This window comes from Crassostrea angulata, chromosome 4 (genome assembly GCF_025612915.1).
Source record: "Crassostrea angulata isolate pt1a10 chromosome 4, ASM2561291v2, whole genome shotgun sequence".
In the NCBI taxonomy this organism is placed as follows: Eukaryota; Metazoa; Mollusca; class Bivalvia; order Ostreida; family Ostreidae; genus Magallana; species Magallana angulata.
Window position 1 is genome coordinate 8,125,314 of NC_069114.1, and position 144,179 is coordinate 8,269,492.

Genomic DNA, 144,179 nt, shown 5'->3' on the forward strand with positions numbered 1-144,179 from the left:
GATATTCTTCGAATAAATTAAATTATGTTAGGGCATGGTTATCAAATAGAAATAACAAAAACGTAAAATTAAGAAAATGCTAAAACAATCTTGTATTATTTGCCCCTAATAAGAACAACGAAGCATAAATTTTGATTCATGCATTCCATTTGCTGTTAATACTTTGTTTTTATGAAAAAAATAAAATACAGAGAAAGGGACTTTACTTGATACGGACCAAATATTGATCCAAAAATGAACGTCATATTCTATTGTACGCATAGTTTTCTATGTACTTTCGACGTTTTTTTTCCATAATTTTATCTTGATCATAAGGCGTTCTAATTAGAAATATATATATGACATCATGAAGTTTTTTTTCTGCTATTTTTGCAATTTATTTTTCAGAAAAATGCCTCTTTTAGGGCATCAGGTTTTCTTTCAGGGAACATAATGCGAAGGCTTGAACAAACAAAAAAACATATCAATGATTTAACTACCCATGCCTATTAACTGAGAAAAAAGATTTTGCTTGTTTAGAGTTCCGCATATATATACACATATTTGACTCATTTTAAAGGGTCATGGTGACGCACAAACCCATGATTCAGCAAATATTGCATTTTATACGATTTCCACATATTTTATATATTGTATGAAAAGATGAACTTGTGAAAAAATTACGTTGTTCAAAAGTAAATAAATCAAATTAAGAAGAGAAAAATAGAATTACGCATTGGGCCAACACAAAAATATTGAGTTTTTCCGCGATCGCAGAGGAATTTAAATACTACAGCGCATACATCATGATCCAGAAATCTCCCATTGAAACATGGTGTCTTCAAGAACTATATATTTTTTTTAGAATAATGCATTTTCTATTAAATATTTCTTAAAACATTTTTTAAAGTATTTCTTTCTAATGTCCAGAACAACTCGGTTAATTTGTTAACATGTGCAATTTCCAATTTGCAATGAGTTTTAATGACCTGTATATTAAATTTCTACTATCATTACTGAACATATTGAGAGAGAAAGTACAGAGTTATCTTTTCTTGGGCGGAGAGATTGAATGTCTGCAGCAGACAGCGGTTTTAATGGGATAAAAACGCTTTTTACCGAGTTTATTAGGAATATTAATGTGAACGTGTTTTTTGACAAGATTTGCAACATTGTGCAGGAGGATTTGTGTAACTTTTGTCAAGTAGTCAAGTAAGTTGTTTTTTGACATTGTTTACAAATCGTGTCCTACTTTCGAGTCATCCCTTGTGTATTATTTATATGCACTGAGTGGCCAAAAGTATTGCAACAAACATGACTGACGTCATCACAAAGTAACATCAACAGCACACAGAAAAACGAACTTTCAATGTGATAAAATGTGTCTACTCACATTTTTCTTTCAGTATTTTGTTGCATAGCCTTTCTGAATTGTAACCTGTCGTAGTCTGCGGGGAATCGAGGCATACAAACTTACTTCTGATGTAGGTCTGTGAAAGTCCATTCCAAATTCTCGTAACTGCAGCTACTAAGTCATCACGGTTTTCAATGTTATCAATCTCACGGGACAGTTTAATTTTGATACAACACCAGACATTTTCTATGATATTAAGGTCTGGGGATTGTGCAGGCCAGTTAAATTTTTGAATTCTGTTTTCCTGTTTCCATGTATTTGTTTGTCTAGAACAGTGAGGGGTGGCACTGTCATCTTGTAAAATAAATGGACGATTTCCGAAAACTTTTGCAATAACAGGACATAAATGAAAATCTAGTAGTTCAATATACTTCGTGGAGTTTAAATTTCCATCAACTGGCACAAAAACACCATTGCCATCTTAGGTAATACACCCCCAAAACATACAACTCACTTTGACTGGCGTTTTGCGTTGGTTAAGACAGTAGGGCTTCCACTTCTCGGACGTTTTTATCGACAAACTGACAGAGTTATTTTGCCCAATCACCACCTGTGTTTCTTCTGAAAATATCACTTTCTGCCACTGTTCAGAATGCCAATGTCTCTTCCCTTGGCACCATAGAATTCGGCGTTGTCGGTTGACGTTGCTTAATGTCAGAGTTTTCTGAATTTTCCTCCGCCTGTATCCTTCTTGATGTAACCTTCGCCTCACAGTTCTCTTGGACAAACGCGTTCCTTCATTTCTATTGAATGTTGATGTTACATCTTGTAAAGATTGACATATATTTGTTTACATTGTTTCAATAATTGGTTTATTTTTTAAAGCTTTTTTTGTCTTTCAGCTAATTAGTTTCAATTACAAATAAACAGTTCATAGCGTCTGTCAAAATTATATGAGGCTTAAACCCGTTTCTTTTCTTTTCACCATTCAAAACGTAAATAAACAATGATCTGATCTTTGTTTACATAACAAAGACTTGGTGTCTCAGTATTTTAAATATAACTTGACGACTGACACCAAATTTTGGTTGACCATTAGAATACCTTACTCAAGCTAACCAACATTAAAAATACAACAACAAAAAATTGTGACCAAAATCAAGAGCTTTCATTTTTTAAGAATCGCTTAAATTCATCAAATCTTTTACATACATTTAACGTTTGAAAATTCAGTGATAAAAATGACAACATATTTAAACAAACGGTTTTGTATGAGGTTAAAATTGATTATAACCAATTGTTCTGAAAATAAGTTCAAAGCAGGCATATCATTTAATTTTAAATGATAGGTAAAATATTGATTAAATTAAGCAATTTTTTTCACACCCTTTAAACTGGTTCGCTTGAAGGCTGCATAAGCTTTTAAAATCAATAAAAGGAATGAATCACTGAGATATGTACATTCTACATCTTTTATAAAAGTATAAAGAGTGGAGTTCATAACTGTTCTAATAATATTAGGTATCGATATGTGCTGCCAGGAATCAGTATAATACAATTGTGCCAAATGACACAATCTGTGTAAACATGTTGTAGGGATCACTGAAAAAACTCGACAGAATGAACTAGTTTTGTACAAATGCATGTTGACGAGCACTATTTATCTAGTGTTTGGTTGAACAGGATGCAATTCAAATCAAGTTTGTTTTAAAATGTATGTTAGGCAACCACAGACAAAATTTCACACGAAAAACTATTGTCCTGCGTATTTGCAAACAGTTTAACTACACTTTTTATGTTATAAATAAATTATTTTAGTGTTTGTCACATTTATCTGAGCTCTTAACCTTGGATTTCCTTTTTCAACAATCAAAATGTAAATGAAACATGACCTGATCTTGTATTACATAACAAAAAAATGGTAGCTCTGTACCTTGCTTGCAATTCGACGACTGAGACTCATATTTGGTTAAGTATTAGAAAAGCTTTTAAATTATCAAAAAAAACAAAACAAAACCAAAACTGAACACATTTAAATCCAAAAAATTACATTTTGGCAGATTTCGTGACCATGCCCCTTTTAGATTTGCTTAACCTAATGGATTCTTATTCATTAACGTTTACTAACTCAATGAAAACGTCTTTAATTTTAAAATTCAATATATTGAACATGTATTTACTTCGGGTAATTGCTGTTTGTTATGCACAACAATTTTATTACCATTTTATATACAACATTATAAATTGTCACTTGGAAATAATGAATTAAATATGAGTTAAATATTTAGGAAATCTACTTTGATATCATGGGCTGCGTTTTACAAAAGAACTTACGACAAAGTCGAAATTTATAAAAACGCTATATGAATTTTGTATCCATTAATCAAAGTACTGATAGTACTGTTAGACGGTGGCGCCGTTTGAAAGTGGCATATTACATGTATGATAATTATTGTTGTCGAAAATCCAAAGCCAGTGTCCCATACATGTACTAATACTTAACGCTTACTCGCACAACTGGTCGTGAGTTTCCTACATGGACAATTCTGTGGAAATTGTAGTTGTGATCACAATCCACACTTTACAAATGTTGTCTCTCTTTATCGTCATCTTTTGGGGAAAACCCAAGATTTATCGCAGTAGCCTTTGTAGTATATAAGTTTGTATCTATATGTTTGTATCTATATCAGTTGACATTAAAACTCATTAATACATGTACTACATGTTTGTATTTTGATTGCCCCAGAATGACTCATTAAATATGTGGGTTGCCACCACATATTGAATGAATAAATCAAATCCAAAGCGATTTCATCACAGTACGCCCAAATATTTGATTGTATAAAGAAGGGGATTTCGGGTTTTCTCCCCTTTTGACCTTTGGGTTGACCCTGTTAAGGGGAGCAACTTTTGAAAAGTGTGGATTGGATATGATAAATGAATAAAATACTTATCAGGTTTTTACTAATCATTTGGTAGACATGTAGTATGTTTATTGTCCCTCTCGACAGCATTTTCCGTCAATTTCTTCACGGGGAAAAAGTTGCAGTCTTGTGGACCATCAACTTGCTTTATGTCTTCATAGTCAGTTGATACATTTAGGTGTAAAGAAAACAGAATGGTTTACAAGAACCTGTTTGCTAAAACTGGTATTATTTTTAGAATGCACGTCATCATGAAACAGAAGAGTCAATCAATATTTTATCTTCGACTTTAGTGGATCCATTTGCTCACAGCGAAAGTGAATAAAAGATTGAAAAAAAATATCATACAATATTCAGTCGCGGCAGTTTCATTAATCATTAATTGTATTTAGCTATAGATTCATTCAAATCATTTGAATGGATTGGGAAAGTCACATGTATATTTTATCGCTTCTCATTTGCTCACAGCGAAAGTGAATAATTTGAAAAAAAAATATCATACAATATTCAGTCGCGGCAGTTTCATTAATCATTAATTGTATTTAGCTATAGATTCATTCAAATCATTTGAATGGATTTGGGAAAGTCACATGTATATTTTATCGCTTCTCAGTACACTTTAACACGCATAATTCACTTGCTACATTAAACTCTTCTAGTAAACTTAAAACAAATATTGATTAATTATTCAAAATTAGTTTTCAAAAAAACTAAACAAACAAAATACAAGTTGAACGCATGTTTTTCTGACCGTACAGCTGTGTATATAAATTTCATTTTATTCTTTGCATGTACCATATACACTATATCTAGGGTTCGCAAATCCCAGCAATATTTCCGGAAAGCTATAGTTCTGTAGCTCAGCAGAAAACTACAGTCATCTATGAAGAACATTTTTTGCCTACATGTTTCATTTTTTATCGCAAATATAGCATGGATGTATACGCTATGGCTGATGTAGCATTTCGTTGAGTGATGACACTTTCTAACCGTCGTGTATTTCGATTACGAGTCGCAACAAACTGGCGCATTTATATATTAGGCCTGCCTATTATGGAAACAAATGTCGAAGAAAGCTCATAATAGAGTTGAACTCGCGAGAGAAAAATTATTTGAGAACAAAAGGGGCGATATTTACGTAAATGTGTAATAATGTTATCTGTTAGTGAAAAAATCCCCCCAAATTTAAAGAAAAGGTTCTATAATAGCAGAGACGTCGACGGGCGCATATGGATTAAAGTCACAGAATGAGATTGTACTTCGCTCTTCAAATTGCGTTATTCAGTTTATTGTGAAAAAATTCGTCAGAAACTGTTTAGTGATCTTACATTACCGTTCACAATGCACAATAAATGTATATGGAATATTGCATGAGTTGAACCGATAGTTTTTTCTCACAAAAAAAGGTAGCGTTTGCTGCAAATTATTTAGAGATACACGAGCTGACACGCCGTGAAATCCATAAGATGTTTTACAGCATATGTCTTCAATCCCTTATTTGCTTACAAAAAATCTGAACTGAAAATCTTAGAAACATCGTAAAATGTGGTTTGTTTATATATGTAAAATTGTAAAATGGCGACTCGATTTGCAATCCGCAGTCGATCGATTAGCGTGTTTGAGAGAAAGTCAGCAGCAAGTAAAGCGTCAAATTCAGTAGTAAATATTGTCTGATGAATATTGAGGTACCTGTAATAAAATTAATGTTCCTACAGACTGAGGGGGTTACAAAAAAAGGTTCATGTAAATCACAGGTCAGTCCAAAACACATTTTGAATCGTAAATTTCAAGTGTTTTTGTATGTTTGAAAACACATGCACACTTGTAGAAGAAAGTGTGCCATTGATCGGTTGAAGTTAAATAAAATGTTATTTATGTAATATTCATTGTCAGTATCTGTTGTGAATTCTTTGGAATAAGCTACAACAAAATAAATATTCTGCCTCAACTAAAATTAATGCGTTGAAAAATTGCTGAAATATGAAATGGCAAACCTGTTTAAATAGTGTGTTTCTGACAATTGTTTACATCATAAAAAACAAGAAGCGGTTATTGTGAGATCTCTTAGCAAATTATCGCAGTGATATAGTTTATGCAGCCCTGATAGAGAGTTTAACTTCACAACTGGCAGTTGGTGCATAAATTATCGATACCGCGTAAGCAGACAGGGTAACGGCCAATTTAAAATAAAACACAATTTCATAAATTATTTAAACACATGTACAAAATAATTAGCAGCTATAATGCTTAAAATATCTGATAAGATTAAAATTAGTTCTCATACTGAAATCGACACATAGAAAACACGTTGTCTGTAACATTGCATTAACACTGCATACCTAACAGAGTTATCGTTCCTTATCCGCTAGGGTCCCTGTGAGAAATACTCTTCCGGTCAGGACGATAGCAATAGACCGTGGCTATTTATAGCCACCGTCTAAAAATGAAACTGTGAATATTATTAAAGATTGACAATGAAATGGCTGGGGTATCTTTATACCGAAAATTTACCATAAACTTATTGTTTTCTCTTGTAGCTAAGGTCTTAGATATTTTCGACTTTTTGTAACCACTCCGCACACACACACATTTTTGAAAGATTGTTTTTCAAACATCAAATAATAAAAGTGAGGCAAAAGAGGAATCTTAGATTCTAGGTAAGACTTTAAAATGAAGTTTTAAATGCAAACATGAGACTTTGACATGTCAATCTGAGGGCTATGGTACTTAGGTGGCCTTAAATGCATTGTGGGTCATTTTTTATACATCCCACCATATTTTTGCTATCTTAAGCAGAAGACCTGCTTTTTATTTGAAAAGCTAAATTACTTGTATTAAAATTTTCATGGATTTGCATGAAGTGAAAGTAAATGTTAGTTGTCCTTTCGGGGGGGGGGGGGGGGGGTATTATGAATTTCAAATTCAACTAGACACTTTAACAGCTCAAAGTGTTGCTCAGAGAAAGCGTAATGCTGAAAGAGAAATCGTAAAATTAGTGTTTCAAGATAAAAAGATTAAAGATAAAATGTATATTATTTTAGCATTTCAACTATTTTAAAAAACAAAGAGTACCTCGTGTATCTTTTTATGTTGTAATAACATTGTCATAATTTTTAACTTTAACTGTTATCATATGATTGCGTATTTAGTAACAGGTAATAAACAGTCTTCTTTAATGAGGTCTTACCACCTTTCATGTGAACGACCTCTTGTTTTCTTTATGTTTTTTATTCTTCTTCTTTTTTCTATTCGTCTCGGAGTCACTTTTTGTTACTAGGGTTATCCAAACAATTTAAACTTTCGTAATTGTTTATTAAAAGTTATGGTGCTAATTGTCCCTGTGTCAAAAAAACTCCCAGAACATACATAACTTACATACCTTATCACAGAAACTTCGGACCATTTGGGATGGACGCGTCTACCTTGGCCAAACAAAATGACATAAAGGTCAAAGGTCAAGGTCATTTGAAAATCTGTTAATTAATGAGTTTTTAGATGTCTTTTGTCTAGGGTGCTAGAGAGAATAGTAGGACACATTAAGACAATAAGAAATATAGCTCCTTAGCTCACACTCTTGAATAATTACAGAGTTATTGCCCCTATTATATAAAATACTTGTTATCGCTACTCCTTAAAAAGATTAGAGATAAAGACTTGGACATTTTTCCAATTTATTTAGTATACTTAGAGGGCTCTTCAATCTATTTATACCGAAAGGATCTGAGGCCTCCTTCTAGCAGTTCTTACCCCTGAAAGTATTAAAACTTCGATAAAACCACTTAACACTTTTTTGCTATCTATAATAGAGACTTTGGACTACTTAGAAAAAAGAAGCGTCTACCTTGGCCAAACCAAATGACAAAAAGGTCAAAGGTCAATGACATTTGGAAAGCTATTAATTAATGAATTTTTATATCTTTTTAAATACAGAATTAAGTAAGGGTTATAATAGTTTGCTGGATTGCGCAGTAAGGTATTCAACTGGGTCAGTCAGGTATTACATCAAGTCCTGCGGTTACTCAAGTGGAACTTGTTCTCACAGTCAACCCATTTAATTGTCTTTACAACGACAGCTAGCCACTAGAACATTTTATCCTATTGTTAAGTTTACTGCTTATATAATTGAGTAAAGAATATTCACTTGGCTTAGTTTTGTTCTGAGTAAGTGAACAAAATTTAGAAAAGTAATTTACTAAATGTTTACGATATATACAACATAGAATTCTTATAGAAATAGCTTGAAATATAATATAAAAATCTTTTTAAAATCATTTATCATTTTATGGCTTTGTGGTTTTCCTATTTTATAGTACAACATATATCATAGGTATAATAATTTTTTGTATACCTTATTGATCAATCTAGCAATTCATTAAAAAAAATAATGTGGTAAGACCTCTAATTGTTCGAGAATAATTAGCCTACTAGTTCCTTATAGATCTACCGGTATAAAAAGTACACATCGTCAATTTTGTTTGTGCTAAACAAGTTTATTTTAAAGTTCTTTTTAGTGGGCTGATCATCTACTCAGTTGATTTGTATTATGTAAAACCTTGATTTTTTTTATAGGTTTCCTGTCGTTTTCGTTTGGTTTCATTTTAAATTGATTTCGTTCGTTAGGTTTCGTTTCCTTTCCATTTCGTTTCGCACGTTACAGGAGCGCATACAATTTTGAAGAAACTAATATTGAGTTAGTTAACTGTGTTATAAAAACAGTCAAAATTTGATTTGTAAGGGTGGTTTTATAAATCTTTTTGCAAAATTTTGATATTGCTATGTATGGGGTTTTAAAAAATTTTCTGCTTTAAAGTCATTGAAATAAAATTTTTAATCAATCTTATCAATTTCTTTTTATAATTTATTTCTTTTTCAAGGAACAGACATGCAGAACAGACATTCAGTCACACACACACACACACACACACACACACACACACACACACACACACACACACACACACACACACACACACACACACACACACACACACACACACACACACACACTTATGAAAAAACACCGAAATGTATTATTTAGTGGTTACTTGCCTACATGAAAAGAAAAAAAAGAAAGTTTAAGTGACAAAAGAGAAATAGAAAAAATAGTCATAATGAAATAAATTAGATGTCAGCATCAAAAATACCTTTCCAACTGTCCCATAATTTTTCAAAACATTGTAATTTACAAGTTTGTATCCCAGCATATCTTTCAATATTGTATTCTATTTGACAGAAGACAACAAAATATATATTGTTTCATATAAAGATTTATAAAATTAATGACTTTGTAATGAAAGGACAATGGAAGTTGGCCAAGTATAAAATTAGACATAATTAAATATGTATAATAGTTTCAACATTACTTTTACAGAACCCACATCTGTCAGTAGTTTTGTATCATCACACAAACCTTGGATGAATTTTTTATTTACCATTTATGGAAATGATATTTTACGAAATTGTTTGATTTTGGTGATAGTTTTGTAATTGAATGTTTACACACGGTAAACAATGATTTTTGGATAGATGTGTTAAATTCATGGTTATGTTTTATTACTACCTATAATGATCACCCAAAGGTAAAAGATAATTTATTAAATACTCCAGTGTGGTTTAACTCAAACATACACATAGCAAATAAATGTTTTCATTAAAACCTGGTACATAACCCGTGTGAAGGTTATACAAGATTTTTATGATGAAAATTCTAAATGTTTAGATATTGAGAAATTTATATGTAAATGCAATCTCAAGGTTATCTGTACAGTGCAATACAATAGTGTAAAAACAGCAATTTTTAAGTTTTTTAAAATGTCTAATATAGACAGGACTTCTGTTAAAAGAAATCCTAATCCATGTATAAAAATTATTTATAATGTTTTGAATGAAAATGAAAATGTAGTTGTTCCAATTGCTGTAACCAAATGAAAAACAGATCTAACGGATTGTAATGTTAAAGATCTTACTGTGTATGTGGCATTTTTAAGATTTGTTTTAAAACTACCAAAGATTCTTCTGTACAATGGCTTCAATTTAGAATTTTACACAAAATTCTTCCAGTTGGCTTCTACCTTAAAAAAAATTAATATCAATCTAACCAAATTAGTTCAAAGTGGCACGGTGACTCAAAATAGATGTTCACTTTTTTATTATGACAACGGAAATAAAAAGAGCTACTCGAAATTTCATCATACAGGAGGTTTCACGCAACATAGGTCACTACCTATCAATTTACAGGTCATTAAAACTCATCCAGAAACTGTACATGTAAACAAACCGAGTTGTTTTGGACATTGGTTTAGCGTGACGTGATTATGATTTCTATTTAAATAAAGTTACAATGGGATTGACACACCGATAAAAGAATTTGAATTGAAAGCTATTTGCTGTCTGTGGTAAGAAACATGCATTCATAGAGAATGCATCTTGATACATATATACGAGGGTTGTCCCAAAATAGCGTAGACAGAACACATAACTTAAAATCTGTTCATTGCAATTTCATTAGATTTCTATGTTTTCTTCAACGGCCCTTTGGCAAGCAATACTGAACAATCTGTACTTTATTGATTTCTTGAGAACATGATTAAATTAGTAACAACAAGTGTAGCAACCTCTAATGTTACACCGTCCACTAATGATATAATGTTGCATTAGTGGTCAGGATGTTGACCACTAATGATATAATTTTATCATTAACGAATAACCTAACCGTCCGCTAATGATATAATTTCAGATGTATATTATTAGCGGTCAAAAATCGTAAACCTCTAATGATATGGAAAAAATGTGAAATAAGTACTACCTTGACCACTAATGATATACAGTTGAACACATTTTCAATTGCATTAGTGTATGGATTTGCCACCTTTAATGATATAATATAATTAAATAATATATAATCGAATTTTAAAATCGTACTTGAGTATACCTGCGCTCTATACTTACAAAGGCAAAATATCGACGTCATAGATGGACAGGTCAAGGACAATGGTGACTAATGTTGAGTCTATTATGTAAGGCAACCTCTGCATAATGTTGGATACAAATTTGATTTTGATACGATACTTCATAAGAATTGGTTATAATGGGGGGGGGGTATTTGATCACATATATAGTCCTTTATTGTAATACATGTATACACCATCTGACATTGCCCCTGACATTTTGCCGTTTAACTTGAAAGAAAATAGTCACATACAGACATAATACATACAATTTTTGACTTCGTCTGTAAACTTCAAAATCCAAATGATTATCATTAAACAAAAGGAGTTGTGCTAGATATTTTAGTTGAAGAAAATTTGAAGAAAAGTAATTTTTTTATATTAAAAAAAACATTGTTAAACTTTTAGCGGGATTTCATTAACATAAAAAGGTCCAATTGATAAGACTTTTTGCTATTGTGGTCTGTAGTAAAATTGAATCGCAAATCTGTTGTAATGTTGAATATGTGGGTTTGCTAATTATACATTAGAACAACAAAGAATATCATTTAATGTGGGTTGAATTAAAACTACTTAAAAAATAGTGATCATGTCGATGTAACAAAAAAAAAATATTGACCCGGGTTGAAAATTGACCCGGGTTTGATAAAACTATATTATTAGTGGTCATCCTGACCACTAATGCAACATTATATTATTAGTGGACGGTGTATCATTAGAGGTTGCTACATACCACGTTTTCAGTCTAATGAAAAATTAAATGATTGAAGTCGGAAAAATCAACCTTTGAAATGTCAAATCACCCAAGTTGGCAAATATAGCGGACAATATGAAAGAGTTAAAGTTTTGAAACTGAAACTTAAGTATATACATGTACAGTTAAACCGTGAAGAGCAAGTGTGTAACTTGCTCTGTTCAAAGACAATTCAAAACCCTTAAGTCGGAGTCAATTTTCAACTGGGTCAATTTTTAATGTGTCGGTGTGACAAGAGGTTTAAAAAATATTTTTCAAGCTGTTAAAAATGACCCCGGGTATATATTTCACGACTTTTGGTCTCAAATTTCAACGTTGAAAAATCCCCCCTCCCTAGTCAAATTTCAATCCGGGTCAATCTTCTTCGTTACCCCGGCGAATGCGTCATTAATGTCCAATACTCACCAAACACACCTACGAAAACGTGCCTGTTTAGTATTTGTGTTTGTATTGAACACATTATTTTTTTTCTGTCAAGTCACCAGTAGCAGAGATCAGTAGCTAATTATTCATCATTTTATATAGGTAATCTGGCAAGTTTAAGAAAAGTTATTGTTAAGTTGAATTAATCAAATACTTACTGATCGCAACCTGCCTAATAAAAATACCGGTACGATAACTGTTCATTATTGTGCTGTCAGTTTATTATAATGACTTCTCAAAATAAATTAAAGTGGAAGTGATTTGCCGAAAATATTACATAAACGGCCGGATTTGGCTTGCCAATCTTCGCAAACCAAGTCCAACATGAACATGAACGATCATGTTGGAGAGAGTTATATATACGGACTCCGGACCGTGGCTTGAGACGATGCTGTTTGACATATATTCTTTTTAGCTGTATCTACACAGTTGAATAACAGGATACAGAGTTCTTAGTCTAAATAACAAACTGTAAGTTGTTATCGGAAAAATATAGTAAAACAACATCCATATCGGCATGAATATCGGACAGTATTAGGAATTAAAATCTGGAGCTGAAAATTTTTATCAGATACATGTTAATTGCCTAGAGCAAGTTCCGTTTCAAAGACAGATCAAAAACCTGTAGTTGGTCAATTTTCAACGTGTGAGGTCATCAGGGATAAAAAAAAACATACTTTTTAAAGCTGTTGAAAAATAACCAAGGGTGTTAATTTCACGACTTTTGGTCTCCGTTTTCAACGTTGGAAAAGCCCCCCCCCCCCCCCCATCAATAATCAACGTTGAAATATGAAACCCAGGTTTCGTTTCGTTCAAGTACGATTTTAAAATTCGATTATATATTATTTAATTATATTATATCATATCATTAAAGGTTGCAAATCCATACACTAATGCAATTGAAAATGTGTGCAAATGTATATCATTAGTGGTCAAGGTAGTACTTATTTCACATTGTTTTTCCATATCATAAGAGGTTACGATGTTTGACCGCTAATGATATAAATCTGAGATTATATCATTAGCGGACGGTTAGGTTGTTCGTTAATGATAAAATTATATCATTAGTGGTCAACATCCTGACTACTGATGTAACATTATATCATTAGTGGACGGTGTATCATAAGAGGTTGCTACAAACGAGTTTTGTGTGGTGGCGCAATGTGCGACGTCAAAAATTTTCAGTCCTAACATTGTTGCTCCAGTGGCCTCCACATAATTTCTGATAACATATAGATTTCATTTTCAAAATATTTTCTTTGATTATGTACCCTGAGTGCTCATCCAACATACATTTCTAGTTTTGTTTGTTAAAAATATTTACTAATTACAACCGATATACCGACTTCAAACGTGCCCTGTATGACTTGTTGTCTAACGTTTGTCCTACCGAAATGTGTTGTTCAGCATTTTCACGTCCATTTCTATCGGTCTGGGTTTTTTTCTCTAGCTGTCTTCATATTCATCCAAATATGTTCAATGTTATTGGACTTCTAATTCACAAAATGCATTTCTAAGCGCTTTTGTTAATTTCAATTACTTCAAAAGCCGCTTTGAATTTGTTTCATTGTCTTTACATTTTTTCCCCTTACCGCTGCGCCGCCTTACACACTGACGTCGTCATTTTATTACGAGTCAACAAATCAATTTGTCACAAAATGCGTTATAAAATGTTTAAAAGCTTTGTTAAAGCCAAAAAATATTCTGGGTATATAATTGAATTATTAACAAATATAAATGACATTTTTATTTGAAGTTTTTCATTCGAAAAGTACTTTTCCTCGTAATTTTCATTTCATCATGTTGATTTTAACTTTTCGTTTTTGACATTGCGCCACATATTGAATTTATGATTAAACATTCTTTTATAATTTCACTTATTTAATCTCCAACAATATTTAATTTCAAAACATAATTAAAATGCAAATTACTTAAACCCTTTGTGTTTGAGATTTAGTTTGTTTTAGTTTTAGTTAGTCTAGTTCTTGAAGACATCATATTTCAATGAGAGTTTTCTGGCTCATGATTTATGTCACGCTGCCGTTTTTACATTCTCCCTGTGTTTGCGTGGCTATAAAGCGGGATGAAACCTCAATATTTCTTTGTTGGCCCAGCGCGTTATTCTAGTTTTATCATTTTAATTGAATTGGTGTACTTTGGAACAACGTAATTTTTCAAAAGTTCATCTTTTCATATGATATATAAAATATGTGGAAATCGTATACAATTCGAAATCTGCTGAATCATGGCTTTGTGACATAATGCCAGAAAAGGGGAGGGGGCAGATAATTCATATCAATATAATTCTTTTCAACGGCAAGAAATGGCTGCAAAAACATAAAATATCAATATGTTGTAGATGACACTTTAATGTTGATTACTATTAAACCAAAAAAAAAGTTGAGAAATAATTCTACAATTCATCGTCCTGCCCCCCCCCCCCCCCCTTGATTTATGACGTGGTTATATTAGTTTTGCATTATATTTTGAATATCAGAATGACGAAATTTAACTAAATTTTTAACTCCATTTGCACTTGGAAGTATTTGTGTAAGTCTTGAGCAAGCATTTCAATTTTAAGTTAAGAAGAATTTATTTAATATTTAGAGATGCAACGAGTGCCACTCAAATGTTATGCTTTTTACTTTTTAGGGTAAAATATTTAAATATGCAGTGTAGAGATGTTTCATGTGAAATTTTGGAGAATGCTTTGTAATTCTGTGAGTAATCTTAATCATGAAACTATGCATGCCTTATAGAATTTTGCATCATGATTGAACTTAAGTTGTTTTATCCAATAAAAAAACTGTTTTGATGTAAATCATAATTTTGAGGTCGTGTTGATTATTTAATTGCGACAGCACTGTACGGAAAGTGCATATCAAAAATGTTGTTGATTTGGATCGCTAGCTACATGTATATTAATTTGGGTATTCGTGCGTATGTTTGAAAATGCAGAACTTCAAAAGGGATATAGAATGCTAAATATTTGATAACAGTAAGTTTTGAAAAAATTGTGGAAAAACTTGTTACTCGATTTTCCGCAAAATCTTAAATTAAAAACGAAAACATCATACTATCAAAATTATTTTAATTAAGGGCAAGTTTCGTTTTGATAAAACAATAAAAGAAAGCATTTCATTGTTTATATTTACACATTATTTCTTGATGTAAAAATTTAAATAATATAACTAAATTATTGCTAAAGTAAATTAGTATGCTAGATAAAAGATCCTGCCAAATCGTCTTCCATGGGAACTTCAGTCTGACATTATCATTAATATTTCGTGCAATCCGTGTTTTTCTTAAGTTGTTGAAGGTTTCAACCAATCGACAAACGGGGCGTGTAGATTCAAGTCGATGTCAGTTTCTACAGAGCTATGAATATACAACCAATTTTTGTAACCTAGATATGTAGATATTCTTAGCCTTAATTTTTTAAGCTAAGCATCAATATCAAGATGGCAAACTTAGTTCCCACTTTTTAACAACATAAACTCTATTTAGTTTGTGAAAAATTTGATCACATCATTTGTAATAAATTTTACCTGTATATTTTCGCTTGAAATTATCAAATCATGTCAATGTAATTAGATTTTAGATGAATATTTTCAACTTCAAATCAGGGACTAAGCGGCTAATCTAGCGGTCAGTTCAACAGACCTAGATATCTAAGGCCTAACACAGCTTTCGATATACCAAATAATTTCACAAAGAGCCTTATTTTGTCAATCTTATTGGTTTCTTTTTGTGTCGAATAAAGAACAAGTGCACTTAAGCTATAGAGAATGGGTCCTTTTTCAGTGCCGTTTTTATATAGAAAATATCAACAAATTGTTTTTTTTTTTCGTAAGAAAAAAGCCCTGATGGATATTTCTGATTTATATGCACGCTAAATTTACCAAAAATAACACAGAGTTAAAAAAAAATTCAAGATTTTTAAATGCCTATAAATAATCTAAATTTAATAAAAAATCGAACCGAACCTACATAAATTGTGTCTACTGTGGAATCATTTAATTTCGTGGGGGCCAGTTTTCGTGGATTGTGGATTTTTTGCTTATTCGTAGGGATGAAATTTCGTGGATGAGTCAGATTTCAGTTTCAGTATGTAAACTAAACTTATCATAATTAGTTTTCGTTTAGGAAGTAAATTCGTGGGCGAGGGTTACCCACGAATGCCACGAAAATTGAGCCACCACGAATTTTAATGATTCCACAGTATTTAAATCAGAAGGAGGGGACATTTAAATCAGCATTATTCTCTTTGTGGATCGATTGGTGCGTTTGTTGAATGATACTTTTTGCATTATTTTACGTCTGAAAAGAAAAAAACTCAAATAAAGCTTTGGAGTTGCATATTACCATACTGACCAAAGAAACATTCCTTACCATACAAAGTTGATTTAAAAAGTGTCAATGTTTCACTGACATTTGACAAACGTCTACCTGGATACAATCCACGTGATTGTTATAATATTTCATTCCATGCGTGAGTTCAAACTTGGGTCACGCAGGTAATAGCTTTCGCTTGCTATTGGAAAAACCTTGAAATTTTCAGACGTTTTCCATTTTTTAGGTACCAGCCTAATGTAGTATAAACTTCGTATTTTCACAGGAGTTTTCGAAATGCATAATGCATATATATATATATATATATATATATATATATATATATATATATATATATATATATATATATATATATATATATATATATATAGTCTTTTCCACAAGTTTGTACTCGGTTAGGCTGAGTCCTCGAACAAAGGCTTTGAAAAGAATGCCCGACCTCGATTTCTTTTTTTTTTTACCGGGGCCTATTAATGCACTTGTCCATTAGCGGGATGTGTAGTTTTTTTCTGTTTTATTATTATGTCTCCCCTTTCAAAGGGGAGACATATTGTTTTTGTCGACTTTCTTTTTCTTCTTCTTCTTCATCCAAATTTGTCCAAGCCGTAACTTAAATACCTTTGACATTAAGACTTCAAACTTGGAACATAGGTAGATGGTACTGAGAAGGAGTGCACGCCACCAAAATGTTTGACCTTGACCTATTTTCTTTTTCAAGGTCAAGCGTTTTATAAAAAATAGAGTTTGGACTATAACACAAGATTCCTTAAGCATACAAACTTTTAACTTGTATCATAGATAGATGGTATATAGTCCAGTTCAACCTTACCAAAATTTTTGACCTTGACCTTAAAATTTTATTTTAAGATCAAATCAGAAAAAACTTCATTGTTCACCTTCTAAATATTCTTTGACAGAAGGACTTCAAACTTTACACAAAGAACAATTATATGACACTGAGGTGTACTATTGATAAATATTTGACCTTGACCTTGTTTTACTCAAGGTCAACTTGAGAAAAAATAATTAAATTTTGTCTGGGTGGTAACTTCGATACCTTTTGACATTAAGACTTCAAACCTAAAACGTAGGTAAATGGTATTGAAAAGAAGTGCACGTCATCAAAATTTTTGACCTTGACCTATTATCTTCTTCAAGGTCAAGCATTTTATAAAAAATATAGTCCGGACCATAACACAAGACTCCTTAATCATACAATCTTTTAACTTGTATCATACATAGATGGTATATAGTCCAGTTCAACCTTACCAAAATTTTTGACCTTGACCTAAAAATTTTATTTCAAGGTCAAATTAGAAAAAACATCATTGTTCACCTCCTAAATATTCTCTGACAGAAGGACTTCAAACTTTACACAAAGAACAATTATAATACACTGAGGTGTACTGTTGATAAATATTTGACCTTGACCTTGTTTTACTCATGGTCAAATTAAGAAAAAAACAAGATATCTGTGAGCCAATGCTCACTAGTGATACCCCCGCTCTGATGTGAATATGCAAAATAAGCAAAGTCAACATTAAACAGAAAGCTGGCATCTGATTGATACAAAAATATATCCCATAATATGGCATGCCTAAACAAATAGTGTGTTAAAATTTCAAGCATCTGCGATAAATCTTTGAGGAAATTTTGTTTGAAAATTTTGGCTAAAATAAACAAAGTACTCATTTAACAAGAAGTTGACATCTGATTGATACAAAAATATATCCCACGATATGGCATGCCTTAACAAACACTGTGTAAAAATTTCAAGCATCTGCGATAAATAGTTGCAGAGAATTCTTTGACGGAAATTTGTTTGAAAATTTTGGCTAAAAATAAACAAAGTCGTCATTTAACAGGAAGTTGACACCCGATTGGTACAAAAATATATCCCACGATATGGCATGCCTTAACAAGCACTATGTAAAAATTTCAAGCATCTGCGATAAATAGTTGCTCAGATAAATGCGACAGAAATTTTTGTTACGGACGGACAGACAGACAGACAGACGGACGGACAGACAGACGGACGGACAGACAGACACACAAGGGTAAAACAGTATACCCCCTCTCCTTCGGAGCGGGGGTATAATAATTAAATTTTGTCTTGGTGGTAACTTGGATACCTTTTGACATTAAGGCTTCAAACCTGGAACATAGGTAGATGGCATTGAGAAGGAGTGCACGCCTCCATAATTTTTGACTTTGACCAATCTTGTGTCTCATGTTAATTCATTTTCTAAACTGTATCATATATGGATGATATCTAACATATAGCTGACTTCATTCTTTTTCACTTATTAAATTTGCCCCATATTACAATCCTTGGGGAGAAGGGGAGACATGTGGTTTTTGTGTATAAAAAAAAACAATACCCACTAGTTAAAGCTGACATTATTTCATAAAAGCCTTTTGTCACCATATCTGTTTCAATCACTTCTCAACTGCCAATGGTGGGTAAATACCGTTCGAGACGGTCGGTTGCTTTCCGATCGAGGCAATTAGGACGCTTGAACTTCTTAATTCATGAAGTACACGTGCACATTATAGTAAAATGTTTGTATAAAAGGAATTAAGGAAACTATAATCAATAAAATATAAGATATGATTTATTCTTTGAGAGGATTTCAAAGCTATCCGTATTATTTTGCACAGATAGTGCTGCCTAACTTTGCCTGCGCATCAAACACGTGTTTCGTTCATCTTTCAAACAGAGTGCATATCGTCTGCATCTTTATGAAGAACCCGGCGGCCCTACAGGTACATCCAACACAGTAGACAAATCAAATAGTCGACTTTCAATACTTTTGTACTTTAATTTGGTTAGCCCCCCCCCCCCTAGAAATAACCTTAACAAAGCAAACATGCTATACAATCACTATATTCCTGAACCTGACATTTGTGTGGTAACGTCTTCATATGTATACTTTTTTGAAACCAACATTTGCATTATTTGAATAAAGTAATGTCGCGTTAAGAATGTATAATGTTTAATAGTTTTTATTAAATTGAAGAGCTGAGTATCAAATTCTCAATATGCAATACATGAGATCAACCCAAAAAAGTATAGCCGACGTGACAACAAAGAGAAGCATTAAAAGATAACTACGCTAAAAAAATAACTTTCAAAAACGGGTATGTTTATATTTGGTGTAATTTGCGAGGCAATGAGAAGATTCAGTGATTAAATATAATTGTAAATGCCTGGTACATGTATATATTCGTGGAATATATAGCAAAACATCTTTCCGTGGCAACTTCCAACGTTCACTTAAATAGATAAAAAGCCAAACATTAAGCAACAGACTGATGATAAACGCCTGTCATAAAAGAATAAATATGAAACAAAAGAAACAAGAGGTGTTTGTAACACACTTACGCCCCTTCTACCTTAGAAATATTTGCAAAGAAAAAGAATGTGAACTGCAAATTATTGAAACATCTGAGAACAGAAACTGCAAATGATTGGAATTTTTATAAGTCTAAGGCACATAACTCTGTCAAAAATTAGATGATCGTACCCAAAATAAAACTTGACCAAGATGCTAATTATCAGAAGGGCACCGCTCAACGGAGCATTCCCTCGTGATATGAACTATTGTGTGGGGGTGCATTTTTTACGAATATGCAGTTATGTAAATGTAATTGAGGAGACCAAATTGAAATAACTCTCCATTACTTCAATTTCTCTTTGTAATTGAGGAGACCCAAGTTTTCTCTAAATCTTGCTTCTACGGAAGAAGACACACATACATACACACACATGCACGGCAGCGATGCTATATCCGCATTGCAACAAGTTGCGCGAGAATAATAAATCTGTTTACCAAATTTCATTAAGTAAGTACAATCCCTTTAAAGAAAATAAACGGAAATACTAATAATTCATTCTAAACTTTAAAACATTCATCAACTTAAAAATTGTATATATATAACATTGCATTACATATCGAGGACACCAACAAAGCCAGAGATAGGTGCATCTAAAAAACTGCTCAAAATATGATTAATATAAAAAGGAGAAAAGCAGAAAATCGTTCTGCTATAAAATGTACCATGAATAGTCCATTGATTACATCCCTTGCTGTCATTTCAGTAAAGTTAAAATCGTATAAGTTCACTTAAAAAAAGGAGAAAACTTGTGTATACTGAGATAATGCTGGTATGTGGTTCATTGCAGAAAACACATATATTTGGTTGGAATTTTTCAAAATTGAACTTCATCTAGATATTATAATGATAACCTGTATACCAAATTTCATTCAAATTAAGCATCCCCTGCGATAAAAATGAACGGAGATTGTTGGTTGATCGACCAACCAATCTCACCCCTGCGAATGTTATTGTCATTTAAATTTTAGACCACATGGTTTTATTTGACCCTTTCAGTTTCGCAGTAAAAATCGTGCCTCGTGTTTATAGTCTATTTTATAGAATCTAGGTACTTGTTGTCAAATATGAATTCTAGACGTTTATTGATTTTAAACTTTATCTTCATTAATTGGTGGATAAAATGTATTCTAGAAATAAATGTGACAATACAAAAATAGTTTTTTTTCTGCTGTTGCAGACAATTAACATGCATAGTAGAGTTCCCCCTAGGAATTAATTTTCGATCCGCGCCTAACCTAGTAATATTATTAATAGTGAAAGAGACTATACTATTTTATGCAGAATGTTCCTTGAAAATGGCTCGATATACAAAGTTTTTTATGCAAAACATTCACCCATTATTTTTTAAAAGACATAGTTTTGCACACCACAAGCATCAAACATGGCTATGGTTTTATTCAGCAACACAGTGTTTATATTTTCAACGACTCTACGCGTGGTTGAACACGATCGATAACTCTGTTCTGAATATCATCGTTTAATTTAAATAACTGCTAGATGGTGAAATAAGACATATATCTTAATAGATTTTTATGTTTTAAAATAAATCAAAGTAGGATATGATATGAAAATTGACCAGTACTTACGTATTTTGAGAATATTATCCGAACACTTATACTTCCGCTCGAAATTTCACAGGAATTTAACAAATCTCGGTGAAGTCTCGTGAACTTCATTCGAGCACTTCTGGATTTATCACATACTCAGCAACGATAAAGAAAACATTCCGAACACATTCGCAAGGGTGAATATGCCCTCCCTTTTTCGAAGGTGAGCATAAAAAACTTTAAAAAAAAAACAATAGTACTGACCGAATAGTTTGATAAAAAGTGTTAATTTGTTTCTAAATGTGCATACAATAAATGCAAGATGTCCGACAAAATTGTAGCTAGTGATCCAAATGAACCGTATTTTCTATCAATAAGCACTTTTTATACAGTGGTGATCATGTTAAGTTTGATTTGAATATCTTTAAAAAGCAAAATTTAAAGGTATAATTAAAATGCAATCATGATTTTTGAAAGACGTTAGCTGCAGTAATGTGTGGGTTCGTCGTACTTGTTCCGCTCTAATAATCTCATAAAAGCTAAGGATTTCCTGTTTTCAAGTTATCATTTTCTGCCAAGGCAAATAACATGAGTAACATGTATTTTTTTTAAGTTTGAGGAGGTCATTAAAGTACATTAAACAGTAAAATATTGATTTTTCTTTACTATTAAATGATAACCAGGGATGAAGTAATTAAAGTAAATAATTGTAATCGATACTAATCAATTACATGTTTGAAGTAATTGGAAGTACAGTATAAAATTGAGTCTAAAAATATAAGTTTAGACAACTTATAGAAGAATTTTTCAACATAATGCTTAGGGTAAACTGATCGTGAGTCGGACACATAATTTTATAACATGAACTGTATTTAATCCTGTGAATGTACAGTAATTATCCTTGTTTCGATTTGTTCAACCGGTGCCCCTCTGGCATTTTTATATCTGACTGTGTATTATCAGACTCAGAATTCATCAAATTGTTATAAATATGAAAATGATATTTAGGATCATAAGTCGGACGACAAATGACCGAGAGTCGGACATGGTTTTACAGCGTGATAATGAGTCGGACAAGAGGCACAATTAATAGTTGCAGTTACTTTTTAAATCAATAAATTTATTAATTTTTTTAAAGCGAATTAATTTCTGACCCCAGAAAGAGGATATATAGTTTTTTGATGAGACAAGATTATTCTGTAAATAATGAAACCTCGATCAGTATGATAAAACAAAACAGGTGCTTGAAGTTTTCACGGCATTTGCCAAGTCAATTTCCAATATGCGAAGCTTGGTTTCGCTGAATGAAAAAAATTAAATGACCCTTGTCCAATCAGCTTGGAGTAGGCGGAGTTAAGATATTCATACGAGAGAGAGAGAGAGAGAGAGAGAGAGAGAGAGAGAGAGAGAGGGAGAGAGAGAGAATAATTGTCAGTAAACATATGATATAAAATGCATGCATGCATGTTCATATACTTGTATGAGTAAATACTTAGCAGTCCTCTATTTAAAATTATCTAGAATATCTGTAAGGATATCGGAGCGACCCGATGAGCTCAAATGATGTCGTACTGGGTGAATGTTTCAGCGACATGTCTTTGATGCCGGCGAACTGACCGGCCTACTGGGTTCAACACGGACTCTATATGCATACAAAGCCATGCAATACAAGGCTGTTTCAATTGAAAGTTATTGCGTTCAAAGAAGACCAAGCTTTCGTTAATTCTGTCGCCTTTGATTGAATCGTAAAGACTTGACTAAAGTACAAATAACCTGACCCATGTTAACGAAGTAAATTCCCATGCAGTGTTCAACATTGGCTGTTTTTAATGCAAGAATATAAAACTAACAGGTAAGTGTTTCATTGAATATATTATACAATCAATTAGATATAAATATTTGTTAACAAAACAAAATTCCCATCTTTAATTATCAAGTAATTCTCGCAGTGGCATCATGCCAGCTGTCTCGCCGATTTTCCCCTTTTTTCCCTTTCCTTTGATTTCACTGGCAGTTTGGCGCTGGACTCTCTTTAGCGCCTTCTTTTGTTCTTTTTCTTTTTTGCTGTCATGCGCTTGTTTTTTGTGACTGTAAGCATCATCTGCAGTAATAACAAAATACTGTGTTTCAGGCTTGTTCCGCTTGCTAGCGGCTTTTGATGCTCTCGGAATGGGATTAGGTAAGGACAGAATATTGCTTCCTGAATTTTCATTTTGAATAATTGAGGACAAAGGGTCAGATATGATTGTTTTTGTAGCAGTATTTTCTTTATACATTTTCCACGTTTGAAAAAGGGGGTCCTTAATTTCTTTATTGCCTAATAAAGCCGCTGTGAATTTGAGTAGATTCGCTGAATCCATTGTAGATTCAAGAACTTCTAGAGCTTTTTCATTTGTTACAGGTGCAAGATCCGCGCCATCAGCTGTACTAGTCGCCAAAGACTCAAAACTCATCAACCCATCAGTATCCATAGTTATTGGGAGATCAATTAAGGTTGCTGATGTCAATTCAGTTGGAGGAAAAAGAGGCAAATCTAAAGAAATAGAATTTACATTTGGCTGATCTACTTTCTCTGGCTGTGCGGATGAAGAACTCTCGAAGGAAATGTCAGACGTCTCAAGCTAAGCGGAGGCAGAACTCTCTAAGAAATTGTCAGAACACGAGTACAATGTCGCTGGTTTGTACGCATCGTTTGGGATGGCCTCTGGGTCGAACGGGGATATACATGTCGCCTTGAACCCATTTTTTACCACTGATGGTTCCGTAGCAGATACCCACGCTTTGTGAAACGTTCTAAAAAACTGCCCATGGCCTACAGGAACCCCCGTTACTTGAGTGAAGTTACTGACTTCGGAATTCCAAGTGTTTTTCAAAGATTTAAAAAAGCTTCTATCTAAAGGTTGTGTCCAGTGACTTGTATGGCTGGGCAGTTCTACGATTATAATATTTTCTCTACGTGCCAATTCAATGAACTCCACGTTGTTATGCGAGCTATGCCCATCGCACACGAGGAGTTGAGGACGATGTTGCCCAATGAAGGGAAGAAATGTGGACTCAAACCACAACCTCCCTATTCCATCTTTAGTCCACCCAGACTCTGAGAGGGAAATGTTTGCGTTTTTTATTTCAGTTTTCTGCAAGTATTCAGAATCGTAACTAAGAAGACTACGTTTAGTTTTTCCAGGGATTATGAAGTGGGGCGGGACTGTATTGCCCTTTGCATTTGCGCAGACGATTACAGTGACAAGTTGTCGCTGAGTGGAACATTTGGCATGAACTGTTTTTGCCCCCTTCTCTGCAACAACTTTTCCTGGCTTATGGGCCAATGTGAGTCCTGTCTCGTCCATGTTCCAAATGTGCTCTGGCTGTAAATTGTTTTCGTTCAACACTTTTCCAAGTGCAAGAAAAAAATTTACCGACCCTCTCATTTGTCATAGAAGCATGCCTATTTGAAGCAGTTGCTTCTGGGGACCTCAAAGAAAAGCTAGTGTGTCTTTTTTTCAGACGTCTCCACCACATTTCAGATGGATTTTGTTTTTGAACGGCACATGTTTAGCTTTCGCCATAGCACTTGCGGCACGCATAAACTTGTATTTACTGTAACCTATACCTAGAGCCGCCCTCTCTTTCGCCGTTTCTATCAACTCTTGTTCATCTTTAGTAGATAATTTGGGTTTTGAGCCCCATACCCCATCCTCTTTGACTTTTCCACTAACTCTGTCACTCAATGTAGAGGAGGGAACAGAGTATTTTCCGCAGCTTTGCGGAGAGAGGAATAACCAGACTTGACTTCAGTTATCGCCTTGCGCATATTTTCAGGGTCCCAAGCTCCATATACTCTCTTTTTTTTTCGTCTGACATCTAAGCATCTGTAAAGTTTCAAAATTTTCAATTTTTGTTATTTTTTTTGGTAGCGTATTTTGTATATTTATTATATTTGAAACTACCAGGGCAATAATTCTGTATTTATTGTTTTAATTGTGTTTTCTCGTATCAGCATTTGTAACGCGATTTTTTTAAAAGTTAAAAAGGGTTTTATTTAATGTACAAGTAATTTTATATCATTTTGTTATTTATTATTTTTTTTTGTGACTTGAAGCTCGTTTATGAATCGTTATTTTATATAAAACAACGCATTCATATTCAACGTTTATTAATTTATTTGCATTTTGTTTCATTTATGTATCAATTGCACACAAGCATTAATGATGTAGAAATTAAAATCACCATATTTTTAATTCATATTTGTCTAAAACTTGTCTGATTTGAACTATATTTTCATCTGCACTGAAAAACCCGATGTTGTATTTCTGGAGAGGACCACATTTTTGACTTAATTTTTCAGCAGCTCCCTTTGGTTTTATGTAACATTTATCATGAATAAGATTTTCTTCAAATAGCCTAGAAACATGAAGCGCATCTTTTCGGCTCGGGTAGGCTCGTTTATGAGAGCAATCCATATCGGCAAAAACAGCTACGGCATGTTTGTCTTTTGGGTTTAAAGGCTCGTTTCTGGCATAGTTCACTTCACCAACCCTAAGTTCTATACCTCCCAAGTGGTGCATGCCCACTGCATAGACACCAAAAACAGCAACTTTGTTCATATCTGACTTTTGACTGAAATGACAATAGTTTGCGATAGGTGAGCGCGTTTAATTAATTGTCAGTATTAGTTGTTTTGATTTTAAAACGAAATACTGAATTCAAATATGTTTTGGAATTATGTTCAGAGGGTATATTTTCAAAACTATAATAGGCACTTTCAGCATATTGGAACATGTACATATCTCTCTCTTCCTCTCTCTCTCTCTCTAAAATATTTTTTTTTATTATTAATTATTATTTATACATTTTTAATAGTGAGTCTATAAATTTTTTCAAAAAATTGCCCAAGTAGTTTCAAATTTTTAACAACTTTTGCATATTTTAGTTTGTGTTCTTGAGTCGGACAGACCGTCCGACTATCAATTAGAATAAATAACTGTCCGACTCAATATCAAATTAGCCATTTTGATTTTTTCTTGTCGCACTAAATTATCTTATAACAAAAATATAAGAATTGTCTATATTTATGAAATAAATATTTGTTACAAATGTGATATATAGAAGCTTTAAGAAAAAATAATCCGAAGCCACAAAAAGGTATTATGAAAACATATCAAAACAGCTTAAATTTCCCATAACTAGTGTTCATTTTTACCGTGTTTGGATTTCCCACTTCGTGACGCTATAGCAGAAAGACCCGGACGATGACGTGTGCCAAGCGCGATAACTCTAATAACTAAATGACAACTGAAGCAGTATCTGTTGAAAGTTTATTTATACGATAAATAATGCTAGCGTAGATGTTGAACAAAGTTGGCGTCCGACTCACGATCGCGTCCGACTCACGATCAGTTTACCCTAATACTAAGGTGGCAGGGGACAGTTTTTTTTATCCAATTCATTGTAGCCAAGGGATGCATGTCTTCGGAACTCTGTAACTAGAATTTCCTCAGTTCCCATTCAGCACAAATACCTTTAATTCACTCTTTATAAGGGCAATCACCAATTTCTGAAGAAAATTGCTAATCAAAACCTGTAAAATTCTCTACATACTGGTTTTTATGAGATTTTGACCCTTTCATATTTTGCTAATTTTCCATGATTTTTCAGCTTTTTAGACCTCCCCCAGCTAATTCTCTGCAGAGGGTTGACCTTCCCTACCGCGTGCATGCTGCACTATCACATGTCAGAAACTTACCGGTGTATAGTTTACAATGTCCCATCCACCTATTTTTCGTGTTATTTTACCTCCCGTCTGTAACTTGCAATTTCACTGTGTAAAGTCAGCACAACAGTCAAAGCCGCAGGTTTCGCATTTTACTTCTGATTCTCATGTACCTAACATATGGGGCCTACATATTGCATATCAATTTCAACAAGAGACACCCCTCTAACTAATGATAATCATTAAAAATCATTTCATGAATTTTAGCAACACTCATAAGCCTTCAAGTACAGCAACTCTCAATTTTACAAAAATATTGACGGGTACTTTATTCGAAACTGTCCCTTGCTACCTAAGTAATAATTATTACATTTTTATAAGTCAAGGTAATTGTAATTGCAATTAATAGACCAAAGTATCAATGAATTTGAAAAAAAAATGCCTACTAACAAAATAGCCATCCTACTTTTGACTTGCACATTATTTTTTTAGGGTTTGTTACTGACTGACTAGTAATCTATGAAATTGATCAACCCAATACATTTTTGTAATGAGTTAGTAATCTACCTTATAAGTGTTTTCCCCCGAAGACGATTAAAAGAGACATTTTTTTCAAGAAGCGTTGGCCTTAAAAATCCATGTAAAAATTGGCTGTACATTTTGTCAAATTTAACTCAGTCGAACTCTTAAAATTCTCATTTTCACCTTTCAAAGAGTTTTTTTTTAATCTTCACTGCACTCTTCTTTACTTAAAAAGGGTTGTTGCTATTTCATATTAAACTTTTTCTCCCTTTTTCTCGGGAAAATTTTAAGCAAATCACGACGCAGCAATTTTCTTCTGCTTCAGGCAAAACAATGTGACGTAAGCATTAAGGGTCAACTACTCTAATTTAAAAGTAAATCCAAAGGGCAAATATTATCAATATTTTAAGAACGTATGGATCGCGGGTTCTGTATTTAATACTATGAAATGTAGAGATGAGAAGGCAAATCGTTGTCTATAATGTCTAATATTTATTCTAACAAGACGTACAGAGAGCTACATGTATATCCGACAGGCATGTGTCATGTGTCATCCGAGGGAAAACAAAAATCACTTCACTTTTATGTAATTACAGTCAAATAAAAAGCATTTTAAGAAGCAAAAACAATGTAAGGTTTTATTGTAATATTTTGGATTAAAGTATTATACTGTTTTCTATAGCGTTTAAAAACCTATTAAAAATATTCATTATTATGCAGTGTTTTTAAAATAATTTTCTTAAAGTAATATGAAAATGATTATCATAATATTTTTGTCTTTATTTGTCGTAAATTATTACCCTAAGGCTTCTACATTGCAGAAGGTACTCTCAATCTTCAACTTGACAGCGTTTCTTATGATGAAATGATATCGAACTTTTCATGGCTAATTAATGGAGGTCATTATATGCCTACCGAGTGCAAACCAAGAGAAAGTGTAGCTATTATAATACCATTCCGGGGTAGAGAAGAACATTTACGGATCTTGTTGAACAACTTACACCCAGTATTGTATCGCCAACAGCTAGAATATACTGTTTACATTGTGGAGCAGGTATTAAGTGATAAATATGTACCCTTAATTTTTTAGGCATAATTATTGCATAAGAATTCTACATATCATCAATAAGAAAGAACATAAAAACATTATATTGTTGAGTTTAAACAGCTTACAAATCAAGGCATCTTCAAACATACTGGGTCTAGATACAACAGCAGCGTCAAAATGATGTTTTAAGTAGACCATGGTTTGCATATACCAAACTAAACTTGCTTGCATGTTGGATGTACTTAAACTTTATGGAAACTTTGGCTAGATCTGAAACTAGAATGATACTTTATCTGATTAATAAAATGATGTTCACTTTTGAGAGAAAAATCTTAATGTTAATTCATTTACAGTGCAATTAAAATATCACTTCTCCACACCTCTCAGTCTTATTTGCATTTGTTTAGGTGGACACGAAACCTTTCAATAAAGGATATCTTTATAATGTCGGATACATGAAAGCAAAAGAAAATCAACACACGTGCTTTGTATTCCATGATGTTGACCTAATCCCCGAGAATGACCACATTCTTTACGGATGCATGAAGAGTCCAATGCATTTATCTAGAGCGATAGATAAATTCCATTATATGTAATTACGCCCAAAAGCTAAATATATGATTTAACATTTGAACATTAAAGTAGTGTTGAAATGTAACGTTAATTTGTCAAAAGATTGCTTTTTTACAACTTGTCATGAAATTGAAAAACATTCTTATATCGTTTTAAAACATGTTAATATTTATATTTATTGATGTTGAAATAATAGTTTGTTAAAATGATTTTACCTAAGAACAACTCCATATTCATTTACGATTTTTTTAGAAGTTCATCAGAGGTAATCTGTGTAAGTTAGGTATAGAGCAAAACTTAAAACCAGGTGTCAAGAACATTCAGATAAACTTTTTTTTATTCTTCCTAGCGATTCAAAAGGTTCTATGATAAACAAATAAGAATCCATTATGAAAGCAAATACGTAATACAAAATAGTTTCATAGGTGGCAAAATATTACAAATCATGCAGCGCATAAAATTTATGAAATCTAAAGAGAGTTGAAAGAAGTTTTAAGAGATACTTTTAGTAAGAAATGCAGATATATAAATTTATGTAATAAATACAATTTTAAAAAATATGATATACAAATTGTAAACAAAAATTGAAAAAAATATAGCAAAACCATGCCAATTTGTATGACTGATTGAAAAAGTAAACCATCTCCCTCGCAGTACAGGTAAGCCTACACATTGCGTTGAAATGCTAATGAAGGGATAATGAGATATGACGTTAGAATATATGCCCCGCCTCTGTATATCCATATATGAAAAACATACCAAAACGACAGCTTTACAATGTAGCTAACAAATACTGTTGAATAATATTTCATGATGAAATATATAACCACAAATCACTCATATGTGTATCTATAAATTCACAATAACAAGAATATATGAAGAATTTTCATAACGCTTCCGTCGAACAACACGTATGGATGTGAATCTGCGTCCTAAAAGCGCTTGTCAGACACTGTATTTGATGTCAGCATACGTAGATGGTGTTCCTGACGATCGCAATCTTTAGATGATTTATCAGGTATGTATAATAGATAAACACTGTATTTGTAATGGAAACGATACAATTGTAACTAAGTTACCATTTAATGGTAGTTCCATATAGTGGATGGATTTCAGTTCTCAACTTACTGTGTTGGTACGTTTAAAGCATGAGAAGAAACTGCATTGATTACAGTTATACAATGATATTCATGGCTGTATAGGTTTATTGTCATTGCGCTGAATTGTTGATCATTTCATTAGAAACTAATCGACACGATCGAATCATTCCATAGCATTTGTATTGCCAATACTAAGCTTAACTACACTATACTTACTACAGTTGTTGTTGTTCTGTTGTTGTTTTTTTTCATTAAAGTAAACAAAGTAAGATACATGTCATATTGAAAACAACTGATTTGATTAGCTGAAAATTATTACAATACATGCTAAAAGGATTAAATACAGCTGATTTGATTTCCTGAAAATTAGTTGACCCGTGAATGGACAGCTGATCAATAACATCTATCTGCTGTGTTGAAATTTCTTTACTGACAGTTTATTTTTTCAATAATATTTTTTACACATAATATTCATTAAATTGATGTATGATGCTTTTGTATATTAATTCTTATAACTACATATGTAGCTTTTGATATCACTCAGAACATTACTATCATAGTTATCTTATGCATATATTTTACAATTTTATGCTAATCTATGGTATGCGATTTTAATGATATGCTATGAGATTTGTATGCAGTGCTATGAGCTTTATGATATGGTATACTGTTTTGTTATACTATGTTATGCAATGAAATTTGTACAAAAACGCCTTCGTATATAGATGAGTTCCAAACGTTTCGAAGAAAATGATAAGAAGCCAAAGTTTAGCACTTACCTGCAATGTGAACATTCATTTTTAAATTTCAAAGCATTTAATACCGAGTTAATATCATGAGATTCAAATGCTATGGTATGAGTCCAACGCAATTCTCTGCTATGGTGTATGTTGTATGCTTGAACTGACTGTAATACAGTCTGAAATCTTGTTTAGTTAAAAAAAAATTAACAGATAAATTAATTGCATGCCACTTGATTTTCTCTATATGAGGAATATATACGGACATGGTATGATTTTGAAGAATGTGCAAGTGTAACTTTCAAATAATAGTTAAAGTGTTAATCATTTTACCAATCCATGCAAAGTAGACCTTTAATAGAATGTTCAAATTGCTGTTTACATGTAGATCTATGCATGTGCATTTAAATTTATACAACTTCTGTTTTTGTTATTTACAGAGATATTTTAGAAGTGTCAGATTGATTTGAAAAGAAGAGGCTTGAAGAAAGTGTAAGTACTTTTAAAAACATAATGCGTGCATTAGTACAGTAATTCGTCATTAGAACAGTGATAAATTTGATAACACTTATGGTTATTTAATGTTAAATTGTAGAAAATAATTTTTCCAATTCAACCTCTCAATCATTTTGTTTACATGTTGAAAATCACTGAAAAATCATTTTCATTTCAGCTGGTAACTCCTATGTTTTGAGATTTACATGGATGATGTTCTTACTTGTGTCAATTTACCAACACACTTACCAGTATATTGGGGGGAAAAGAGATAAAAATGATGAAATTAAAACCCTGGACTAAAAGAACAGGAAGACTGTGCTTTTATGGTATCAGAGAGAAGAGGAGTTGGACTGAGAAGTTTTACAATAAACACATTGACATGATATTATACATTAAAGACATTGAAATTGTTGAGTGTGCATCTATATATGTCTAGTTTAAATCATCACAGAAAATTTTAACATTATTAATCTTTCAAAAATTCCTTTACATTAAATTAAAAAAAACAATCGTTAAATGAAGTATTAAATTGCTATATGCTGTTTACGTGCATTAAGGTGGTATAGGGGTAGAGGAGAGAATCTTCATCTCCTAACATAGAGTAAATTTCACACTTCAATTTTTATATTCTCGGTAATCATCATAATAATCAAATTAAAATTGAATTTTTTTGGGAATGGAAATATATGCTACCCCCCCCCCCAAAAAAAAATAAGAAGAGTAACCCATTTATCATTCTTCATTTCAGAATTTCCTTTTTTTTATTTCAGTAATGAAATATATGCATATGCAATATTGATTTTTTTTTTGTGAATGAAAATATATACATCATTATACCCCGTCCTAAAACGGCACTGCATGTGCAGATATATCATAATTTATTGTAGCTCCCTGGGAATTTCAAATTTAAGACATGACACAGACAGGAATAAATCATTTTTTTAAACAATAAGCAAAACATTGACTAGACATAAATTTTACTCTCGTTCTGCCAGTGACACAGAACTAGCTTAAATGACCTTGGGTTAAGGTCATGCTACATCCACATGGCTTAAGCAATCTTTGTGTGAAGTAAAGTCATTCAATGTTTCTCTAAGAAGAAACTTTTACACTTTCATTTTAAGTGACCTTGACCTTGATCGAATGACCTTGGGTCAAGATCATGATACAACTTCAGATCAATTGCAATCTTTGTGTGAAAGTAGAACTTTTAATATTTCTATATACATGTAAAACGATATAAACCAGAAAAATTCCTGCCAGTGACCTTTACCTTGCATAAATGTCCTTGGTTCTAGGTCATGTTTTTATCTGCTGCGATAAAAAGAGTTAAGGTCACATACATGTGTATATAATCCATTTATGTTTAGATTTTTCATCCCTGCCTTCTTATCTTAATACTCAGCCATGGAGTTGGGTTTTTTTTAATTCAGTTCTAAAGAATGGGTTAAATGACATATCACATGTTTTTCCATTATCAGTATTTTTATACCCCCCGCAAACGAAGTTTGGGGGGGTATATAGGAATCACCTTGTCCGTCTGTCCGTCCGTCCGTCCGTCCGTCTGTCCGTCTGTCTGTTCGATTCGTGTCCGGTCCATATCTTTCTTATGGAGAAACATTAGAAGTTCTTACTTCACACAAAGATTGCTTATGACCTAAGGGTGTGTCATGACCTTGAACCAAGGTCATTCGGGCAAGGTCAAGGTCACTGGCAGAAAAAGTGCAAAATTCGTGTCCGGTCCATATCTTTCTTATGGAGAAACATTAGAACTTCTTACTTCACACAAAGATTGCTTATGACCTAAGGGTGTGTCATGACCTTGAACCAAGGTCATTCGGGCAAGGTCAAGGTCACCAACAGAAAAAGTGCAAAATTCGTGTCCGGTCCATATCTTTCTTATGGAGAAACATTGGAAGTTTTAACTTCAAACAAAGATTGCTAATGACCTAAGGGTGTGTCATGACCTTAACCCAAGGTCATTCGGGCAAGGTCAAGGTCACTGACAGAAAAAATTGCAAAATTCGTGTCCGGTCCATATCTTTTTAATGGAGAAACATTGGAAGTTCTTACTTCACACAAAGATTGCTTATGACCTAAGGGTGTGTGGCAGAAAAAAGTGCAAAATTCTTGTCCGGTCCATATCTTTCTTATGGAGAAACATTGGAAGTTCTCAGTTCACACAAAGATTGCTTATAAGATAAGGGTTTGTCATGACCTTGACCCAAGGTCATTTGGGCAAGGCCAAGGTCACTTGCAGAAAAGTATAAAACTCGTGTCCAGTCCATATCTTTCTAATGGACAAATATTGGAAGTTCTTAATTCACATCTAGAATGCTTATAACCTGAGAGTATGTCATGACCTTGACCAAAGGTCAATTGAGGAAGTTCAAGGTCATTGTTAAAAAAAAAACAAAAAAAAATCGGGCTAAGTATACCAATAATTCAAAATTGGAATTTCGTTTGATTCGAGTCATGTTTGTTAACATAAGGATGCAAATGTCCTCATGCATTAACAGTTAACTTGAACTAAAATGGAATTTAAAGAATAGAAATTGGTTTGTGTACTCATATAAGCATTAACAGTTTTAAAAAATAGAGCAGTTGTTATTTATAGAAAATGGACGATGAAATAGATTCATTCAATATTTTCTATAATAGAAAAAATACGTGAGTTATGATTTTTCTTAGCGGGGGGTATCAATTGTGAGCTTGCTCACAGTACCTCTAGTTTTAAAAATCAGTCTATACTCATTAAAAATGAAGTTTATGGTCGCTTATCTAAAACAATCTGGCCAATTCTTTAGTTTGAAAGCGATGAAATTCAAATGTCGCGATATGCATCTTTTCTCTCTCGATCTACCCGCTATTATATGTGACGTCCTATGCGACCTCGAGCGAGAAGGTGCTGTTAGCCATCTTTGTAATTGGATTAGATTTAAACGACGATTAAACTAATTTTCACCATCAAATTGCCGATAACGGGACATGATGGTGTTTTGTGTTTCGTATGGGTGTTCTAACCGTCAAAAATGGGGATTTTGTCTGATGTTTTTTTTTAAGGTTTTCCATAGCTGTCGACGAGAGGATTAATTCATAAACTACCAACAAATACATTATAAATTATATGGTGTATTTTTGTAATGTACGTTTCATAAAAAAAATCATATTTATTTTGTAAAGGGGCATAGTCACAATTTTGGTCAAATTCTATTTTTCTGTTTTTATTATTTATAATGCTTTAGGAATGCATTTCTAGTGATCAAGTGAAATTTGAGAGCCAGTTGTTGTAGAGTTATGGGCATGATACAGGGCTCACAACTTCTTGTCATGTAAACAAGGCTCATGCCCTGTTTTTGTTTACATAGGTTCAATATACAAGACAAAAATCGCTTTCAAGTTGGTTTGTCTGTCTGTTTAATCATTTTAAGCTTGTATTTACAGTTCCTTACGTTTAACATATTCATTTTAGGTCTAAAACTGGAATTTTTACTTCAACATTCAAAACGTAAACAAAAGCTTTGTTTACATGGCAAAGAACTGTAAGCTCAGTAACTCGCTAAAAACTCAACGAATGGCACTCAAATTTGAAATGACTATTAAAAATGCCTTAGTGAAGCAATGTAAACATTAAGAATGGGGAAGTAATTTTTTACCAAAATCGTGACCATGCCCCTTTAAAGAGAAAAATAGAAGTTAATGCACAGGGCCTGTGTTCAAAAATCAAGTTCATCGGAGGAAAATAACGAGAGGACGCGATTTTGGATACCGCCTCGGTTCATTAGCTGTTTTCTTATTGATTTTGTGAAATTAAACATACATGAATGCGTCGATTTTGAGTAAATGATTTCTTCATTCATAGCCCACCTCTGTAGAAAAAATATTTACGAAATTTGAGATTTCTGTAAGTTTTATTGTTGAAAGTTAAGGAGTTGTCGATATTAAATGTTTACCATGTTTACATGAGAAATAGCTTAAGTTTGTGAATATGTATGTGTAAATAGATAAAAACGGATATATGATCTTACAGAAGAAACAACAATTCAGAAAAAAAAATTATTTGTATATATCTATACAGTATAATATGAAGTAATTAAAGAACCTTCGAAAGTTGTGACCACTCTTGACTGAAGAAACAAACTTCTTGTACACCACAGTTTTACAACAATGCTTATTATGAATCATATAAAGAACACCAAAAGAACAAAATTATTGTACATTTTGATAAAAAAAAAATTTCTTACCGATTTTTATTGAGCTAATATCAATACTTATTAAGTTGTTTTTACCATGTTTACACGTCGATCAGTCTGTTTATTATTGCCGACTTCATCGTCACTTCTTCGGCTATAACATCGTTTTGTATCCGTCCTTGCTTTTGACCTAAAGATTTGTCATGGTATTGACCCAATGTCATTCGGGAAGGTCAAGGGCAGAAACAGTGCACAAATTCGTGTCTGATCCATATTTTTTTCATTGAAAAAAAAATAAAAGTTCTAACTTCATACAGAATGCTTATCACCTGAAGGTGTGTCATTATCTTGGACCAAGGTAATTTGGGCGAGGTCACTGCCAGGAAAACTTGATTTTTTCCGGTTTATCAATTTTTATCGAGAAATATTAGAAGTTCACCTCACACAGAGATTATGACCTGAAGGTTTTTCATGATCTTGGCCCAAGGTCATGTAGGCAAGTTAAATATCAATGTTTAAAAAATGCTAAATTCCTGTCTGCATCATGTGTTGTATTAATGGTAATGATTAGAAGCTAAAATATGATATAAAGTTTGCTTATGTCAGGCCACATAAAATTATTTTTTTTAGTTTTAGTTTTTCCTCCCCGCCCGCCTGTCTGAAAATGGCCTGCCCCGATGTATTTTACTTTTATAAATGTGAAAACGAAATTATTGCTTGACATGGGGATTATCGCTTGATTCCAGTCATGTCTGTTATTGTAAGGATGCAAATGTCTTCATTGAAAGAATTGAAATTAGTTTGTGTACTCAAATTAGCAATAACAGTTTAAAAAAATAGAGAAATTGTTATTTATACTATATAGACAGTAGAAAAGATAGCAATTACTATTAAAAGATAGCGGAGGCGGGGTTCACTGCACACAGTACCTCTAGTTTATTTGTTTTTGTTTAAATGTAGCGGTAGATTTCACGTGATATACTAAAGGAGGCGTTACCTTCAATGGATGAAAATTTAAAAAAAGTTTTAGTTCATTTGAGTCACTCAGGTGACGTATTGCAATTGGTCTTCCTCCGTCTTCCTGACTTTAAGGCAGGACCAAAATGTAGATATAGTAATAAAAGTATTTTTATTTGAAAATCATTTTCTCGACCTACACATATCCGTAGGAAAACCGGAATACACAAAATAAGTATGTACGGTACAAAATGGCCGCCGTTTTTTTCATTTTTACAAATGTCTGAGATGGGTTTTTTAAAGTTTTGGTCTTTATAATGTAGGCAGAGAAAAAAATTGAATCATAGCCTTTTAATAGAGGTTAATCTATATTTTTACATGACGTCAAATGTCCCTGAACTTTCTATACTTTAAACATCGTCTGCTAAAACATGGCCGAAAAACGAAAGGAAATGTCAACACCACAGAAACGGTTGGTTTTATCTTTAATTACGTCAAGATGGATTCAGTCAATATAAAATTGCTGACATTATTGGAGTAAGTCAATCGTACATAAATAAGATTCTTTGTAAATTAAATCGAGGTGGAAGCATAGAAAATTTACCTTGAAGCGGACGGCCCCGAAAAACGGATGAAGGGGGGGGGGGGGGGTAGGAAAAATTTTACGTTGTGTTAAAACGGAGAGACGACAAACATTAGCTGAAATAACGAATGAAGCAAACAATGTATTACCCTCTTCTGTTTCTAGCCGAACTGTTAAATGAAGATTACGTGTTTCTGGCTATACAAGGAGGAAAATTCGTAAAACATTAACAACTCGGAAAAAGAATAGAAGTCGTCGGATAAATTGGTGTAGATCAAAACTTGGATGGTCTTTGGATAGACACTAGAAATAAGTAATTTTTGGTGACGAAACACAAGTTGTGGTTGACCAAAGTAAATGAGTTAATGTTTTGGATTTTTCTGCACCTTACAACCGGTGTACACTTTCTCCAATCAAGTGCAAAAGTGTACACTTTAGGTGTACACCGTCTACACTTTGCGCAGAGATATTCTCTTTTGAGAAGTGGACAGGCATAGCCTACATCCACTTCTCTTCGCAAGCCCTTATATTTTGATTCTGGAAAACGTGTAAATGTCGGAACCAAAGACGGTTTACACTTCGAGCCATGTTTCGACTCCAGTTTCACTGAATTTTCGTAATAGACCTATTATTTCTAATTTTAAACATAAATGCATCCATATATCACAAACAAATCACCACTAACCCGCTTTCAAATCATTTTCTCAACCTCTACATTCCAGGTTTAAATTATGAGATCACTCGCTATAGGTGGTTTAAAAAGTAGAAATTTAAGAGTCGGAAAAAACGGAAAATAGTGTTCCGATTGTAGACTTTAGATTAAAGGTATTTTTCTTAAAATTCACAGAGCTATATAGAACGGTTTTACAATTTAAGACAAGTTAACAAAATGCATACGATAAAATAAGTAACTTTGTCACATAAAACAATTAAACTCTTTATTTTAATCTTTCTTGTATGCTATATTAATCAATGTTCGTTTAATTGTTGAAAATAGATGTCGAACAAAATTTGTCACCATAAAAGATGGCTTAAAAGGGAAGAAATACCACTTTGTAATTATTTGACTCAGTATTTGTTTGTATGTTGTAAGATTAAGTTGATTCAGTTACGTTTTCGACATTATCGTCTTAAATAGGTTTCCAATTTTATCCGAATCATAAAACATTTAATATGCGCCGACCTAGATAAACAGTGTGATACACAAAATTTAAACCCGGGATGTAGAAGTTGCGAAAATGATTTGACAGCGGGTTAGTGTTGATTTTTTTGTGATATATGGATGCATTTATGTTTAAAATGTAGAAATAATAGGGCTGTTGCGAAAATTCAGTGAAACTGGAGTCGAAACATGGCTCGAAGTTTAAACCGTCTTTGGTTCCGACATTTACACGTTTTCCAGAATCAAAACATGAGGGCTTGCGAAGAGAAGTGGATGTAGGTTATGCCTGTCCACTTCTCAAAAGAGAATATGTGCAGAGCATGTGTTGGAAATTACACTCTTAATTCCAATATGGCCTCAAAACAGAAAGCTGAGAAATCTGCAGAACTTATTTTGTCAGCACATGAAATATGACAGGGTTGACAGCGTAATGTAGCACATATAACGTGTGTAAATATGAAAAGCTTTGTATTTTTTAATATATATCAAGAAATTATGTTTTGTCAGCAAAAGTTAAAAGATACAATTATAGTGTGTTAAGAAGTGCAAAAAGCATTTATTTTTCAATGCATATGAATGCTCTAGTGCTCTAGTAATTTTACCAGATTATACTTTTCAGTTGTAAAGAAAGTAAATTCACTGTATTTAGTTAATCATAGATATGTTAAATAAAGATAAATGTTATACATAACATGCGCAATGAAAATTAAAGTCGGCTCCTTAAATAAAACATGTATACTTGTCTAGTAATCTCGTTTTAGTTCATCTACAAAGTTAACACATTGTTAAAATTTAACATTGCTCCTTTTCAGTATCAGGCCAAGCACTCTATTATGATCTTTTTCATTTAATCTTTTCATGGTTAAAAGCAGGGGGATGCGTCAATACAACATTTATATCTTTTTACTCCAAAATGAAAATGAAATGCACGCAGGTATTAGCTTTTGCTAGCTATAAGAAAAACCTGAAACTTTTTATACTTTTTTTGTTTTTTAAGTATCAGCTTAATGTCGTTTTCTCAAGTTTGTACACCGTTCGGCTGACAGTAAACAAAGGCTTTGAAATGAATGCCCGTCCTTAATACACTATATAAACCACGAATGTCGGCTGACCCCTTTTAGCTTCGTGCTGTTATATACACTCAATAGAGCGCTAAACTTGCTTATTCGTATGGTTTAAATATCAACAAACGATGTGAGATAAAAAAAAATCATGCCCTATTTTAATCTTCATTATTTTCCTTTTTATTTTTACCTGGGCCCGTAAGTGCACTCGTCCTTTTATACGATTAAACCATCGTATAATTTTATTATTATAAACAACCTGTAGAGACTATGCTGTGTAAAACATAAAATGGCTTGTGCACAATTTTTAGCAGAGATATTTAGAACTACACAAATCATATACCAGTATTACAGACACTGTTAAAGCAGTTCATTAATTGCTGCACTATTTCTGTCATGATGCACATTTTTATGTTCATTGTATGCTGCTGAAAAAACATGTTGCAGTTTTCTTATCAGTTTCTTTCTCTTATAGTCTGTCTGATCTGAAGCTAATTGGAGGTGTATCCGCTTGGAAAGCAAAAGAGTTTGAAAAAGTAAATGGTTGGTCTAATATGTTTAAAAATTGGGGCGGCGAGGATGACGACATGAGCTACAGGTCAGTACAGAATTGACAATTGTCCCGATCTGAATCTCGTTTTTACAAAAGGAACCTATAGTAGAAAAGTGAGACTTAGATCAAAAGTGAGCTCGTCTAAGTTTTATGGCCCGGGGGCCAGGATATTTTGCAATGACCAACATGGACTACATTTCCTAAACCATTAAGTTTACATCATGATATGTAGGTAGAAAACCCATTTTCTTTTTCAGAATAGCCGCCAATGGTTTATCAATCTTTCGCTACCCCAATTATATAGCTAAATACAAAATGCTTAAACACAAGCGGACACCTGTTAACACAGCAAGGTATGTATGAATTATAATATTTTTGAAAATCCACCATGTCATCAATAGAAAAGTCATACTACATAGAGATGTTTCGTTCGTTTAATTTTTTCATGAAAGTTAATTACATAGCTAATAGTTTTATAAGGCTGTGTTATCGACTTTTGTTGCTTTTTTGTAGACACAGAATGTTGGAAGACAGTGCAACGCGATTTAAACATGACGGATTATCGACCCTTATTTTTAATCCTCCTAGAATTGAAAAACACCATCTTTTCACTAAAATATTAGTTCCTACTTGAATAATAAAATTAAAGGCAACTTAAGATCACAGAGTCACTCAGGTGACCTATTGCAATTCGTCTTCGTTCGTCGTCGTGCGAAAACAATTTTACATTTTCAACTCTTTCTTAAAAACGACAAGGCTTATTGTTACCAATTTAAGTGTGAATAAACTCTACGATGAGAGGAATTTGAATCATGAATGTAAGGGCTCTACTACCCATAAGCGACGCCAAATACGCAAAAAAGCCGATTTTTCAAAAATCTTTTTCTCTACTTCCAAACAAAACGTTTTAATGTAAGGTTATGATACCCATGAAGCCTTCTACCAAAATTGTGAAATTCAAGGCCCCTTGGCCTTGTTCATGCATGGCCTTGTTCATGCTCTAGGGTTGGGGCAATTTCACCACATAGTAAAAATGTATTAAAGCTTAGAAAATATGTTACATTAAAAGTTAAAAATTTATCAATTTAAACTTAACTATAACAGTTTTAAACTGTAATAGTTAAGTTTAAATGGATTAATTTTAAACTTTTAATTAAATGTAACAGTTATGATTAACATGAATTTATAATTCATGATATTTTTGATTTTATATGTTGGATTAATTCTAATATTCAATTAGGATTTCCCTCACGTATGAGTAAATTTTATTTTATTTTAGTTTAATAATATCTACTATTTTGCACAATTTCCCGTAAGTGTTTTTCGGAAAAACTATTTTTTTCTTCTCTTTGTTACTTTGTTAGATACCAAGAAAAACATTCTTATTTCGGTTTTTTTGGAGATAAATTCCTTTGCGCATTAGGCTTGACACTTCGAAATTCCACGTAGATAAACTTATTTATTTTGTTTAGGCTTCAAGTTAAACCTGTCTTTGTTATAGGTCTTCTTTGCGGAAATGCGAGTAATTGTTGTAACAGTGTCAAGCATCAAAGAAATTTTGCCGAAATTAGGCGTTAACCTTTTTAAAATGAGTTACCTGATTGGTCAATTTCAAGTCCGTAGAGTGACCGCGTTGGTAAGTGATTTTTACGAAATCACTTTCCAACTTGCGGCTCATCGAAATAAATATCTTTTAATTAATTTCTACGGATTTTAATTTTGATTCCGCAGGTAAGCTCAAAATTATTTCTTAGTACTTTTTAATAATATTTATTATTGAGAAAATCTTATTTTACGAATATTTTGAAAAGTTTTTTATTATTATTATTTCAACTTTAAATTTTACCGCGCTAAATTAAAAGAACTCTTCTGTGCTAAGAGATAAACAAGTTAACGTATACAAAACGAAAATAAAATTTTCCGTTAAATTTACAAAACAAGTGTAAGTCATTATTTTATCATATTTTTCGATATTTTATTATTAATCAACTATGTTCACACTTTGGAATCATGTTTTAGGTAAGCGCTATGCTTGATGTTGTTTTGATTTCTTTTTATGTCTATATATAATTGTTTATCTGTTTATTGTGTTTCGGAACTTTTGTTATCTCTTTGATTTTATAACATGCTTTTATTATTTGTGAATTTCATTCATTTTGTTTAAAACATTTTCCAACTTGCGGCTCGTCGAAATAAACATCTTTTAATTAATTAGGTAAGCGCAATGCTTGATGTTGTTTTGATTTCTTTTTATGTCTATATATAATTGTTTATCTGTTTATTGTGTTTCGGAACTTTTATTATCTCTTTGATTTTATAACATGCTTTTATTATTTGTGAATTTCATTAGTTTTGTTTATAACATTTTCCAACTTGCGCACCCCTGCGAATGTGTTCGGAATGTTTCCTTTATCGTTGCTAAGTAAGTAATAAATCCAGAGTTGTTCGAATGAAAATTCACGAGACTTCACCGATATTTGTTCAGTTCCTGTGAAATTTTGAGCGGAAGTATAAGTGTTCGGATAATATTCTCAAAATACGTAAGTACTGGTCGTTTTTCATATCATATCCTACTCTGATTTATGTTAAAACGGGAAAAGCTTTCAAGATGTATGTCTTATTTAACCACCTAGCAGTTATTTATATTAAACGATAATATTCAGAACAGAGTTATCGTTCGTGTTCAAACACGTGTAGAGTGGTTGAAAATATTAACATTGGGTTGCTTAATAAAATCATAGCCATGTTTGATGCTTGTGGTGTGCAATACCATGTTTTAAAAAAAATAATGGGTGTCTGTTTTGCATTAAAACTTGGCATATCGAGCCATTTTCAAGGAACATTCTGCATAAAATGGTATAGTCTGTTTCACTATTGATGTTATTACTAGGTCAGGCGCGGATCGAAAATTAATCCTCAGGAGGGATCTCTTTTAAGCATGTTAGTTGTTGCAACAGCAGACAAAAACTAATTTTTGTATAGTCACATTTATTTCTAGAACACATTTTATTCACCAATTAATGAAAATAAAGTTTAAAATCAATAAACCTCTAGATTTTATATTTGACTGTAAGAACCTAGATACTGTGAAATAGACTTTATACACGAGGTACGATTTTTACTGCGAAACTGAACGGGTCAAATAAAACCACGTGGTCTAAAATTTGAATGACAATAACATTCGCAGGGGTGTTGCGGCTCGTCGAAATAAACATCTTTTGATTAATTTCTACGGATTTAGATTTTGATTCTTCAGGTATTGTGAACGTGAGTACATCCCATAGCTACAAATCTTCAGAGCTATCCCCTAAGCATCACGACGGTGAAAACCAAAGTGTGATAAAAATATTCTTCTCTACTCCCTTATATATCTGTTTAGATATAAATGCATAGATATAATGTCCATGAAGTCGTCCTAAAAAATGAAATTTATGACCCCTAGGACAGAGTTTTAGGCCCTAGGGTGGAGCCAATATCCATGTAGCCATATCGTAAAAATGTATTTAACCCTAAAAAGTATTCCCTTCTCTCCTCCCATACATATATATTAAAAACGTAATGCATGTTATGATGCCAATGAAGTCTTCTACATAAATTGTGAAATGTATGACCACTGGAACAGGGGTTTAGGCACAAGCGTGGAGCCAATATAACCAAATAGCCAGATGTATTAAACCTTAAAAATCTTTACTTACACACAGAAGGGTTAAAAATAAATATATGGTTATGATGTCCACGTACTCTTCTACCTAAATTGTTAAATTTATGACCTCTGGCCCAGGAGCTAAGGCCGAAGGGGGGGGGGGGGTCAATATGGCCATAAAGTGTTAATGCATCTAATGTTTATAAATCTTCTTTCCTCTCACACATCTGTAAGAAAAACCTGACCTGATAATTACATGTATGTTAACCAGAAAGTCTCCTACAAAAGTTGTGAATTTCATGTCCCATGGAATATTGTTATGGACTCTAGAACGGGGTCAAAATGAATTTATATTGTTAATGCGTATAATGTTTAAAATTATTTTCTCTACTCGATCCCACACACCTATAGGGAAAACTGAATCCATAATTTTGTAGACCAGGAAACCCTTTTCCAAAATTTAAACATCATGTCCCTCGAGGTAGGGGTTCCGAGTCTAGGGCGGGCCCTAGTCATATATTAATGCATTAAAAATTTAAAAAGATCGTCTGCTGATATACTGAATAAACACTGACAAAGCTTGAAACTAAAGCATTCTATTAAAATTTTTAATTTCATGTCTCCCAATGCAGAGATTTGAATTTAGGGCGAGGACAAAACACCCATACATTGTATAGGGAAGGAATTCTTAATGCAAAACGTGGTCATTTCATTTTAATTTATATAAATTGTAAAAAAAAAAAAAAAACCCGTCTACTGACATAGAACAAAAACTGACTGCATATTAAGAAAAAGACATTAAAGCTGTCATATTTTATGTCTTCAACATGTAAGCAAAAGCATATGAACTGTCAAAATAATATATTTGAAAAGCATGTTGTAAGGGTGGTCAGAGCAAGCCTTTGACATAATATGTGGATTTAAGCGGTTTGTTTTTTAATTCCTAAATACTTTATTCACACTGAATTGTATTTTATTTCCTTGAATAAATCATTATTTTTTTCGTGCATAATAGAATGATCTATTGGATTGCTTTTATTTCGCTATGCGCTAAAGAAAAAAAGTCAAAAGTGTAAACTACAACAGTGGAGATTACAAAAGATGTTGACTGAAACTGTCATTCTTGTCAGTCTATTTATAATAAGCCAGGCGTATGCCTTAACAAAACACTGAGCATTGCAAATGTTTATTTATGGTTTTCTATAGTAAACGCACTTGAGAAGCGAGATGCTGCGAACAATGAGAAAACGCAAAAATGAAAAAAATAAACTTTCCGGGGACTATGCGACTGAAGTAACAGCAAGAGGCCCAGAAGCAACATCGGTCAACTGAAAAATAGCCAAAGCATTTAATCCTCTCCGAGTACCAAATATCAAATATTTAGAGGATTTAGTAGTATCTGGATTTTTAAGGATTTTCAAATTAATATTATTTTCCGACTTATTTTTAATTTAACTCAAAAGTTGTGCTCTTTTGTTTGAGTTTTTTTAAGTACAATTTTAAAAATAATGTTTCTTTTAATTCAAATTTAAAAATTTAATATACCTTTACATCAACACAAGTTTCAGCTGTTGCCTTACACTGCCCAATGGATTTGAAAAGAAGATTTTAAAGATTTTCTGTACAATTTATTGGTGAACATTTCCCCCCTTCTGACCCCCATCTTACCCCCAAGGAATCATAACTTGAACAGACTTGAATCTATATAACATATGTAAAGTAAGTTCAAGCATATATTTTACAACATACACCATAGCATAACATTGGAATCTCATACATTAGCGCATTTATCTCATAGACTCTCTTCGCCATATCATTCCACTGCAAAACATACATGTAGCATAGCATACAACATGTTTTAACTCTGTTTAAAATGCTTTTATTATGAAGAATGAAGTTCACATTGCAGTTGAGTGCTAAACCTTGACTTCTTATCATTTTACTTTGAAATATTTGTATCTCGTCTGTGTATGGAGGCGTTGTTTGGTAAAATCTCACAGCATACCATAGCGTACAAAATCAAAAAGACCTTCATTTCAATTACTCATAGTATAGCATACAAATCGCATAGCATTGTATTGAAATCTCAAAAGAACCAATAGAGCTAAAACTTTTGTCGAGTTATTTTCAAGTGTTTTATATGAAGTAAAATGAGCACAGCTTTTTCATCTAATCGCATTTGCAGTAACCATTTGATACTTGGCGACATTCAGTAGTTTTTAAAAAAATGCATTAATCAGCCTTACGTCGTCATATTTTTTTAAACCTTGTAATAACATCCGTAAAAAATATTTTTTTATACATAAAGTTAAAACACATTCGACTTCTTTCCATGTTGATTTTTTAAAAATATTTTTGTAGTAGAAAAATATTGCTTAATTCTCTTTTGATATTTTCAGCTTTGTAACCCTCTGTGAATTTTACTACATTTTTCCACAAATTTTGCTGTAAAATACAAAACAAAAAGGTATTTTTTGAAGAACATTATCTGCATTTAGTAGTAGAAAAATATGCAATTTAAAAAAAAAATTATTTTCGTGATCTAAACCTCTGTTAATTTCACTAAAAATCTCCAACAGTTTTGCCATTAAATACAAATATGTCATTGTTTGGTGTACACTATCTGCATGCTATTTCTCACAAATAAAGCTATACTCGTCAGAACATGGGTAATCTTGCCAATGGTCGAGCAGTAACAGGAGAAGACAGTTTTCATCCTTATCGCCACTTGGGTCACCAAGGTTCCATTTTTCAAAGGTCAAGTTCTGTCTTGAGTGCTGCCAGTAAAAGAAGTCTTCTGAATCCTTATCTGTCCCCCCTGACCACCACTTTGCATCAGGACCTATAATTGATTGATAAATCATTGATGTTTTATTGTGATATTTCACCTTTACTGTTGTGATTTAAACAGATGTGCATGATGAATGGCTTCAAATGTGCTATGGTGATCACTCGAAATATTTGTGCGATTTATTTTGGGTAGCAGAAGGCTTAAACTTGGATCTTGAGTGTAATTATGTTCGAAAATGGATACTTGCCCGTGATATTCGTGTAAAAATTCATCCTCTCATAGATCCACTTATCTTCACTCTCCGACTCAATTGCCACCAGGTGTCCTCCCATCATAGAACACTTCCTCTACATCAATAAATATAACTGGCATTTTATAAAAAATGAAAAGCAACGTTGCTGTGGGAATGGTCAAACAAGAGGCCCATGGGCCACATCGCTCACCTGAGGAACAATAGGTATGATAAAATCAGCTTAATGGAGTCATAATACAAACAATCTGGACAATGTACAATAATACATGTAGATCCTGTATAAATAAAATCCATTTTTCCCCCTGGATATTCTTATGTTTATAATCATTAGTCCCTTTTCTAACAGGATGATTTTATAGTCATATCACATGTTGAGTATTGCAGTCCTCAAAAAGATCCCTTACAATTGTTTATATATGGGATATTAAGCTACATCAAACTCTGAACCTTCTTTTGAGGCCAAAGAATTGTCCTGGAGCCAAAGTCTTAACAATTATAAAGAATCATCTGGCTGATTAGTTTCTGAGAAGAAGATTTTAAAAGATTTACTCTATATATTCCTATGTAAAACTTTAACACCCCCCCCCCCCCATGTGGGCTCACCCTACCCCCAGGGATCATGTTTTCACAACTTTGAATCTACACTACCTGGGGATACTTCCACACAAGTTTCAGCTTTCCTGGCTGATTAGTTTCTGAGAAGAAGATTTTTAAATATTTACTCTACATATTCCTATGTAAAACTTCGACCCCCGATTGTGCCCCATCCTACCCCCAGGGATCATGATTTTCACAACTTTGAATCTACACTGCCTGAGGATGCTTCCACACAAGTTTCACCTTTCCTGGTTGATTAGTTTCTGAGAAGAAGATTTATAAAGATTTACTCTATATATTCCTATGTAAAACTTTGACCCCCCATTGTGGCCCCACCCTACCCCCAGGGATCATGATTTTCACAACTTTGAATCTACACTACCTGAGGATGCTTCCACACAAGTTTTAGCTTTCCTGGCTGATTAGTTTTTGAGAAGAAGATTTTTAAAGATTTACTCTATATATTCCTATGTAAAACTTTGACCCCCCATTGTGGCCCCACCCTACCCTCGGGGTCATGATTTTCACAACTTTGAATCTACACTACCTGAGGATGCTTCCACATAAGTTTCAGCTTTCCTGGCTTATTAGTTTTTGAGAAGAAGATTTTTAAAGATTTACTCTATATATTCCTATGTAAAACTTTGACCCCCCATTGTGGCCCCACCCTACCCTCGGGGTCATGATTTTCACAACTTTGAATCTACATTACCTGAGGATGCTTCCACACAAGTTTCAGCTTTCCTGGCTGATTAGTTTCTGAGAAGAAGATTTTTAAAGATTTATTCTATATATTCCTATGTAAAACTTCGACCCCCCATTGTGGCCCCACCCTACCCCAGGGATCATGATTTTCACAACTTTGAATCTACATTACCTGAGGATGCTTCCACACAAGTTTCAGCTTTACTGGCTGATTAGTTTCTGAGAAGAAGATTTTTAAAGATTTACTCTATATATTCCTATGTAAAACTTTGACCCCCCATTGTGGCCCCACCCTACCCCCAGGGATCATGAATTTCACAACTTTGAATCTACACTACCTGAGGATGTTTCCACACAAGTTTTAGCTTTCCTGGCTGATTAGTTTCTGAGAAGAAGATTTTTAAAGATTTACTCTATATATTCCTACGTAAAACTTCGACCCCCCATTGTGGCCCCACCCTACCCTCGGGGTCATGATTTTCACAACTTTGAATCTACACTACCTGAGGATGCTTCCACATAAGTTTCAGCTTTCCTGGCTTATTAGTTTTTGAGAAGAAGATTTTTAAAGATTTACTCTATATATTCCTATGTAAAACTTTGACCCCCCATTGTGGCCCCACCCTACCCTCGGGGTCATGATTTTCACAACTTTGAATCTACATTACCTGAGGATGCTTCCACACAAGTTTCAGCTTTCCTGGCTGATTAGTTTCTGAGAAGAAGATTTTTAAAGATTTATTCTATATATTCCTATGTAAAACTTCGACCCCCCATTGTGGCCCCACCCTACCCCAGGGATCATGATTTTCACAACTTTGAATCTACATTACCTGAGGATGCTTCCACACAAGTTTCAGCTTTACTGGCTGATTAGTTTCTGAGAAGAAGATTTTTAAAGATTTACTCTATATATTCCTATGTAAAACTTTGACCCCCCATTGTGGCCCCACCCTACCCCCAGGGATCATGAATTTCACAACTTTGAATCTACACTACCTGAGGATGTTTCCACACAAGTTTTAGCTTTCCTGGCTGATTAGTTTCTGAGAAGAAGATTTTTAAAGATTTACTCTATATATTCCTACGTAAAACTTCGACCCCCCATTGTGGCCCCACCCTACCCCAGGGATCATGAATTTCACAACTTTGAATCTACACTACCTGAGGATGCTTCCACACAAGTTTCAGCTTTCCTGGCTGATTAGTTTCTGAGAAGAAGATTTTTAAAGATTTACTCTATATATTCCTATGTAAAACTTTGACCCCCCATTGGGGCCCCACCCTACCCCCGGGGGTCATGATTTTCACAACTTTGAATCTACACTACCTGAGGATGCTTCCAGACAAGTTTCAGCTTTCCTGGCTTTCTGGTTCTTGAGAAGAAGATATTTGAAAATTTCTCGAAATTTTTCATTAATTTCTAATTATCTCCCCTTGAAAACGAGTCTGGCCCTTAATTTTCACAACTTTGAATCCCCTTTGCCTAAGGATGATTTGTGACAAGTTTGGTTGAAATTGGCCCAGTAGTTCTTGAGAAGATGTTGAAAATGTGAAAAGTTTACGGACAGACAGACAGACGGACAGACAGACAGACAGACAGACAGACAGACAGACAGACAGACGGACGACAGACAAAATGTGATCAGAATAGCTCACTTGAGCTGAAAGCTCAGGTGAGCTAAAAAGGGCACATACAAATAAATTTTGAGACTTAAAGGGCATGGTCACGATTTTGGTCAAAATCTCTTTTACCGATATTATTGTTTAAAATTGTTCAGTAAGGTTTTTTTTTTAATAAGGAATCAAAATGTGTGTGTTTTATTCGTTGAGTAATAAGCGAGGTACAGAGCCTATGAATGAATGTGTTAAAAGTCAGAAACTCTTTTTAATGCTTTAACTGAATAACAAGATAGACAAATCTTCCTTTTAACTCTACGACGGAATCTCAAATTCCATTTGATCATTAGAAATGCATTCCTAAATCATAAAAACAAAAAAGTAGAGTTTGACGAAAATCGTGACCATGCTTCTTTAATAATCATGTTTAATAAGATATTCGGTTAACCTCAGCCAAATCCCAATCTGCTTTTGAGATCACAAAACAATACTTGCTACCATCATTTTCTTCCCAAACGCCAGGACACTCTATTGTTTCTTCTGGTTCTGAAGAAAAATTAAAAAGTATTTTCGATAATCTATTTGAAAAGAAATGCCAAGTGTGATTCACTGTATATCATCGTAAGTGCAGTTAATACATCTGTATTATTAAGCACAGAATAAAAATCGTATTACTAGTTCAGGTAATTATGGACTGCAAAAGAATTCCTTATTTTTCTTTGAACTACATTTACCACATGTACAATCCTAACTGTCACCTAAATTGAATTTTACAAAGAGGACTATGAAATAAGGATTACTTTTATTCCAAATGAATAAAAAAAACATCAATGACGATAATAAAAACACCATATATTGAAAGTTTTAGACCTCTAAATGTAGTGTTATTTTTCAATTTCAAACAAGTAGGCCAATGACCTACTTCCTTGGAAAAGACAAACTTTTCTGCAATTTGCGTGTTAACCAAAATAAATCGGATGAAAATGAATCAATTGATGAGGGAGGACAGGTGGCTGAAATAGTGAAAGGAGACTCTAAAGGTGAGACTGGTGCACCCGAACGAAAATTCAATTCAAATTGGATAAAAAATATGCATGGCCGTGGTTATACTTGACGATAAAATGTACTGTAAAGAATGTGTAAAAGATGGGAAAACCAACCCCTTTACAGTACATAACGTTTAGTACTTTATTTATGAATAGATATGAATCAATGTTTTGTCATGCATTTTAAAGCCGACATGCGGGAAGCCTTGAAAAGAGTTACATGTAATGAGGGCGAGAATCAACTCTTATATACAGAAAGCCATGAAAAGAGTTAATTAGGGTTGAATCAATTCATACACAAAGTACGTAACCTGTTCAATGGTAATGAAATGAAAACATCTATCCTAATATGAAAATTTGAAACCATTCCTTAAATAAGTAAATGAATTCTGATTAGATTTGGGATGTAACAATGACCTACCCATTTTTTAATCAATTTACAAAAAACTTAATGATGTCATCATTAAACATTAAAAATATTGTTATATTAAAATTATTCTGTTAAGATAAAATTTAAATGAAGTCAATGATCAAAATTTTGAGATATGTTGTTTTTTATCATTTTAAAGTATGCCCAGTTAGACCGTAAAGGAACACAGTATCAAGACAATTTAAGGCATACATGACGTTGTGATGTTAATATCATTAAAACATTCCAAAAGTATTAATTACACGAGTATAAAGGTAAAAAAAATGAAACCCAAATTTTTCGTGACCTAGGAGGAGTTGTTGACATTTCGAGTAGTCTCCCGTTTTATTCAATACAAAGCATGCACATCGCTAAACCAAGAAAATTCTATTATTATTTCACTCCCAAGGATATAATACAAGGTATCATATATGTCTTCTAAGTCATTTTTACTTTGTTGTTAGAAATAGTTGATCTAAAAATTCAGGTTATGACGAGACCTAAGTAACCGTCGGCCATTTTGCGAACTCATTTATGGTCAACTACCACTGTGCAATGTTAATATCCTATAAAGTCAAATAAAAGATTTATCATTTAGTTGAAATTAAACATTAGGTGGGTAAGTCTACAAAGCGCCATGAAAGTATTGTCCGTCAAGCGGTAGAAAATATTCTGACTTTAAAAAAAATCTAATCAATAAAATTTCATCGTTAATTTCTGTTTAAGAAATTCTATAAATTAAATATGGAAAAAAAGTTTCATATTAATTATGATATGCGTTCAAAAAATAACATTTTCAATTGCAGCAATGGATTTCAGTTTTTCCAAGATAGCTTTTCTCTGTGTTTCTTATACATTTTCTTGGTCCTTTAACGATGACGTTTACTCAGAACGAAAAAAAATTCCACTGATGATAATGAAAAACCAACTATTGTTGTCATAGACCTTTTATTGTAGTGATAATTTTCATTTTTGAAAAAGTAGGTCAATGACCTACTTTTTGAGTCAATGGCCATTGTATATTTTTGGAAAATTAAAGGAAAATCCCTTAAAAATTTTACACTATGATTGAGATTTTCTTAATTATGAAAATAATACAAATTGCTCAAAACTTTTGAAAATGAAATACAATTCATGAATGGCAATGACATTAAATACATACAAAGCATTAAGTTTTCGTTCACAATTTTTATAAATATTCCAGTCCGAATTTCCTCTATCACTTTTCAAATTCCTACCCATTTTTGATCCAATTTTACAAAAAATTGAATGATGATAATACAAAAACATTTATAGTATTAAACTACTTATATTGATCTTATTCTGTTGGCATATGATTGATATGAGGTCAATGATCAAAATTTTGAGATATGCTGTCTTTTCTCGTTTTTAAGCATATTTCAATATTTTTTAGATTCGGACCATACAGTTATTATAATGAATAAATGAGGTAAAACTAACAGGAAATATGCAAATTTATATAAACTAAAATATAAAATCTTAACTTTTAATATTAGAGTACTTCCAAAAATATTCTAGCGGAAAACAAAATCTGCAAAATTTAGTTCGAATTTCCTCTGTTTTGGCTAAAAGTCTAATATCGAATGTTATGTCAATAATTATTCATTTCACAGATACTTTTTGTGTTCAGAACAAATTTTACTCATGACATTGAACTTTATAACAATCCGAATTTGAGAACTCAAACCCTGAGTAAACAACACCCTTAAAACCAACCTCTTAATACTCAAAGAAAGATTCCTTATTCCATATTTTTAGCCGGGCTCTGCTGAAAGCAGAGTCCTGGCTGTAGGCAGGCCAATCGCCAATGTTACTATAAATAGCAAAATTAAACAAAAAACCAAACAGCGTCAAAGTAAAAGCTTCCGCTATACAAAATAGTTACACAAAGAGCCACGTTTTGTCAAAAGTGTTGGCATTTTGTTTCTTCTTTTTTAATTTCGAAAGAATTGTCTATCTTTTTTTATTTTTCTTATTTATAATAATGTGTTTTATAAACAAGACTATGCATTTTGGACACAATGCGCATGAATTTCCATGAACTACTTTGCTGCGCGTTGCAGAAATTGGAATTGAATATATAACGCTTGTTGCAAAATTCAAGGCAGCAACTGTTGAACTTTTTTCTACTAGACAGACATATTTTTGTTTATAGCTGCTTACAAAATTTGGTAGCTCTCTGACGCTTTGCCGACATTAAAAACATGAGAGAGAGAGAGAGAGAGAGAGAGAGAGAGAGAGAGAGAGAGAGAGAGAGAGAGAGATATGTTTCAGTCTTTACTACACAATATGCATAAAGACATACCAAAAGAGCCCGGCTTTCAGTTCTTCAGTACTTTGATTTTATAATTGTTAGCAGTTGTACGAATTAAAATTGGATAATACGTATGCAAACCCCGCTTGCGCCCCAACACTACATCAGTTGAATTTATTGGACTGTATAGTACAAAATCGCAGTGTTATCACAGACAAAGATTTCACAAAAATGTAAATATAAAAAAAAGGAAGCCCCTTCTACCCCGGGGGTCTACATCGGTGGGCTGGTGGATGGGGAGGGGACCCTGTCCTCATGCATCGGTGATTAAAGTTCAGACATCAAAGTGAAGCTTTAAATGCAAACAAGAGTCTCCCTGACATGTCAAAGTACTCGGGTGACCGTCCAGGCTTGTGGGTGGAAGATGTTCAAATGTCATCTTAGTTTTATTACTCAAAGCTTTTGCATGTGTCTTACAAGAACAGGTTTGAAAAAGAACGTTTGTACAGCAAACTTAGGGGGAAATATTAAAGACTTTAGGTGGTATGGGATACCTACATATTCTGCCGAACTTCCTATCTAAATAAACAATGAAATTAAGTATAATTTCATAAGTTTCCCCCCAAACGTGTTACTCAACAGCGTGGCGCGATGGGTTAGAATGTAAACTAATAATTTGTGAGTCATGCGTTCAAATCCGGTGGGCCGTTTACATTTTCACCTTCCTAGTAAAAATTATTTTTTTTGTTAGGAAGTAAATAGCCTATATGCTTTTGACTTAAGCCTCGTAACCAGGAAATACAAATTAATCTCAGTACGTTCAATTACTTACGTATTGGTTGCTTAACAAAGTATCCATTTATTCTAATATCCTCGTCTTTTTGGATAACACTATCAATTGCCATAAGAGTCTTCAAAAGACAACAAGTCTGAAGTCTGCTGTTGAAAAAGAAAGCCACACACCATGACAAGTGACTACAGTCCACTGCACAGTTAATCAAAGACGTTCGCTTAGACACTAATGCTTCACAAGTTACACTTTCGGCATTAGATATCAAATTGCTGTGATCCTCGAATTTGGACACCACTAATTCCCCAAATGTTTTGAAATTATCCAATAAAAATATAGCAAGTAGAGTCCAAAGAATATTACCCATTCTTACTTTTAAACACATTGATTTCTATAAAGAGCATTCCTTTGCGGACATTTGATGGTGATACATGTATGGATGCTGTCTTTGCGTCAATAATATCAGATTTTATATTTTTAGAGTATTGTCACACGAGATTATTTCATAGGTGGTATGTTTAACTGTAGTGCGAATTTAATGAAATCGACTAATTAAACATCACTTTGAAACTGGTTACCTGTATGATTGTCAATATATATTGACAATACATGAATTTCTTGTCTTACTTATTTGAAGCTGAGGATTTTAATGTGCTTATTTACTTTGTTTTCTTGTTTATCTTTAAATTAGAGCATACTTAAACGGGTAATTAGGGATAGTTCCTAAAAAAAGTATGTACATTTCCTATTTGAGAGTGTCTTGTTTGCTAGTTTAGTTATAAATGTACCTAGGAATGAAAAAATGCATTGGAGCAAGAATACAAAATAATTACATTATGGGGTTATCCTGTACCTTTGATTTCCTAGAGTGTGCAACAACGGACGCTGAAAAATGAATATTGCATTTTCCCTGGGGGTAAAAATTCTATTCGATGTAGTGATTTAAGTTTACATCTCCAACGGTTTCACTAGTTTTATCGATTGTTCGATCGATCACTCGGGCAAACAATTGAATTAGACATAACCAACAAATTTAACATATAAAGTATTTGTTTTAGCATTAATAATCGCATATTTCGGAATTTCCAACATGGAACTTGAATATATTATAGAAAATTCCAATAAATCAGATAGCTTCTATCGTTTGTCAAAATTGCAGACAACTTTATACTATACTACTATATTAAAATAATAGACTCTAATTTTTGGGCGTTAATACCGATAAATCGGAAGAGTACTGTCTTTTGTTTTATAAAATTTAAACTTCATTGGTACTTGAAGATTACCAAATTGTTTTTATTTTTTGTCAATCAAGCTTCGTTAATTAATAATCAACGAAAATTCCTAAAAAATTCCGGGGATCCTCTGAATTTTTTGGATTTTACAATCTTCCGCATGCGCATTACATTCACGCTAAATCACGAGAGACTCTTTATTTTATGTTTCAACAATATCACAACAATATCACATTTGCATGGATAAACTTGGAAACGATAAAACAAATGCGTGTTAATTTCCATTGGAATTTTTTTTCTGTTCATCAAAGAAAATACGGGAGATAACTCGAACACAGTGCATTTACTATAAAAAAAATCCCGAGGGTTTCAGAATGTCAACATGGTGTGTAAAAAACGCTGTTGAAATATGTTGAATTCTGCAATTATAGAATTAAACTTCTCGAAGAAAGGTATTAACTGCTTCAAAATGGTTTGTTATGAATACTTTTACTGTTATTTTCAATGCAATTTTATTAATTTTCTCTAAAAACGTTTTGGAGCGATTCTGATATTTTCTGCTACAGAACGGATATATGGGAGACATTTTAACTATAGTGAATGCCTTTCACTAGACACAGTTAGATTATTCCAACTCAGCATAGTGTAGTAAAACTAATATCATTATTTTGGCTTGAAGTTTGGTTATGCAAATGTCAACAATATACGGTGTTTCGATGTATCTATTTTGTAAATGCCAACCCGTGCACGCACGGGTCAAAGTTTAGTTTAAGGTGGATCTCTACACCAAAAAGTGTAGGAGATTTTTGTTGCATGCATTTGTTACCAATACTAGGCACAGTATTCAACAATAATATACCTCAAAATACAATACACTATTTTCTAGAGAATTTTTAAAATATCAGTCTGGTTCCAGATAACCCCTTATTTATCAAATTTTTAAACATTTCTGTTTTAAAATTCTTATGAAAGTGAAATGTTATTAAGTTTAGAAATGAAAAACAAAAAAATCATGAATGAAGTTTGTATGATTTTTATTGGAATCCACATAAATATGAAACTAAAATATAAAAAAATTCTGTTAAGGCAAACTGCTGGACAAAATCCCACAAAAACCTGAAAATATAAACAATATTCGTTGGTGAATGGGATAAAGAAAAGAAATTGAAAGAAATTGAAAAATTAAAGGAAATACTTAATTATTGCAAAAATCTTGGTATGAAAGATCCTGTTTAAGAGTTGTCTTTCTTTATTTTACATGGTCTCAAATATCTTGGGATCAATTTTTTAATTAACAAAAATCACGAAGAAAAATTAAAAAGGAACAAGTCTATGCTAAATATGTAGATATAAGATAAGTAGTGCTTATGATAATGTTTGAAGCTGAAAAATTATATTATTGATGAATGCATTATATATATTTAACTCTTCAGAACAAAATATTAGTAGTTAATTATATTATAAATTGCCTTTTACTTTTTTATATACAATAGCAATTATAAACAACAACCATACGCATATTAATACATACATTAGATGTCCATAGTGATACACATGCATGTATGGAAATGAAAAACATGCTCCTTTTCAGAATCCTGTCTTTCCCTCATTTTGCTTGCAAAGCCGGGCTTCCACTGCTATTGCTACCCAGCTGTATCTATTTAAATCAAAATACATTAGTTTAATGTCAAAGTTTCAGTGAAAGTCTTTTACTGCAATTCTTTTTTTTTTTAATTTGGGAAGTTAGGATCAATTCAAGAGATTGTACTACGGTACTTTCGTTTTATATTCATCATACATATATAGTTTAAATGAAAATTTGACATCTGCTTACCTATATCGATAATCCGCCACATATGTATGATCGTCTGTTGCAGATGACATGACAAAAATGTATTGCCAATAGCAGCAGAGCAGGGAAACGGTATATTATTTAGAGTCCACGTTTTCCGTACAAAACAGCTGATAATCAATGTTAGTTAAAAGCTTTAAACAGGAAGAAAATTGACATATTTCTAAGCGTTTTGGTGATTTCAGTCCTATCTCGTCTCCTTAGTTAGAAGAGTTCAATTAAACGGTGTATAGCTATTTTGTACCACGACATTATGTTATCAATCCGGAACACAATGGCGTTTCGAACGGAAGTCAGACATGTTTGTGACGATGTAGCCTTCCACCTTAAGTATAATATTATACGAGAATGAAGCTAAAATATGTATTTTTTTCTGCTAACAGAAATGACATTAGAGATAAGTTATTAGGTTGCCACAAATCAGGGGATATTGACTATTTGCAGCTCAAAACAATCAAATTTGAAATTAAATAAAAGAATTTAAAACTTTCTTTTGTTTTTCCTATATTGCAAATAAAAACATTGAGTGAATTACTGCTTAATAGGTTTATATATAGTCGTACAGTTCGGCTGTATAGCCAACACGTTTCTCAAACATGTCCTTTAAGCATCACTGCCCGTCGTACGATACATTTGTCCTTCATATGGACCTTTTAAAACTCAAGACTATAGTTCATCCAAAGATATCCTATTTTCACATTTTGTCTAAATATTCGAAATTTATTTATACCTCACGGTTTATTGAAGGTATTGGAGATATAAGTTAAAAAGTTAAGTACCATAATTTTATAAAGTAAGATTAAAAATTTTATAGGGGAGTGGGGGTTAAAATATATTGCAATATATAAATCATACTATATGCTGCGGTATTTTGCACACACGTTAACAGTCATAGCTCTTCAAAGAAAAAAATGTTCATACATTTTCTAAGATGTATATCATATTAAAAACCAGCACTCATTGCTGGCCTACCTAAACGCGTATAATCACAATTTGAACAAGTTGAATGTACACAATTAAAGAATGCAAACATTCTTATTCATTATTTTTTGTCTCAGAGGTCATGCAATACATATCTAGTTTATATGATGAAAATTCTAGATGAGGTGGTTACCATTTTCCTGTCAGATGTTTTGTTCTGAGTGATGGAATTTATGAACAAAAAATCGGACTAAAGGTGGAATAAGACATCTTCATAAAATCTGACCTCTGATCGAAGCGATATTTTGGTTATTAAAAGGATTTTATCGACGGCAACATATAACATACTGCATAGCCAAGTGGATAAAGCGTCGGGCTTGTTATCCGTACATACCGAGTTCGAAACCCGCAGGGGCTTTTGTTGTTATACGTACTGAATTGATTTTTTAGATATTCATTTTTTATCCCTAATTTTCAAATTTTTTGCTTATTTGACATATGTATGGTTTATTTATCATTATATCTCTCATAATCAAATAATTATTTGAGTGACTTTTTCCCAGGTGTGTTATTCCACCTTAAATAAACATATTAACTGAAATTTTCTGAGCATGTATAAGATTTATAGAGAAATCACATCTAAATGAATATTTTTTTAAAGGTTTTTTTTAAGTTGCTTAGCTCTATTAATATACCATGCCGATGAGATACATTTCATTTTCACAGCTGTTATCTCATATCTGAAAGTTAACAACGAATAACGGACAGAGGGACGCCAGACACTCGAGAAGCCAGCAAGCAGTGTTTTAACTCTGTTGCAAAAGTCGCTTGGCCACAGCCAAAAACTTAAATGGTTTTCCCTCAAATTATTGGTGTTTACCTGTCGTGATCTCATATGACGGTTTATAGGTAGCAAGGGACAGATTCAGATGAAGTATCCGTCAATATTTTTGTAAAATTGAGAATATTGCTGTACTTGAAGGCTTATGAGTGTTGCTAAAATTAATGAAATGATTTTTTAAGGATTATCATTAGTAAGAGGGATGTTCCTTGTTGAAATTGTGATGTAATATGTAGGCACTATATGTTAGGTACATGAGATTCAGAAGTAAAATGCACACAGTACGAGGGGTACAGAGGTCAAGAAAGCTGAAAAATTATGAAAATTTAGCAAAATATGAAAGGGTCAAAATCTCATAAAAACCAGTGTGTAGAAGTTGTACAGGTTTTGACAAGTAATTTTCTTTGGAATTTGGTGATTGGCCTTGTAAAGAGTGAATAAAAGGTATTTTTGCTGAATGGGAACTGAGGAAATAACAGTTGCAGAATTCTGAAGACAAATCCCTTGGCTACAATAAATTGTATTAAAAAAAACTATCCCATGCCACCATAACTTCACTCACTTGATCAACAGAAACAACTTTTTTTAACGAAATACTAACTTAATAATGTGATGAATAAAGTTGTAGTATTTGACATTTCCAGATCTCGCGATCTCGAGCTCGGACTCTTACTCTGGCGCTTACGTATGTTCTCAGATCATCAGGGGGGGATGTCAAAACACGATATTTAAAAAAAAATGTAAACTGTCGAGAGATGTAGAAAAAATGCACTCAACAAGCAAAAATGTTTGTAAAACTTTCTATTGCGCATTATTTGTTAAAATTATTGCAACACTTTAAGGAGGCTGAGGGATCTACAAATAAAATTTCAAGTAACCATCAGAATTAGCTGAAATTTTTTGATCTGATTTCAGAACTGTCAACATTTTTTGGCAAAGAATTTTTTTTTTATATTTTAATTTGAAATTTTATCATTTTCGTATACATTGTATTTTCATATTGAACTCCCCTTTTATAGAAGACCAAATAAGTATAAAAATGGCAGCCACCCCAAGCCTCCTTAGTCATTTTTGCTAATCTTTTAAGACATTGACACTCCAAAAATATAATTTATATAATAATTTACCGATCGATCAGTGTATCTTTAAAAATAGAGAGAGAGAGAGAGAGAGAGAGAGAGAGAGAGAGAGAGAGAGAGTTGGATATAGGTATTTCTACTTTTGGTTTAAGTTGATAATTTAGATATAAAGAAATAACAAAAAATATAAGGACTTAATAGAATTTATTCTTTACTTTTACTGATTAACGTTTTGCCTGTAAAGAAAAATATTGTTTAAAAGATTAAATATGTCAATTTTACGTAAAATTTCAGGCGTGGATCCAATATTTTTTAAATGTTTTTTCTTCAAAGTATATGTGGAGGTAAACTCCATATATATGTCGATAAACGATTTTAAAAAAAAAAACAACCTTAATAAAGAAAATTGTTGGTGTACATGATGTTAGGTAACAGAATGCTTAAATTGCAAATGTGCTTCTATACTAAATTAAAGTGTTTTGGGAGGGTGTGTGTGTGAATATTTCTTCTTGTGCAAATTTAAAATTGTGGAATTTGAAACTCACATCTTATAGTCTCTTTATCCTTGTATATACATGTATATCTTTTTATAAATATTAATATTAATTTTTAATCTGTAGTAATGAAACGAAATCGTTCTAAGGACAAATCGAGAGAAACAAAACTAAATGCTTATCTAAGACTATAGTCTCTTTAATTTTAAATTCAAAATTCAAATTAGAATCATTTCAGATTTTTTGGTAAACACTTTTTTTTCAGACACCTGTCCACGTGTTCGAATGCCCGTATACGCATAGTCCAGGATACACGATCATATACAAGTAAACAACGAGACCACTACATGTACAAGTAGATTTAGAGATAACGCAAGGTTTGAACTTTAACATATTTCAAATAAAAAAGTTATGAGATGAAGATTGTGAAGAAAATACTCACCTTCCTCCATTCTCTTTCCAACTGCAAGTAGTCTTTATTTTCACGTGAAAACCGTTGTCTACAGAAGCGAGTCATTGAACCGTGATATTTAAAGCTGAACACCGCTCGCAAATAGCCACTGTCCGCCATATTTCTCTTTTATCACTGCTGTCCCTACAACCCTTATATAAGGGACAGACCTCTAAACAGTTCAAAGTACTTTGCTGTAGAGGTCTCACCTGTGTGGACGTACATTTTGCATCGCCGTGTTACTCGGTCGCGTTGAAATTATCAAATTTTACGCACCTTTTTGAAGCCAGGAGAATACTAACATCAAATAAATTGATAAATGCATTATTTACGAACAGAAAATGAGCATAAGATAGGAAAAAATGCATAAAATCTAAAGACCACGAAAGGAATACTACATGTCGGCCACGAGGTTCAGGTGTGCAATCGGGTGTAACGAAATCAAAGGGTTTATATACCAGGTATCTGTGTGACTGTGCCTATTTACGAGCGGTGTTCAGCTTTAAATGTCCCCCTCCCTCTTTATTTACTCCCTCTCTCTCTCTATATATATATATACATCTTTCTGCGTCTCCCCCTCTCTGTCTCTTTTCCCATTTCTCACTCTATCTTTCCCTGTACCCCTCTCTCCCATCTACGTCTTCTCCTTTCAGTCTCACTCCCTTCTTGTCTTTCTCTCTCTCCCTTTCTCCTTTTCCACTTGTGCTCTGTTTCTTTCTCCTCCTTTTCTCTCTCCCTATCTCTTCCCTTCTCTCTAGATATATATCCCCCCCTCTCTCTGTCCGTCTTTCCCCCTCATTCCTCTCAGTCTCTTTCCATCCCTATCTTTCTCTCTCTTCCTCTCTTTTCTTACCCTCTCTTTCCTTCTTTCACTACCTCTCTCACACACACTCTTCCCACTCTCTTCTTTTCCACCCTTCTCTCTCTCTCTAGAGATCTTTATCTCCCCTCTATTTCTGTCTGTATCTCCCCCTATCTATTCTAAGTCTTCCCCTCCCTGGCTTTCTCTCTCTTTCTCTCTAGTCCTTCTCTCTCTTCACCACTCCCGTTGTAACTGACCCCCTCTTTCATATGGGACAGATACAACCCGCGGTGTCTTAAAGTCTCAAAAGTTAATTCTTTATTGATTATTATATGCAATTTAGGTTTAGTCGCAATAAAGTTTCAAGAACCAGCCTGGTCATCGCGCGAATATAGGTTTTTGTTTAAAGTGCTTCCACTATTTTCGAAAACTTTTATTCAAAATAATTATTTAGTATTATATGTATTCTGTAGATATGAATGCTGATTTGGCGCTGTTGGCTATTAATTCTACACCCCCTCCTTGTGACAACGATTTCCTGCAATTTCTTAGTGAGTTAATAGTGATTTTGTTAATGCAACCCCCAGATGGACTTTGCAGCATTCGTCATCGACTCGGTGACCCCGGACACCCATGGTTAGGGAGGGATGTGTTTTGCTTCTTTGCCTGGCATCCTTATGAATTTTTTGAGGCCACTGGAGAATCACCTGATTCTCTGCTAGAGAGTGTAAGGACATTAGTCAAAGACGTACTCTAAATCGTTAAGGCCATATATTATCACCAATAAACAGAGTAATGCTTTTCATGTTATGGCTTCGGTCATACCCATGTTATACCATCTTATCGCTGCTCTTTGACGTTTCTCCTGCTACCATAGGCTCTGAGATTGACTCTTTACTACCCATTTTCAACAACACTTAATATTCAATGGCCCTCGGCATTGAAGTGGAGAAACATGAGGGGTATTTAGGAGGATCTATCCTACGCCGTGGGGGTCATTGATTGGACATCACATCACATATACAGGCCTCAAACTGAGCCACAGGCTCTTTATTATAGTGGGCACAGACATTACCACTGCATCCACACGATTGTTATCACAGATAATTCAAACACACTCCGCTTCGTACGAAGTGGATTTTTAGGTCACCAAAACGACGCCCAAATATTGAGTTTTCTACCAGCTATAGGCATAAATCAAGAGCTGCCTTTTCCAAACGAGTCCGTTGTTCTTGGAGACAAAATATTGCCAAACAGACGTCCTTTTGTTACACCATACACTCGTGCAGAGATAAACAGACTACCTGTACACCAACAAAGGCAGCGTAGAAAATTAAACACAAAAATTGATAAACATAGAGTTATTGTAGAACATGTCATTAGAGAAATTAAATTGTACCGCGCTATTGGCACTCTGTGGAGACACCCGAGGTACAAAATAAGACTGTGCTGCATCGGCTTGGAGGAGAAAACATGTGTTGAATATTTGATTAAACATGATAAAACCTACTAGATTTTATAAGTACATAGAAGCATTTGGATATTAATTCTTTTTTTTTAACTTTTTATATGACCCCTCATTTATAAGTGTACAGAGTACGTGTCCGTGCTCGAGATCGCGAAATCTGGAAATGTCTAATAATTGTAGTTTTTAGGAGATAAGGCAGTTGCTGAGTTGACTTCTCATCTCTGTAATATCTTGGTGAGATCTGAGGTGAAGATTGGAGAAGTAGAAACAGAGTGAACACTTTTAGAGAATGAAGTTCACAGCAGGCTAAGTACATGTAGCATTGTGCTTATGTTATTCAAATGATTTTTTTTTTATTTAGTTAACAGAAATATTTGAATGTGTCTTACTTTTTAGGCAGATAATCATGAAAAAACAAAGAGAGGGGGCTTCTTGGGAAGTGATCAGCATTGAACTCAGAGAAAATCTTCAAAATATTAATTCTTGAAAATATTGACTTTTGTCGCATTCACCTGAAGTGCAGAGGCAGAGAGATGATTTTTTCTGCTAAAATTGATAAAGACAAATTTTAGAGGTAAGATGGGAAATAGACTCCTCAACCAGGGCATAATCATTTAACTACTTTCACCATTTAAAGCCGTTTTCAATCCTGATGATGCCGTCACGGTGTGGAACACAACATCTCTAAAAAGAAGGCGACCACTTACATACCATTTATGCCAAAGAATAAACAAAGAACACAGACACTAAGAAGTCACAAAGCATTGAAACATTTGAAGATGAAATTAAAATTGATGAACAACCTGAAGTAGAGCTTGTGCAGCAGGCTGATAAACTTTAAACGAATGTTGAGGAAGACTCTAGAGACATTGAATCAGACGCTGAATCAATTTCAGATACTTTGCTGAGTAACAAAATGAAGACTAAACAAGAGCTGGAAAAGAATAGTCATAATACATGGATTAAAAACATAACGTTGTTTGTTGTTTACCTTTTCCCTAATGTAGCAAATTACAATAATTAGTATGTGGACTAACATGTTTGGCTATGGGCTCCTTAACTTGAAATTTTGGGAGCTCACATTGCTAGTGACAATTTCAATTAATTAAGTTTAATCCTTGGTGTTTTGGAAGTATCTCAGATGGAGCTATTTCCTAAATTATTTATACATTATGCTAACATTGAATTTTTTTTTGTTATTTGTACTTTGAATTTTCAATAAAGACAAGAGTCTTTAAAGCATTCCACTAAGGCATGTGTATTTGTCTTTATAACTTGGGATTGTCTTTTTGATTAAGGCGTGTGGAATATAAATACGTTTGGAGTGGGTGAGGACAAACACAACACTCCCTATCTACATGAAGGAATCAGAGCACTGTAGCTATAGGTCATTACGATAACAAAATATATGCCACTATACTGTAACACTTAAATTATGGTCCCTTATAGGCACATCGAATTGGTGAATGACAATGTCTATCTCTCTTGTAATCTGTTCTCTGTTCGGTATTGTACGTTTAAACGCACAGACACTGGGCGGTGCAGGTAAGAAAAGTACGCTCTAATAGAGATTTGTCTAGGAAAACAGTTTAAATGTTTATTACAAGTAGTCTTCCAGAGAGTAGAGTAAAAGAATATTTTTGTAATTTTTTTTATATTTTCAAATTACATTATATGATGTTACTATGATACTTAAAAAGAGAGCTTTTGGGTTTATATAAAGTTAAGTCATCATGTCGTCCCAAAATACTTCAAAGTAACTTGTTTAAAATAAACCAAAGGATTTTATCATGATACAAACTTGATATTACAAAACAAAACAAAATGCATGTGGAAAGTTAAAAAAAAAACAACTAAATGGAACAGAATGTCACGATAAGAGTCCATAGGTCACAACTTAACCATTTTGTTCAGATACAATGAAAAAAAAATTGCTAATGTAGAGTTTAGATAAAAAGATGTTTAAAAAAAGGACCGTACATGTACAAACTCCGAATGCATAGTTTCATATAATGACCACTTATTACGGGGATTCGATTTAAGGTTCAAAATATGTAAGTATCTAATAAATGACTGGTCCAATACATTTAATCACGTTATAGTTTTGAAGATGGTATCAAATAAAAATATTCAATATAGAATTCTGACGAAAAAATCAAAGGAATTTTCAGTAATTGACTAATTGGACCTTGAAATTTATACCGAAGGCTATGGACAGCGCATGTTTTATTATGATGCAAACTTGTAATAGTAAAACAAAAAAAAAATACATGAAAAAGGTTTTGAAAAAGTCAAAAGAAGAGAATTCAAATCAGAGTACTTAGGTCACGACTTTTGCATTTTATTCAGACGCATTGAAAACAAAACAACTAGTGTAGAGTTTATATAAAAAAAAAAAGATGATTAAATAAAATAAATGAATGGTCAATACATTAATGACGATATAATTTTGAAGATGTTATCAAATAAAAAAAAAACTCAATATAGAATTATGAATATAAAATCAAGGGAGTTTTCATAGATTGACCAATTAATTGCACCTTGAAACTTACACTGAAGTCTTTGAACAGCGCATGTTATACTAATGTAGTAAGAATAACTAGAAGTTTATAGAAATCTATTGGAGAATATATGAACAAAAGTTTCTTTTAAGCTATACTAGTAAATGAATTAAAATGAATAAGTTACTAATATAAGTAATTTAAAATGATTCAAAATGGTTTAATACCCCTTACGTTATACATTGAATATATGTATTTAATCACATTTTACCAATGTATCTGTAATACATATGAATTGTAGTAACGTTTCTCCATCTATTATATTGCTATTGTAATAGATAATACATATGAAATAATAAAAAAGATAACACGATTTAGAAAATTGAAATAAAATCAAAACGAAAAAATGGTATTTTGCAAATGAACAGTTCAACTGTTAACTGTATTAAGTAGTTTGAAGATGTTGACCTAAAATAATCAATATAATATTTCAGCGCACTTCAAAATACTAACATTATTTTCTTCATAGAACAGTTTGCTTTGGTTAATTGTCCTTTTGATCTTTCTTATCATATTACATTTCCGAAATGTACAGTCTGCCAAGATAAGATAGACAACTGTTCACAGTATGGCCTTACCGTCTGTACAACCTACCAACCCTGGGCACGTGACCATTGTTCGGCGTACTGTGGATTCTGCATAGGTACGATTAAAATCAAAGTACTGAAGTACTGACGGTAGTTCATTTTATCGATTATTATTTATTTTATAATAAGAATCAACGATAATGTTATTTTGCATGGCAAGTGGTTTCTTATATGTATTTGATTTACGCACATTTTTTATAATATGAATACTCGGACTCTTCCGAAAAGAATATCGAGAAAACCCCAAATGAATCATGTCGTGTAATATTTAATTTTTAAAGATACTATTAATTCCATCAACGTACGTATCAGTAATCGAAATATTTCTGAAAAATTGTATGGATCCAAACAATATTGAACTCTAGCTTCATTCAACCAGACGCTCGGCTGTCTCCGTTAGTCTCCGACAAGCAAGATAAATTCTCTGCTTGGCGAAGATTAACGGAAACCACCGATCGTCTGGTTGAAAGAAACTATAGTAAACTCTAGCGTAGGAATACATACATGTACATGTACTACTACAAAAAATGTCTTAATTGTTTCCTACCATTTAAAATCTGACAATTTTCAAGGAATCAATAAATAAGTTTCCTTGAAAGACAATGCTTCAGAATTCATTACAACGAATTTATCGATTATTTCCGAGAACTAAGTCTTGTCAGTGGTGAAGATTTGTGCTTAGGTCCAAACACTGTTTCACTTTCGGTTTGCCAGAGTAATTGCATAGAAGAGTTGATTAAAATCAACTCCCAAAAACTCATATATGTTAAGGCATACTGAAATTGAACAAAGCGTAATATTTCAATCTGTATATTTATTTAATCATTTGTCATTAATACACAATAAAAGCTAGATATTAAAGAAAATAAATATTTGATTTGTACGCATCATAGCTCCATCAACCACCCCGTTACCTTGTGCGGACAAAATAGATGATTGTGAGAGCTATGGACAACATGTTTGCAGTGAACCTAGGTATATCGCATTTGTACTGGAAAACTGTCGCTACTTTTGCAGGCAGTGTTCAGGTGAGAATTAAATATTTGAATTACCAAGATTCTGTCCATCAATTTATTTTATCATATACTATAGTATACATATACATCGGTACCAATTTTTGTAACTGATAAAACATTTTAATAATGTAAAAATTAAATCTTGATTATATCAGATGAGCAACTAGCGAACGCAGATTCCAAGACAACAACTTTACGTGAGTAGACTTTAGGTTAAAAATAAGATAATAAAAGAATATTTTGTATATTATTTTAAATAAGGTCTGTATTTTATTAAAGGCAAGGTTTCATTCTGATTTAGCATATATGGTACGGATAACGTTAATTTGGTTGGTTAATACCAATTTGGTTTTGTACGATTAACGGATGTAATCTTTTTCCTTTACATTTCTATATTGCTGGAAAGTGATTATTGTTTAACTTGTAGAAATACATTGTAACGTACGTTTTATTCATTTGTTAAGTGAGGAGGGGTGATTTATTGTTTGGCCGAAAAGAAATTGTAAAATGCATCTCTTTTGAGTTGACCACTGAGGTAAAGAGGATATTTTTGTAAAATTGAGAGTTGCTGTACTTGAAGGCTTATGAGTGTTGCTAAAATTCATGAAATGATTTTTAATGATTATCATTAGTTAGAGGGGTGTCTCTTGTTGAAATTGATATGCAATACGTAGGCCCCTTATGTTAGGTACATGAGAATCAGTAGTAAAATACGAAACCTGCGGCTATGACTGTTGTGCTGACTTTACACAGTGAAATTGCAAGTTACAGGCGGGAGGTAAAATAACACGAAAAGTAGGTGGATGGGACATTGTAAACTATACACCGGTAAGTTTCTGACATGTGATAGTGCAACATGCACGCGGTACGGAAGGTCAACCCTCTGCAGGGAATTAGCTGGGGGAGGTCTAAAAAACTGAAAAATCATGAAAAAATAGCAAAATATGAAAGGGTCAAAATCTCATAACAACCAGTATGTAGAGAGTTTTACAGGTTTTGATTAGTAATTTTCTTCAGAAATTGGTGATTGGCCTTATAAAGAGTGAATTAAAGGTATTTGTGCTGAATGGGAACTGAGGAAATTCTAGTTACAGAGTTCCGAAGATATGCATCCCTTGGCTACAATGAATTGTATAAAAAAAACTGTCCCCTGCCACCTTATTCCGAAATATTACACACATATATATATATATATATATATATATATATATATATATATATATATATATATATATATATATATATATATATGCGATGACGAAAATATCACATCTGATTGCGATACATCGGTCAAGAAACGTCAAAGAAAGCACCGCATCATTTGGCATTAAGTTGCTATAATATTGTTTTTGCAGCACCTCCACTTTGTGTTGACAAACTCGATACTTGTGTTCGATACAGCCAGGACGTGTGTACGACCTATAAACGATGGGCACAGGAAAATTGCCGCTTTTACTGTCGCTTGTGTAGTCGTAAGTTCTAACAAGTTCGCACTATTGTTATTAAAGGGACTTGGTCACCATTGTAGATCAAAATTTTATTTTTCTTATTTTATGTATAAAATTGTTAACTTGCTCATTTTGAATGATTGACCAAAATCTGAATGTTAAAAGTCAAGTTTTAATAGAGATAGAGAGGTAAAACGTAAACAAAGCTCGAGTCTTATATTTGTTTACAAATAATGTAAAGGGTTACAAGTGTAGCATTACTACTTCTTTGACGAAATGACACGTGGTAAACCAGGTAAACTGAAAAAAACACATTTAATAAAGACTAATTCAAATAAAACACAATGTCATATGTAAACCATAACAAGGCTCGAGCGTTGTTTACAAAACAAAGAATTTCAAGCGCTGTATCTTGCTAATAACTCAATATTTGATTTTCAAAATTTGATAAAGCATTCTAAACATCAAAATTGGAAAATTAAAATTTTGAATTTGAGATCAAATTGTGTCCAAGTCCCTTTAAGGCAATTTTTTTTTTTTTATTTTTGCTGTGCCAGTATCACTAATGTATTGATTTTATCTATTTTCGTCAGAGGAACAACTTCTTATTGCGGATTCTAAGACCACTACCACCACGAGTAAGTAGTTTCTCACAACAGAGCAGTATACATAGGGTTTTTTTTACTCCTCATTGATTTAAATTCCTTTGCGCGTTTGTAAGTGCAATATCATGGTCTTCGAACATGTATATACCCGTTACAATTTAAACTTAAAGCAATCGGAACGCCAGCTATTCCATGCAAGGACAACCTCCCCCATTGTGACGTTTATGGTGACGACATATGCACAACATATCCATCTTGGGCAGAGGTTAACTGCCGTGCCTACTGTCGATTCTGCAAACCTTTAGGTGACGAAATTCTTGGATATTTGGTAAATTGTAAGGTATCAAAATGAAAATCTTCGTTGAAAATATAAAAAAAATTTACGTTCGACTACAAAATTGTATTTTTGTTTATTGTAGAGTTTGTAACATTAGGAAGCGTGGGTCCCGGCTCAATCCCAGTAAATAAGCGGACCAAGGAAAGAAAAAACAGGTACAATAGATTTTCTATTTTTGTTGATATTCAAATATGAATGTTGTCAGACAGTAGTTTAAAGATAGGGAATTGTTTAATCAGGTATAATTTGTTTTTAATATTTTGTCCTTTTTTCACACGATTTGTCTTTCAATATTTTGATTTTTTTTACTATCAGGTCCTATCTGAGAAAACTGAATTGAAGATAAAACACATCTATGCAAGAAGAAAACTAGCTTATGTACATTAAGGCAAACTAAATAAATATTTCATTTACACCGTTTTTTTAATAGAACATGTAAATTTGCAAACTGAAAAAACAAATGTAGACTTAAAATCGAACCTAATTTATTGTTTTTTTGTAAAGTTCAAACCAGAAAACACATAAAAATTGCCACGTGAAATGAAAATTTAATAAAAGATTAAAAGTATCCAAATGTTCTCTTCAATAAAAATGGTTAACAAAAGCATGTCTAATGTAAAATTTTATTTTAATCCACGGAATGGTGGAAAATTTTATACATGTAGAAATCATCATTTTCCGTATTACATGCACGATTATACATGCTCACTGATGCTATATCCATAAATTATTGATTTCGTGAAGACACGAGAATATACAATGTGGTGCCGAGAAGATAACACGTGAAATTAATTCGATATATCAGATAGATTAGCTAAGAGATCGCGTTTCGAAAGGGGTGGGACATATTGTCAGTTATTGTTTGCTATTCTTCATACATGTATCCACTTTTATCGTCGGCACTTGCTGCAAAGGGAAGCCACTATCCTCATGTCATCTCCGAAAACTTGATTTGTTCATAATGTTGGTAATGTCTTTTGGAGGTAATTTCATTGATTTAGTCTTGCTGGTGGTCAACGTTCAGTTGCTGAAGTGTCCATTTCTTTCGTAGAGTCTGCCATGTTATACATGTAGAAAGAGGCTTCTTAACCTCTTGATCTACAAACTTCATTCAAGTTCACTGCACATCTTTTAACCATAGACTATATTGGTGAAGTATGAGCCAGACTGGGCCAAAGGGAGATAAGATATGCTCCGGAAAATCGATCTCGGACAAAAAGACGGACGGGCAGACAAAGAGACGGACATACTGAGTGGGCCCTAATTAAGGAAAGAGTAGTGCAGTAAGTTTGAGGGTTCACTTAGAATCTGTAGAACATTTGTGCGAATCCCGCTAAGGATTTCAAAATCTTTACATTTCTAAAGATTCTGAAAACGTATATTTTGGTAAAACATTTGAGAATTTTAAACCGGTAAGAATATTTTAATGATAATTATTGTACTTTCATCCATATTAATATCGACAAATGTCCCATACCACCTTAAATGCATCCCTGCTTATTTTCTGGTGGGCTCGGTCATGTCATGTAGCCGTACAACTATCTACCATTTCAGAAGACTTATATTTTAGAGGGATTTGGTCAAAGTTGAATTGAAATTAATAATGGATAATCAATATTCTAATGTCAGCTACAAGCGATATACAGTGAATAAACACTTCTGTAAAGCATCTTGTTAGACATATTGTCCGACATTCTTTAACAGTTAAGTAATTACCTTGATATTCATAATTTTTGTTTGATATCGACTCACTGGTACATTTATCTCTACACAGGTAAATGAAACATAAAAAACAATATTAAAATCAGAGGACATTTGTAGAAAAAAAATAAAATATTCTTTAAATTGAATCGGGCCTAGTTACATGTACATGTACCTCCATAGCAAACAGAGGTCTGGGTTTTAAGATAAAATTAAGAACATTATTCTTTGGTGAGCTTCTTTTCGAATTCATACAAATATATGGTATGCGATGAAAATTATAAACATCACATTATTTGTTTTTTCTTCAATCCTAAACAATTGCTATGAAAACTATAGAATCTTTCGACACACTTTAATGTATTAGGCATAGTATTAGATCTAAGTCTATCATATCATGCATTGTTTACGAATCATCTTAAAAATCAAACTTGATGTTTATAAAGTGTCTCGGATAAGAACCTGTGCAATTGTGAGTTTGGCGGTCCTAAAGAGGGAAAGGCTTTCACAAACTGCACATTGATAACGTTTTTCATTACAGTATATACCAATCCTAGCCATGGCATTGGATGCACGTGTAGACGATAGTGTACCCATTGTTTTTGTTTTGTTTATCGAGAGACAAACAACTGCCCGATTCTTGTTGTTCTTTTTTTTTTCAATTTCTTCAACATTTTTTTTACTTCTTTGTATGTAGTTTTGCTGCTTTGCTGTTGACGTAAACAAAACACAAACATGAAAACTGAAATGATCGTATATTCTTGATAATGAATTACGTATGTAAAAATAGATAACTGTAAATTTTAAAAATTCTACATGGCCTTATTGAAATGTAGGACTTTTTTTTAATCAAAACTAGCGCTTGCGGTGCGTTCAGGTGGCTAATTTCTTTTGCACACAAATAGGATCGCGAGCCTTCAGTCTGATGAACAAGCCTCTAATATATGACATAATTTGTCAGAGTTATATGGCAAACGGCTCCCGAGTGGAATTCTCGTTATGCCATCTGAAATCAAAGAACAAACTGAAATAAAAATTTGTTCCGGTGCACTCTAATACTAATACACTATCTTAAATCTTCCGTCCCTAGTACAAGTATTACAATTGAGGACTGGACTTATAAGATTGCAAGGAGTTTCTATTGTCACCTAGCGACTTTCCATTATCTTTTTTCTCTGCGCACAAATAATGAAACTTTCACAAATGCAACTGCCATGCGTTTTGCCAGGCAATCGTACACCGCATAGATAAGTTTAAGTTCATGGTCACTTATTTCCCGCTCATTAATAGAAATATAATCCCTTCCTGGGATAATGGTTACAATCTATAAATCCAACAACACTGGGTATTGCTTCCTCGTTGCATAAATGCTCTTGCAGTTCGCAAATTCTTGTCCAGAAGGAAACATATTAGTATTGTACATTGGCGTTTTTTGCCAGCAAAACGTTCTTATCAATCCCTTACCGGTTTCACCGGAGGAGAATATAGCTTTCCTTTTTTTCCGTCTGTCTCTCCCTATTCAGCTTTCCATACTTTTTTCTTTATGCGTTTGAGGAATAATATGAAATTTGCTTAACAGATTCAAAATGTCAAACGACAGATCAAGTTTACACTTATGTAGCGTCTGGTTGACAATTATGAAAAACAATTTCTATATCCCAATTTTTTAATGTTCGGGTTTGTTATCGGATTCGGTGTGTATTGAATAAACGAGGATAGTATGTAGTTAGTAATAATATCGTGCGTTACTCGTACCATTCCTTTTATTGTTTCTAACAAACAAATTAGTTCTGTAAAATAGTGTCAAGCATCGTGTTGTAAATTTAATTGACAGGTTTTTTTTGTATTATCACAATCGGGTTCGATATCGGGTTGTTCTGTTGATTCGGGGTACAGAAGACTAAGAAATGATATTCTGCATAACAGTGCATTGTTTTCACAAATTTGTACCAGCAAATATTCAGTGGACTTGGCGAAATTACTGGAGATAAAAGAAATAAAGAGTAATATTTTACCCATTTTTTATTTAATTTCTATATCAATTATATAGTTCGAATTTTCTCTGTTCTTTTATTTCTGGTTAAAGCATAACATCTCGTTTTTAATAGTTTTGAAATAGAAGCTTTCATAGAATAATACAAACCGGTAGGGGACGTGTATTGCTCACGCAATACTCTCAGACTGTTTGTTTACATATGATTCTGTACATCTGTGCAGTCTAAATTATTCCCCATTCAATTATGAAAAAAAAAACTTCAATTGCAATTCAAAGAAGATAAAGACAAATTGATAATTAATAATTCCTTTGTATAAATTCGTATCAATTTTATATTAAATCAACAAAGCAGCTTGTCTGCCTAGTCGAAGTCTTAGCATGATGATATATAATAAAAATGGGATCAAATTTTTCTCTTACAATTAGTCTCCTCTAAACAATCTTTATATAATATCAAACCTGTCCTCATCTTCCAAATAATCATCCATATTTCCCCACGAAAAATTAAAGCTGGCTGAAGGTTGGTAATATTCACCCCTATACCAAGTTCATCATGGACTGTTATTTGGACCTTACTAACAGACGTACCTGTGTGCAGTGCGTTTCTCTGAAGGTTTATTCCCACCCAGCCGAAATTCAGATTTTCACACTTGAGTGGTCACATTGACTGCGTTCAAGATCGTAGCTATTACTTAGGGATACATAGCAGCTATGCTATTGAACGGTAAGCTAACCTAGCCAATACGTAGATATTCGTAGCCTAAATATTTTATGCTCAGCATCAAATTCAAAATGGCCATATTCGTTACCACTCTGTAACAAACATGAAATTTATTTACTCAGTGACATCTGTCCATCATTTAAGTTATAATGAGCTTTAGCATGTATATTTCCGATGTAGTTAGTCTTTAGTTGAATATTCCCAAACTTCAAATCTGAGACGTAGCGGTACATTCAATAGACCTAGATATCTACGTCCTAGCGGCTAGGCTAGCTGCTATGATCTTGAACGCAGCCATGTGTATAGTCTGTTTTAGACATTTTACATGTACCTGTAGTCAATACCAGATATTTAAATTGTTTAAGATGAATGTTTAAAATGAATACAGTGTAATTAAAGGGATAAACGATTAAAGAAAAATAAATAAATAATTGAATTAATAAATTTTTATAGAAATTGAATTTATATATTTTTCATTCAAAATAATGACATTGAAATTATTTATAAAAAAAATCATGTAACTGTAAAAATTGTATTTAGATCAATATTGCAAATAAATCTACTAAGTAACAAATGATAAAACTTAACTATTGAAACAATATGGACCTCAAATAAGGTACAATGCAGATAAAAATTGATATTAAACTCCTTTAAAAGTCCAGGATAAAACTAATTTTTATAATTAAGTGGGTTTTTTTTCAAATGGAAATTATATATACTCTATCACTTTGCTAAGTATGGCGAAAGCAAAACTGCATGTTGATTTCTAAAAGAATCGAAGAGGATGTCATTTCCTTTTACACGCTAGATTTAAGTATTCAATCAGGACGAAATACAACGACAGGATCTACTGGAGATTCATTGACAGGCCGTGTCAATCTTCATTAACCACATCGTAAAACATCGTTGTGAAGACAACACAACCATGAAGAGAACTACGTTGGATTAGCTGTAGAATCCTTCATCAGTGGTGTGAAGAAAAGATGCAGAAATGAGGCAACACCAATTCCCTCTATCTACAATGTATATTGAAGAGTTATGGAGTTTGCGCACAACCAAATGTGGCGATTCCGTGGTGCAAATGATCCGCAACATTCCATCATTTCAGGCTTGCCAGTCTTCGTTTTACAGGAACCGGGCAAAGACAACACCGAAGCTGCGTACATCACAGAAAGAAATCAACCTTGATCAGCTGGAGAAAAATTCCTCCTCCGTGACGACACTGATGCCCAGGGACACAGAAATGACAGAATCCTGATATTTTCAACGGACTCAAACATTCAATGTGTGCAGCGGAGACAATGCTTAGTGATGGAACCTTTTATTCGCGTACAAAATTATTAACACAGATATACACCCTGCATGCCCCTCTTTGAGCTTTACCCAACAAGATTGATGGAACCTACAGCCGTTTCTTTGCGTTATTGAAGTACGTGCAATACGTGAACAGCAGTCTGTCTTATCGCCTGAACATTGGTAACTGGACTTCAATTTCGATGTAAAAAACGCTGTGCACACCAACTTCCCTGAGACAATAATCAGGGGATATTTTTCCACAATATGCTTGGTATATAGAGGAAGGTACAATCTTGTGGATTGGCAGTGCAATTCCATGAGGATGATGACTTCCTTCGCCTAGTAAGAAGAGGGGCTGTTCGTTCTTTAGTACCTGAAGAACAGGTCAAAGATGTGTGGTTGGAGGCGCTAGAGGCTAACGACGATGACCGCCAAGATGTGTCGCATTTTAAAGACTACGTGACAGACACCTAGGTTGAAGGCCATCTGATGAACTGGAACCATTTTGACAGCGATGGACCACGATCAACAAACGCAGTTGCAGAGTGACATCATAAATGTAACAGTATGTGTCGGCGCCTTCACCCAAATGTGTGCATGTTATCCAGTTTTTTTTCAAAAGGAACAAGCAGCCAATGAGGCAAAGATGATCTAGCTTGCTGCAGGTGGCGTAGTGCGTCCCATGTAAAGGACGTACATACAATTAGACCGATGAATTAATGACCTGAAAGAAAGACTACGCCGTGAACATATCCAATTGATGAACTATGCAGATGCTGCCTCACATCTCCTTCATCTAGAGTGATGTATTTCCGAAATTATGTGAACATTGTGACTATTACTTCACAGTACTGTGCATTGTTTTTTGGCATCCTTTGACAGGTGCTTGTATATATTTCAGTTTGTGTATATGCATTGAATAATAAAGAAATTTACCAGTATCATGTTTGTTAAAAATGCATTTTTTCATGCAGGGGACCTCAATGCCAGTTTCTATGATAAAGAATTGCATTATGTAAACCAATATAAAGCCCTCCCAGATTTTAACCTTCGCAATAACATATGTTTCCTTCGAATTACTTTCCAGTGTTGGGGTCTAGTTACATTTTTTAGCAGACTAAGACACCATTAAATTGTATCTTGTGTAATAGGTCATTTTTTCAACAATGTAAATAAATATCGTATTTTGAAAGAAGGTACATTCAGTTCTATATCTGACCATCTTCCAATTTTAATGTTCATTGATTTACATATAAAATTCAATTTTTTCATGTAAAAAAGCAACTCATTATCAGTTTGGCAATCGGGGGGATTAGAAAATAAAAAATAAAGAAAATCTTATTTATTTAATTTATATTGAGATATTCAGCGAACAATTAAACATCCATTGGTTTATTGGTCATTTGCGATTGAGTAAGTAATAACTGTATACAATCTGAACATAATGTAAAGAAAATCAAAGTACTGAAAGTACTGTTAGACGGTGGCGTCGTTTGAAAGTGGCATATTACATGTAACAATGAGTGATGTATGATAATTATTTTTGTCGAAAACCGCGGCCAGTATCGCATTCATGTACTAATACTTAACGCTTACTCGCACAACTAGTCGTGAGTTTCCTACATGGATAATTCTGTGGAAATCGTAGCTGTGATCTCACTCTACACTTTACAAATGCTGTGTCTCTTGGTCGTCATCTTTTGGGAAAGACCCAAAGATTTATCACAGTACTCTTTGTCGTATAGAAGTTTGTATCTATATTTTGTATCAATATGTTTGTATCTATATCAGTTGACATTAAAACCCCGTTTGAATGGTTGCCACCACATATTGAATGAATAAATCAAATCCAAAGCGATTTCATCACAGCACGCCCAAATATTTGATTGTTTGAAGAAGGGGAATTTTGGTTTATTCCTTTTTGACCTTTGGGTTGGCCCCGCAAATGGGAACAACTTTTGAAAAGTGTGGATTGGACTATTGTGCTTTAAATATATTGTAGATTTCTCAAAGTAACGAGAACAAATAAAGCTTCGGTATGATAAAATACTTATTTTTACTAACTATTTGGGCATACATATAGTATATTAATTGTCCCTCTCGACAGCATTTTCCCTCATTTTCTTCACGGGGAAAAAGTTGCAGTCTTGTGGATCATCACATTTGCTTTTTTTTCCCTCATAGTCAGTTAATACATTAAGGTGTAAAGAAAACGGAATGGGTTTACAAGAACCTGTTTGATAAAACTGGTATTGCTTTTGGAATGCACGTCATCATGAAACAGAAGAGTAAATCAATATTTTATCTTCGACTTTAGGGGATTATTTCCATTTGCTCACAACGAAAGTGAATGAAAATTTTAAAAAATATCATACAACATTCGGTCGCGGCAGTTTCATTAATCAACGTTTTAAACATTTGTTCTATTGTATTTAGCTATAGATTTATTCAAACCATTTGAATGAATTCGGGAAAGTCACATGTATATTTCATCGCTTCTCAGTACACTTTAACACGCATAAATTACTTGCTACATTAAACTTTTCTAGTAAACTTACAACAAATATTGATTAATTATACAAAATAAGTTTTTAAAAACACCAAACAAACCAAATTCAAGCTGAACGCACGTTTTTCTGACCGTACAGCTGTGTATATAAAGAAGATGGGGGGGGATAAGATGGCGCAACTGCCCTTTTGGTTTAGTTGTAAAATACAATTTCAAATTTAGCATTTTTTCAATTAAATATGTTTGATATGTTATTATGCAAGTTTACAAAATGGTAATTTCTAACTATATTCAGTTTGAAATATTTCAAAAAGATAAGAAAAAAATAATAAATTGTTAAGTTTTGGTGGTATCGAACCCAAGTTCTATAAAGTTTCCTAATGGCTGGTGCTCTAACCATGGTGAGCCATTTCATTCACAACAAAGTGCGTTGTTTAAATGCTATATGAGACTATGACCACGAATTTTCGGACTTGTATTATATTTCTAAAACTTTCAATTGTTGAGCTACAAAATGACATTTTTGAACTGTAGTGGGTCATCTCTCCACATTTTTGTTGAGTCCAATCGGTTTATTAAATTCCATTAAACCACATTTAGACTGTAAAAAAAAAATATTGAGCTCAGACCCACTCTATGAAAGAAAATGAATTGAAGTTATAAAAATTACACGATTAGGAGGTTTTGACACGCATACGCCAGTTTAAATCAATATATTGCAAGTATATTTAAAATATTTAAAGATTACAATCCGATGTTACGTTAAATATACATTGTTTTTAATTATTTTTTTGAAAAAGTATCAGATTTAATGATATTTTAATTTTGCCGTATCTAATCATTCCTCATATGGGCATTTTACACGCCTTATTCGCCTATCTTCTTTGATTTTATTCTTTGCATGTACTAAACAATAGATCTAGGGTTCGCAAATCCCGGCAATATTTTCGGAAAGCTATATTTCTGTAGCTCAGCAGAATTCTACAGTCATCTATGAAGCACATTTTTTTGCCTTCATGTTTCATTATTTATCGCAAATATAGCATGAATGTATACGCTACGGCCGATGTAGCATTGTGTTAAGTGATGACACTTTCTAACCGGTGTGTATTTCAATTGCGAGTCGCAACAAACTGGCGCATTTATATAGGCCCGCCTATTTGTAAATGCATGTTGACAAAATGATGCTAACACTTGGAAACAAATGTCGAAGAAAGTTCATAATAGAGTTGTACTCGCGAATTAAGAATCATTTGAGAACAAACGGGGCGATGTTTACGTACTTATGTAAATAATGTTATCTGTTGGTGGAAAAATGCCCCCAAACCAAAGAAAAGATGCTCTCTTACATTACCGTTCATTATGTACCATAAATGTATATGGAATATCGCATGTTTTTTCTCACAAAAAAGCTAGCATTTGCTGCAAATTAGAGATACACGAGCTGACACGCCGTGAAATCCACAAGACGTTTTACAGCATATGTAAAAAAAAATCTGAACTAAAAATCTTTGAAACATCGTAAAATGTAGTTTATAAACATTTAAAATGGGGACTCGATTTGCACGTGAATTTTACAATCCGACGTCGATTAGCGTGTTTGAGAGAAAGTCAGCAGCAAGTAAAGCGTCAACATCTGCAGTAAATATTGTCTGATGAATATTGAGGTGCCTGTAATAAAATTTATGTTTCTACAGACTGAGTGAGGTACGAAATAAGGTACATTGTAAATCACAGGTCAGTCGAAAATTTAACACATTTGTATCGTAAATTTAAAGTTTTTGTGTGTTTGAAAACACATGCACACTTGTAGAAGAAAGTGTGCCATTGATCGGTTGAAGTTCAATAAAATGTAATTTATGTAATATTCATTGTCAGTATCTGTTGTGAATTCTTTGGAATAAGCTTCAACAACAAAAAATATACTGCTCAACTAAAACTAATGCGTTGAAAATGGCTGAATTTATCGATGAAGCATAATTGCTGAAATATGAAATGGCAAACCAGTTTAAATAGTGTGTTTCTGACAATTATTTATATCATAAACAAGAGGCCAATTGGCCTTAACGGTCACCTGAGTAGCATATATCCAATACACAAACTTGTCATGGAGTCTCATATATGCATCTAATTAATTAGGTTTCATACTGGAGTAGAAAAATTATAAATTTGTAATGACAACCACATTTAATTCAAAAAGAACTGTGAAACCTATAATTTTGGTGAAAAACTAAAAGATCTGGTCTACAAAATAATGAATTTAGTTTTCCTTTCAGGTGTGTGGAAGTAAAGAAGATAATTTTTTTAACGTTATATGCATTAGCATCTATTCATCCATTTTGGCCCTGCCCCAGAGTCAAAACCCATACCCCAGGGGACATGAAAATTAAAATTTCAGTAGAGGACTTCCTGGTAAACACAATTATTAGTCGTTTTTTTTATACAGATGTGTGAGAATAGAGAAGAAGATTTTTAAACATTATATGCATTAACACTTTATCGCCATATTGCCCCCCCCCCCCTCATGTCCTGAACCCCTGACCCAGGGGCCATGAATTTCACAATTTAGGTAAAGGAGATTGTGGATATCATAACCATGTATTCAGTTTTTTGCCCACATGTGTGGGAGTAGAGAAGAAGATTTTTTAAGATTTAAATCATTTTTACTATATGGCCATATTGGCCCCACCCTAGAGCATGAACACCTAACAAAGGGGTCATGAATTTCACAATTTTAGTAGAGAGCCTCATGGACATCATAATCATGCATTTAGTTTTTAACAAATATATATGGGAGTAGAGAAGAAGATTTTCTAAGATTTAATACATTTTTACTATATGGCCATATCGGCCCCACCCTAGAGCCTGAACCCCTGACCAAGGGGTCATGAATTTCACAATTAAAGTAGAGGGCTTCATGGACATCATAACCATGCATTTAGTTTTTAACAAATATATATGGGAGTAGAGAAAAAGATTTTCTAAGATTTAATACATTTTTACTATTTGGCCATATTGGCCCCACCCTAAAGCCTGAACCCCTGACCGAGGGGTCATGAATTTCACAATTTAGGTTGAGGGCTTAATGGACATCATTATCATGCATTTAGTTTTTAACAAATATATATGATAGTAGAGAAGAAGATTTTCTAGATTTAATACATTTTTACTATTTGGCCATATTGGCCCCACCCTAGAGCCTGAACCCCTGACCCAGGGGTCATGAATTTCACAATTAAGGTAGAGGGCTTCATGGACATCATAACCATGCATTTAGTTTTTAACAAATATATATGGGAGTAGAGAAAAAGATTTTCTAAGATTTAATACATTTTTACTATTTGGCCATATTGGCCCCACCCTTGAGCCTGAACCCCTGACCCAGGGGTCATGAATTTCACAATTTAGGTAGAGGGCTTCATGGACATCATAATCATGCATTTAGTATTTAACAAATATATATGAGAGTAGAGAAGAAGATTTTCTAAGATTTAATACATTTTTACTACATGGCCATATTGGCCCCACCCTAAAGCCTGAACCCCTGACCGAGGGGTCATGAATTTCACAATTTAGGTTGAGGGCTTAATGGACATCATTATCATGCATTTAGTTTTTAACAAATATATATGATAGTAGAGAAGAAGATTTTCTAAGATTTAATACATTTTTACTATTTGGCCATATTGGCCCCACCCTAGAGCCTGAACCCCTGACCCAGGGGTCATGAATTTCACAATTAAGGTAGAGGGCTTCATGGACATCATAACCATGCATTTAGTTTTTAACAAATATATATGGGAGTAGAGAAGAAGATTTTCTAAGATTTAATACATTTTTACTATATGGCCATATTGGCCCCACCCTAGAGCCAGAACCCCTGACCCAGGGGCCATAAATTTCACAATTTTGGTAGAGGGCCTCATGGACATCATAACCATGCATTCATTTTTTTCCTCACTTGTGTGGAAGTAGAGTAGAAGATTTTTGAAAATTTGGCTTTTTTTGCATATTTGGCCCCGCCCGTGGCACCCCAGGGGTGGTAGAGCCATAAATTTCACAATTTAGATTCTTCTTACCATAGAGATGCTTCACACCAAAAATGGTAATGATTGGCCTGGTAGTTTTCAAGAAGAAGTTAAAAATGTAAAATTGTTAACGCACGACGCACGACGCACGACGACGGACGAAGACCAATTGCAATAGGTCACCTGAGTGACTCAGGTGACCTAAAAACAAGAAGCAATTATTGTGAGATCTCTTGACCAATTATCGCAGTGATATAGTTTATATGCAGTCCTGATACAGAGTTAAACGTCAAAACTGGCAGTTTGAGCCTTAATTAATATTATTAATACCGCGTAAGCAGATAGGGTAACGGCTCATTTAAAATAAAACCCAATTTCATACATTATTTAAATGTATGCACAAAATAATTAGCAGCTATAATGCTTAAAATATCTGATAAGATTAAAATGAGTTCTCATACTGAAATCGACACGTAGATGAAACACTGCATACATGTACCTAACAGAGTTATCGTTCGTTATCCGCTAGGGTCCCCGTGAGAAATACCCTTCCGGTCAGGACCGTAGCAATAGACAGTGGCTATAAATAGCCACCGTCTAAAAATGCATCAAAGCTATCAATACAAAATTCTGCTCAGCTTACTCCATGAGCTGTTATTTACAAATTATGTAGGAAATATTTGTGATAATATTTAATTAAACAGATAACACGACGTGAAATGTAATGGTATATGTAGCATTTTCAAGAGCATGTTTGATGGCATTCAATCAGTTGATTCGAATTTCTTAGTTATAGTCAACACAAATATAAAAGCTTTCTTTTATACCAACACAAATATAAAAGCTTTCTCAACACCCACAATGTACTATTAGATACATTGTAATTGATTAGAAACCCATTTGCAGTGGGTGAAAGGGAAACACAGTACTTCTAATCTCAATTTAGGAATCGGAGGAACTCTAGGTCATTTATGATAACAAAATATAAGACACCGTACTCTAACACTTAAATTACGGCACACCGCAGAACATAATACAAGTGAAAATCGATCGGGACAATGATTCCCTACATTGTTCTCTTTGTCACATGTTTAGTTGCTGTTGGCCAATTAAATGCACAGACGTTAGACGTTTCAGGTAAGATCCATACTATCTTATATTAAAATAAGACATATTTGGTCAAATAAACATTTACGTCGCTCTTTGTACATGCATATCGAGTTAGGTGGGTTTTTGGTTTTTTTTTTTAATCAAATTTTCAGTTACTTTTGAAATATCAGCGTGTATCGTTACCTAAATAGAGCATTTCGAATAGACTTACACGATTAAGTCATAATATGTTGTCCCACAAAAAATGGCGTGCTGGTGCTACAATTTACAGGTTTTTGATTCTTTTACCTTAATAGTCAAATGTACTTCAAATCGAATAGCTCATTATCGGCCGCTGGTACGATATATTAGTTGATATACTAAACAGTACCCACATGGGAATGAGACGCCATTTTAAAGATTGGATTTAATATGTTTTGTACACATCATTTGTATGAGTCTTAAATGAAACATCTGAAATTTGTTCAATGTCAATCAGTATGATTCCGGGGATATTTCATGGTTTTCTTAACTTTCATAAATTATTTTCGTTGACATTGTTTAATATATTGGTAAAATTTCTTTATCAAGCTATTTTTTCTATTTCTATTCAAATACGTAATACACACGTATTTGGTACAGTTCTTGACGTTTGTCACATTTGTTTTAGGTCTAAACCTTTCAATAGTTAAAATTTAAACAAAAACATTGTATGGGTTTTGTAAACATAGAAAAAGGAATTGTAAGCTATATATCAAGCTTGTAACTTGATTACTGATACTCAAATTTTGATTGGCTGTGGACTATTAAAAATGCCTTACTAGTGCTTTGAAAACATTAACCAAACTACTTCAATCTCTTTTGTTGTATCACAATGCAAAGTGTTTAGTAAAAGTAAAGTGATACAAAAATCAAATCAATTTATTTAGGATGAACAATTGAGATATTTTGTCGTATGCTTCCGGTGTAAACCAACTTGTATATTTCTTTCTCAGTGTGCAGAGATAAGATAGACAACTGTTCACAGTATGGTCGGTCCGCCTGCACAACCTACGAACCATGGGCACGTGACAGGTGTTTGGCTTACTGTGGATTCTGCGTTGGTAAGATTAATAAATTTAACAAAAACACCGCCATCCATGTGCCTTTGTTAAGTGAAAATTCTAATAAAAAAAACTTATAATATTGTAAATTTATCGATCACAAGTCATTTATAATGTCATTTAACTATAATGGTAGATGCATATACAGATCAATCGTTTAGGAAATATACACATGTTTGTATGCATTATAGGTCCACCAACAACACCGGTTCCTTGTGCCGACAAACTAGATGATTGCCAGAGCTTTGGAAAACAAGTATGCACTGAACCTAAGTATGCCCCATGGGTTCTAGCAAATTGTCGGTACTTTTGTAGGCAATGTACAGGTAAAAATTCTTTTTAGCTAGCAAATAGAAAAATTCCGTTTTTGAATTGTATGTAAAGTGCCGATCAGACCTAACCCAACAGAAAATAAACCCGTGCAAAACACTTGGTGTATTTTCGGGGCTTACTCTGGGTTTACTAGAGCAGACCCAGAATATACGCAAAGAAAACACTCAGAGAGTAAACCTTGATGAGAAGTAGATCCCGGGGGCAGACGCTACTTGTGCACCAGTATTCTTAATATAGAAGGGGTGGGAATTACAGACAGTAAGATAATTAGATAAAAAACGGGTCTGCTTCACATCTCAATGTTTCAAGAGGACTCCGAATGCAAACCGCGGGTATATTCAAAGTGAACGCTTAGTGGATCCACAGTAAACAACAAATGGACACAAATTTTTAAAAAAGTAAACCTGGAAAGTAAACCCGGGTTTACTTGGGGTTAACTATTGTGTTAAATTGGGTATGATCGGTACCTAATATTTAAAGTGCAATTTCTGTTTATTAACAAACTGTAAAAATGAAACTTTTGATGGTCTTAGATGAGCAATTAGCAATCGCTGATTCCAAAACAACAACGCTACGTGAGTAAACTTAATTTTCTTCTTTTAACCTGAAAGAAAACATGAAAGGGAGCAGTGATATTAATATATATTAAGTGATCATATAGTGCATAATGATTAAAATAAAACATAAAACTCATTCTTTACGAAGAATTGTATTTAATCTAATATCTTATTCACTGTAGACGATTCTAACGGTCTTTTACTGTCAAACACATACACATTTTAGCTGTGTTTTTAAATTCAAACAAAGCCTAGTAATTATCTGTTTTGCAGCACCTCCTGCCTGCGTCAACAAACTCAATAATTGTCCCCGGTACGGTCAGAAAGCGTGCACGAACTTTAAACCTTGGGCACAGGACAACTGCCGCTATTACTGTAGATTTTGTACTCGTAAGTTTTAACTATTTAGGTATTTTAGTATAACATACATTTATAGCAATATGAGCTGCAATTTTTCATGCTGAAACTTTTTTCCGAAAATCTTATTTTCTCCTAAAATGACCAAAAATATCATGGTTTTTTGAAGTTTCTGTCAGCCATGCTTTTGTGGGAAAAGCAAAATTGAATTATAGTTATACTGTACAACAAGTGAAAAGCTGTCAATGTGACAGCAAACCGGGTTTTCTTTTATGTAAACTGTATCCATAATCCATGTCAACCCTTATCCAGTGAAATGGAGTACCCTACATGTATATGCAACATTTTGCCAAAAAATGACTAAGTTCAAAAGCTGGTATTTTTTCGATAAATTATCAGAAATCAAAATCCTAGCAATATGCACACCTCTGATATATGTACAATTTATTTGCAAAAGAACAACTTCCTATCTTGAAAACTGTAGGAGGAGTTATCCGTACAATGAGGGTACCCTATATGCAATATTTTGCCAAAAAATGACTAAGTTCAAAAGCTGGTATTTTTTCGATAAATTATCGGAAATCAAAATCCTAGCAATATGCACACCTCTGATATATGTACAATTGATCTGCAAAACAACAACTTCCTATCTTGAAAACTGTAGGAGGAGTTATCCGTACAATGAGGGTACCCTTTTGGCAGCCGCCCGCCCGCCCGCCATTTCACCATTTTAATAACCGGATTTTTCCGTTGGAAAACCCGGTTAAAAATTGATCCGTTTTATATTTCTTAAAGGAGAAAACTTTCCTCTGACAAAAATAATGATTTTTTTACATCTTATTCATTATAAGAATTTAAGTTACATGCAGACTTATCATACTAGCAGGTTTTTGCAGCAAAATAAAATTCTAAAAAGAACAGCTTATATTGCTTGAAATCGTGCATGACAACCGACATTTTTTTAAAATTTTTGTTTTTTAAAAGATTCTTTTGGGAAATAGTTGAATTTATGTTAAATTGCTTATATTTCCGAGTAAAGTCCGAGTACGCATGCTTTCGCTTGGCGTTTAATTTGCAATGTCTCGTACGACAATAACGTCAGTCTTTAAAGTTTTTGCTATGATGACGTCATGCCATTATGGTTTAACTACAGATTTTTATCGAAATTTGTCAAAAATTGTTCGTTTGAGTCGTAAAATTGATAAACATAAATATCTTGAGTTAAAGCTGTGTTTGGGCTAAGGTCGAAAACGTGAAGAGGGTTTACCAAGCCTAGCCCTCTGTCACGTTTCCTTACCATCCCCCCGCCCAAAAATATAGCTTACTACATGTATTTTAAGACAAAAAGACAGTTATCACCTTTCTAAAGTTTATGACCCTTAAAAGTTGAAATTATAATGTAATTTTATTATTTAAATATGTCTGAAAGTTTGAATAATATTATAAAGATCACCATTTTCGCCTTAGTCAGAGAAAAAAAATAGCCATTATCTGAAAAAATATGGAAATTGGGCATACATAACAATTAATAAGCCCTTTTGAACAAACTCAAAAAATCATTTTTCATTTAATGCATTTTAGCAATAAATTTCATAGATGGAATAGAAAACAGGTCCTGAAGCCAGGCCCAGGGGCCATAAAACTTAGACGAGCTCACTTCTAATCTCAGTCTCACTTTTCCACTATATGTTCCTTTTTGTAAAAGTGAGACTGAGATCAAAAGTGAGCTCGTCTAACTTTTATGGCCCCGGGGCCAGATGTTTTATTAGAAAAAATAAAATTAACAAACTTTGAGATGACCTCCTAAATAGACGATGTGGTATATGTCATTTTTTTTCTCTTTTAAAATAATAATTATATAAATAGAAATTCCTGTGAAAATTGCATTAAAATCTTGGGCAGAACTAATTAGACCCGGCCTCGTTAAATAAAATATAATAATAGTAATATAGTAATATTTTATCACAAAACTACAAATGACTCAGTTTTCAGCAATAAATAATTTCAGATCTTACAACACATTGCGTGCTGTTGTAGTCCTGCTGTTTGTGCACACTACATTGTATATTTAGAGATTTTATTTTAACCTCAACCATTGTTTTTATCCATTGTGTACAAATTTAGAAAACTTAAAATGGGATGGGAAATTACATTGTGTATATATACTTATTATAAATATTACTAATATAAGGCGATACACAATTTAAAAATCATACTACATATATGTATAATATAAAAATGATTGTAAATAACAGACAGTTTTTTAGCTTATATTTATCTTTATAGCGGAGCAACTTCTTGCCGCAGATTCTAAGACGACCACCACCTCCACGACCACTACCACAAGTAAGTTATTTACTTTAAATATACCCTTTTTTAATTCTACATTTTTTAAAAATTATCTCATCCCTCAAAGTTTTTGTAACCAGAATGTATATCGTTGAAATTGTAAGCTAACCAGAAAATTTTAAAACAGAAAGAAAAACGGGGGTCAGCATTCATCCCTCTGAGTTATGGCTGGCGCATTTAATTATGTCCTACTGTCTGTCCTTCTTTAACAAAAATTTCTGTCGCATTTTCTAAGCAACTATTTCTTGCAGATGCTTGAAATTTTAACACACTACTTGTTTCGGCATGACATGTCGTGGGATATATTTTTGTACCAATCAAATGTCAACTTCCTGTTAAGCGTCTACATTGCTTATTTTGCATATTCACATCAGAGCGGGAGAATCACTATTGAGATTGGCTCATAAATGTCTTGTTTGCCCTTCATGCACCTAAAAAGCAACTTCATCCCGATTGGCGAATGCTGTCAGTATTTTAAACAAGCAATATTATTTAAACATTGTTCTCAATTATGAACAGTTATATGATTGAATAGAGAGATTATGAAAAAAAAATGTGCATGAAGCTTATTAGCTTGGTTTGAAATAAAAGCATTTTGAATATCAAGAACTTTGTGAAATTAATTCAGTTTGCTTAGATATGTATTCAGTATTATATTGACATAATAAATAAAATGGGTTCAGTGATGTCAAATTTTAGATAGAGGGCTTTAAAGGTAAAACTCATGCAAAATTTGGCTTAAAATTTATGTCTTTTTCAATACTAGTTACATTTGCAGGATTTTATGCTTAAAGTATATAACACTCTCAAAAATCAACTTGTACAGGTTACACATAATATATAAAATATGTTCCAATCCTATCAAACGTTATAAATGTTTGTATTGAATAAAGTGTAATTAAAATTAAAGTTAATTTAATAAGGCTTGTTTCTGTTATTAAAGTCTAAAAAAACATCTCCCGCACGAAAAAAATAATACCTCTAAAAGCTTGTTTGTTTATTGAATTTAAATTCGGATTTTTTCGTAAATGTTTTGTATTTATGATATAAAAATCTTTTTTTTTCTGTGCTGAATAAATAAATAAACTAGCACTTATTTGGAATATAATGACCATGTGCGCAATAAAATCAAAATGTGAAATTACTTAATGCCTTTTATGAAGTTTCTTTTTTTGGTTTGTCCGTTTTTAAAATATATGTAACCAAAACTTCTTCAGACCTATTTAGTCAATAAAACGATGACTGCTCAAAATTTGGGTGCCGGTAGGGTACATGTATTGATGCTTATGAAACGCTCTCCTAACAATTGTTAATAGTATATCCTTCGACATTTGGGTTCTAGCTATTGCGACACCAGGGATACCATGTGTAGACAAACTTCCCCACTGCGACGTTTATGATGACGCAATATGTACAACCAATCGTCCTTGGGCAGAGGAAAATTGCCGCGCCTACTGTTTAATCTGTACACCATCTGGTGAGTTAGTTGCAGAACTTTAGTTCTATGGAGTATTTTAAGGTAACATGTCTTAGAGCTAATGTGTTGCACATTTAATACACATTCATTCACGGTGCACAAAAGCTACATTGAAAAATTGGCTGATTAAAAAATGTAGAATTTAAATAACCCCTAGACATTAATTTAATACTAGAGCTGTCGAGATGTAGTCACTTGGCCCTGGAATTGTTTTAACACAATAAGCTATCCTTAATGTTGTTTGTTTACAAGTAAATGTAAATGGTATTTCTAATCTATAAATCTAACATAACCCACTTTAAAAATGATTAGCGTTAAGAGAAAGTCTGCATCACGAAGGGCTATAAAATAGTACATGATCTTAAAAAGGATTTAACGTTTTCCACAGTATGCTTGCTGTTAAGATCAATTACTTATTAATGTAATACAGTTCCACAGGCAAATGGAGATAAATATTACATATTATTACATAACAATTATAACTCAATTTAATTATCACTTCTTTTACGAAAAAGATATTAAATACGTATGACTATACCTACAAACAAACAGGGAGTGTCTGTTTCGAAGCATTGTTATGCCTCTTTACATTCTAGGAGAAATGTTAAATTGAAGTTTTGTTCGTTTTTCTTGGTCAAGGTTTTGTTCCGGTTGGAACATTTGGCCCCGGTATAGTGCAAGTACAAAATCGTGGCATAAAAAACAGAATCAGGTATGCTGAACTTTCTCTTTAAAATTCTGATCTTGAATATATATTTGACCATTGTAAAACTGTCTTATTAATTTCAAAAAAATGTGTTATTTCTTATATTTTGTTATAACACCAGTTTCAAATTTATTTTTTGCGTTTTCTCTTGCATTTCAGGTCGTTTCTAAGTAAACTGAAAATGAAGATTTGATTATATACATCGGAACAAACAGAATACGATTTTTAACAAAAATAAAATAAAACCCTGAAATACATACAATATATTTTTAGCATTTTCAATAGGATATCAACTCAATAGATATTACATTAAAACTCGTTTATTACGAACACATTTACAGCGAATTTACGGATACAACGAAGTATTTTTGTGTCCCCGGCAAAATTTTATATAAATCTTTTATTAATTATTAACGGATGAAACGAATTCTGATATCACGAATTTACGGATATAGCGAAGTGAATTTATGTCCCGCAGGCGTAAAAATTAACCAATTTGACAATGTTTACAGCGAATATTTTTCTGTTTACTCCAACAATAATATATGCCTGTAAGCTTGTTTTGATTTAACGTGTGTACTGAAAGCGGTTTTTTGTGCTAGTAAAGGATAATTAAGTTTATTATACATGATTTTACAAGATTATATTGCCTATTAAAATCAGTTTAGTTTACAGAGGTTAAATTGTTTCTTCTAATTGAGTTTCATTCACAAACGTCACAATGATTAGTATTTAAGGTAAGTTTTCCCCTATGCCAAACTTCGTTTAAACAATGGCTTCGCCGTCACGGAAACGTAAAGCAATATCACTAGAAATAAAATTTAAAATAATACTATGCGATGAAGAATCGAAAATTCCTAAGAAGGAAATCGCAGAGAAATTTGAAGTACTACCAAACACTTAATTACGATTTTGAAGAACAACGCCGAAATAAAATAGAATTACGATTCATCGGAATTAAAGTCAAGACATGGCATAGTCTGTTGTACATTTTGTGAAGAAAGTGGTGCTACAAATACAGATTATAGAGCATGGCTGGAAAAACAATAAACTCCCAAAATTGATCAAAGGGTATAACCCATATGATATAAACTGGTGCAAGCCTTCTGTCTTACGGATCCAATTGAGGGTCAGTTCAAACTTAGTGATCACAAGTACAGTATTTCTTTCTCAAGCGGTTTTATTAAAGCGTGATCGTATAGTTACAACAATTAAAAGTAGCCCAAATCAAGAGTCTCAGAATCTCTATAAGCGGAATCTGTTCAACATCATTTTACATGACTGGGTATATATAACATTTTACTTATGATGGACAGTTCTGACTAGTTCGGCCCATTTACGGCGATCATGAGTGAACATTTAGTGTTCAAAATTAGGATTGATATTTTATTTCTAAATAAAGTAACAAAACCGTCAAAACTGCCAATCAAAGAGTACAGATGCAGGATTTGAGTCTCCGAGTCCTGAGTCTCGGAGTCCCCCACCTAGGTATGAGGCATCACTTACTCATAATACGTTCATTCATTCATGGCATAAAAGGTTACAAAGGTTAATCTATAGAATCAATACATGACTCAATATAGAGTAACAGAGCTATCGTTGCAGACACAGAATCGCCAAATATGACACTTGTTTTTAAACTCTCAATTTGGATATTATTATGCCCGTATTATTCAACTGGTTTTATAACATCATTTAGGAATACTACACAGTGCTACAAGATTCACAGAGTTCATTCTATTAATTATCATTCACACCATTCAATGCGCAGTACCTAGGTACACTTAAATATCATAGTAACCATTATTTAATACTATAGCAGTTTAACAGGTTGGGACCACTCTCCCAAATGGGATATAATAGCCCGTTTGGGATATAATAGCCCAAATGGGATATAAATTTTAAGTGCAAAAAAATATTTTTTTTTATTTTTAAATTTTTGAAATAATTCCGCATTAATGTGAATAAAATGCAACAACTTTTGGTTAAGAAGTTTTTCTATATTTCTATAGTTTGTAAGATTAATCCCCAAGAAGTTTTGGATAAACTGAGGGATCAATCTCAGTAATAGTACAGCTACAGAAAAAGTTGTTTACCAAAAGTTGTTGTATTTCATCTATTCTAATGCGGATTTATATCAAAAATTTCAAAATCAATTTTTTTTATTTTTTGCACTTAAAATTTATATCCCATTTGGGCTATTATATCCCAAACGGGCTATTATATCCCATTTGGGAGAGTGGTCCCAACCTGTTTAAGGTCATAGCATGGCTTTCTGTTTACACTGGCTTGTTCTATATATTAATGCCCGAGAAAACGTTTCAACTTACAGGGTCATGCATGGTCACGATTTTGGCCATTCTAATGTTCTGATTTTATTATTTACAATGCTTTTAAATACATTCTAAAGGTATTTAAAAAATATCTAAATATTTTATTTTTTGTTATTTCTCTGACATGTTTTGTTATGATCTTCTCGTCTCCTAATTAAGTGTACATGTACAGAGATGGCCTACAGGTATTAATGACACCAGCTCTGGATAGATATGGTGCGAGGTGTTTTTATTAAAGAAGCCCCGTTATATTTTCAGTGTGTTGACAGCAAGGTCGATCCCCAATTAAATGTTTTCAAAGTCATACACACTGCTGCCGCCGCTTAGGACAACGTTGGAAGTGTTTGTATTGCCAACTGTTTTAGTAAGGCCAGTTTCTCGTTGTCTTTGAATTCCAACGATGGCTTCAACGCGGAAGATGACGCTTTCAAGCTTTGTACCTTTATCCGCACCCTCAGCTGAGGACTCTGACGACGACATTCCACTGGCAGAATTCGCACAAAGAATGACGTCCGCGGGATTAACTTTCACCTATTTCGTGACAGCCGACACAGACCTCATTGTGACGGAAGAAATGACGGACGGTGACATTGTGACTGAGCTTCTAGAGAAAAATAATAACCACACAGAGCATAGCTCTGATTCGGAACCGGAGGAAAACCACCACCATTACATGACATGGCCTTGTCGATCGATATCATTCGTCGCTGACTGGAAACGCAACAGAATATCAGCGAAAAACGATTTTCTCAACTGAGTGAAATCGAACATGAATTATGAAAAAACAAACAACAATTGAAAACTTTTTTCTAAGAAATGAATTGTGCATTACACTGATTATCAGCGTGGTTTAAATTGACATCCATCGTATGGATTTGTATTTGTTTCTTTTTGTAAAAACTGTACATACAGTTATGAAATAATGTATTCCTTATGCCAAAGATATTTTTCCGCACTAATAAAATCAATTTTAGTTATTTCTTTTTTTATTTAATTGTTATTTTAACATATCAGTAATCTACGAGTTTCACTTTTATATACCGAAACGTTAAATATCTTCTGTGGGTTTTGTAATAAGTATCCCGGATATACTTCCGGTAGTGAGGTGGCAGAATTGTCTTACTGCGAATTCGCTATAAATACTTTACGGATATAACGAATTACGGATATAGAAGTAAATTCATCAGTCCCCTAAAGTTGGCAATAATCGAGTTTTACTGAATTTGTATTTTTTTTATTCGAATGCACTTATAAAAAATATTCAAAAGTTCAAAAGAGAATTCTAAATATGCTTTTATATAGTATATCAAATATGCATACATGTATTAAGGTGTATATTAAATAGACATAGATTCGCTAGAAGTTAAAATAAAAGCAACTAGATGTCAGATAGATATGTAAAGATGATAATTGTTAACTAAATGAAATATTTCAAATCTAATTAAACTATCTATATTTGCTAAATGGTTATATTTATAAAGTAAACCCGATCTGAAAATTTAAGGTAGATCTGATGATTAATATGTTAACTACCAGCCTCCTTAACAAACAGTCAAACAAACGAAGAATGCCTGCCATATCTATTTGTGAATGTAAACAAAAAAAGGTTCGATACCAATAGTGCTGAGCACTCACAAAAATGAATGTAGTTTTAATTACTACATTTGTCAAAATTGCCTTGTTCATCCACAAAATTCTAGTAGGTCGAATTGATACATGTAATGTTGAAGTCGTTTTAGTTACCAGAAAAAACCATTGTTATGACAACAAACCTCGTATTACAGCAGCATTACAAAAGTCGTTACTGCAGAATCAATTCAAGAAACAAATTTACTATAAAATATTTTGAAACATGAATGCCTTAATCATAAAATTAAGAGACGCAAACAAAACCGAACCCGACACTAGATGCTGGTAACCTGGCTGTCATAAACCAAGCTGACGTTCGCAAACATAACCATAACTATTTGCACACGGTTCATCTTGCCAGTATGCAGAAAGAGAAGTCAATAAACAATTTTCTCTTGTTCCTCCATCAGGTTCACCGGCTTGCCAAGAATTGTAATTGTCGGTGAAGTATCTGCCAGAAAAGTTCCACCTCCATATGCCTTCTTGTCCGTTATCAGAACCACCTGTCCACCACAAATCAATAGGCCCTGTTTGTAATTTAAAAAAAACTTGATAGATGGAATGTAATAGCTGTCAAAAATTCAAATTGTTTAATATACATTGTATTGTTATTCATACGTTAGATGGTTTTCGTCATGTTACATTATATGTACGTGTCCGGATGTATGGTACATTGATTTGTCAGTCTAATAAAGCCTTAACAATACTTATTATTATACTTCCATGCACAGGGGCCAAGCCCGTTTTAATATTTATTTCAATGTAACCATAAATAAAGGCGTCGAACTCTGACCCAGAGAAAAAACTACCAGCTTGCTTCAAAAGCCTAATAAATCAATAATTTTTTACAACACTTGCAATTTGCATGTATTTTCATAGGCGTCGGAAGCAAATTGAAAGTGGGGGGGGGGGGGGGGGGGGCTAGACTAATCCACGGAAATATTGAGAAAACAGTAATTCCCAAAATCATGGAAATCCTAATCCGTGGGGGTGGGGAGGGGGGGGGGGAGTATACCTATACTTCCAAAAAAAAATTTCTTACCCAAGTTTTCTTTTTTCCAAAATCATGAAATTCCTAATCCGTGGGGGGGGGGGGGGGGGGGGGGGGGGGGGGGGGGGGGGGCTAGTATGCTTCTGAATCTAACTTCTCAATCTTTCAAGGTAAATTTAGGAACAATAATCTTTCCTGCGAGAAAAAGTGGGGGGGGGGGGGGGGGCTGAACCCTCTATCATGCTATGTTTCTAATGGTTAGGTATAACTTTGCAAAACAAGAGGCCCAGGGGCCACATCGCTCACCTGAGCAACAATTGCCTTAATTCTGATCAAATTAGCATTACAGTATCAAAATATCTTGACAACTGAGTACAGTAGATCTTGCTAAAAAAATTGAAAATCTGCCAATTTTTATCAACTTCTTATTTTTTGGTAAATACTAAGCCCCTTTTGTTGTTGTACCTGTAAGAAGATTTGTCTCTATTCCTATATACCCCCCCCCCATTTCATGGCCCCATTTTTCTCTAGGGAATCATGGTTTCATCAGACTTAAATCTGCATAACCTTTGCTTTTACACTAAGTACTGAGTTTTGAACCGAATACTTTCCCAGAATAGTTTTAAAGATTTTCTCTTTATATTCCTATGTAAAAATTCAAACCGCCATCACGGTCCCGCCCTACCACTAGGGACTGTGATTTTGCAAACTTGATTTTACACTACCCGAGGATGCCTCTACACAAGTTTAAACCCTTTCTGGCCAAAATTCTTTAAAAAGAAAATTTTTAAAGATTTTCTCTATATATTCCTAAGTAAAAATTCATCCCCCATTGTGGCCTCACCCTACCCCTGGACTATTATTTAAACAAACTTGAATCTATATGATCTGGGGATGCTTCCACTCAAATTTGGGCTTTCCTGGCCTAATAATTTTGAGAAGAAGACTTTTAAAGATTTTCTCTATCTATAAAAATTCATCCCCCATTGTGACCCCGCCCTACCCCCAGGGACCATGATTTGAACAAACTTGAATCTACACTTCCTAAGGATGGTTACATGCCAATTTGAGATTTCTTGGCCAAATATTTTTGAGAAGAAGATTTTCTCAATATATTCCTATGTAAAACTTGATCTCCCAATTGTGGCCCCACCCTACCCCCGGGGATCATGATTTGAACAAACTTGAATCTACACTACCTGAGGATGCTTCCATTTCAATTTGAGCTTTTCTGGCCTAATAGTTTTTGAGAAGATTTTTAAAGATTTTCTCTTTATATTCTTATGTAAAACATGATCCCCCTATTGTGGCCCCACCCTACCCCCGGGGACCATGATTTGAACAAACTTGAATCTACACTATCTGAGGATGCTTCCACTCAAATTTGAGCTTTCCTGGCCTAATAGTTTTTGAGAAGACTTTGGCTCAGGTGAGCTAAAAAAGGTTAAGTTTACAATACAATAAGTTGTTAAAGTTGGTTTCTGGAAGAAGAGACTTTGAAAATTTTCTTAATAAATATTGAAATTTTTTTTAGTTTTTTAATCTTTAGTTTTTAAGATCTGTGTACAAACATAGAATCGTGAGCAAATCTCTGTATCTTGCTTATAATTCGAAGCTTACCAACACTCAAATATGGTTAGTAAATAGAAATTGTAAACAATTAAAACACAAGAAACATGCACTATAACAAATAAAGAACATATTTTATTTTTTCGAAATGAATCATATATGTACATGTATATACCTACATATTTCCGACAGCGATATCAAACTCTATTTAAACTGAATAAACTCGAGAAAATGCCGAGCATCTCAACAAAACCTATTGCATTAATATACCATTACGCAAAATATACTGCCGAATTACCGATAGAATGAATTGTATTTCAGTACTTTTTTGATACATCAGATTTTGCTTAATTTGCGCAGGTAAACAGTTAACTGTTTGATTTACCGAAGTCTCTGTTTGATTTGATACGTAAAAACCACGAAATACAGACGATAGTTCCCAGGTTACAAAGCATAAATAATGAAAACGAAACGAAAATCAGAACAAGCTAACACCAACGTCATGTGTGAAAACTGTCAACGCATTGAAATATTTAGCCTCAATTTACTTCACAAAATCGGCACCAATATATTTTGCATGTTTCAAAAATTTCCCTTCATTCGCGAACTGTTACACAACAAGCAAATTCATCATAGTCAGATCGACCCTTTTTCGTATAATGTCATGGCTGCTTTAAACAAAGAACCTCGTTTTAGATGTATGGAATACGAGTCTTGGTAAAATGGGTACGCAAACCCGGGCCGTGGCAAAATAAAAGCCGGGGGCAGATCGGCAATCGTCAATTCCAAATACGCATTATTTTGCAGCAATATTTACAGCAAATATAAATATACTGGTCCATCAAATATCCTGAAATTTTAATGAGATTGGCAGATTAATAACTGCCAATCTTTTGTTTTGCCCAGGCCAAGTCTTGTCTACCCATTTTACCGGATGCCGAATCCGAAGCTATTAAACTGATTGAAACACGCCTTTCCTTTATTATTATTTTCGTAATAACTCAGATTTGAAACAGAATTAGACCTTAATTTTTGCAATTTATATTTTCCTTCCCATAAGGATAATATATGCTAAACTACGTTGAATTGGAATCAGTAGTTCTTGAGAAGAAGATTTTTTAAAATGCACCCCCCTTTTTCTACAGTTTCAAGGTTTTCTCCGCTTTGAATACAGATCGGACTTTTATTTCTGCAATTTATATTCGCCCTCCCATAAGGATGCTTTGCGCCAAATTTGGTTGAAATTGGATAAGCGGTTTTAGAGAAGAAGTTCAAAATGTAAAAAGTTTACAGACGGACAGACAGACGGACGGACAGACGGACGGACGGACGGACGACGGACAAAAAGTGATCAGAATAGCTCACTTGAGCTTTCAGCTCAGGTGAGCTAAAAAGTGGGGGGGCTAAGCCCCCCCGGTTCCGACGCCTATGATTTTTCAGAAAAGTAATGTCTAAGATACACTCATGCCGAATTTCAAGTTGATGGGTCATAAAATAGCGGAGGTATACGTCATTTATCTCTCGAAGTCGCCAGTTTATTTTTACTCGGACATTTACCGGTCCAGGGCTCACGATGGGATTTTGCCAGACCGGCCTTTGCGATAGAAAATGTTAAACTCAATTTAATTGGTTAATATTCCTGATGGTCCAATCAGAATCAGTCTTTCTCGAAGACGTCAAAATGGCTGGCCCTGTCAGAAGTCTATGTGGCTGCAGAATAAAAGTTGAGTTTGGAGAGTATTTAAGGAATTTTATCGGAATTTAAAGCTGCTTGGTCCTATTTATTTGTTAATACAGTATTAAAAATTTTTCAATACAAACTATTTATCGTAGAAAGTTGTGGACTTTCTCCTATTTACACCAGCAGAATCAGTCTCCTTTCAAAGTTAGAAATATTCAAAGTAAATAAATTCTCTTTGGTCAAACGAAAAAACAAACCAAAATGCATCACGGGAATGTTTAAAAAAAAAGAAACCGTTTGATTTCGTCCCTTGAATGATTGGGGTCATTCAACCCGCATGCTATGCATTGATTGTAAAGAAAGCAAACTTCAGAAATACTAGCGAACAAAACGTACACATGTTTATTTGAAATTTGTCTGATCTTTTCGACCTTCATTCTATACGATGACAAAGTTGTTATACAACCATACCAGTTTCATCGTCAGGGGTGAAATTTACCATGAGGCGAAATAACGCGGTACCCTTTTAGGTAGTTTGTTTTGTTAGCAAATTTTGTACGCATTTTTCTTCATTGAAATTTGGCTTAATATACTGAGAAAACTATTGCAATGTCTATTGTTATACATATACTTAGCATAACCATCGTTTAAAAGCGTGCATAAAATTTGATATAAAATCGGACCAAGCAGCTTTGAGGATGTAAGTAGCGTGTGTTTGATGTGAGATTTTAAAAGATTAGTGCGAATGTTTCTCAACTTGTTGCAATACTGCTGTTGTCATCCGAAAATCCCATCGTAAGCCCTGGACCGGCAAATGTCCGGCTTCACAGTTGCGCCAGGTCCATGATCAACTGCGATTTCCCCATTATAGCTCGGTTTCTGGATTAACAAGTTTGAATATGAATCAGGTTTTTAACTCGAAGTAAGTTTTGTAGATTTATCCATCGCTTTATAATCTTTCAACGATTAAAGGGGATCGATAAACTCATCGATAACTCTCTGTTAGGATTTCGAAGAATATTTCATGTACCGCATTCGACATATCTAAAATCGACATGATTATCGTTTTCATAGTGAATGAGAACTATTTTTAAAATGTAATAAAAACTACTAAAGCTTTTATTAAAAGGGGGACTGACTGCAAAGTTGTAGTACTGCACCAGAAAAATACTTTAAATCGGTGTTTAGATATAACAAAAACTATCAATTAACCCCCCCCCCCTTTACACAAAAAATATGAACTGTTAAGAATAAAATTTAAAATACTGTAATTCGTTTTAATTCCATTCTGTTAAAATTTCACGATTTCTCAAAAAGTACCAATCGCGATGGTTTTAATTTCACGCTGCAAGATATCAATTTTAAAGATCTGTATATGATAAGAGTTAATTTTGGCCCCCATACTTCGCCATTTTTTAAGTGTTTCCGGTACAAGAAAATGTTAACTAATTTTTTAGAAGAGTTGATATAAAATATATTTTTCATCTATTTATTTGATTTATTTGCACTCACTGGCAGTATATGACGTCAGAAGTTACGCCATTTCTATAATTAATTCAAAATCAGTCAAAAAATTGACATTTTTCTTATCTATTTACGAATGGGAAATATAGAGCGCATGCTTGAACAAAGAAAATTCTTTTGTCACTTATTAGTCTTGGCTAGATACATCTCTGATTAAAATATTTTATTTGTTCAAGAGTGCTCTCTATGTTTTCGGAAGGAAAAACTGCTTGAAAACAAGCTGTTTTACGCTAAAAATGCAAAAATGGCGGGAAAAGGTTGTCTTTATAATGTTATATTTCTGTTGTGGGCACTTGAATCAAAATGAATATTATGTAAACACATCACATACATATCTGTACTAAGAAAACAAAGAATGATAGTAAAATGATGATGTTCATTTTAGGGGCCATTTTAGGCCCTTATAATATATTGTCCTTTGCGCGCTTAATTTAACGTTTACCGTTTCCTAAAATGCACCTGAGGCGGTAAGTACGACAGTACTCTGAATTAAAACTCCCTTATTATTTTCTGAATTAAACTGACAAAAACTTACGTGTCTAGGTAACACTACAATTGGTTCACTTTTGATATAATCTTCCGAGAGTAACATGTCTATCCCGAACTGGGTGAGAAACGGAAAACTTGGAATTAAACAGTTTAATTCTCCTACATTGCCAAACCCTCTTCAAAACGCCGACGAGACAGACAAACATATTACAACTATATGCAATGAGGAAGCCGAAAAGGTTGATTCTACCCATACTAAAAAAGGAGAGAAACGAATATTGCTGTTATTCATCTGAAAGGCGAACGAAAATGGCAAAATACACGATTAAAAATGGACCAACAAAACCCGCTGCTCATTTCAGCAAAACACTGGGAAGAAAAGTGAATGAAAGTACTGTTAAAAGTATTAAGAAACATTTCCTAGCCAGTCTAGGCAAATCGACGGAACAAAGGTTGCCATATTCTCCCCGTGCAGAGGTACGTCGAGAAAATCATCAGTCAATACGTAGAGCGCGTGCGTGGCACATTGGATTTACCGTTGAGGCAAAAAACACTGTGTATTTTTGATGTTTATAAGGCACACCAAGACAAGTTCCTTCTGAATTTCATGGAGGAAAAGGGTATTAAAGTTGTGTTTGTACCAGCGGCATGAACCCACAGTTTACAAACCCTGGACATCGAAATAAATGGCCGATTTAAAGAATATCGGAGTTGACATGCGCTTCTTTAAAATGAAACCCATCCATACGAAATGGCTCATAAAAGCAACTGACCAGCTTAGTAAAGTGGCAGGGGATAGTTTTTTTGGTAGAGGAAATGTTAGGCAGGTAGTGCTCAGATATGTGATTTAATTTTTCAGTTGATTTTTTAATTTGCTAAAATTGGTTTGCATGCAGGGGACACATGGTCCCGACTCTTGAGAATTTTTAAACATTTCAGAATAAAACAAGTACAACTTACATATAGCACTCTATAGAATAGCCAGGGACGGTCTCAAAATTTTCTGAAAAATTGCCCTTTTTTCACGGGTCCAGCACCACGCTCCAGTCCCGAACAACATAAACAACCATAGGATTCGTAGCTTAATGTATACCCATTAAAATAATCACCAATTGATGGGGGGTCAATAACCTTCTTTTCGAGTGACATTTCGTGTTCTGAAACCACCCTACTTTTCAAGCTCAAAACCGAAAGTGAAAATTTTAGCCACAGTTTCATTCCATATCTGATGAAAAGTGCTAACAGTTTTAATTAAAGTGTCATATATCGATGAAATTGACAAGAGCTCCTCTTCACTTCTCCTCTTCTCCTCTTCTGAATTCAATAAATTTTCTAGCAATGTATACCCCTCAAATAACCAGCCAAACCTCAGGTTCTCCCTTTATTTCAAAATTTTGACCGGGTCTTTCGTTCGAAACTATCCCCTGCCACCTAAAGACACGGAATTGATCGCTCTGGCATTCGACAAAGCTGGGGTATAATTAGACAAAGTGATTCCGACAGTGTTCAAATCTTTATTTTTTTGCAATTGACCAGATTCATTTAAAATTGCATTTCTGTATCTGCACTGCCTTAATATGTGTAATATATGAAAATTAAATGACACAAACACTTACAGTATTTTTTTTTAATATTGGTATTCATTGCAATGCACAATCAGAGTTATCTCTCTTTGTTTTACAACAACTATAGTACCATGCAATAAACAAAGTATAAGTATTGATACGTTTTTGAAAACTATGGGTTTAAATTCACAGAAAAATGATAAATCGCGAACATAGTGAAATTAAAACCATCGTTCTGAGCAGTTTAGAGGTGAACTTTTTCGTATGAGGTGAACCATGGATTAATAGGGTCATTGTCAGGGTTCTCTAGGTGGAGAGGTAAGAATAAAAGTAAGTGGTGCTGAAGGTGGTTTCCGTTAAGCGTTACATGTATTACTGTCGCGATATACGGATTATGAATAAAATATTAGGGGCTGAATCGGTGATCTAAATTTTTTATCAAAAAAGATAAAGACCTTGTGTTATTGTGTAAAGTTAATAGACCTCATGTACGAAACAAGCGCCTGTGTTCAAATACCAAAAAAGACTCACAAAATACACGTTGCAGCGACTCCAGCTGTTGAGAAATCTGGAGGTTTTCCTGCAGGGTGTCTATTTCAAGCAGGTTTGCACCAAGTAGATAACACTGTTCCTAGTATGGGAAAAAAGACGTATTTTTTTCCTTCCTCACAAAACGTCTTGTAATTAAATGCATTGTTTTTGTGATTATATTAAAGGTAAAAACGAAATAGTTACAATTGCAAAAAAGCGTACAGTAGTTGGCCATAATTTAGTTTCCAAAATAGTCGATATTAACGTAGATCTCGTCATTTTACATGAAGTTTTTTGACTAACTACTTCTAACAACAAAGCATAAATGACAAGGCAAACATATATATTACTTTGTATTATATCCTAGGATATGAAATATTCTTGCAATTGTCCTCGTTTAACGATGTAAAGGCTCGTATTCAATATAAATGAGACTACTCGAAATGTCAACTACAACTTTTTCTAGGTCACAGAAAATTCGGATTTCGTTTTTTGACCTTTATAACCGTATTATTAGCATTTTTCACATAATTTCAATGATATTAATGTCTGAACAGTTTGTAAGCCAAACTATGTGTTGATACTGTCTTTCTGCTTTGTTTAAATGGGCCTAGAATTCTGGTTATCTTTATGTCCCCCGCCGCAACGCGGAGCGGGGACATAGAAATGCCGGGCGTCCGTCTGTCCGTGTTTCCGTCCGTCACACTTTTTTGTAAGCGCTCTCGTGCCTACAAATTTGACGGATTTTCATTAAATTTACACGAAATGTTTATACCACTATTACCTTGGTCAAGTTCGAAAATCAGCACTGGTCGATACTTTTTGTTGGAGTTATGAGACTTTGACCACAATAAGGCCAAAAAAAAAATATTCCTTTTTCCTGTCACTTGACCAAAAAAATGAGGGTAGGTAGGTAGGAAAAACATCTTATTTTTAAAAACTTGGAGCATGTGTGTAATAATGAGAGAGATGTATATTCCCAGTGTTCAGTATGTAAATAGATGATTTAAAATTTTCAAAAGTCTTTGTATTGTTGATGCATGTAATGTATAGAAAACAACAGGCAAAGAAAAAAAAAGAGATTAATTTTTAAATTAAAAATAAAAACTAATATTATTTGCAAAATTTAATCTACGTGTATTGAATGTATTTATCCTCTTCTGGATAAATATTTTTGTATTGTATTTAAGCTTAATGTCAATATCAACATGATTAATTAAATCACTCTCTGTACTTCCATGTATTTGGGGTATTAGTCCAACCCTCTGACCCACTTACCACCGTACGTTATGTAAAGGATCTGTTTAATTCTCAAGATAATATAGAAAGTAGTTTTATGATAAGTTTAACATTTATTGTAGTATTAACCACTAACAGGTTATTGACTAGCTGTAATATCAGGATTTAAAGTAATAAACATTGTTTTTGTAATTTCCAATATACAGTATGTTGTTGCATCACCCGTATTTATAACCACTGAAGGTAAAATAGTCGCAAGTTATTCACCACAAGGTATATTTATGCAGTAAAAATGTCTGTAGATTAATTTTCTATCATTCTTTCGCCAGTGAGGTTAATTTACACGATTATGAACTCAGAAGACTTGGTCATCTTCACTTCTCTTTCTGAGGAAATTCTGGCGAAGTTACCGATCACCACCATGATCACAAAAAAACTTTTAGGGTCGGAGGGTAAAAGATAGGGTCGGTCGGGCGACAGGAAACAGGAATAATTTTTTTTTGGCCTTAAATGACTCTGTTTTATCCAAAAATTGACCTTGTAAGCGCTCTCATGCCTACAAATTTTGACGGATTTACATGAAATTTATACCAAATGTTTATACCACTAATACCTTGGTCAAGTTCCTAAATCAGCCTTGGTCGATACTAGTATACTGCTTGACGGCGGGGGACCCAGGAATTCTATTCTTGTTTAAATAACTATTGGCGATTTTTGAAGTGACGAACAATAACAAATGAGAAGCAGTCTACTTATAGTGGTTTTGCCTTGCTGTAAAACAAACTGTCTGATTTTTGAAGGCATGTTTTTGGTTGTCTCTGGGGACTTTGAAATTTGATTCAGTCATATCGCAGTTACCTAATCTTACATCTTCCACTTCGAGTAACGATTTCACCATAACTCCGGTCTTCCGTATTTTTATATTTACATAATAGTTTCCGCTGTTTATTCCGTTGATCCTTCCAGTTTAATGTATGTGAAAATCCCAAATATGACATCTGTGTTACGACTTGTTTCTGTCTTCCCATACTTTTTTCTGTGGTTCGTCGCCATGTTGTTGTGCAGACAATGAATATTTACCAAAGGGAAATAACTCCTAAATGAAATTGGCAAAAACCGAAAAAAAAAAGTCGGAGAATCATTGGGCACCTTTTTTAATTCTGGCCATCAAAGAAAAATATGCTTTATTCCTTTTAAAATGTACCTTACGGATAAAAATCTTACGGCGGCCATTTTGGGAACTAAATTATGGCCAACTACTATATTTTTATAAGAAAATTGTCCATACCAAAATGACATGTGTAAGCTAAAATGAAATTAATTTCATCTTCTAATAACTATCTTGTATAAATCGGTGTAAACCTACTTTAGTTTGCTTGTGAGGAATTCAGGTGAGATTTGCAAATCGATATTTTTTGCGCGAATCATTACACAATTAATGTATTTTTTTTTTGTTTCAGATAATCTTTATTGATGTTGCTTGTAGACCAGTATCAACTATACGTGGTTATTGCATATATATTCAGAAAAATAAAATTTCATTATATTTCATATTAAGAATGTTATAATTCATTGTTAAGAGTTGTTTATAATAAACTCTCATATGTAGTTACTCTTACTCTAGCAAAAATAGTGTATTGACTTAAGCACACATCATGAATGGAAAACCATTAACGCTGAGTTGACTTAGTTCTTGAAAGTTATAGATAAATTCGATGAAATCTATTCAGAAACATTTTGTTTTCCTCAGTAAACCTACCTAAGAATACAAGTAACATTTTAAATGGTACGAACAATTTAGGTCTTTTTGTAGTCATATGTGTTCTTACCCAAGAATTTAATATGATTAGCTCGCTGTCATTGATTAGTCATTACCCAACAGACTATCCAATAGACTGGACTTTAATTTGGTTTGTGTAAAAATGACTTTTATACAATTTTTCCAGGTATATTTCGAAAACTGATACATAATGCATCGTACAATTTGATAGCTTTAATTATTACGGAGTTTAATTTCCATCTGTAGCTCGTAATTCTTGTCGAAATAAGTCCGAAAATTATTAATATAAATAATCTGCGTGATTATTCAAATCAATTAAGAAACTACTTGCCATGCAAATTTTATATAGCATCAATAAAATCTACACTCGTCACTATTTCAGTGCTTTGATTAGAGTTATGCATATAGTTACAATTTCAAATTTTCGATTCGATTCGATTCAACGAAACAAAGTTATTTCGAACTACAGGATTCGTTATTGAATTATACTTTGTAAAAACAGTTATCTTTATTTTTTTAAAACAAATACTACTTAAATGTTTTAATTTCTGTTCTCTGGCGATGCGTGTTCAATATCTACCTTAGCTAAACTCCATGATAAATGTTCCCTCATGAAGCAGTATTCTCTGTTTTCGATATTTCTTTTCGTTCCGGTACATGTACCTATAAGATATGAAACACATATTCATGAGCACTATTTTAAAATAGTTACTATTTAACAAGGAATACGACTAAGTCACAGAGAGAGAGTTTTGAAAATAATACGGCTTTTCTATTCTCAATATGCATGTCATTAATAAGTGTTGATCAGGTCGGTTCCATATTTATCAGGAGCGTCGTTTAACTAACATCTTTCACATGCAACTAGGGCATCATCTTTTCTTTCAAGTCTCATATGCCTGTACAATGTGTTCAGACAGGTATTCCATTTTTTTCTACAACCATTTCAGCATACTCTAACTTCATTACAATATGCTGTTATTGAGAAATCATTGTTTACAACGCAAATTCGGTATCTATCATCAATTTACAGATCCAATTTTTAAATGTTTTGTCGTATAATTATTTCAGTTTCACAATCATAAATATTCATGTACAATTTCTCCGGTAGAGTACTTCGTCTTTATGTTTATATCCTTAGTGTGCCTCAATTTTAAGGCACTCCAGGTATTAGTCAATAATCGACTAAACTGTACTGTTTTATACCCTTGTTTTGGCCAATGACCGAGGTCTGCATTAGCAAGCACTATAGCACTAGTACGATGACTGGTTAGGCTTATTTTATCGGTAAACAATCCCTATTAGAGTTTCAAGTAATGATCACAAGTTTCCTGGGTATCAACCTCAGACCCCCCCCCCCTCCCGGTAGCCTCCTTTGTGTTTACATCTACTAGAAGCTAATGGCTGGAAGCCGTCATCATATGAGAACACATCGGACAAATACTGGAAAATATGTACATGTACTTACACTATGGGATGCCGTGGAAAAGGACTATTCAAGACTTTTTTATGCTAATGTTTTTATTTTCGTGAATATGTTTGTTTGTAAATTCATTGATGTTATTTGTAGATAATAATTGTAGATACTCATTTATGTTTATTGATTTTATTGCTTGACTGATCAGACACACGACGGCGGTGTTGACGTTCAGTAAACAATTTCACTTCGATGCAAAAACTTGTACATGAAAACAAACCTTGATATTAATTTAAATTGAACGATAAATAAAAATTTGTCAAACAGTGTAACATGAGACCCCCTTGCACGAATATCATTTGCACAGAAATTTTAAAGTTTTCTGATTAAAATAGCAGCTCAATAAAAAGAGACCGACAGACAGACAAATAATGTTAAACATATACATAAAAGGTTCCTTTATTTGACTGTAATAAGTAGGGGTATTCTTTGTAACATTCCATAATAGACGTAGATATTTTTTTCAAAAGATAAAGAAAAGAGAGTCACTTAGACGCTCAGATGTGCAATTCTTATATCGTTTCTTTTCATGTGAAAAATACAAACTTCTGCATTTTAAATTGACTGTCGTCCAGGAGGCGTTCCAGAGACATTGAACGTGTCCATCACCACCGGAAGGAACAGAGCCCTCAGCGCACACCACTGTATGTGTGTTCCCAAAATCCAAGGACATGTTGGACTTCGAAAGCTCGACGTTTGGACGAAGATTTAGAGTTGATGGATGACACTCTGTTTAAAAAGATCTAACATGTTTTTGAATGTAATATTATTTTGTTCAAGATTTTTTTCATCCTTTATCCCGATCAAAATATTGAAGAGAGTAAAGAGAACCGTGCTAATTGAGAATTCAATAAAGAAAAGACCAATATCATATTACTTGTGTCAAAACTTATCATATTACGTTGTTTCACTTGTACAATAAATGTTGGACTCTTACATACAAATTCTGAAATGACTTCTACCTGTATAATCTTATACAAAGACACACACCTGTTTTTCGCCTTTTCTCTTATATTTCCATATTCAGATTTTCGTGAAAAAAAATGCACCCGTATGCATGACATTGATAAACAATAACAGCACAGCCATTTTGTAATATCTTCGTAATGCTTTTAAATCAGTTGTAATTAAATTAGCTTAATATATAATAATTTTAAATATCTACTTTACATTATAAAAATACCATGAAATTAAATCGTTTCAATTAAAAACAAATATACCTACGCCCCTCACTACTTGCAATGTGATACATGATGACGCAACGCAGACTTTAACTCATATTGTAAATTATGAGTATATGAACAAACTGGGTGGATGTAAGCACAAAATTTACAATATGGCAACTTGTAACTTACACCCATCTAGCAAATTCAAAAGTTTCAATATAATAAAAGAAATAAGTTAACACATATTTTTCGGTCTTCCTTATTGCATTAAATGATTGATATATTAATAATTCTGTTGAGCACATTACACATGTATGTTAACCAAAATTATGCCGAGTAAAGACCCGCCTGACAGAAAAAAATATGGTTTTACCATACTGCATATTTTAGCAGTCTATGTATAAAAAATACAATTCAGTTCAAAACCTAAGTAAACATTATACATTTATTATGCGGATGATGCAGATAATATTTACATAAGACTTAGTGTTTGACACTAAATAATAGTCCTTGCGTTGATATTCCAGAAAATATACAGAAAAGCTTTTGTTGATTTCCTTAATTTGTTCTTTTTTTTATTTGTAGAAGATAAGTTTGATATTATAATATAATGTAATATGATATAATATTATGTGCTCTTTGTTCGGTAAAGTGTTGAAGTAATCTAAATATTAAAAACAATTAATCTTGGTTTAGTAATAATGTAAGCATCTTTGTACATACTGAAACAATAATGAATAAATTAAATATCTTAGTCAAATTCTTGCTATTGCTAGTTCCTTAAAATTGATCATATTTCCACACACTACAAACACCTGCACATAACGGCGGAAGAGAAACAAGTTTACGTATGTGCAGTGCTGTGTTGTCAAGGACTAATGGCATAGCTATAGTTTAAAGTTTACGCATCTAATTACGCCGTTTTATGATATGCAAAATACGCCCGACTATGTATCGGTGCAAGTCCTTGGACTAAAACAAAGTTAAGCTCAAAACTTACTTAATGAAACGAGCTCCAGGGACGTATATACGTCCCTGATCATAAGCGTTTTTATCTTTAACGCATAAAGATAAAAAAAAATGCATGATTAAGACAGGTATATTGATTATAAGAACAGATAGTTTTTAAAAACTTATCCGGATTTATAACTACATGTATAACGTAACACTTCCTGTCTGGAACAGCACCCGTGCTCCGACTTCGTGCCGACGTTAAAATATATGAAATTTTATAAAATTTTAAAAATTAAAACTTTGATATGTATACGTAACGCTATCGAAAGTAATCAACATTCTGTATTTTAAGCATTATCTCATGTTCTTTTCATTCCCACACTTATTTTTAATTATAATAAATTGCAACATTCAACAAATTTATAAAATAAATATGAAATTATTTTTTTGCACGAATCTGTAAGACATGAGTACAATCCCTGCTTGGACTTCATAGTATTTATCTGTGCGAAACAATTTAAAACCTACTTTTGTCAAAAATTGCAATAATTGAAAATTTTAAAACGGTTAAAATATTTTGATGATGATATTCTTTTACCAAAATTAATATTTACAGGTTTTCCATACCATTAAAGACAAAAAACAAAACAACAAAACAAATCGTGCAGAAGTAAAAATAAAATTAAATTGTAGAAAAAGAAAAATACTGAAACATAAAACATACGAGACAAAGTACATCCATGGTTGTCTAGAGACTCTATACATTTTTCAACCTGTGTACAACTGGAATTAAGGCATCTATCTGTCATCAACTACAACAAGTGATACAGAAATGAAGTTAAAAATAGTAGCGTTTTTCTTCTTCTAAAAAAAGAAAGAAAAAATAAAACATATTAAAGATTGTTTTATGCTCAAACTCTATCAATATCGTCAATGATTTAACATTATCTAGTCAGTATATTGTAAATGATGCATTTTTTTTTATTCAGTTAAAAGCTCTTCTTACAGATTGAGATCCATAAAAGCTTAAAAGTGCATAAATATTACTAGTAATGTTCTGTCTATATTTCTTGTCTCATTGGTGAAAGCGCTTACCATAGACCAATGCTCCCTTCTACCATAGACCCATCCGACCGAGTCTGTAAGTACCTCGTCCTCTATAAGGTCACTGGCGTAGTTTAACTCACAGAATATGGCTGACCGTAGGTAGTTGAAGGACAGACATCCGGTTCTAACTATACATTCTTCCGCACAATCCAGAGGGCTGACCCTCGAAATGATGGTCAGGAATCTTCCTTCAAGTCTCTTGTTCCACTGTAAGTAATCATAGCCATCCTTAAGTGTCAACATTCCTTCACAGACACAGAGGAGCAGTGCAATCAACTTCATGCTGTTCTTTACTTCATTAACTCTCGATGACGAGCTTAATAATTAGTGTCGAAAGCCCACTTAACATTTTCTTATATATCTTTTTCTCAACTATGTGCGATTTCAGAACAAACCTAGCTGACAATTTAGCTGGATAAGGACACTTTCAACTATCACAAACATATTTTGTTCTTCACCAGGAATTGAAAATCAATTCAAATCTACTTTACATCAATTGAAAAGAAAAAGGATTTTGATAGGTTTCATAAAAATTGCATGGATTTTGTTTGAAAATATACAAAACATACAGTAATTTCAAAAGACAACCACTAAATCTCTCGAATCGATATCCTATAAATGATAAAAGGATATAAAAAAAACTAATTTGTTGAGTAATATCAGCATAATTCCAATCTCAAAAATATCAAAACATGGAATATATGATAAAATCTTTTAATTTTTCTTCTTATAAAATATGTATGAACCGCTAATGTAGTTTTAAAAGGAGATTGTTTTTGAAAAAAAAAACAAATTAGAAAAGATACTGTATAACAAATAGTTTAGTCCTCTTACATTTTTCATCACATCATTGGATCAAATCAGTACGAAACGTATACGAAAGCAAATAATTGTGCTTGTTTAGCCTACGAGTTGAGTCTATTAGTACGCACAACGATTGTTTATGACCTAAATATCATGCTTTTGATACAGAGTAGACATGGTTCAGAATTCTTGTTGAACCCTTCTTCCGTTTCAAATGGTTATCTGTACAAGATATGTCCATCAGACTCAACTTTACAACATGCTCAGTTTAAATAGAAGCGGACAAACATGGCTACACGCTTTTCTAAACCACATTTGGTTTTGACTGGGCAATTATTTATGTGGTTTGAATTCAAGTGTGAATAATGAAAAGGTCTGAGTTAAACAAGCTCAGGGGAATATTCATTTTGTAATGGCCGCAAATTTAATAAGATGTTTTCCATTGAAACTATCTGCATCTGATTTTACCAGTTTAGATCATGTTAAGAGGCTTATTTTTATGATTAAAAGTTAAATATTAAACTTTAAGATTAGGAAATACCTTTTTTTGATTTTGCATTATCTGGACGTTTTATTTTACCCCCGTAAATAAAAGTTTGGGGTGTATTAGAATCACCTGATCCGTCTGACTGTCAGTCTTTTTTTCTGAGCATTTGTGCACAGGTCATATTTTCTTAACATATGAGGTTCTGTTATCACACATTTAATTTATTTAGAGTGTGTTTGAAATCATTCTTTAATTACTTGACGATGTATTTTTACAATCATTCAAATTGACATAGCCTATTTAAAAAATTGAAAGTATGGTTGGCAGTCAGATTATAATTTCGTTTTTTTATTCAGTCTTATCAAACTGTGATGAAATGCTTTTGCCGATCTATGTCCGTACGTTTGAGTTTAAACTAACTTTTAACAAGTTTGCAATTGTATAATAGTAAACAATAAGTGCACATTTACATGTATCTTTGTATTTTGTGTGTATTGTATGTTCTTAATCAACTTGATCATGGGCAAGGTAGGTTTTCTTACAAGTGATACAATACAACACCTGGGAAACAGTTACTTATCATATAGGAATATTAGCAAATTTAGGGCAATTTAAAGTCGCGGGGATATTTTTCAGGTTGGCTTCAGAGTTAGATTGATAATATTAAAATAATTATTGTTATTCTCTAATTCTAACCTGATATGCTTGTTATATCACTGCTGCCTTGAACTCGATTATTTAATTAAGATGTTAGTCTTTATAAGAAATTGAATGAGGTAGTTAATTTGCATCACAAAACGACATTGGAAATTGTACTGTAACAGTTATTAAATGCACACATCTCGAATTACTTTCAAAAATTCAAATGCAAACTATTTTGTACACATTTTCTTTAGTGTATATTAATTATAAGTCGCAACCATTTCCTGTGTATAGTGAAAACAATCCAAGGGCAGAAAACGACATGCCCTTGGGGGTTTCACACCTATTCAAGACAAAAGAAAATCTCCAAATTGCGTAAGGCTTCGTCTAACCGTACAATGCCAATTACCTATCTTACAGAGGAGGCTTCTTGATATTATTAAGTGTCGCTGATTTTATCTTCTGTCTTCATATATATGTGTGAGAGAGAGAAAGAGAGAGAATTAATAGCCTACCCCCTCCCCCCACTTTCAATTTCCTTTCGACGCAACTGCATTCATTTAAAATATACTAATTAAATATTCCTAAGTTTAGTATTCATAAAAGAATTAATACGGACAGTTTACATTGTGATTGAATCCAACATTAAGTTTCAGATTCCACGTCCTTCACCTGTCAATCAAATCAGCCGGCGAGCTGCACCACATGCTCCTTCCATGGCAAAGGAATACAGTTTCGTTCTATTAGATTTCAAGTAAAGATAAAAAGAAATATGTCTAACAATAAAGTATTTAATGCTGTTTGTGATGTTTAATTTAATGGTTGAACCTGTGTAAATTTTAATTCGTATAGATTACGTTATTAAATGAAAGAGAAGACTCATCTACCTACTAATTGTTGCCCCTGTGCCACTTTTTATGCAAAGTTTTCTGCTCTCCATTCCTTAGCAATTGCTCGGCAGAAACGTATAACTGAAGCGAGTGAAAAATAACATCGGAAATTTATGCACAGTTTGAAAATACACGCAGTCAAAATTCAAAGAGCAAAGGCATAAACGTTATCATATATATAACTGATTTTGTTCAGTCTTATATGGAAATTACATTCATATCCCATTTGTTGACAGGTTCTCTGTAACAAAAAAATCCCGCTCCTTCCAAAATCAGAAAATCTGTAAAAATAAAGTTCAAAAACCAAACAGAACAATTAAAAATCTTATAAGCAATTATAGCACAGATGTCATGAACTTCCTTGCTTCAGGCCGAACTTATAGCATGTATGACAGAGAAAGAATCAATTGTACACATGTAACAAAAGATGTTGCAGAGCAAAATACGATAGAAAATCTTGATAAAGAGAAATCAAGGAAACTAAAACCAAAAGTCAATCATGGGAAATTTAAAAAATATGAATTAGACAAAGATGCTTTTTTCTATATCAGAAATTAAGCTATACCCAGCAGAAAAGCCTGTTAACTGGACCAAATTGGTGGGTAAATACAACATTACTTATCAAGGCAAGCAGACCAGGAATTCTAGTTAAGTACTGATGAAATTTTATACATCATTGCCAAAATACCAACCGATTCAATAGGTCCATGCGAGTGAGCGGTCGAAACTACACAAGAAAAGTGAGGAGACCAGAGATGAAACTTGGAAAGAGCAGGGTATCCATACCATCAGCAAGATCTGCAAAACAATAAAAAATATCATTGAAAACAAACTTCAGCAAAAGTACCTGTATATTGGAGAGCGCATGCATCAACCCATAAGTCAGTATTACCAAATAAAAAAAACAAAGATGGTAATCTTACAACATCTGAATGATTAATATATGGAAGAAATATTCCCATGACAACTGTCACTAAGGAAGACATGGAACGTTTTAGCATGGCTGGAGTTCTTAGTGATAGAAGTAATAGCATCCAGGAAGCATTCCGCAATATCCAGAAGGAGCGCAATGCACCCGAACCTCTTAAATAGTGGCAAGAAATACAGAATGCATTTCACTTAAAAATATAGCACAAGCAAATACGTCTTCAGATAAGGAAATAAAGCGAAATCCATAGGTGCAAGATCCAGGCTGTAGGGGGGGGGGGGCTGCAAGAGTTTAATAAATCAGCATTTTCATTTTCAAACCTTCAATTCCAATTGTGGTTCCAATGGTAAATATTTGTCTTATAAAAACAGCCGCATCTAAGAACCTTATGGTCTCCATCAGAGTCGTTCTGCGTGCACACAAAATTTAATGATTTAATGACGACCCGGTGCTCTAATGTATCCATTTACGCTAACATTTTTATTCATTGTTCTAGTGTTGGTCGTCCATATTTGGTGATACAACGGTCAGAAATTCTTCAATTTTATTGAAACTTTCATTAAATGACCTTTATAACTTATTGTGATCTCATATGAAATATCGTTTATTTTTATGCGCTTAAACTGTTCATTTTCTTAATAAGGGAAAATGCGTACAAAATATAAAACAATTAAAAACTGACATGCTCCGTGAAGCATATCTTTCAAAATAATTAATCTGTATGTTTTTAAAGGTGCTTTTAAAATAAATCTTTACATATTTTTTTTAGAAAATCGTCAAGATTAAATATGAAAAGTATCGCTGGTATCATGCGAATAGTCTGCTCATAATTGAACTTCTCCGCGAACATTTTTTAACAACCCTCCTCGTATGTTATAAAACTAATGACTGTAAGGCCTTTACATCTACAAGAGCCGAGTGATCGTCAAATGACATAGACATACATTCCTTAGCTGAACACCGCTCGTAAATAGGCACTGTCCGCCATATTTCTCTTTCAGCACCGCTTTCCGTACAACCCCTATATAAGCCACAGACTTCTCAACAGTCTAAAGTAACTCGCTGTAGAGGTTTTACCTGTGTAGACTTACATCTTGCTTCTCCGTGTTACTCGGTTGCCATGGCATTATCAAGTTTTATGCACTTTTCTCACACCAGTAGAGTACTAACTTCAACAAAACTGGTCAATGCATTATTTACCAACAGAAAATGTACATAAAAAAGAATTAAATGCATTAACATCCAAAGACAACGAAAAGAATACTACACGTCGGCCGCCAGTTTCAGGTGTGCAATCGGGTGTAACAAAATCGAAGGGTTTATATACCAGTTATCCTTGTGACAGTGCCTATTTACGAGCGGTGTTCAGTCGCTTCCAGTATTTTACATTTCCTACCTGGAATAAATTCTTTAAAAATAAACTGTCCACAAAACCTTCAAAATCCAGAAAACAAGGGCTTTTCAGACACTTTTTCGATTAAATAATAGAACCAAATGATTGTCCATTATGAGAAACCAGTAACGGTTTCTGAAACTGTTTTATCCACTCGGCTAATTCCTCCATAAACCTTTAAACTAGCTATGCTGTACTTCAACTTTTGGTTATATTTTCTTTTTTGCTTGTTCGTTCCAGAAAAGAAAGTGGGTTTTTTTACGCGATGACAAGTTTTCGTAAAACTGCAAAATCAAGCAAACAACATGAAGCATATATAATTATATTAAAAAAGACAATAAAAATACTAAACTTTCTTGAAAGAATTTTAATATTAAATTTATTGTAATATTTATACAAAAAAGTTAAGGCAAAATAGAAACATAAACAAATTTAACTGCAAACAAGAAAAACAACAAATCTCAGAGAGCACCATAACCAATGTTTTTTCATTGTTCAGACACAACTGCTGCCACTCTAAAAGGAGTTGACCCAGCTCCACCATAAGAACAGTTTTTGGATGCTTTGATTTAAACGATGTTGTTAAAATTTTAATTGCCCTGTGTGCTCCCCTTGTTCACCAAGCGGTCCACATTTTTCAAGAAATAATCAAATACTTTCTGTAGATCAGCTATTATATCATTCCCTTGGATATATTTTCCGTAGGAAAATTTTTGGTTTATATTAAGTCCAAACTGAACTTTTATTCTGCAGCCACATCGACTTCTGACAGGGCCAGCCATTTTGACGTCTTTGAGAGAGACTGATTCTGATTGGACCATCAGGAATATTAACCAATGAAATTGAGTTTAACATTTTCTATCACAATGGCCGGTCTGGTAGAAGTTAATGTGGCTGCAGAATAAAAGTTCAGTTTGGGGAGTATTTAAGGAATTTTATCGGAATTCAAGGATGTAAGTAGCGTGCGTTTGATTTGAGATTTTAAAAGATTAGTGCGAATGTTTCTCAACTTGTTGCAATACTGCTGTTGTCATATGCAAAATCCCATCGTGAGTTCTGGACCGGTAAATGTCCGAGTAGAAATAAACTGGCGACTTTGAGAGAATAAAGACGTATATCTCCGTTATTTTAAGACCCATCAACTTGAAATTCGGCATGAGTGTATCTTAGACATTATTTTTTCTGAAAAATACATGCATATTGCAAGGGTTGTAAAAAATTATTGATTTATTAGGCTTTTTAAGCGAGTTGGTAGTTTTTTATCTGGGTCAGAGTTCGACCCCTTTCTTTATTTATGGTTACATTGAAATTAATGTTAAAACGGGCTTGGCCCCAGTGCTTGTAACATGAACAGAAATGGCGTTCAAGTTGTTTTTTTAAGGATTTTCCGTCTGAATTGCCTTTGACTGCACAATAGAAACAATAAGTCCGATGATTTATAGTCTTTAGGCCTGAAGTTGAGTATTTTTTTCTCAGTTCAAATAATGTGCTGGTAAAATTCATGCTTCTTTGTATGATAAAATTCAGTGTTTCTAAAGGTTTTAATGAAAAGCAGCGTTTGTAAAAATACAAAATAATTTCAACTTTATAAAAAATATATATGCAATACACGAATTTCAATTAACTGTTTGGAAATGCTTGACGCCTTAGATTCTGGGAATTGTTGTTGAAGCATTATCTATTTTTTTTTACTTAAAATCCCCTGTCCATTTTCTTTAACATCTGTAATGAATAAAATATATTAGCGTTGGGCATTTAATTAAAAAAACCTCATACACACATATTAGATTTCATGCCAACAGATGCAAAAATATTGCACTGTCTACTGTATAAAAAATAAACATTTGTGGATTTCTTCAATTGCCATATAAGATTCCATAGCTTTTAATGACTTGTCCCAGTTTTTGCGACAACCGCGATCCTTAGGAACACTGTCTCTAGCTGTTACAGAATCTACAAGCGCTGAATCTGTACTAGTATGACAGGACTTTACCACTGTTGCCTTCAATCATACCGACATTATTTTCAAGTATGATAACATTATCTCTTTTAGCTCACCTTAACCGAAGGTTTAAGTGAGCTTTTTCTAATCACCTGTTATCCGTCGTCGCTAGTCATTATTTCAATTTTGGATCATAAACTTTTTCACGCATACTGTCCTTTTCACTATATTACCGTATTGGCCCTACCCCAAGGGCATGAACCCTGATCCCGGAGCCATGAATTTTACAATGTAGGGCTTCATAACTATGCAATGCATTTACTTTTTCTTTTAATGAGAGTAGAGAAGATTTTTAAAGGTTTAAAAACTGTTTACCATGAGGCCATAATGGCCCCGCCCAAGGGGCACTGCATTTCCTAAATTGGTAGAGGGCTTTATGCACTTCATGACCATGCATTAAGTTTATTTGCCTTTTTTGTATATTAGGCCTTGCCAATAAGCCCCCAGAATTGGCAAGGTCATCATCTTCACAATGCCTTACTTATTAAGATGCCATACTGAAGCAATGTAAAAAAAAAAAATGAAAAATATTTTTCATCAAAATTCTGACCAAACCCCTTTAATGGGAGAGAGAGAGAGAGATTGAGATTGTCTATGTCTAAGGACCCTTCGAACTAAGAGGTACGTCATATTCTTCTGCTGAAAACAATATGATAATGCTAAAATGTGCCAAAATCTCGCATTTACGGGAATGTTTTTATTACTGTAAAGAGGGATGATCGGAATCGTTCCCAACCTATTCTAACTCTTCAATAGTGCACACATAATTTCTTTTTTCAATATCTGCTTGCAAATAAACCTGGCTTAGTAGGACACTTGTAATTTCAGCTGATGAAATGCAGAGATGATAGATGCTCATATTGCACAATTAATAACCCACCCAGATTTCTCTATGATGTGTTTGAAAAGCTAATTTCTTACCCGACCCTGTGTTGGGATGTAATGGCAGATTCAAACCATTTACTAAGGTTTATGCCACTGACACATCCGATTCAGATAGACTCTTTTCATAATAAACCTGAACTTGCAGAAAAAAATATTTGCAATTGTAATGTAAAGATTTATATTAACTTTCATTAATAGGCATAAACTGCGGTTTTACAACATATTTAAAATTAAAAGATGAAATATTTATTTAAAACAGAAACTGCCCAGCTGTTTGAAGGGGTTTGCTTCCACCGTGGGAAGGACAATGACTTAGCAGATAATACAGATATCAACAACTAAAAAAAATCAAACAACTAAAAAAAATCAAACTTCATTGTCAGACCAATATGTAATGCATGTGTTGCAAGTGGAAAGGAGCCAGTCACTCGTGCATCCAAAAAGCAGAAAAAATTAAATTTTAATATCAATTGTTCTATGTTTATTAAAGCTGTATGGCTAATAATGTAAACATACTATATTTGCCGTGTACAATATTTTGTCGGTTATAAGTGTTGGAATAAGTTGGGGTGGATTTGAATTGTGTATTATTCTTGAATATATATCCATAGTATTTAGCTATGTACTTGATTAGCAGAAGCCGCATTCCGCCAAAAGCGCTAAGTAGAATACACTTAAGCATTCAATGTGTACATTTATTATCAGCAAAGATACAAACGTCTTCACGTGTTTTGAAGATATTAATTTTATTTTTTAGGTCACCTGAGTCACTCAGGTGACCTATTGCTATTGGTCTTCGTCCGTCGTCGTGCGTTAACAATTTTACATTTTTAACTTCTTGAAAACTACCAGGCCAATCGTTACCATTTTTGGTGTGAAGCATCTCTATGGTAAAAAGAATCTAAATTGTGAAATTCATGGCTCTACCACCCCTGGGGTGCCACGGGCGGGGCAAATTATGCAAAAAAAACCAAATTTTCAAAAATCTTCTTCTCTACTTCCACATATGTGAGGAAAAAACTGAATGCATGGTTATGATGTCCATGAGGCCCTCTACCAAAATTGTGAAATTCAAGACCCCTGGATCAGGGGTTCAGGCTCTAGGGTGGGGCCAATATGGCCATATAGTTAAAAAGTATTAAATCTTAGAAAATCTTTTTCTCTACTCCCATATATATTTGTTAAAAACTAAATGCCTGGTTATAATGTCCATGAAGCCCTCTTCCAAAATTGTAAAATTCTTGACCCCTTTGTTAGGGGTTCAGGCTCTAGGGTGGGGCCAATATGGCCATATTGTAAAAATGTTTTAAATCTTAAAAAATGTTCTTCTCTTCTCCCACACGTGTGGGCAAAAAACTGAATAAATGGTTATGATGTCCACTAACTCCTCTACCTAAATTGTTAAATTCTTGACCCCTTTGTTAGGTGTTCAGGCTCTAAGGTGGGGCCAATATGGCCATATTGTAAAAATGTTTTAAATCTTAAAAAATGTTCTTCTCTTCTCCCACACGTGTGGGCAAAAAACTGAATAAATGGTTATGATGTCCACTAACTCCTCTATCTAAATTGTTAAATTCTTGACCCCTTTGTTAGGGGTTCAGGCTCTAAGGTGGGGCCAATATGGCCATATTGTAAAAATGTTTTAAATCTTAAAAAATGTTCTTCTCTTCTCCCACACGTGTGGGCAAAAAACTGAATAAATGGTTATGATGTCCACTAACTCCTCTACCTAAATTGTTAAATTCTTGACCCCTTTGTTAGGGGTTCAGGCTCTAAGGTGGGGCCAATATGGCCATATTGTAAAAATGTTTTAAATCTTAAAAAATGTTCTTCTCTTCTCCCACACGTGTGGGCAAAAAACTGAATAAATGGTTATGATGTCCACTAACTCCTCTACCTAAATTGTGAAATTCATGGCCTCTGGGTCAGGGGTTCAGAACATGAAGTGGGGGGGGGCAATATGGCAATATAGTGTTAATGCATATAATGTTTAAAAAAAAATTGTCTATTCTCGCACATCTGTATTAAAAACTGACTCATAATTATATTTACCAGGAAGTCCTCCACTGAAATTTAAATTTTCATTTCCCCTGGAGTATTGGCTTTGACTCTAGGGCAGGGCCAAAATGGATGTATAGGTGTTAATGCATATTATGTTAATAAATGATCTTCTTTACTCCCACACACATGAAAGGAAAACTGAATTCATGATTTTGTAGACCAGATCTTTAAGTTTTTTGCAAAAATTATAGGTTTCATAGTTCTTTTTGAAAGATTTCAGGCAGGGAGGTGGTCATCATTACAAATGTATAATTTTTCTACTCCGGAATGAAACCTAATTAATTAAATGCATATATGAGACTACTGACAAGTTTGTGTATGGGTTATATGCTACTCAGGTGACCGTTAAGGCCAATTGGCCTCTTGTTTAAAATTAAATGAAATTTTTAATTCAGTGGTATGTTACACAGATGACATCCTTTTCACATTCTTCACTTGATGCAGTTACACTTAAAACAATTTATTGTTCTGAGAAAGAAGTTTGATTCTTTACATTTATATTTAAGGATATGTGAACCTGACAAAAACAAGTTCATTGCGCAACGCGCAACTATCGTCTGGCGATGAGCTGTCGTATTTCCACAGCGAAGGTTTATTTGCTTAATTTAAGGTTTAAAACAGGTATACAATGTGTGTAAGTTTATGATCTTGAATAAAATATCATTTATATCAAAAGGTTTTGCTGTTTTAATCATTTACAAACATAAAGTTAACGACATACTTGCGCCGATTTCCGGTAATTTCCCAAATCTCGATGTAAACAACAAGTCGGAATGACAAAAACTGATGGTTATCATTAGTGTATGACTGTGATCTAAACCTGTCATTTGCAAGCAGTAAGCATGGTAGGTTATCTTGACCTGTGCTATTGTATTATGTTAACGTTACAGATTATTATGCTCGTATATTATCCACGTGAAAACAATATCGCCAACCCTACAGGCAAAATAGCTTAACAATAATCCTAATTTGTTCAAACATAAAAATTATTCATTGTTAATTCAGTCAGTGTTTGTATATAAAATAAGCACAATTATAATTCGAATTTTCTCTAATGAAATTAACCATGATGAGTAGTAAGGTTAACCAGGCGCTTATATACCCAGCTGTTAGCGTAGAGGGTCCTGAGTTAACTCTAGCATATGACAAGCTTATTTACCCAACATTTACAATACTCACAAAATGATTTTAAGTGTAACACTTTCATGCACATTAGCTTGAACAGTATATTTGTAAGGAAATAGTTTATATGTTTGTATTGATGATTTTTTTAGCACATATAGTTCATAACATGAAGAAATAATCTTTTATTCACTATCAATAACTGATAATGTTGATTCTCTGTACTGTGAAAACATTTGAACAGCTGACTGATATTCACCTTTATTGAACCGTAAAAATCAAAGTACAGTTGAAAGAAAAATTAGTATACCATGGTTTATCGGTTGATAGAATTGCTCACATCATATTTAGATTTCATGTGATGTGTTCATTATTGTCACAAATTCTTATTTTTCCCCCATTATTTTCAAATCATGAAAACGTAAGATTTCAAAATACACACAGTTATATAAGATTTGAAATCGTCAAGTTAAGTAACATTAATTTAAATTTTCAAGATTAGAACAAAATGTTGACAAGTTTCACCTGATATCAAATTTTTATATAGAATAATCCATTTATATTAAGTTCTGACTCTGTCCATGTTGCATACACTTTCTTAATATGCCTATATGAATTTTATTTTTCTACATGTAGCTTCTTAAAATCATCCTTTCATATGATATCAGTTTGTTTTTTTCAATACAGACTTTTCAAACCTCCAAGAGATGAGAACATCACTGGTATGTGTTAACGAGGTCATTTCTAATACAAGACACAATGCGGAAATGTAAAGAACTGAAACCATGGGTGATGAAGAGAAGAGCTGATAATCAGATTATTGTTTCTCTTATGTTCATCCTGATGTGATTGATGACCTGGATCATTTATTTGGTAATTTAAGGATGACAATATTTATTTGACCATTTATGATATAATATTAAGACAATTAATAAGCAACACAACATATCCTGAAATATGAAACTGGACCAAACCAGTGATAATCTACCATTTATGATTTATTACATTTACTTGGATTTGAAAACCATTTTTGAAACTCCAAAAGTCATGAATAATTTTGACATATAATGCATACAATTAAGAATTATTATTGTAAAAGAATATATATTATGATAATGCATATGCTATAAGAAATACAATTGATAGATATATCAAAAGTTGTTTATACTGACTAGGTGCAGTAATGAAGTTTGTAATGGCAATATACTGTTTACTGTTCATGTGGAGAAACTGGTTTTTAAAAGATATGTCTAATGTTTATAATAATGATTAATTTTATGATTGCATAGTATATCAAATCATCATTTCTGTCTATCAGTGTTTGTCTGTCCATCCATTTATCTGTCTGAAGTCTGTTTTATTTTATAACCCTGATGAGGTTACTGATGTAGATTAAGTTGAGATCATCATTATGACATATATATACAACAAGCCTCACAGAAAATAGCAGTCCTCTTAAATGACAGAGTTTTTGAATGAGTTATGAATGTATCATGTATGGTTGAGTAAAATTTTTATTTTAAATATTTTTTTTAATGATTCTTGTGAACAAGAATATTTGTTGTTATTTAAACCGGAATAGATAACTTATCTATATTTTTATCATATTTGCATGAAAAGAAATATACATATCCTAGTTAGGCCACACCAATATCATTTCTTGCTTGTCGTACATTAAGTGGAAAAGGGTACGAGCGGGTGAGCGATAAAATAATAAGATTATTATTTTTGAAGCCGAAATTTTTAGGCGGTCCATACTGATATGATTTGTAAAGTTTTATTCAAACGCAAGCATGCAGGATCCGATGAAAAAGAAATTCAATTGGTGTGGCCTTCCACATATTCTATTTTTTAGTTCAAATTGAGGCTGAATCATTTATTCTATTTTTTAGTTCAAATTGAATCATTGTAATATATTACCCTGCATAATCATTCTGATAAAGTCTAAATCATACATTATAAATAGCATCAAGACCAATATGGGGACCAAGGAAGGGTTCAAAGTTCAGCATATATAGGAATTATATGATTGCATACAATCCTGTATACAAATCATAAATCATTTCAGAATCTGCAGTGTTGTTTAGTCCAATCAGAATATATGATATTAAAGAATTATCATGATTAAGAATCAAATTTCATTTTATACCTGTAATCATTTGAAAGATTCGTCTATTTTCCAACACCCATTTTAATGCAATACCTAGCAAATCAGACAAAACTTTTAAAGATTGATAGCGGAAATTCAAATTGATTACAGTCAGTATTTGATTTTTAGGAAACCAGTGATTTATTTGGTTTGATTGTATTTTAAATCTTTCAACAAAGGCCTATTAAAGATTGTGTGTATTTAAGTTTTCATGCATGTTTTTCTTTTTTGTGTACAGAGACCAGTGTTTCTTGATTATATCAGATGCACAACTATGGCACTCTGTTGATTACCATTAAAATAAACTCTTTAATATACATTGGAAGTGAAAAAAAATGTTAAATTCAGGAATCCGTTTTTCTTTATATGATTGGTTTTTAGAAATACAATCATTTTAGGCAGTATTGACTTTCATTAAGCATGCAGAGCGATTTTTTGTAAAAGTCAGATCAGAAGAAATTCGGATTTTCAGCCTTTTTTATTCATTTAATAGTAGTATTTGCAACACAACTCCATTAATTTTATTCTACAAGAACTTATGCAGGTTCACAGTATAACTAGTTGAAGGAAATTTCCATTTAAAACTGAATTATACGTCTTTTCTAACAGCATGTACGGATTGTAGCATCTATTTCAATAGAGGTCAGAGGAAATTCAAACGTTATCTTTTTTTCTAATTCACTAACATGCCAATTATTCATTATAAATTTTTTGCTATTTATCATTTCTTCAAAATAACATTTAAAAAATAAGAGTGTAATATAGAAATAGTATTTTTTGCAATTTTTTTAGCTCTGGTCACGTAAAAATATGTCACTTTTTTAGTGATCAGAGGAAATTCAAACTTAAATAGCGGATTAAATTTAAGGAATTCTTATAATCCATTTTCAGATAAATAAAGTTTTTTATTAACCTTTTTAATATTTTGGTGAGAAAAGTTTTCTTGTAAATTTTAATTATGTCTTTTACGACATTTTTAATTTGCATTTAAGGTTTTTTTCTCGTTCTAATTTTTTGAACATGAGAAAGTTTGAAGGTGGTTGCCATGGACACAAACTCATTCACATATGCTTAAAATGCCTTTTTGACAAAAAAGAATCGATTAGAGTCTGTTTAAATAATTTTTTCAATTAGTTTTATGTCAGGTTCACATAACCTTAATATTGAAATAAAGATGATGTCAGAAAAGGTTTGGTTTTTTTTCCTTCTACAGATCTTACCATTTTTGTTTTCTTTTACCTTCGTTGAATAAAATTTTACCGGATCATTTTCCTTTTAACGAGGCCGAGTACAGAACGAGTACGCACGCTTTCGCGCAGCGTTTCATTTCTATTGTGAAGTCATCTTTTTGCTTTGTTGACGCCATGGCGTGATAGTTTCAACTGCAGATATTAAGCGAAAATTGTTGAAAATAGATCGTATGATGCAAAAAATTGATATTATATTGTGGAATAAACATAAATGTCTTGAAGTATAAGCTATTTTTGGGCTAGTGTCGAAAACGTGAGGAGGGTTCATCAAGGCTAGCCCTCTGTCACGTTTTCTTAACCCGCCTATATATAGCTTATTTCAAGACAGTAACCATGTAGTTTATATAAATGACCATTAATATGTGATGTTTTATATTTATCTATTTATTACTAAAATATGTCTGAATGTTTTAATAATACTATAAAGATCACCATTTCCGCCTTTGTCAAATAAAAAATAGCCATTATCTGACAAATCTGGGTAATTTGGTATACAAAAAACAGCTTTGATAAGACCCATGGAACAAACCAGGAGGTAAAAGGTTTATTTTATTTGACCATTTGATGCCTTTTAGTAAAAACTTTAATATGTAGAACAGAAACAGAAATCCCTAGGGCAGAAGTTTTTTTTAAAAATGTGCAAAATTGATACATTTCAAGCAAAATCCCAAAATTAACAAACTTTGAGATGACCCCTTAAACAAACGGTGTGGTAAATGTCTTATTTTTTTTTTTATCTTAAAATAATAATTATATCAATAGAAATTTATTTTTAAAAAATTCATTCAAGAATCTAGGGCAGAACAAATTAGACCCGGCATCGTTAAGTTATTATTCATTACTTTAAATCAAGCCAATTTCATAATGAAGATTTGAATATCCATATAAAGACTGGCAGATATTAATTTTCAAACATAGCTGGGTCTTTAAAATTTGTTTAATCTTATGAGTGGCGATTAGAAACGCCATCGAAGATAAATTGAGTTATATTGGAGATTTTTTATTCTTTTTAACGAAATGTTTGTGTACAAATATGAGGAAGAATGGTGTTAGAATATCTCGGAAGGATACGTTATTTTTCATTGTATACATGAATATATAATTATAAAATACCTTAATGTTTCATTTATTCTGTTTCGCTATGCTCAGCGAATCACATACAAATAAAATAGGATATTTTTATAAAATTTGATGCGGGATACAACATGTGTACGTAAAGCTAGCCGGTAATTAGACTTACCGCGCTAAAAAAAATAGCATTATTACCAGGCTGCGTTTAAGATTGTAACAGCTAGCCTTGTTGTTAGGTCAAATATTTAGAGATATTTGTAAAGTAGCCGTGTGTCTGCAAAAAATTCCACAATTGTCCAGGTGGGGGTAACTGTAAATGCAAAGCAGGATCTCGCGTGGTAGGGTGCTGTGCCCATATAACCAGCGTTATCTGGAACCTTTCGTATGCGAGATACCCTTTACATGTATCTCGAATCTTCCATCTTTATTTATATTTTCATGAGTATAGGACGTGGCCATTTTTACTTTATATGTTCCAAGTGTGTGATCTCAGGGGTTTTTTTTATTCGGACAATTGAGGGAAACCTGAAGCCACACCGGTGGCATCAATTTTTGTCCACGTAGATGATTGTAGATCTATTCCCTCGGATTCAAACATTATCAGAAGTTCGCTCTGTTGGCAAGATAAGGTACATCATCTTTGCAGCAATGGAAGTATCCTCTTCTGCTTTGCCATTTGAAACGGCAAGTTATAGCATTTTGAGAGTTTGCATCATTTAGATGTTAAAACCTTTGCTAAAGGTTGAGTAAAGCAACTCGTTGTTCTGAGTATAACTTTAGATTAGAACAACACTTTTGTTGTTTTTATTTCAATTATTTTTGCATTCACATTTAATCCCCTCACCCTCAAAAAAGTTCCAAAATTAAGCTTTATATCAATAGAAATTGGTTGTTTAAAAATATAATTATTAATTAGTGTCTTTTTCGTTTTACATAATATGGTGTATCATTAGAGTTTTATTTTATTTTGATATAATACACAGAATCAATTTGTGCTATTTCCAAATACAATTTACTATCATCAAATATGCAAAAGGATTATATAGCAGTGTTCTATTTCCAAACAAACTACGTCTAATTTGATATTTTTAGAACTCTTAACAACCAGCAGAGTGTCTACTTTAACAGAGATACCTTCCACAACTTTAATGTTTAAGGTTCAATTCAGTTAGAACTAAGATATTATCATCAGAGGGCACTAGCAATTAAAACCTTAACCTGCTCCAGCATCCGCAACCTATGGCTCAGATTCAACATCCATGCCTGTCAGGTGCATCTGTATCATAAGACACACCATCCATTCAAGTTTGGTGAAGTTAAGACCTGTAATAACTAAGATATATTTTTTAGCATCCTTGATAATGGAGATCAAGCTCTGCATCTGAAGCCTCCTCTGTGATTCATTCATACTACAGTTCACTCAACTATGCAAGTTTGAAAAAGTAGTATTATCTATTAAACATGTGACCTGTTCCAAAAAACTTAACCATATCCAGCATCTGAAACCTATGGCTCAGACTCAGCACTCAAACCTGTCAGGTGCATCAGTATCATAAAACGCACCATCCATGGAAGTCTGGTGAAGTTAGGACAAGTAATAACTAAGATATAATCTTCAGAGGGGACCTGTTTCAAAAACTTTAACCAGCTCTAAAAACCTTTACCTCCTTCAGCATCCGAAACGTATGGCTCAGATTCATCATTCAAGCCTGTCTGGTGCATCAGTATCATAAGACACACCATCCATGGAAGTCTGGTGAAGTACGGACCAGCAGTAACTAAGATATAATCATCAGAGGGCACCTGCAACAAAAACTTTAACCAGCTCTAAAAACCTTAACCTCCTCCAGCATCCGAAACCTATAGCTCAGATTCAGCACCCAAGCCTGCCTGGTGCATCAGTATTATAAGACGCACCATCTTTGGAAGTCTGGTGAAGTACGGACCAGCAGTAACTTAGATATTGCTATCAAAGGGCACCTGCAACAAAAACTTTAACCAGCTCTAAAAACCTTAACCTCCTCCAGCATCCGAAACCTATAGCTCAGATTCAGCACTCAAGCCTGTCTGGTGCATCGGTATCATAAGACACACCATCCATGCAAGTTTGGTGAAGTATGGACCTGCAGTAACTTAGATATTGCTATCAAAGGGCACCTGCAACAAAAACTTTAACCTGGTCAAACAACCTTAGCCTCCTCCAGCATCTCAAATTTAGGACTCAGATTCAGCATCCAAGTCTTTCAAGTCCATAAGTAGGTCCAGATGCATCATCCATGCAAGTTTGGTGAAGATAGGACAAGTAATGGCTTAGATACAGGACCTGCAACAAAAACTTTAACCAGGTCCGGACGCCGACGCCGAGGGTATAGCATAAGCTCCCACTGACTTCGTCTCGGTGAGCTAAAAATTAAAAACATTCTACTTACTTCTCTTCAAATTACAGCCTCACAAGTCTGCCACATCACAGGCAGTATTATGTGCAGAGAAAGTAAGAAACCAATGGATGTTGGCCAAGCAGATTGTCAAGTCTGCCAAATATCGAACTGACCAGATGCAAGACTTATGGGATCTACTTACAACACATCATAAAGAAGACTTGGATGAACTCATTAAGCTTGCACATATTGCTCTCACATTACCCCTTCATACCGCTAGCTGGGAGCGAGTATTTTCTCAACAGAACATTATCCTCACCAAACAAAGAAATTCTCTAGCACCGAAAATATCCGACCGCCTTTTAAGGGTTCGGTTGAACAAAGATGAACATTTTGATTATCATGATGTTTTGAAAAAATGAAATGCTCAGAGAAAAACGTATTATCTCTGTTCAGAGATTAATTTTATGCAATTAAAGCAATTCAAACACATTTTTGTTTTAGCTTAATATACATGAATTTTATTGTCCAAGATGCATTTAATATACTATCATAAGCTGATAGTATGTATGTCAATTAAAAAAGCATTCTCTGCGGCCCCATAGTATTTTTCCTCGGCCCCATAAATTTCAAAATGGCCCTATTATTTTGTGAAGCATGGGGCCATTGGCCCGATATGTTGTTTATCCTTCCCAGTTTCTGATTCATGACCCCTGGGTCAGTGGTTCTGGCTCTAGGGTGGGGCCAATATGACCATATACATAAAATGAATTAAATCTTAAAAAATCTTCTTCTCTTCTCCCATATATATTTGTTTAAAACCGAATGCATTCTTGTTACAAAATCGGGCTCGGTATTCCGAAAAATAATTTCAATATCAAATTTCCAATTGGGAAGTTTACCGTTGTAAGTGTGCAGTGTTTTGCAGTTTGACGATTACAGTTAGCTTCATACATTTTGAGGTTTTGTTCAGGTAATGTGATCGAAATGACATCGAAGTAACTCACTTATGCATTAAGTTATGATAATACTTGCCAACCTCGAACATGTGAAAATCTGGTCATGACCAGGTATAAAAGTAAAAAATTTGGTCATAGCGCGTAATGACATTCACGATATATTTATCATGCACTTCGAATGTCCAAAGGTATGTACAACAGACATGTTTGTGTGATATTTTATTGTAAGGAAGCATTGAATGCAGGTAACAGTTGCTGATTTTGAATTTTTTAATACCTCTGATGTTGTTGTGCAATCAAATCAATCAACAGACTGGTTAAATATGCAAGACAGTAGGGCATTCAATGTTTCATTATGAAGTTCTGAGCAAACTTAAGTGTGAATTCTTTGATACCGCTAAAAGCTCTTTCTGAATCAGCATTTCTGAGTCAGCATTTCTGTTTTGCAGCACAAGAAGAGTCTTTACTAATTTAGTAAGTATTTCAAATCTTGGTTTCTGAAGAGTGAGTGCAAATGATAACCATAGACTGCATTTCATGCCTAAAACTGTCAATATCGTCTTTAAAAGATGGCTTTTCCCATGGAAATTCCTTTTTAGCTCACCTGAGCTGAAAGCTCAAGTGAGCTATTCTGATCACATTTTGTCCGTCGTCCGTCTGTAAACTTTTTACATTTTGAACTTCTTCTCTAAAACTGCTAATCCAATTTCAACCAAATTTGGCACAAAGCATCCTTATGGGAGGGCAAATATAAATTGCAAAAATAAAAGTCCGATCTGTATTCAAAGCGGAGAAAACCTTGAAACTGTAGAAAAAGGGGGGAGTGCATTTTTAAAAATCTTCTTCTCAAGAACTACCGAGGCAAATTCAACGTAGTTTAGCAGAAATTCTCCTTTTGGGAAAGAAAATATAAATTGCAAAAATTAAGGGGTAATTTTGTTTCAAATCTAAGTTATTACGAAAATAATAATAAAGGAAAGACGGGTTTCAATCAGTTTAATAGCTTCGGGCTCGGCATCCGGTAAAATGGGTAGGCAAGACTTGGCCTGGGCAAAACAAAAGATTGGCAGTTATTAATCTGCCAATCTCATTAAAATTTCAGGATATTTGATGGACTAGTATATTTGTATTCGCTGTAGATATTGCTGCAAAATAATGCGTATTTGGAATTGACGATTGCCGATCTGCCCCGGCATTTATTTTGCCACGTCCCGGGTTTGCATACCCATTTTATTAAGACTCGTATTCCATACTTCTAAAACGAGGTTCTTTGTTTAACGTAGCTCGCGGGTTTGCTGACGTCACAATAGGAATCGACGTTAAGAGTCGACCATCATAGTAAACTCATACATGCTTTTTTTAAAATGACAAATGAGATATTTAGAAGCTTAAAAAGAAATATATCAAAAAGCTTAAATGCAGTTTATTACTGTTTATACAAACATTTATAATATCAAGTGCTGAAAATTTAAAGATGTCACATACTTTGTCACATTTTGTTCTATAAAGTAAGAGTGTGCGTTGGAACTCTTCCATTTAAAATCATGTTTTAAATAGACAAGTAAATTAATTGAACCGTATGCATTAAAATCGGGGTGGGGTTTCTTTTTTCAATTATGACTTCCGTAATTTTAACTACCGATCAATTTGTTAAAAATTCTTTTGGCTTATACGATTACAAACTTATTATGTCAGTAGTTGCCTGGCATTTTTGTTTTGGCATTGATTGACTCAGAATTTCAAAAAAATAATAGCAATTTTCTGTATCTTTACAGCCTTACATAAATTGCATTTGTGCATTTGATAACATTCACAATAATGTCTAATTAGTATTTACAAGTTCTAAAATGTGTTAATCAGCTAGTCTTGTCAATAAATGCATTTCAATTTTTGGGTTCTCAGACGTAAGGAAGTGATGACGTCGGGCTAACGTCGTAATGAAAATATAAGGTTTTGAGAAATCTTTTAAATCTTTAAAGTTTTTTTGCAAAAAATTGGCCGAGAACACATACTGATTATTTTTTATGAATCGATTCATAATTATCTCCTCTGTTATTGTGTTGAGTATAATTAATTTCGTCTGAATCGTTTAAAAGTTTGGAGTATGGTTTTGTAATGCGTTTCTCGAGTAAGATGTGCATTTTACTATATATTTCATTGAAATGGCGTTGCTTGATTTTATCAATGACACTGTATTTGAAACACGATAACATTATTACCGCGCAGACGAATCTCAAATAAATTTTAGAAATAAAACTCTGAAACCTATGGATCACGTGGACAATTTTTCAAGGTAGGTTTTCTCACAAGCAGGTAAACCCGCGAGCTACCTTAAAGCAGCCATGACATTATACGAAAAAGGGTCGATCTGACTATGATGAATTTGCTTGTTGTGCAACAGTTCGCGTATGAAGGGAAATTTTGAAACATGAAAAATATATTGGTGCCGATTTTTGAAGTAAATTGAGGCTAAATATTTCAATGCGTTGACAGTTTTCACACATGACGTTGGTGTTAGCTTGTTCTGATTTTCGTTTCGTTTTCATTATTTATGCTTTGTAACCTTGAAACTATCGTCTGTATTTCGTGATTTTTACGCATCAAATCAAACAGAGACTTCGGTAAATCAAACAGTTACGGTAACTGTTTACCTGCGCAAATTAAGCAAAATCTGATGTAGGGGTACTGAAATACAATTCATTCTATCGGTAATTCGGCATTATCTTTTGCGTAATGGTAGATTAATGCAATAGGTTTTGTTTGAGATGCTCGGCATTTTCTCTAGTTTATTCAGTTTAAATAGAGTTTGATATCGCTTACGGAAATATGTAGGTATATACAGGTATATATATGATTCATTTCGAAAAAATAAATTGTGTTCTTTATTTGTTATACATGTAGTGCATGTTTCTTGTGTTTAATTGTTTACAATTTCTATTTACTAACCATATTTGAGTGTTAAGCTTCGAATTATAAGCAAGATACAGAGATTTGCTCACAATTCTATGTTTGTACACAGATCTTAAAAGGTAAAGATTAAAAAAGTTAAAAAAAATTGTCAATATTTATTACGAAAATTTTCAAAATCTGTCTTCCAGAAACCAACTTATTGAATTGTAAACTTAACTTTTTTAGCTCACCTGAGGATGGGGCCACAATGGGGGGTTCGAAGTTTAACAAATGAATATATAGAGTAAATCTTTAGAAATCTTCTCAGAAACTAATCGGCCAGGAAAGCTGAAACTTGTGTGGAAGCATCCTCAGGTAGTGTAAATTCAAAGATGTGAAAATCATGACCCCTGGGGGTAGGGTGGGGCCACAATGGAGGGTCGAAGTTTAACAATATGAATATAAAAAGTAAATCTTTGAAAATCTTCTTCTCAGAAACTAATCGGCCAGGAAAGCTGACACTTGTGTGGATGCATCCTCAGGTAGTGAAGATTCAAATTTGTGAAATTCATGACCCCCGGGGGTAGGGTGGGGCCACAATGGGGGATCAACGTTTTACATAGGAATATATACAGTAAATCTTTAAAACTCTTCTTCTCAGAAACTAATCAGCCAGGAAAGCTGACACTTGTGTGGATGCATCCTCAGGTAGTGTAAATTCAAATTTGTGAAAATCATGACCCCCGGGGGTAGGGTGGGGTCACAAATGGGGATCGAAGTTTAACATAGGAATATATACAGTAAATCTTTAAAAAATCTTCTCAGAAACTAATTCGCCGGCAAAGCTGGAACTTGTGTGGAAGCATCCTCAGGTAGTGTAGATTCAAAATTGTGAAAATCATGATCCCTGGGGGTAGGTTGGGGCCACAATGGTAATCGAAGTTTAACATATGATTATATACAGTAAATCTTTAAAAATCTTCTTCTCAGAAACTAATTAGCCAGGAAAGCTAAAACTTGTGTGGAAGCATCCTCAGGTAGTTTAGATTCAAATTTGTGAAAATCATGACCCCTGGGGTTAGGTTTGCGCCACAATGGGAGGTCGATGTTTTACAGAGGAATAAACAGAGTAATTCCTTAAAAATCATCTTCTCAGAAACTAAACAGCCAGGAAAACTGAAACTTGTGTGAAAGCATCCTCAGGTAGTGTAGATTCAAAGTTGTGAAAATAATGATCCCAAGATGTAGGGTGGGGCCACAATGGGGGGGGGGGTCAAAGTTTAACAAAGGAATATATAGGGTAAATCTTTAAAAATCTTCTCAGAAACTAATCAGTCAGAAACTAATCAGCCAGATGATTCTTTATAATTGTTAAGACTTTGGCCCCAGGACAATTCTTTGGCCTCACGAGTAGGTTCAGAGTTTGATGTACGTTTATATCCCATATATAAACTATTGTTAGGGATCTTTTTTAGAACTGCAATACTCAACATATGATACGACTATAAAATCATCCTGTTAGAAAAGGGACTACTGATTATAAACATAAGAATATCCAGGGGAAAATGGATTTTATTTATACAGGATTTACATGAATTATTGTACAATGTCCAGATAGTTTGTATTATGACTCCATTGAGCTGATTTTATCATACCTATAGTTCCTCAGGTGAGCGATGTGGCCCATGGGCCTCTTGTTTCCAGATATGCTGTTATGTACACAGATATTGTTTTCTTTTTGTTGCTGTAGATTCCGCTGGCCCTGACAAAGACCTCTTCTTATTGGAAGCCATCGCACTTAATGATTTAACCCCTCGGTTTGTCAAAACAACTTACGATAATAATTAACACCTACCTGATCTGAACACTTACCAGTTATTGCAATCAGCCTTGTTACATGTAACGAAATTCAAGCTCAGGTTCATATAACTGGAAGTCAACCGCACAACCTAAATAACGAACAAAATCCGGAAATCGGGAGAATTTCAAGTTGTTCGACAAAAAACGGGTGAAATGCATGACCCGCCGGGTCATAAAAATAATCGGGTGAAGGGTATAAATAAATCGGGTTTGCCCCGCCGAAATCGGGTCAGTTGGCAAGTATGAACAGTTATCACATAAATTGTATCGATAGACGATTAGAAATTTGTTGAATTGTGTGTGCGTTTTTAACGGGATTTTCCGAAGGAAAAATCCGGTTATTAAAACGGTGAAAATGGCGGGCGGGCGGCTGCCAAAAGGGTACTCTCATTGTACAGATAACTCCTCTACAGTTTTCAAGATAGGAATTGGTTCTTTTGCAGATTAATACACCGATCCATTTTATTTGTGGGTGTGTCGGGTTTGACCAATCAGATCACGTCATCTGATGCGGCGTATAAGGTCGGACATTGGTCGGACATCGCTACATGAAAATGGCGATTGTTTTCGCATTAAAACTGTAAATCTGGGTGTTATTTTTCGATTGAGTTAAATATAATGGTGAAGCACTGTTCGTATGGGACATAAAAATCGGATAGCAGGTATCCAGAGAAACTTATGGGAGCAAAATTCATCCCATTTCCGAAGCCAAAGTCTGATTTGGAGAAATGTTTACGATGGATATCATGCTGTCGAAGACCACATGCCCAGCTTAACGTTGACAAAATTACGAAGCATACATATGTGTGTTCTAAGGTAAGTACACGTTCATTTTATTTTCAAATTATAGAATAACCTCTCATCCAGTAATTCGATATCCTTTGAATATGTTGAACACTGACTATACCCAGTAACGTTACATCACGTATGAACAACTTGAAAATGGCGTCGTTTTTGTTCCGACTTCTAAAATACCAAAATGCCCATACTGGCATAAACAAATTAGATTTTAACACTTGTTTATATGTCGGAATGCTTGTAAAACAAATGCAATAAAATTTTAAACCTGTAGCTTTGTGCTAGCTGTGACAGAGAGTCAGACAGAGCGCATTACATATCATAGAATATACTGATTGTATTACTATTTTATTTTACACTGTTTCAGCATTTCATTTCATTGGATGGCCCTTCAGATGAATACCCAGATCCTTGTGATGCCCAGACTGGTGAACTGCACAGAGCAAGGCGAAAGATCATATACTTGTCTCAACAGTCAAAATCAGATGATTTAAACAGCAAGACCAGCAATAAAACATTTCAATAATCAGCTGATAAGTGTTGGGTTAAAGATGAACATATTTGTCTCTGGTCAGATAATATATTCCATAACTTTCTCTACATCTGTATTCTGTATTCTACATGTTCTATACCGGTCTTATAATGAAGATTTTTATCAAATATTTTTTTCCAGTAGTACCAGTACTGATGATTCACCAGACTCTCATGCAATGGAATGCTGTTTAACAACACAGACAACTTCAAATCCTGTCATAGATTCCTCATGCCAAACAGAAGAAGAATGTATGTTTATTTGTCAATATCAGATTCTGCTTCTGTGATTTAGCTGGGTCCTTTTTATTAATTGAACACAGTAAAACACTTTCATTTGTGAAATAATTCATTTCATAGCTGTAAAGTAACATTTGATGACTTAAACTATGCAGCAGGAATATTGTTCAATATTCTTGGTCTGTATTGAAGATAAAAATTAGCAAGCTTATCAAACATTTCTGTAATGAAGTCAACATTTTTGGTTATTTTTTCCACAAATAAATCTTTTCTTGTGTACACAACAAATATGCAGAAAGAAACACCATTAATTGTCCCTGAATTTGGAAATAATAATCATGATTCTTTTTCAATGTATATGAGTCTCCTAATATCTCAAGACAAAACTTTGGTAAGTTCACTGCCTCTGCGATGAGTAAATCTCTACCTGAAAAGGGACATTTTATTTCCAATACCCCAGTCTGTCCTTCTATACAAACTTTACCATCAGGCGAGGCAGCAAGAAATGAAAATCTTGGATTTACTACTAATCCACAGTCATGAATATGTACATTGTGGAATTTTTCCATATATTTCTGTTTAGCTATGTTTTCATTACATTTGCCGTAGGAAGTTGCTTCAGTAGTAAAATTTTTACTTTCAAATATGCTAGAAACAAAAGTGTCGGTGATTTCTTTTTTCCTTTTACATATTCTTGCAAACTGGGAAGCAGTCACACGTTTCTTCTTCTCCTCATACCACAAAGCATTTCCAGATTGATCCACGATTAATCTTTTTAACTTCTCGGCGTCATCTTGTGTCATGTTAAAAGCTTCATTGAGTTGTTAAAATTTAGAATTGATTAATGGCACATCAGTGTCTAGAGGAAATGTAGTATTTCCACAAGCCCCATGTACAATGGTCGGAAAAGATTTGTAGTTTTTCAACTGAAAATTTACAGATAATATAAGTATAATTAACATCTTTAATATGTACATGGGCTAATACATGGTACATGTAACTACAAAAATTATTGATAACAGAAAACTGTGAGAATAAATTTAACTACATATTTATATAAACCATATATACTTAACGGTATGCAAACTCTTGTAAGTAAGTAATGTAATTATGTATGCATGTAATTTTATCGGTATTGTTTCTGATCATATAATTTTATTTATTTTGATGTTAATTACAGTACACTTATTAATGAACTATTTTATTTACTATTTCAGTATTTTCATCTATGGATGTGCTTTCATGGGTTGCACATGTTAGAAAACTGGAGGAAGAAAATGACAGGTTGCGACAGGAAATCAGACAGAGAGGGAAAGTTTCTGATGCTGCTTGCCAAACAGAGAGAGATACACTGCTGAAGAAGTTTCAAAGTCAAAGATCAAAAACTTGTTTGAATTTTATACTGGATTAAGTTATAGTAGATTTCTCATGCTTCTTGTGTTTCTCTTTCCAAGTTGTGAAAATCCAATCATTTATGAAGACAAAAGAAAAGAAACACATATTGACAAGTTTCCTTTGTCACAGCAGTTGTTTATGTACCTTTGCAGACTAAGAAATGCTTTAAATGTGAAAGATTTCGCATTCAGAATCAATATTAAGGTTCAAACTGTGTCAACAGTAATTAATGGGGTAGCGAAGTACATGTATTTGAGATTAGGTTCCTTAAGTTATTGGCCCCATCGAAATACAATCATAGGAATCATGCCAGAATCTTACAAACATGATTTTCCAAACTGTTTAGCTATTCTTGACTGTACCGAGCTAAAAACTGAAAAACCTTCATCATTGAAACAACAAAGTCAGTGCTATTCAGACTACAAATCATCCAATACATTAAAAGCTCTTGTTGTTTGTGACCCAAGAGGGTCTATTTTATTTGTTTCGGATTTATTTTCTGGAAGTATTTTAGACAATGATATCATTGAACAATGTGGTTTTTATGATTATTTAAAACATTTGAAAGAAATAGCTAATAATGATGCCTTAATGGCTGACAAAGGGTTTCTAATTTAGATTTGCAGTTGAATATTCCACCCCTTGCATCTAGTGCTAGGCCATTTAGTGAAAGCGATGTAAACCTCACCAGAAAAAGAGCTACTCATAGAATACACATTGAACGTGCCATCAATCAAATAAAGTGTTTTAAATTATTGAAAAGAAAAGTTCCTGTGAGCATGTTTAATTGTATTAATGCACATTGGTTTGTAGCTGCGATGTTGACAAATTTCCAAGATACTTTAGTAAAGTTTTGAAAATGAATGTTCTTGTTTTTATTTAATATAGTACATGCATGCAAACATTTCTGTGTCTTATACCTGATATGGAAGCATTGACCCCATCTGTACACCACCTAGTGTTGTCTCAATCAGCTGAACCTCCTCGTGAAGGAGGTAGGATAGTGGTGTTCCCACAGCTGCGGAATCTGTCTTTAGCTTTTTCACCTCCATAGCACCAATATCTGGTATTCTTAATTAATTTATATGCGGTGAGTTCATATATTCTAGTTTAGATTTATATTATTCAAACGTAACATGTCTCATGAAGACTTTATTATAAAAACCTTACAATAATTTGTCAGTACCTCATCTTTGGCATAATGCTATGGATAGGCCTCTTTTTTCTTGGGGTCTGTTTAGGTTTAGAAAACACCATTGCAGAAAGTGGTTCTGGGCTGATTTTGGACCCCCGTGGTTTATGCCACTGCTGTGGCATACTAGTGCAGGCAAATACTGAAGGAACTTCAGTCATGCCAAGATTTTTGTAGTGAATTAAAGTGTATAGCATACCAATTGAATGGGAACAAGTACCGCTTACTCTGAAAAGAATATTTTTAAACACGTATGTGGAATATGTTACGATGGGTTTTTTTTTAAATAAACATCATAATCTTTCGATATAAGTACATACCCAGCTTTGCATGAGCAATGACTCTCTGTGATACTTGAAGTTGTGATCGTAATTGTCATGTTTATTTTGTGGGGAGCTTTACTTTTACGCATAGATCGAAAACATTTGGCGGCGATATCTATTGATTCATCACTGGACTTGTACAATTTTAACGCATGTACATAACTATTCATGAAATAATTATAACCTCTTTCTTTCGCTCTCTTGGAAATTGATGTATTCTTGAAATAATCGAGAGAAATGTCCGAAGGGATTGATGTTAAGTTTATTTCGCCCGCCATGTTTACTTTAGAATGTCCGACCCGGAAGCGTCGCTATGACGAAACTAAGGGGGGCGGAGCTTATCGATGCAAAATGGATCGGTGTATTGTACATATATATCAGAGGTGTGCATATTGCTAGGATTTTGATTTCCGATTATTTATGAAAAAAATACCAGCTTTTGAACTTAAGCATTTTTTGGCCAAATATTGCATATAGGGTACCCTTATTGTACGGATAACTCCTCCTACAGTTTTCAAGGTAGGAAATTGTTAATTTGCAGATCAGTTGAACATATATCAGAGGTGTGCATATTGCTAAGATTTTAATTTCTGATAATTTCTGAAAAAAATACCAGCTTTTGAACTTAGTCATTTTTTGGCCAAATATTGCATATAGGGTACCCTCATTGTACGGATAACTCCTCCTACAGTTTTTAAAATAGGAAGTGGTTCTTTTGCAGATCATTTGTACATATATTAGAAATGTGTAATTTACTAGGATTTTAATTTCTGATAATTTCTGAAAAAAATACCAGCTTTTGAACTTAGTCATTTTTTGGCCAAATATTGCATATAGGGTACCCTTATTGTACGGATAACTCCTTCTACAGTTTTCAAGATAGGAAGTGGTTCTTTTGCAGATCAATTGTACATATATTAGAAGTGTGCATTTTACTAGGATTTTTATTTCTGATAATTTCTGAAAAAAATACCAGCTTTTGAACTTAGTCATTTGTTGGCAAAATATTGCATATAGGGTACCCTCATTGTACGGATAACTCCTCCTACAGTTTTCGAGATAGGAAGTGGTTCTTTTGCAGATCAATTGTACATATATCAGAGGTGTGCGTATTGCTAGGATTTTGATTTCCGATAATTCATGAAAAAAAAAATACCAGCTTTTGAACTTATTCATTTTTTGGCCAAATATTGCATATAGGTTACCCTCATTGTACGGATAACTCTTCTTACAGTTTTCAAGATAGGAAGTAGTTCTTTTGCAGATCAATTGTACATATATCAGAGGTGTGCATATTGCTAGGATTTTGATTTCCGATAATTTATGAAAAAAATACCAGCTTTTGAACTTAGTCATTTTTTGGCCAAATATTGCATATAGGGTGCAACATTTCACTGGATATGGGGTTGACATGGATACAGTTCACATAAAAGAAAACCCGGTTTGCTGTCACATTGACAGCTTTTCACTTGTTTTTAAATCGCGTGGACTTGAATAAACGTGAGCTTGAAGTTGGTTTGATCAACGATATTTTTTTAAGTCTTTGATACGTAATGCTACTTTTTTGAAGAAAAAAACTTCGGAAGCTTACCGGTATAAAATTTTACAAAAGGTTTGGTGAAGTTTTGTTGTTAAAAGGGCCCCTTGCCCTTTTCAGCTGAAGGCAGAGCATTTTAAATTCTAATTACTTAATACACGATTACATGTACCTAACTTGTCTGGTGAGTATTACTAATTTACTCGTTTGATATACTTCAATGATTCAATCCACATTTTTCATGATAGACAGTAGATAGGAAGGTGCATGTCTGTCATGCTTTATTGGGTTTTTATGCAAATGATAAGTCATATTAAATGTTATAGACTATTCTTTTTTTTGTTTTCCATACTGGGAAAGCTAAATAAAATCCATGTTTATTGATATTAAAAAAAGAATTTTAATCTAATTGTGAATTAAGGTATGTCCCTACTCACAGATTTAATGGGATAACAGCATCTTTTCTTTTGTAATTTATAATCATAATTGTGTAAAGAAGCAAAATAACGCAGAACTTCCTGTTGTCATCTTTCATTTTACTTATATATTGTTTTACACAGACAAGGACCCCTGATTCGTCAAAAACAATGACAGAACTCTTAGTATTTCATACAATTAGAAAATATTTATTGATGAAATGTTACATATTACAACTAGACTTCTCAGGACATTCAACATAAAGCAAATGTAATCGAAAAGTAAACGACATATGACAAAGTAAGGAAAATTTTTAACATTTAAAATCCAAAGTGAGTGAAAAATAGAAGAGGCTTCTTATACAAAAATTGATATTCAGCTTCAAATAAAAAAAAAATACCGTGTTTATCACACCTTTTTGTTCCTCATATATAAACATTGATGTATGTGGCTTTGATTTAACACAAAATAAGCATAGGTAACCGTTCATTTTATCATGTAAGGTAACCAAATGTACACATGCCCCTTGTCAGTGAAGAAATTGAAAAATGATAACATAGACATCACATGCTATTAATGACAAGTGGTGATTAATATCTCCCTCAAATTCTAAGATCAGTAATACATTGTATTTGTATTCATCTTATCAAAGCGATGAACTAGATTTATAAATGTATTTTTTCGAATTCGAACGTAGTGACAGTAGATACACGTTTTATTTTTTGACAGACACCTAGTTATGTTCGGTTAATTCCCGAGACTTTTGGGTGTAGGATCGTTGCCCCAACGCAAGATTTATGACAACGGTCATTTTTGTATTTGCTTGTTGCAAGAACTAAATTAATTGTTCAAAAACATTGCGCGGGCGAGGAAATAACTGAAGGTTGAACAGTATACATGTATTTTTATTTTGAATCCGCATTGTTACCATTAAATATATTTAACGTTTTTATACACCCCATTCCAATAATTTTTTATTCAGACAGGGCTGAGAATTATTTTTGAGGCTCAGCGGCAATATCCATATACACAGAGGGTTCCGCTCTGGTAATCAGATAGTCAATTTGTCAGAAAAAAATTATCAGATTAATCAATTATTGATACAGTGAGGTTGCCTTTAACGAATCACTAAGTAAATTCGCGTTGATAGTGTATAAATTAGCCGCGTTTTTGTGGTCTTTGATTTAAGTTTAGAATAAAATATAAATTGTTTCAAGAAATAATTTTATCGATGAAAAGATGCATGTATAATCTGTATGTCAATAGTATGAAATGAAATAATTTACCTTGCATTAGCAATGAAATAAGACGGAAGTCTTTATTTTGTTTGTAAATGCTAGAAAAAAAATGTTTCTCTTTATAACTATAAGATGGTTTCAAAGTGGGCGCCATTTGACAGGAAGTAATAACTAATTGTTTGAACAGTCCCTCTTTTCACCTGGACAATTTACTTTAATTATTTTTCTGTTATATAAAATGCTATTAAATGATTAATTGTGCATGATTAAAAATAATTTGAATTTTATTTATTAGTTTTCAACCCCGATTGGAAATTGAAAGTAATCAGAATTTCCTGAAAGTCCTACATTCTAAAGCCAGTCACTTTTGATTTAGAAATTACATGTTTAAATAATTCTCAATGGTTCAAACAATCAAATGTGTACACAGGTAAGGTCATTCCTGCGTGCGGTCATCCGTAAAAACTATGGATGTGTTGGTAGCTTTCATCTTACAAAGAAGGATGTGTTGAAGTGTAAAGTTCTACATGTATAATACGTTGTAAAGAGTTACTTTGTACACAAGAGGGGTGTCAACCAACTAAACAAAGGAATATACAGGTGTAAAAGGTGTATTGTATATAGGAACAGCAGTTTACACCCAAGTTTTGGGGGTATGTGTTATGCATGGGTGTTTACTATATATAATACTTCACGCTAACAGGTTAATTCTTGTAAGAATAAAAGTGGATTGTTGCGTCCTCGACTTAGGCATTTTTGCATATGGCAATTTTTTCCCAAAATTCAATGTGGTAGAAATCATTTTAATGAGCAAAATCACAAAGGCTTGGTGAAGTTCCAAATTATTTGTTTCACAAGAAAAAAATTGATTAAAATTCATTTGGTAATCTTAGGAGTATTTCTGTGTATTGCAATAAATAAATTCACTGAAAACATTCGTTTCAATCATGGTAAAAAAAAAAGTGTATTCAATGTACACTTAAAAAGAAGTAAAGGGACAACACTCGCCATCTTGGATTTATAGGGGGGTCTCTGTTCAAGCTATGTTTTAAACAAGTTCTACTAATTTCTCCATCGATTTCTGACAAGATTTAGGTTGGGAAAATGATCAATTAACTGATCCGTGTCGTCAGACTACATCTGTATGCCGCATAATAAACACATCATTCCGAATGTACCAGTACCAGAAACTTGCCAAACTAATTCTTTAGTGCACACTAGTTTATTGCAGATGATAGCCTTAGGTAATTTATGGTTGCCATTCAGAAAATGATTACTGATATGTAAAGAAATAAACTGGATTGTGCTTTTTACCAATCAAGAGCAAATGAATTTTAAATGCTGGTCAACTGTTAAACAATCAAAACACAAGATTTATTTCAATCAAGCTGGCCACATAACAAGGATTCAATTTTGTTCAAATGAAGGACCACACCCAATTTCAAGAGGAGATAATAAAGAATGATTGAAAATTTATTTTGACATTTAAAAAAAACGATGTGGCAAGAAAAGTTCCAAGTTTGTTCAAATCATGATTTCTCAGAGGTAGGATGCATGGGCCTGCAATTGAGTGCAATTTTTACATAGGAGTATATTACCCTATTCTTTACCAACATCAGATAATTACGTTAAAACATCCCATAAAAATTAAAAACAAACTAGTGTATTATTATGTCAAATAAGAATGAAGTGAAAGAAAGGAATTGTTTATTCAAATGTTACATTAAGTCTTATACCATGGCATTGGAATCTCGTACCATAGCATACAATCTCATAGCATATCTGTCTTTAGTTAGCATAACACAGCATACAGCATAATTTTTAACTTGGTTTTTAATTATTTAATTTTAAAGAAATAATGTTAACATTGCAGTTTAGTGGTAAACTTTGGCTTTTTATAATTTAACTTTGAAATGCTGGAACTCTTCTGTATGAGAAGGTGTTGTGTTCAAATCTCATAGCATACTATATCATTAAGCCTCCATTTCAATTTCTCAAAGCATAGCATAAAATCTCATAGCATTCCATTAAATTGCATTAAATTGTAAACGATATGCAATCAATAAAATGCTTTCTTTGGTGATAAAGCAACATTCTCATAGAAAAAACACATAACCTGCATTAATGGTGTGCACTGTGTGTGTAAAGTCATATATAGGCATTTAGTTAAATAGTATTTCATGTTATTTTATTGATATATTTGCATGTACAGACCCCGAAACGTTCTACTATGCCAGCGGCATGGTTCGATTTGCGAACAGTATGGTTCGCT

The 144,179-nt window shown here is 33.3% G+C and overlaps 7 protein-coding genes, 1 long non-coding RNA gene and 1 pseudogene across 9 annotated transcripts; 5 read left to right on the forward strand and 4 right to left on the reverse strand.

Moving 5' to 3' along the window:
• Positions 1 to 28,737: 28,737 nt before the first annotated feature.
• On the forward strand, positions 28,738 to 41,237 carry LOC128181744 (beta-1,4-N-acetylgalactosaminyltransferase bre-4-like). Its single transcript, XM_052850257.1, has 5 exons — positions 28,738 to 28,966; positions 29,368 to 29,552; positions 40,306 to 40,428; positions 40,641 to 40,736; positions 40,897 to 41,237. The coding sequence occupies exons 1-5, from the start codon at positions 28,778 to 28,780 to the stop codon at positions 41,015 to 41,017; spliced, it is 714 nt and encodes a 237-aa protein (XP_052706217.1). The 5' UTR covers positions 28,738 to 28,777; the 3' UTR covers positions 41,018 to 41,237.
• Positions 41,238 to 45,649: 4,412 nt separating this feature from the next.
• Positions 45,650 to 61,871, reverse strand: LOC128179387 (C-type lectin domain family 4 member A-like). 2 transcript variants are annotated; one of them, XM_052846798.1, is made up of 4 exons: positions 61,377 to 61,871; positions 50,441 to 50,538; positions 47,065 to 47,164; positions 45,650 to 46,868 (listed from the first exon to the last, which is right to left on the reverse strand). In XM_052846798.1, the coding sequence occupies exons 1-4, from the start codon at positions 61,384 to 61,386 to the stop codon at positions 46,657 to 46,659; spliced, it is 420 nt and encodes a 139-aa protein (XP_052702758.1). In that variant the 5' UTR covers positions 61,387 to 61,871; the 3' UTR covers positions 45,650 to 46,656. The 2 variants fall into 2 exon arrangements, with proteins under 2 accessions (XP_052702758.1, XP_052702757.1); XM_052846797.1 differs by lacking the exon at positions 61,377 to 61,871 and adding an exon at positions 54,555 to 54,897.
• LOC128179388 (uncharacterized) lies at positions 56,547 to 57,924 on the reverse strand. The gene is made up of 3 exons (XR_008243078.1): positions 57,582 to 57,924; positions 57,279 to 57,404; positions 56,547 to 56,863 (listed from the first exon to the last, which is right to left on the reverse strand). It is a non-coding gene; the product is annotated as an uncharacterized LOC128179388 (long non-coding RNA).
• A 3,203-nt stretch (positions 61,872 to 65,074) lies between the features above and the next one.
• On the forward strand, positions 65,075 to 70,622 carry LOC128181373 (uncharacterized). Its single transcript, XM_052849748.1, has 9 exons — positions 65,075 to 65,200; positions 66,752 to 66,859; positions 67,697 to 67,831; positions 67,975 to 68,016; positions 69,175 to 69,291; positions 69,861 to 69,905; positions 70,043 to 70,177; positions 70,292 to 70,364; positions 70,525 to 70,622. Exons 1-9 carry the CDS (start codon positions 65,122 to 65,124, stop codon positions 70,547 to 70,549), a joined length of 759 nt encoding a protein of 252 aa, XP_052705708.1. The 5' UTR covers positions 65,075 to 65,121; the 3' UTR covers positions 70,550 to 70,622.
• A 5,026-nt stretch (positions 70,623 to 75,648) lies between these two features.
• Positions 75,649 to 77,199, forward strand: LOC128180633 (uncharacterized; annotated as a pseudogene).
• Positions 77,200 to 83,438: 6,239 nt separating this feature from the next.
• On the forward strand, positions 83,439 to 90,693 carry LOC128181920 (uncharacterized). Its single transcript, XM_052850500.1, has 9 exons — positions 83,439 to 83,597; positions 84,545 to 84,652; positions 84,844 to 84,978; positions 85,519 to 85,560; positions 85,816 to 85,932; positions 88,186 to 88,245; positions 89,591 to 89,725; positions 90,365 to 90,437; positions 90,591 to 90,693. Exons 1-9 carry the CDS (start codon positions 83,519 to 83,521, stop codon positions 90,622 to 90,624), a joined length of 783 nt encoding a protein of 260 aa, XP_052706460.1. The 5' UTR covers positions 83,439 to 83,518; the 3' UTR covers positions 90,625 to 90,693.
• A 3,520-nt stretch (positions 90,694 to 94,213) lies between these two features.
• Positions 94,214 to 110,748, reverse strand: LOC128181921 (uncharacterized). Its single transcript, XM_052850501.1, has 6 exons — positions 110,455 to 110,748; positions 110,084 to 110,171; positions 107,786 to 107,968; positions 106,343 to 106,425; positions 102,744 to 102,843; positions 94,214 to 94,920 (listed from the first exon to the last, which is right to left on the reverse strand). Exons 1-6 carry the CDS (start codon positions 110,746 to 110,748, stop codon positions 94,691 to 94,693), a joined length of 978 nt encoding a protein of 325 aa, XP_052706461.1. The 3' UTR covers positions 94,214 to 94,690.
• A 24,142-nt stretch (positions 110,749 to 134,890) lies between these two features.
• LOC128181570 (uncharacterized) lies at positions 134,891 to 137,363 on the forward strand. Its single transcript, XM_052850024.1, has 4 exons — positions 134,891 to 135,052; positions 135,402 to 135,508; positions 135,708 to 135,817; positions 137,023 to 137,363. Exons 1-4 carry the CDS (start codon positions 134,915 to 134,917, stop codon positions 137,214 to 137,216), a joined length of 549 nt encoding a protein of 182 aa, XP_052705984.1. The 5' UTR covers positions 134,891 to 134,914; the 3' UTR covers positions 137,217 to 137,363.
• Positions 137,364 to 138,114: 751 nt separating this feature from the next.
• LOC128181571 (uncharacterized) lies at positions 138,115 to 139,073 on the reverse strand. Its single transcript, XM_052850026.1, has 3 exons — positions 138,713 to 139,073; positions 138,387 to 138,620; positions 138,115 to 138,271 (listed from the first exon to the last, which is right to left on the reverse strand). Exons 1-3 carry the CDS (start codon positions 138,991 to 138,993, stop codon positions 138,115 to 138,117), a joined length of 672 nt encoding a protein of 223 aa, XP_052705986.1. The 5' UTR covers positions 138,994 to 139,073.
• Between the last annotated feature and the right edge of the window lie 5,106 nt (positions 139,074 to 144,179).

What these genes read in the sequence shown, in the direction of transcription:
- LOC128181744 (XM_052850257.1), top strand. Translation starts at nt 28,778, where the DNA reads ATGATATCGAACTTTTCATGGCTAATTAATGGAGGTCATTATATGCCT. An exon ending in GATGACGACATGAGCTACAG is followed by an intron (nt 40,429 to 40,640) that starts GTCAGTACAGAA and finishes TTTCTTTTTCAG; the next exon opens with AATAGCCGCCAATGGTTTAT. An exon ending in ACACCTGTTAACACAGCAAG is followed by an intron (nt 40,737 to 40,896) that starts GTATGTATGAAT and finishes GCTTTTTTGTAG; the next exon opens with ACACAGAATGTTGGAAGACA.
- LOC128181920 (XM_052850500.1), top strand. Translation starts at nt 83,519, where the DNA reads ATGATTCCCTACATTGTTCTCTTTGTCACATGTTTAGTTGCTGTTGGC. An exon ending in TTACTGTGGATTCTGCGTTG is followed by an intron (nt 84,653 to 84,843) that starts GTAAGATTAATA and finishes TATGCATTATAG; the next exon opens with GTCCACCAACAACACCGGTT. An exon ending in GGCATAAAAAACAGAATCAG is followed by an intron (nt 90,438 to 90,590) that starts GTATGCTGAACT and finishes CTTGCATTTCAG; the next exon opens with GTCGTTTCTAAGTAAACTGA.
- LOC128181921 (XM_052850501.1), bottom strand. Translation starts at nt 110,748, where the DNA reads ATGAAGTTGATTGCACTGCTCCTCTGTGTCTGTGAAGGAATGTTGACA. An exon ending in AGTCAATTTAAAATGCAGAA is followed by an intron (nt 106,426 to 107,785) that starts GTTTGTATTTTT and finishes CATATCTTATAG; the next exon opens with GTACATGTACCGGAACGAAA. An exon ending in GTCGCTGCAACGTGTATTTT is followed by an intron (nt 94,921 to 102,743) that starts GTGAGTCTTTTT and finishes AATTACAAACAG; the next exon opens with GGCCTATTGATTTGTGGTGG.
- LOC128179387 (XM_052846797.1), bottom strand. Translation starts at nt 54,897, where the DNA reads ATGTGTTTAAAAGTAAGAATGGGTAATATTCTTTGGACTCTACTTGCT. An exon ending in CTTTGTTAAGCAACCAATAC is followed by an intron (nt 50,539 to 54,554) that starts GTAAGTAATTGA and finishes ATTTTTCTTCAG; the next exon opens with AACCAGAAGAAACAATAGAG. An exon ending in CAGATTGGGATTTGGCTGAG is followed by an intron (nt 47,165 to 50,440) that starts GTTAACCGAATA and finishes TTATTGATGTAG; the next exon opens with AGGAAGTGTTCTATGATGGG.
- LOC128181373 (XM_052849748.1), top strand. Translation starts at nt 65,122, where the DNA reads ATGACAATGTCTATCTCTCTTGTAATCTGTTCTCTGTTCGGTATTGTA. An exon ending in CTTTTGCAGGCAGTGTTCAG is followed by an intron (nt 67,832 to 67,974) that starts GTGAGAATTAAA and finishes TGATTATATCAG; the next exon opens with ATGAGCAACTAGCGAACGCA. An exon ending in TTACTGTCGCTTGTGTAGTC is followed by an intron (nt 69,292 to 69,860) that starts GTAAGTTCTAAC and finishes TATTTTCGTCAG; the next exon opens with AGGAACAACTTCTTATTGCG.
- LOC128181570 (XM_052850024.1), top strand. Translation starts at nt 134,915, where the DNA reads ATGGGAGCAAAATTCATCCCATTTCCGAAGCCAAAGTCTGATTTGGAG. An exon ending in ATACATATGTGTGTTCTAAG is followed by an intron (nt 135,053 to 135,401) that starts GTAAGTACACGT and finishes ACACTGTTTCAG; the next exon opens with CATTTCATTTCATTGGATGG. An exon ending in ATCATATACTTGTCTCAACA is followed by an intron (nt 135,509 to 135,707) that starts GTCAAAATCAGA and finishes ATTTTTTTCCAG; the next exon opens with TAGTACCAGTACTGATGATT.
- LOC128181571 (XM_052850026.1), bottom strand. Translation starts at nt 138,993, where the DNA reads ATGGCGGGCGAAATAAACTTAACATCAATCCCTTCGGACATTTCTCTC. An exon ending in CATTGCTCATGCAAAGCTGG is followed by an intron (nt 138,621 to 138,712) that starts GTATGTACTTAT and finishes TATTCTTTTCAG; the next exon opens with AGTAAGCGGTACTTGTTCCC. An exon ending in AGCATTATGCCAAAGATGAG is followed by an intron (nt 138,272 to 138,386) that starts GTACTGACAAAT and finishes AAATTAATTAAG; the next exon opens with AATACCAGATATTGGTGCTA.